The following is a 144,179-nucleotide window of genomic DNA, read 5'->3' on the forward strand; positions in this document are numbered from 1 at the left end:
GCTTTACTAAAAAAAAAAAATTAAAAAATAAAAAAAAAAGGAAAAAGAGAGGAAAAAAAAGGTCGACAAAGTGAAAAAAAAAAAATTTTTTTTATAAATTTTTTAAGTGCAAAAAAAAAAGATGATTTCAAGGAAAAAATTTGTATAAATTTTTTTTTCATCACAAATTCTATTATCCTTTTTCTCAGTGTTTATTCGTTTTAGTTTTTTTTTTTTTACTTAAATTTTTTTTCTCTGTGTACTCAATTTTTTTTTTCCTGATTTGCTCTCAATTTTATTCTAATTTCTGTTTTTTCTCCTTTATGTGTTCTTGTGATATTTAAAATGATTTTTTTTCATTTTACTTGATTTAGCTTAAAAAATTAAAAATATGAATAGAAAAAAAATATATATATATATATTTTTTCGCTAAATTAAATTTTATATTTTAATAAAAAAAAAATCAAAAAAAAAAACCACAAAAAAATAAATGTAGAAATTATTTTTAATGCCTATTTATTAAAAAATAAAAAAAAAAATGAAAAGAAATTAAAAATAAATAAAAAAAAAAATTATTAAGGACGTGTGCAAAAAATTAATTCAAGCGAATATAGGAAACAAATAAAACACATGGGAGTTATGGGAGATTTACAAGCTACAATTGAATTTTCTGTTGAACTTTATAAATTTTATAATGTTGATTTATTTCAAAGAGGGTAAGTATTATAATATTTTTACTCTTTTATTTATTTTTTACCTCTCTCTCCCTCTTTCTCTCTTTTGCATGTATGAAATGACAACAAAATTTATTATTAAAAATTCACTATTTCTTTTTTTAAATATTTTTCTCATTTAATTTGTTCTCATTATGGTTGCTGAACGACAATAATAATCTCTCTTCTCTCTCTTTCTGTTATTCTTTATTTTTTCCACCATCTCCAATTTAATCTCAATTATGATCATATTTTCTTTTTGTTTTCTTTTTTTCTCATACTAAATTAATGTTGTTAAAGTTTTTAGTTAAGTGAGTGAATGCAAAATTTTAATCTAATAAATTTTTTTATATTTTGTGTCATGCAAATAAATGCGTCACAACACAATACAATATTGTAATGTAAATTGTACAAGTATTATAGCAATAATAAAAATTGCAATAATAGGAATTGCAATTTTGTGTTAACATAGACTTCTTCAAGTAAATATTAGATGGTTTTTATTGTAATTGATATTGTATGACAAAATAATAAAATTATAAATTGAGTGACTTTCTTGTAATACAATTATTTTTTGTTTCCTGGAAATTATAATTTAGTTTTATACTTGCATGAATTATATTTTGAATAGAAATTTATTATACTGAAAATATGATATAACTTTAATTGTGATTTATGAATGCAAAATGCAGAAATTATTTACTGTCTTTACAATATTTTGATGTTGTGGAGTTTTATTTGAAAGAAAAACAAACAAGACTATAGTAAGCTATAGTTGAATTACCAGTAAATGGAAGAGATGAGTAGGAAAGAATTTCTTCTGAAGTGAGAATATTATTATGGATAATTTTGATAACGAATCTCGAAAATAGAATGGAAGCTAAAAAAAAATGAATTTAAAAAAAGGGGAAGCCAGAAACAATTAAATGCATTTTCCGAGAAATTATAGAGACTCGATACAAAATAGTATAAAATTATTAAGTAGTTTATTCGCTATTATGTCATAGAATTTAGTCTACCAATATTGCTCTTTTTTATCATAAACATAAAATTTCGATTACATATTTTAAAATTCATGTCTAGTACTAAATTTGTGAAGCACAGTGGGTTTTTTTCAATTTTGTGTTATGACACTCTATCGTCCTATTACAAACGTATTATTATCACCTGCTTATAGCTTGGGAAATCATATTAAATATCCCACATTATGAACTTATTTAATATTGAACTTTAATAATGTGCAAATTATTTAACAAGAAGGTGAATTTTATTTTACATTTGTAAGCATATTTAAATACTTTCAATTCTATATTCCATTAAAAATGTACTTATTTCTCAATACTTTTCATATTTAACATTAACAGTATTATCGCCCCCGCCCTCCACGAAAAAACAGTAATTCAAACTATTCTCCAAAAATGGAGCAATTTTTTTCTTCTCTCAAATGAAAATTAATTTTTTAAAAACTTGTAACATAAATTTTATAAAGAAAGCATTCTATCATAAATCAAAAACTAAAATTTTATATTAAAGCTTACCGAGCAAATAATAAAAAAACTTCAAATATACTTACCCCTCCCCCCCTCCTTCTAACAGATTAAAGTTTCTCTCTCAAAATAAATTAAACTTATATTTTAACTTCTTCTTATCATTAAACAACTTTCTCTCACTTCACAAAAAGAAAAACCTAAAACTAAAACATGAAACTAAAAATATTTCCTCTTCAAAAGTTTCCAAAAACAAAAAAAAAATAAAAATAAATTAAAATGAATGCCGGATAAAAAAAAATGTTTTTTTTTTTTTCTTGTGTAGTTTTCAAAATGACTTTTGAATTTCTCATTTTTTTTTTATTTATGATGAAAGACGGAGAGAAATAAAAATAAGGTTAAATTTTCAATTGATATACTTGAATATTTTTTTTCTAAACTAATCGCAAAAAAAAAACTAAAATAAAAATAATAAAAAACACAAATACAAATAAAAACTTTTACTTTCTAAAGTGAAAATGTGCAAAAAACCAAAGAAAAAAATTCTCTCTTTTCAAAACCCTTACATTTTTTTTTTCTCCACATATATGCAATTTATTAAAATTCAACTGAGACACAAAACAAAAAAAAAAAGCATAAATTCAAGAAGAGTACAGAGAAACACACAAGAAACTTTTCACTATACAAGAAAAATAAAAACAAAAATAAAGAAAAAAAAGAAACCAAAAGAATTGAAACAAAACTTTTAATTTGTTATGAACAAATTTTTGTATGACGACAAAAGTTTTATTCCGTACTTGGGATTGTAAACGACATAAAAAACAATTAACGGCTTATATTGTAAACAAAAATTTCCTCTTATTCTCTCCCCTTTTCTTGTTTTCATAAATTTCTCATTTGTTTTTTTTTTTTATTTTATTGTTACTTTTGTTCCATAACAATTTTTTTGTTTTTTTAGGCTTTATTGTAGTAGTCATTCTTCTTCACAAATTTATTTTCATATTATACAATATACATACAAACATTCATATATAGAAACCTCAATATATTTTATTGCAGAGTTTCACATTTGAAGTACATGTGTGTATACGTACGTACACGTTTTTATGTAAATAAATTTATAATCAAAATTTTATACAATATGTACCATTCTGTGTTAATGTTCCAACATACAGTATGATTCGTGTAATAAAAATTTCTTGCCGAATTTCTCAAAACTTTTTATAGAACGAACTACAATATGAGTTGTAGATATTGATATTTATGTGCCCTGCAATTATACATGCCGTCTTTAGAAATCAATCAGCCAAATGATCCACCGTTTAGAAATTTATAGGAACTTGGAAAAACCAGAAAATAAATTTCCAAATATAAAAAAGTCATTATCAATTGATTTCCAAATATAAGACAAAAACCTCTTTGTGGTGAGATTTTAATCATAATATACGAAATACAACCGAAATTCCCTTTTACGAGTAATAATCTCAGACACAAACCCATTTACGATTAGACGAAAATATATTTAAAAGGCGAGAGATTGTACAAAAAATTTTAATCAGAGAATAATTTAAAATTATAAAAGATAGAGACAACAAAATATGATTGTCATAAATATAATAGCATAGACTCAAATTTGAGGAACGTTTTGAGAAAAATTCGATATCATCGATTTGCTCAATTAATATACAAATTCATAATTTCTATGCGGCACAGAACAATCATCATGATGTAAGTAAGTTATTCATCGATATATTTCATACCATATATACACTCTTTAAGTAGTATAATATTTGTATAACACATAAGAAAAATTTTAGTTCATTTTAACTAGATAACACTGTAAATAAAACGTGTAGGTACACATGATTCAATTAAATCTGCATATATGAACAATAATAAAAATTTTTAATACTTATATAGAATATATATATATTTTTTTTAATATATTCACATATTTCACATGGCCATACTTGAGATATTTTATTATTTATACATATACTCATACCCATATATGCATATAAATAAATAATATATTTGTATATAAAAAAATTCTTCTGCATAAAGCATCTAAATTTACGCTCTATAAACGCATACACGACAATTTCTTCTAACCTTTTTTTTTTTTTATCATAAACTAAGCATCACATTCATGAACATCTAGGCATACATAATATATATAATATTCTCGTATATAACTTTTTGTATAACATTTATTATATCCTATAATAATATTTTAAGCATAGAATTTTTATTCACATATTCCCGAGTATTTTATACACCTTATCCATTTAAAGTAGGTCAAAATGTTGTTGAAAATAAAAGTAACAAAATTATAATAATAATACCAAAACAAAAAAATTATAAGAAAAAATAATAAACCCGAATAAAGAATAACAACAACAAGGAAAAAAGGAGAAAAAGATGACAGAGAAAGTATAAAAAAAAAAAATTATATGGGCATGACGCCTGTTTTTCAATTTTTTTTTTTTTTGCTAAGGATTGCAAAAAATAAATATATTTTTTTTTTTAGATACTAAATTATCGGGTCAAGGAATATTCACAAATAAATTTATAATATTATGTATATTGTAGTAGTATAGTAGACGGTATACGCAAATATACACACATAAGTAACATGTTTGCGTAAAAAAATTTTATATGGGAATAAAAGTTATAAAGCCTAAAATATAATTTTTAACAGGCAAAAATGAATAAATAATAAAAATATTCAATAAAACAAAATATTTGCAAGAAAATATTTGCACAATATATATATTTTTTTTTTAATATTTTAGCATAAAAATAAAGAAAAATGTAATATTTTTAACATAATGCACCTACAAATATGCAAATTTTTTATATTCCACAATTATTAAACATATTCTTTCGTATAAATTGAATTATAGCTAGCTAGAAGCTTATTCTAAATTTAATCAGTTAGTAAGTCCAATAAGAAATTTCCAAGTAAATTAACTATACTCTTATATTTTCAAAAAACATGTTATTATATTGAATATAACAACTTTGAAAATTACTCCTAATGGGACATTATTCCTAATTACTCCTAATGGTCCACAAGTTGATAGGCGAAGGGTCGTTTCTTGATACCATAACAATTAGCCAGCTAGCTATATGAATTTGCTTATATTATAAGAAATACAAATAAATTAATGGAGACCCCAAACGGTATGCAATATTAACTGATATTGGTAAAAATAGTGAAAAATAAAAAATTCGAAATTTTTGCATGTTTTACAATAAAATAATATCAAGCCGTTCTTCAAGAGTTGCAACACAATAATCGGAACGAGATTGCTAAACTTCATGTCGTAATATGAGAGCGAGTCCTTTAAAATTTTCATTTTGTATGAGGTCTTCGTAGTGGACGCTGATGTAATGATGTAATTTTTCACATACAATTGTAATAAGCTATATTTTCCATTAAAATTAAAAAATATAAATTTTCGCATGTTTTATTTTAAAACAACAACCAGGTACGACAGCCCCCATACATGTATAATTCAAAATTCAAAATTATTATTTAATCGCGGTAATATTTAAAATCCTTATATGGATGAAAAATATTTTTAGTCACAGTTTCAAAAAACCTCGCTTCCACTATTGTATTGTTGAAATTGTAATTAAATTGTAATAAAAAAAAAACCTAAAATTTAATTTAAATTTTTTGTTTTATTCAATGAAATGAATAACACCTGTTCCATTCCATATACTCGTATATGCTTCTATAAAATACAATTTTAAAACCTCATTAAATAAATACGATATTGTGCATTATATTTGAATTCTAATATTAAATTCGAATATATATATATATATATATATATATATGCATATTCAATTCATAATATTTGATATTACATTTTTTATGCAACATGGTGCATAAATTCACCTCACCATTATACATATAAAAATTGTTTAAATATAACAAAAGAATATTGCATTAATAATAGAATATCGCTTTACATGTCAGTTATTTTCCCTCCCACCACGAATATATATATATATATATATATATATATATATAATTTATTATGATATATAATAATAATTCTTTACATATCATGGAATTTCTATGAAATTCTAAAAATGAATTCAATACAGCTATGTTTTTCATCACACTCTATGAAAAAGAATAAATCATTACAAATATCCAAGAATTTATAGCACTCAAATAATATATATATATATATATATATATAAATATATATACATATATTGATATATATAGAATATATATAAGTATCAACTAACTACATATATATTCATATATATAAGAACTAAATCCATATTTTTAAATCAAATTATTATTATATGATAAAGATTAATAACATCATAAAACAAAAAAAAAAAACACTATATCACATTCAATGTAACACATATATATTATATAAATAAATTTTAAGAGGTCTTTCTTTCTTGTTCTTATATAACATTTTTATCATCAAAACATATATGCATGAACAAATTTCTTTTACATACAATATAACAACAAAAATTAGAAAAAGTAATAAAAATTGTAAGAATAAGATAAAAAAAAACAAATAACCCAAAAACCAAGAGAACATCCTTTTTAACAAAAAAAAAAGAGAGAATATTCTATAAGTAACATTCATATATACAATGTTGAGCGAATAAAAGTATTTTACACTGTAAAAAATTGTAGAGAATCACACTGTTTTGCATGATTGTGGTGATAGTAAATTTATAAGCAAAATTTTCGATTATTTCAGATCATATACTATGTAGATTTATATACTATTTTATATATTTACGATTCTCCTATGGGCTCTTTCTCCTGATTCTCCTGATACGTACCATAAAATGTTGATAAAAAATATATAATCAATTATTTTATCCGTAAATTATAAGTGGCAGTCAGGTCTTATTTATTATATCACAGAAAAATCACACTATTTCCCCACTATTTTCAGTGTTGTAAATTTAATCCGATTAAAATTGTTTAAGTTTCAGTAAGAGTAAGTTTGAGTTTTAATAATCACCAGAAACCTGTGTGATTATTAATATTCAATATTAAATATTTTTAACAACTAAGGCAGGATCCAATTTAAAACTGTTTGTTAAGTAATACACTAAAAACTAATTACATTAGATTAATGGCCACCTCGTTATTTATACTTGGGGCGTCTGCCTTTCCTTCACAAATAAAATATCCAAAGTTGTTCTGATATTATGTTTTCAAATTATTTATTTTAACTTGTTATAATATTTAAGTTATACACAATAATTTTATTTTACTATTTGAGTTTAATATTTAAAAAATTTATCCATTTACAATTTTTGCTCTACCAGCAATCGTCTGTCAATTAAATTGAAGGTAAAAGATATTAATTTTTTTATTGACTTACCATTTCGACATAAGCGATATATGAATACGTCAATAACTCTGACTATAATAATCGTTGAATAACCAAATTTTCTAAAAATATACGATATGGAATACGATATGGAGAAGCTAATAATATACAAAACTTATTTCTATTTTATTTTCGATTTACGTGGTTTGTATTTGTGGCCATAGAATTATTTCACTTGACATTTAATATTTATAACTGATTCTTTCAGTGATATTATACTCATCGCATGATCAAACATTTTTGAATCCGGTTAGGCATCATATTATGGTTCTCACTCTTTTTTTTGTAGTACAAGATTTGCTCAAAATGGAAAACTTTCTTTCACTAGAAAATATTTTGATTAGAAATTCACTACATTTAATATTTTAATGGTAACACTTTGCCAGAATTTATTTTATAGTAATTTTTTTTTTAATAGTGTATAAAATTTACATTAAAATATGTGTTAGAAATCGAATTATTGAAATATATACACAAATATATGTACATACATAATGTATAAAATATGAAACTGACATATATCCTTGTAATCTGTATTAAATATGATCCTTTTATCATGTTTTATATTTTTCTTTTTCTTTTTGATTTCTTCTCTTCTTTTCTCTTTTTTTTTTCATCTTCAATTACATGCCCATATACACATTATATTCTTATGATCCTCAACCTTTCCGAATCAATAATTTATTCTTTTTCTATATATATATATATATATATATATATATATATATACGAAGAGCATAATACATACTTCATGTAAAATACATTTTCATATACATATGTATATATAACGTTGGTATATAATATATAGACTAATATATATATATACACGAACGTATTAAAATATGATTATACAATAATAGCCCTAAAATGTTTTAGAAATTAAATGAAAATATTGTTATGATATTAAAAGTAATAAAAGGAAAGAGTGAGATAGTACGAGAGAGAAAGAGAGACAGAGAAAGAGGTTAAAAGAAAACTAGGTTGAGATAAAAGTTTTTTTCACAAATAATACATGAATAAAACCATACAACTATCTATACATATATATGGGATATTTTTGATATTTTATACGATTCATTTGTTTTTCTCTTTTCGGAATTCTTTCACCTTAATATTATGTACATAACATTTCTGTTATACACGTTTCAACTCTATATATATATATATAATGTACTCACAATATTTTAATATTCTCTATAATAAAAATAAAATTAAATTTCTCTGATGAGCAATTGAGAATTTTGATTTTTTTTTTTATTCTTCCTTTGTTTTTTGTAAATTTTTTCTTTTTCTCATTCTCCTTTTATGAAATGTAACTAACGTGAATCCTATATGTTGTTAAGGAGAATATGGGAATAATTTAATATTGAAGATTTTTGTTTATTTTTTTTTTATTCTTATTTAAACTATTATAACAGTAATATTAAAATAGTAAATAATATATGCGAGAAAGAAATGAAGTAGAGAAATTGACTGAATTGAAACAAATATTATTTGGAGAATATTAAAATATGCAGTTAAAATATAAAAGTTGAGTTCAATGCATATGGTTATCCTATATAAAAATGAAGTGATTTGAATAAATTTTTTTACATATTTGAATTTTATGGAATTTGTTTTTAATGAAATTTTTATTCAAATTCGAATTTTTAAATTTTAAGATAAATATTTATTTTTCCCTATGCTGCTGCATTCCCTATGCACCATCAAAATTCAATTTTTATTATTTTCGGTTTGGTGTAAGATACACTTCACTTAGCTCTCATCGCCTCAATTAAAATTCTTAAACAAAAATCTACGATTTCCTACAATGATCAACTTTATATAATACACAAATAAAATTAAAGATCTTTATAAAGTTTATATATTTTCAAGAAATAATTACCAACATACATGCTCCCGTATTGGTGCTCCTAAGAGAACCAATCGCCTCAAGACCAATTCTTTTCAAAAACAGAGAATATACTCAACCGTTTTAACCGTCTTCATTATGACAAAAAAACCAGTCGCCAATTTGTCGTCATTTATGCAAATTATCGTGAATTCTCGGCGTCAAAACTTTAATATTCATTGTCGATGAATGATGACCAAAGAATTAAGACCTTTTTCTGCCTCATTTTCTGCATTTGATCCCAACACTTTGTCACTGCTTCATTTGCTCTGACCCATTTGCCTTGTAAAACCTCGTCGTATCTCGACAAACTATCGAAAGATGGGGATTTTTCCAGATCACTGTAAAAAAATTGAGACTAACCACAATAAATATAAACAACTGAAAAATATAAGCCATCCGCAGACAAAAACCTATTTCTTAGCCATTACATATGAATAAATTACTTATCTCTCCTATTCAGTAATGCAAAAACCCTTAACATTGTAGAACAGTATTAAAATTTCAAACTATATTTCTAAAAAATATTCTTCTCAGAATTAACTATCTTCCATTTTCAAACACATTTGCTTTTCAAAAAAAAATTTTCTTTCTACAAAGGTAACTTAAGTATAAGATAATGTCAAACAAAGAAAATGTTTGATAACCTCATTTCAACTTAAAATAAAAAATATTTTTAAAATTTTAAAGGTTTAAATTTTAAAAATACAAAAATAAATAAAAAATCAAAAAAAAAAAACTAAAATTTAATGTCATAAAAAAGTTAATTAAACTTAATTACCATATTGTCCCTCCCACCCGCCCGCCCCGTAATGCTTACAACAAAGTATATGTTTAATATGGATCTAAATGTGACAAGGGCAAATACCAATTTATATAAAAATAAATATAAGTGTAAATAAGTCAATGCCCCAGGTAAAAAATAAAAGAAAAAATTCAAAAAAAAACAAACAAAACAAACAAAACTACAAAAAAAAACATTTTCAAAATAATTTTTGTAAAAATTTGCCAAAAAAAATAACTTTAGATAATTATATACACAGCATGTATGTGCATATACAAGGTGCTTCCTATGCAAATTGACAAATATCAGTGAATAGATCTTCGTTAGCAAGGGAAACATTTGTTCCACAAAAAGCCTGTATCGCAACTGGTTTTGGAACTTTAGGGGCTCATAAAAGCAAAATATTTTTTTGGCCGACTGGGACTATAAATTTTTGTTATGTTAGGAATAACGGTACTTTTATATATTCGCCCAGCTTTCTGGTACAATAAGAGACGACAATCATTTACAAAATGAATTTTCGCAAAGTTTTAGTTTTTTTAAATAACGGTATTTTTTTCGGTGACGTAAAAAAATACCGTTATTGAAAATTACCCAAAAAAAAGTGATTTTTACTTGCACCTTTTAATTTTAGTCAGTAGTTTTTTTTTAATTTTGACATAGCAGTTACAGTTTTATAAATGGGAATGAATTCTCATTTATTTCGTATACCGACAAAAATTTTAGGGAACCATGATTTTTTTTGTAATTAAGGATCTCCCAGTAGTTCACAAACTAGTCTCTTTTGAAAAGTCCATAAAGTAGTAATCACCCTGTATATACATGCAAATATATAAATAATATAAATTTACACATTCAGATGTACTAATTTGTCTTAAATTTGCTAAATCGAAAAACAAGAAGAAGAAAATTAAATTAATTAAAAAAAATGTTTACACATAAATTGTTCATAAGCACATCAAATTTTGTAAAGAACTTGATTTTATTAATTAAGACGTGATAAAACACTGATTTGTGACTTTAAACTGAGTGTAATATTTTATTAAGCAAATACAAGAGAGAGAGTGTTTCTTGCGGTTCTAAACGTTCCTTAAATCCTATTTCTCTACTATTTTATGCAGTAGCTACTTCGTATATTAAGAATGTATATTAAGAAGTAACCAAACTCGTTATCAGCAATCAAACAAGCTTCATACATGTATGAGCAAAATATTAAAACTTTAAATTCAGCCGCTTATTGCTCTGTTTCTACATTTGCGTATTACCATTTAATTGTGCATCTATTAAACAAATTACGATATTTAACAAGACTTTATATAGATGAAGATTTACAAATTCCCTAAATTTTTAATAACCTTAGAACATGTTCTACATAAAATTTTTGTTCCATTTCATCTACATACAAATTTTGTATATAATTTTTTCTGTTCTAAAAAATAAATCACCCTGCATTAAACTATTGAAAAACTAAAAAAATACATATAGCTGTACATTAAAATAAATTTAAATTTGAACCACAAAATTTATTAAATTTTTTAAAAGCTTTTCAAATTTCTTAAATTACTTTGTGGTGAAAATTGTGAACATACACATCCATACATAATTTAGTATATAAGTATATGTTTAGACTAATTATTATGTGAAAATTTAATAAATTGTATAAAAAGATAAGTAAAATGTTAAACTAATGAATGGCTATAGTTAAAAAAATTTATATGTATGTGTGGGTAGCTAGTTTTTTAAAGAAATTAGAAATTTACGTATAATTTTCCGAATTCACCTTTGTTATTTTTAGGATTTTTACAATTATAAAAAATAAATTTGAAAAATGCTTTTTAAACAAAAGAGTCAAGTTTTGAACAAGTTCTTAATCCCTAAAAGTATGCAATTTTTTTGAAAATTTAATTGATAGTTCTAAATTTTTATATTGTTATGACAAAAGCTTTTGTAATTCTTTTTTTTTTATTGAGAACCGTAAATATTAAGGACATGATTCGCTATTAACAACATTAGTACTAAAAATCAATTGAATGAATTCAAGTAATTTAATTATTATAGTCAGACTGCCTACTTTGACAAAAGCTTTGTAGACTATTTGAGGAAAATCTATATTTTCCATATTATTAGGCAGACATTTAAGTATTTATTGATTTTTAGTTACTTTCGACTATTAGACTAAGAGCCTTTCAATTTTTATTTTATAAAATGAGAACATTACCGTAAAATTACTCAAAGTCTTAAAGAAAAGTTTTGAAAATTGAAAAAAATAATTTAATAGATTATTGCAAAAAATCTGGATTGACCGAATTACCTTAAGTACTTTGTAATATAAAAAGTCAAGACATAAACCACTTTCAAGCAAAAAAATTAACCATGAAAGGAAAATTTTACATTGATCTCTAATAACTTGTGCCTCCTTCCAAGAAGAAACAAATCATGGTCATCAGGATATCTTTAAGATATTGCCGCCTTATTTGTATGTATATGTCATTATTAGAATTGCATTGTTTACAAGTTTATTATTAGAAGATTCATTATATCCAATGAATCTTGTAAACCAATACCCTTTACTAAGAAGTACCCTAAGTTCTTTAATAGATATTTTTAGACCTATTTCTCACTTTGAAAAAAAAAATTATTTTCCCTCATAATTTCATAATTTTTACCGATTTAGCAACTTGTCGACATCTTAACTCTTTTTAATTTTAGTAAAAATTTATAATTAAGGCTTACACTCTTTACAACACATTTAATAAATTTTACGAGAAAAATTTAAATAATACCGAAAATTTTTAGTTCTTTAGTTAAAGAAAAAAAATTCTTTTGTCCTCTGAAGAATTTCTTTAAAAAAATTCCCTGAATTGAGTTTTTAATACAAAATTAATAAAACTTCTAGTTAGAAAATTCTTTGAAATTTTCCCCATACAAAGCATTCTAACAATACGTGACTTTATAATTAATTTTTGAATACTCATGTCATGGTATATAATTTCTGATATGTAGCTACACATAAATGTGAGTGAATGACAACACAATATTAAAATATAGACTATAAAAATTCTATTTAATTTTAATAAATTTTTTTTTTTCAAGAATTATACGATATAGAAGTCAAATAAATTTAGAGCAAATCGGTAGTTTACAAAAGAGCACATTTCGTTTCAAGAAGTAAAACACATTTTTTTAAAAAAATCTGTTTTTTAATTAAAATATTCCCTTTTAAATACGAAAATTATTGCTCTTATCCTAAAAGTATGCAATATTGTCGTATATTATTATATACGACAATATTGCATACTTTTAGGATAAGAGCAATAATGAAAAAGACCATTAATTTTATACACAAATTCAAAAGCTAATTTAGTGACCTAAGATAACTCTGTAAGTATATTTGTTGATGAGAAGACTGGGAGGCGTTACTCTTGTGGAATAATATCCTGTTCGCAAACTTATCGATACAATTTATTATAAAAAAACTGCAATTTTTAAGAAATTAAGTTTCCATAAGAGTTGCCACAATTTTTAGAAAATATTTTGGGCTTTTTATCTTAAACGAACAGACAGAAGAACGCTGAATTACTAATACAACGTCTAGTTGTTTAAGTAATAAGTATTGTGCCTATTACCCTAATATTAACTCATCTAGAAAACTATTCGACGAGTTAAAGACAGAAAAATTAAACGAACGCGAAAACTTACACCGAAAATCACATTTTTTCCCCCGATTTTATTGGAAATACGCCAAAACCAAAAAAAAAAATAACAAGCAAAAAAAAATTTTCATGAAACAATCTGCTCACATCGAAATTCCCTTAGAGTTCATTGTGGTTAATTATTAAAAAAAAAAAACTTCTAAAACAAATTTAAATAAATTTTTTTAATACAAAAAAGTGGTTGAACACAGGCTTTTCTACTTTGAAAATAATTTTATATACTGAAAAACAACAACAAAAAAAAAGTATAACAAAATGTAGAAAAGTAAAGAATAGAGAGAAAATTAAAGAAAAAAAACAAGTTGTTGATTACAACATTAAAGAAAAGGTAAAAGCAGACATTTTGTACCAATAGAGAAGGCAAGAAAACAAAAGAAAAGAAAAGAAACTGATTTTTGTTCCTTTTCTGCTCTTTTATTATGATACTATAAAAAGTCATAAAGGCAAAAGTAATTTAAGATTTTTTTTTTGTCTCTCTCTCTTTTATTACAGGGTCCAATATAAAATTTCAATTCATAAAATTTTAAACGCGGCATAATTATCCTCGCTTTTTGTTTCATTTCATTTTTTTTTTTTTTTGGTTATTCTCTTTTAATTTTGTGGTATATACTTAATATTTCTTCTTAAAATAAGGATATGCTTACGAGGATCTAATATGGAAATATGATGATAGTATAGTTAAGTATGACCATTATTTGTGGTACACATTAATAATAATATGACAAGATATTCAATTATAATGGCATGCCTGTTGATTTTTTTTTTTTTTGGATATTTTATTAAATTGACCATAATCAGATTTATTTGTTAATTAATTTGAAAATTAATGGCATAATTGATAATAATTATTTTTAATCGCTCCTATAAATTTTATTACAAAAGTTTAAAATTTAAGAGTTCTTAAAATGTTGCAATTTTACTTGCTTTACCAGATTGCTTTCTATATACTAGGATTTATTTTTACTTAAATAACTTTTGAAATGAAGCTTCAAATATTTGCAATATTTCCAAACTTACAATTAAATTCTGCTATTATGTAATTTCGATTTAAATATAATTAAATGTTAATTTTATAAATTATTTAATTAATTAGTTTTGATACATGATTTTACCAAAATTAATATTGTGTACCTAATCCGTAGCGATATAATATATTAAGTATATAAATCAAATTTAAATATTTTATAGCAAAGATTTAAACCTTGACATTTTATCATACGAAATACAATTCGAATTTGATACATATTAAAAATTTCCTTGTAGAGGAATTCATTTCTGGACTGAAATTTTTTTTTGGCAAAAAAAAAAAACAATGGGTTCATTCTGATCAAATTACTAAGTGAAAAAATTCGATGTTACTATTGTAAACACAAATGAATTTATACAAATGATTCGTGTCTATAATAAAGTTTTTGAAATTTTTACGGTAAATATCACTGTCCCTTTGAGATTCGATAATCAAAATAAGCCCCAATTTTTTAAAACTCTTAAATATAAAATTTTATTATTAATTTTTAAAAGAAATTTTTCTTAAATGCACAATATTTCCTATTAATTGGCGTGATTTATGTATTGTTTATTCGGCTAAAACAAATTTCAAATCTCGTATGTTAATATAACCACCTATTAGAGCAAATCTTAAATCTTCAAATTTCAATTTTTAAATTCATTTGGGATTCGAACTCGTATAACTTTTAAAAAAAATAAAACTTAAAACAGAGTAATTTCAGAATCGGTTGGTTCGAAAAATTTCAATCTCATATCGTAACTTTTTAATTTTAAATATCTTCTCTGCAATAAAGGGAGCCTTAATGAATATTTTCATATTATATTATATAGTTATTGTGATTTTTATTAAATTATTAAAATAATTTAATGAAAAACTACTTTAATAGAAAATTTTTAATAATATGGTTGTGTGTATATTTTTATACTTTATATATAGATTAAAAATATTTCTATTATATAAAATTTTATAGCTCCCTATTCACTATTTATTTATATATGAATATTAAGAGTATAGAATTTTATTATTAAGTTTTATTAAAAAAATAAAGTTTTAATTTTAATAAAAAAAAAATAGAGAAAAGACGACTTTTCCTTTTCAATTTTTTTTTTATAAAAGGAAATTAAATTATTATAATATTTTCCCTTTTATTTTTCTTGTATACTTAAAAGTGCTTTTTATATACAATAATTATTATTGTTATTAACTATTTATAATATTTTACAAAGTTTATTATTAAAATCTTAAAGGAAAAAAAATTATTAAAATAAACATTAAGTTTTCTTTTTAAAAAAATTATAAAGTCGTATAAATTAACAATTAATTTTAAAAATAAAAGGGTTTTAAGATGAAAATAGCTTGCAAATTCATTGATTAATTTACAACTAGCTAAAAGGTAGATAGGGTGTACGAGAATTAGATGGTATTTCAGAAATCGAAATGACAATTGGAAATTGGAATGGAACCAGACGAACAAAAATTAGTAATGAAAATTTTCCGATATTTTTTTTATTAATATTGTACTTCAAAGTCTAAAATGAAAATCTAATTGAAAAAAAAACGAGAAACAAGAATGAAAAATTGAAATGAGAAATCTGAGAAATTGATTCTCTCATTTATTCTCTCAAGAGTTTAAAAAATTATCTTAAAAGGTGAGAAATAGTGAAAGATACAAAGAATGGGAATTTTAAATAATTAAAACAGAAATTTTAGATTGAAAAATAATTGTTTTGGACTGTTAATGAGAATAGACTGGCATTAAATATAAATATTAAAGTCTACGAACGATTTGGAAAATGTTTCTCATTTGAAAAGTTTTTTTTTCACCGGAACTTTTATTTCTTCGCTATTTTCAAGTTTTAATATTTAAAATTTAATCGAATTAAAATATTAAGATTAATAGGTTCAGGTATAGTGTTCCGTTTTAACAGAAAAGAAATTTTTCAGTGTTTGAATCCTGATTGCCACATCATCACATTTTTGTCAAAACAATGCTTCTGCAAATTTCTTATTTTGAGAAAAATTGATTTTCATTATTTTGGCCCAGCGTTATTTTAAAAATTGTGATTAATATAGTTTTGCTATATTAAAATTTTTCTTTAAGAATACGAACATAATTTGGTCTATTTAACTTCAAAACTTACAACAAAGCATATTTATTGATTGCGCATATACATAACAACATTATATCCGAAAACAGCTTAAATTAATGGCCCTACCTTCCACGAGAGGAAATGTTGGCTTTCTTTAATAATTCTACATTATTTTTTACAGAAATGGATTTCAAAATACAGCATTTTCTTAATAAACTGCATTTTTTAAAGGGATTGGAGTCTTTCTCGACATCAGCCCCAAGTTCTAGAAATATACATTATGTATACGATCAGTAAAATTATTTACGAAAAAATTACAATTTAAAGAGAGTTTATATTTAAACATAATTTTCGCCATCATGCGGATATTTTTTAAAACTATAAAATCATAATATCAAACCACTTAAAATTCTAATCCAATATATTAAAACCTTAGATTTATAAAATCGATTCAAGAATTCTTATCCAATATTCGAGAAAATTCTATTTTTTTAAGGGTACACACAAAAAAAAAACTTGAAGAGATAAAGTACACAATTAATAACAAAAAAAAAAAGAGATAAAAAAAAACAAAAAAAAAGGTAAAAATTTTTAACATGTAAAAAATTTAAATCAAATTTTTTTTTTCTCTTTTTCTCTTTTTTGCTCTCATCTCATCTATTTTAATCTCTTCTTACGTACAATGTTCGTTGTACGTTGTTGAAAAAGTTTCTTATATTATTCGATGGAATTTTAATGAAATTCTAAAAAGTCATTTATAATATTTTTTTTTTAAATACTAATTAAAAGTTGGTAGAAACGTTCGAAAAATTGAGGTCATATTAATAATTAAGTATACACTTTTTTGTACATTATAAAAGTTTTGTATTTGCTAAACACATTTTTAATGGTATAATTTTGTTTTTCTGTTTTTATGAAAACTCTTATACATATAATTATTATTAAATATTATAATAATATATAAAATGAGAAATAAAATGTATTTAAAGACCATATCGACGAATAAAATTTGCAATGCAATTCAACCATATAAAATCAAAACACAAAAATTAAGACAAAAATGAACGCAATCTCTTAACGATGTCATCAGAAATGGGTCATTGAAAGTATGTCTTTTTTTTCTCCATTTAATTTAGTATATATATATATATTAATGTAAAAATCGAAAGGGGAAAATATTTTTATGTTAAATTTAATATAGAAAGATAAATTTAATATAGAAAAAAAATTAACCCCAAAAAATATATAGGTTTTCCCATTTATTTAACATTTTAATTTTTAATTTTCAAAATATTGAAATTTGCATTCAGTACACTGCGAGAGGGTCAACAAAAATATGCATTTCTCGATATATGCTAAAACATATTTAAGGAAAATTTAAATAAATTTGATATATATATGTAATATAACAGTTAAAATTATTATTGATTTACATTAAAATATTTGTAATTTGTTCACAATTACAAAGTTAAGTAAAATCATATTTAATTTTAATTAAAATTTTTGTCAGTAATAAGGTGGTCAAGTCCCATATGTGTTTTTCATATATCACACATTTTCTCTGAAAACATTTATTTTCTCTCAGTATGTACAAATATATATTTCCTATAATATGTTTTTTTTTTTAATTCAAGTATCTGTTTCGTAAGAATTTTTTAAATCAGAAAATTTTGAATTAAAATGAACAGAGTTGAAGGATTTTTCGAATAATACCCACCTATTCAAAATTTTAAATTTAATTTGAAATTTTATATTCTGAATTATATAATTTTGCAAAAAATTTTATTTAAATTTTAATTTAACCTTCAATATTTAAATTAAATTTTTAATTATATTTTGAATTATCTAGCATAAAATTTTCAAATATTTCAAGTATAGTATATTTCAATAGAAAATGAGGTTTTTGTATCCTTTTTCTTCCTATTGTAACAATAGAAAGAAAAAAGCTATTTCTATATATAATTAAGAAAACGGCATAGAATTTAACAAACCTGAGTTAAAAAAATAATTCAATTAAAAATTTAAATTTATTAAAAATTTTTAATAAATTTTTAAAATAAAGACAAAATTTGGTTTTGTTCAATGCATGATCAATTACATTTCTGAATGAGCTTTACAAATTCCAAATAAACTTATGCTTTCTTTTTAGTTTAAGAGAAAAATCACACAACAATATGTGAATGCCGATGAAACTCGCCTAAGAAAATCTGTTAACTGTTGTCTTGGGAATTCAAATGAAAATTTTAATTTAAATTTATTAAATCAAATTATTAAAATCAATTATGAATTAATCATCATTGTTAAATAATTCAATGTTAAATAATTCAATAATAACAAAATTTAAATGCAGAATGACTAGACACACAGATCTGTTTTTCATAAATTATTTTAAAAAACATACGACGCCAATATATATATTACATACAATTGTAATAATTTTTTTAAAATCCTCAAAAATAAATTTTCAATCTCTTTTTTTATTCCTTTGTTCATACATAATGTATGTACATAATTTTAAGAAATAAAATTTAATATTTTAAAAATACAATAACCATCCACGAGTATAACAAGTATACATACAAAAGTTATCAACATTAAAAAAATTCAGTTAAAAAAGAATGCAATCAAATAAAAAATTTTTAGTGTTTATAAGAATTTTGTAAGGCTTACAGTTTTTTTGTTATTGCATACATATAGGCGCATCATATTTTGAATATTAATATGTTTAATAGCTACAGCTATTTATCAAATTTTTTACTAATCATTTTGTGAGTCTAATATGAACACATTAATTGCTTTCAAGCTACTTCTATGAGCTGCCAAACCTGAGCAGAATTACACCATGTCCAACAAATGAGTAGATTAGTTGTGCGCAATTTAGATATTTGTTGCTGGTAAACAGAAATAGCATTTTTGAATTTATAACTGGCGAATTCGTATGTTCTGAAAATTATTTTGAAATTTAATTATGACATTCGAATTGTCAATTATTTGATTGTCATATTTGAAATGGTGATTTTTTATTTAGCATTAAGCTCTTTCAAATAAAACAACGATTTTTTTTTTTAAGAATCGCTCGACACCTGTTTCGATTTTATTTTAACTCATTTTCAAGTGCTCGTTATGATTTAATCATGAGTTATATGTCAAATTATGTGATTTGAATGTGAAAGTACTTAGGACATAAGGATTATGTTTTACTTATATACTGAAAAAGATTGCTCCATTTCTACCATTTCTAACATGAGTAACACAGTTATGTTACATGAGTAACTTAGTTTGATAACTACGCATATAACATCATGAGTACTTCGCGCATGTAAATGAAACGCAGCTGTTACTGTTCGCATACAATCGAAAACTATCAAATCCATTTCTGTTAATTTTGAATTAGAATATCTGTATTTAAAAATTGCCCTATTTGGCTATCTGAATATAGTAAACAACATTTTTGAATTGGAACTCACTCATTTCACATTTATAAAGGCAGTCGGAAACTCAAAATTCCAAGATTTGTTTCAGGAAGATTACTGCGCTTATTTTAAATTTTACATTTCCAAGAAAAAAATACGAATAATTCATTCTTTAATATTTAAAAATTAATAAAATTTCAAAAAAAAAATTACAGCTAATATGAAAAATTATAAATTCACCATAGCAACTTCCGTATCAAAAATGATATTAAAAAATTAAACTGGAGTAATTTTCAAAATTTTGCAATTGAATAGATTTTTTAATATCACAAATTCTATATCAATAGAATTTATCAACAATATAGCTCCTACGAGTATATAAATGCATAATACTCTTTTTACTTTGGGATTTTTTTTGTTACAAATAATTTAATATAAAAAATGAAATTTCAAAAAACTTGTAATAAATTTTCAATTTTTATTGGAAAATAAACCAATAAAAATTTTTTCCTGTTTTCCTCTTCTCATCGGATAATTTTTCTATTTTTACTTTTTTTTTATTCATCGTATTTTTTTTGTGTGGGAAATTTTTTTTTGTTTTTATTATATGTTATAAATTTTCGTAATATTTTATATCAGTGGCGCGTAAACAAAGAATTTAAAGAGATGATTTGAAAAATTTGCAAACAAAAATTTCCCCATACTCACAATAAAAAATGTACTGGTTCTCATATAACATAGGCTACGGATAACATTTGAATTCCGTTTACATGAGAGAATACTGAAAAATATTTGACACTTGTTCGCAAATAAAATAATTTCTTGTTATAGGAGAATAAAACTATAATCAACTATTAATTTTAAAAAACCAACCAACACAACACTAAAGCCACATAATTTAAGGGGAAAACTTGCCTAATGTATCTAGTTCTTAACAATGTTGTAAATATTTTAAGTCAAATATTCAATGTTATTGAGTATTTCTAGAACTAAAATATTATTTAAATCAGTGGAAATATTGCAAAAAATCCCTACTTGCTCTTCAATTCATTAAATTATTAAATCAATTCTATCGTGATTATTTTACTATAAACCGTTATACATGATATTATCGTATAATAATACAAGTTCAACAAAATCCACTAAAACTTATTAATATTACACCAATTTGTAGCAATTTGTTGTAAAATAAATGGTTCGCATTCGTAAATGGTTTGCATTCAATAAAATAAAATAACATTTAGTGAGAATATTTACAAATACATTCACATTTATAATAACATTCATAATAAACATATATATATATAGTGATATTAAAATATTTTCTTAAAAAAACATACCATTCCTATATAAATTTTGTATATAACGTTGATAAATTTATATTTTGATATCATTGCTTTCATGTTTCAAATTCTTAATATTGATACCATTTATCATCTGATGTTATTGCATAAAGGATATCTCAAATTATGGGTGTACATACAGCGTGGTTTCATTCTAAATGTATTATTGTAAATCGCTTCACATACTCTTATAAGTATATAGACTAAGTTTTTATATGGAGTGAATGATTTAACAACTAAGAGGCTTCTTCGAGATACTAATGGGTTCAAATCCAACTTCAACTGCTTTTTTGTTATTTTTGTTTTTTTCAATTTACAGTATGACTGCTTTTCTGTGTGAGATTTCTGTCTATGTTCAACAATTTTAAAAGCTTAAAACAAATTTTTTATTATAAATCTCTATATGTCTTAAATATTCAAAAGAAAAAAAAATTAAATTTTTAATTCGAAAACATGCTAATTTTTCGAGGAACCTAACATTGTAATTTCGTTCACATTAATACAAATAGAACCGCTGTAAAATATAAGCTTTATTTTCTATATAAAATATCTATACCATTCTAATTTATTAAAACCTGTTGAACAGTGAATGTAAGCCTAATACAAAAAATGTTACCAACCTATAATTTTCTATAAATAAGGATTTATATGAAGCAGTTCACTTAGAACGGAACCACCCTATGTTTTATAATATACTTGAGCATATATATGTACTTACATGTTTAAATGAAATTTTTCTTTATCTTATCCTTATCATCTTAGATGATTTCTTCGTATCATTTAATCTTCAAATTTTATGATCCATAGTCATTTTATACATTTATATAAATTATGTAATATACATTACCTAAAACACGAAAGTATATAAGTTACATTTATACATACAAATTTATAAAAGGGGTCTGACTGAATGCAATAACAATAAAATACATTGATAGTATAGAATCCTTCATATTTGTATAATGGGTGATTTTTTTTTTAATATTTTTGGTTTTCAGATTTAAAGAAAAATTTGTAAATTTTCATATAATTTTTAATTGAATGAAGAAATTAATCGATTTTATTCACTTGCCAAACAAATTTTCATATAAATATTGGAAAGAGACTTCATTTTAAGTGATTCATTCGAAAAATCTAATTTTAATTCAATTTTCCACACATTTCGGCCTGAATATTATATGCAATATCTTAAGGGTTAAAAGAAACAAGAAATTTCATTTACATCTTCAGTAACATAGAGACGTTAAATTATATGATCGATGTGATCAATTGACAGTTGGGGATTTACAATTAATTGACATTAAGTTCGTGGCATACACTGGACGCATTCCTTTTTAATATTTATTAAATATTGATGATTTCGAAGTGTTGTTTAATTCTCTCCACTGTGAACAGCTGACACAAACTGAATTAAGATAATTTGACATTGACATTGAGAAAATACGAACTGTCAAAAATAATATCACAAAAAATCCAAATAGCAAACCAAAATCACCCTTTACAAATTGAAATATATGTGTGGGTGGATAAATGTTCCTTGTTATAATACTCATTCAATATTGTATAAAACAAAGTGATGATGTCAAGGTATAAATATTTTTTTTTTTTTTAAATGATTTATCAAGCTTAATGTTGCATATCACTTGATTTGAGTGTTTATATCCATCTTCAATGTCCAACTCAATTACTTTCCGTTCAATTTTTCTTTTGTTATTATTTGCTTTATTCGTTGTCTTATACTTCTTTGTTTTTTTCTCCTTTATGAATTTTGGTATTTAAAATTATATAATAAATTTCAATAGATTTTATTTGATTCCATTATGTAAAAAATAAAGTGTAAAATATTTATTCCAAAAAATAATTATTAGAAGATCAAATTTCTTAAAAAAATTTACAGGAATATTTAAATATAAATGAGAGAATTTTAGAAGAATTAATTTGGATCAAAAATTATTAAAGATGAATTTAAATTAAATTGCATAATACTTTAAAGATTTTGTATAACAGTAAATTTTTTATTTATAAATTTCAATAGAGAATATGCATATTTATTAAAACAATAAATTGTTATATTTCTTAAAGAAATTGTATATGTTACCCCTTTTCAAGAAAAATTTTCCTATTTAGATAATCACAAGAAAGATTAAAAAGTCAATTTTGACACAATGACGATATGCTCTAGAGAGAGACATTTTGTATATAAGCAGGTATATTAACACAAGAGAGAATTAATTTGAAATTTTATTTTATTTAACTAAGACATGTTATGGGATAAATTTCACTTATGAAACGCAGAAATAATTTCACTTTGAGAAAAGATAATTTGACTTTATAACGTCAGAAGCAATAATTTTAAAGTTTTTTAAAGTGTTAGATGGCGTTGTTTGAAATTTTTCTTTGTGTATAAAGTATTTTCTTTAAGTGTTAAAAAAATGTTATTATTTTAAAACCATCTGTTAATGATTCATGTGGAACAAATAATTTTTTATTTTGATAGTAAGTCATCATTTGTGCATTATTTTATTATTTTTAAAAATTCCTTATGTAATTTTGTAAGGATTAAGCTGTTTGAAGGCTTGTATATGTACATAAATATTATGTGAGATTGAAATTAGTTGATTTGTAAAGAAAATTAAAAAAGAAAATTAGAATTTCAGTATATGGTCAACTAAAAGTCTATATACACTTTAAAATTTCAAATATTGAACACCATTTCATGTGGAATGTTCTATACTTTTAGTGAAAAACTGGAATTCGTTAGAGATAACATTGCCTAAAATTTCAACTGCTACAATTGAAGTCCATTCAGTGATAACACAAATCTAAAACCGTATAGGCAGTACGAATTTAAAATATATTATAGTTCCTGCCTAGACCTCACGAAAGACATTAACACACATGCCACTCACGGCTGCAATTTCATATATAAGAGACTACACGAATAATATAACATTATTGAAAAATAAAAATTAAAATTTCAGTTAACTCTAATTAATAACTATACAAAACTTAAATTTATAACCGTTTATTTAGTAAACTATTATATAAGATCCTAAAAAGCCTTGAAGATCTTAAAAAATTTCTTTAAATTTGAAATTGCATATACATTGATTCTCCTGTTTTCCAATTTACTTCCACATATTACTGCGTTAGATATGGTAAGATAAAACCAAATTATACGAGCACACACAAAAGTAACTTAAATTTTTATAATTTATAAATCCTTAAAATACCAGTAATGAGTGCGATTATTATTATTGATATAAATAACAAATGTATATTTTTATAACAAAAATATTGATTTATATTTATGACATACAAAAATCATAATCACTTACATATATGTTAAAACTAATATACACTTCATAATATATATACTCGAAGTCAAAAATTGTTCGAACGAACATAAAATATTTTTTTTATATTAGTTAAGGATTAACTCCATAATATCAAACTAAAAACACTAAATTTTGATATGAAGTAAATATTTTTTGGTGTATAAAAAATACAAGGATATATGCACGACATATAGATATATATATTAAAAAGGAAGAGTAAAATGTTATTAAAACAAAATTTATTAATAGAAAGTCATATGAAAAATCTAAATTATATTTCAATACCTTTATAAAGATATATACAACTGTATAACATTTTCACGTCATACTTAATAACATAGTATAACAAGCACATTAAAAATTCATTTTTAGAAACAAAATAATAACTTTAAAAATTCTGTATACTTATACATATATTTATTGAATATTTTTATAAATATAAAAATATAATATATTAGAATTCAATTACAGGCACGCTATCACTATAAAAATATCTTTAATACGTAAAAAATTCTATTATAGATAAAAAATCGAGTATAACAATAACACTATGATGGTTTATATATACCTAAAATACATTGATATAACTTTATAAAATTCAAAATCATATATTATAATTTAATTTGTCATATTTGTGTCATATTAAGTGTGACGACAAAAAAAAAAAAGGATTATATAATAAATTATAAAGGGGAGGAGGGAGAGTTCCGTTTATGCATATCTACCTACAAGTATTTAGATTCTGCTTCTGTTAACGGGTTATTTTTGTTTCCAACAAAACAAATTCTAGGGGGAAATTTCAAATAAATAACATTAGTCGTATAATATTAACCTGAAAAATTAAACCAAAATAAATTCAATATTGATTTCTTTAATTCAGAAATAATAAATAAAATTTCAATTAAGTTAAAATAATAAAAAAATTGAATTTGCAATTACTCTTAGAACGTATCATATACGTCTGAACAAAAACGTGTTATGGGAGAGTACGCCTGTATATTTAAAATTTGCCTTACAAATACATGTTTTTACAATTTATTTGTTCTAGTAATATAGTAATATCTTCGTTAGCATCCAACTGTTAACGGTGATTGTGGAATTTGTTGAAATGCATCTGATACTCGTATCACAACATTTAACAATATTTTCTATGCTTCTTTACGAATTTCTTTGATATTGAATATTCTAGTAAATTTTTTTCGGATTTCTTTGACAACCAAATTTAAATCTGGTAAATTGTCCACAAAAAGAGTAAGAGAATTGTTTCACATATTTGTAACTGTAGTCTTCACTATGTTCGTTAGCACTTTTAAAGTAATTTTTTTAAATTTTTTTTGCCTCAATTGTCTTGTTTCTAGTATAACATAATTTTTCATCTTCATATAATTTTCTAGTATTAATATAGAAATTTATGCACTTTACACTAAAATATTGGATATTATTGAATAAAAATTCCAGACCCATTAGCTTTATGTCCATAAAAATCAATAAAATAGATAAAAATCTTCTTGATATATTCATACTGCATCTGTAAATAAAACTAAACTGAAATCAATAGAAAGTCTTTTTTTCCTATATTAAATATAAAATTCTTAGGTCTGTACACCTTAAAAATTAAATAAGATTAAACCCTAATAATGATCTAATTTTTTTTAATGCATTTCGAATGGTCTGAGGTCAGTTCTGAATGGGTTAGCTCTAAATTCAACAAAAAAAAAAGATTTCAATTAATTATAATCAAATCCTTTTTATAATCCAAGTTCTAAACCAAAATTTTCAATTATTGTTCTAAAAACTGCATAAATTATAATAAAAATTTTACAAAATTAATTTTAAATTTTAAGTGACTTTCCATTATATATATAGTTGCGATTTCATCGCGAAATTATGTAAAAAAAATAATTATTTATTCAAAATATAATGAACAAATTTCATTTAACTTATAAAACACACAAAATACACACAAAGAGCAAAAAAAACTAAATAATACTACATATAACTACAAAAAAAAATATCATAAAGGAAATGAGAGAAAAGGTTAGAGGCTATAATAATAAACAGGATAAACTACACAAAAAAAAAACCAGAACGCAAAATAAAACAACCATAAAGGTTAAAGTTCAAGAAATTCACTTTAATTTTAAATATCCATCGGAGTTCCTGCACTGCCATTTACAGTACATATTATTCCACACAGAGTATCCATTCACAATATTCTTTTGTTACTTTTTCTCTTTCTCTTTGTTATATTTATTTATTTTGGTTTGTGTTTTTCCCCTCTTTCATCACTTTGAAAACTTTGTTTATAACTTATACTTTACACATCCCTTTGAATTTTTACACATCCCTTTGTATTGAAATCTTTAAATTATAAAAAAAAATATAAATTGAAATCCTTATACTATCCTACAGGATGGCAATTATGTTGATTTTTTTTTTTGTGATGGAAAACTACAAAAAATAAAGGGGTGATGAAAATGTTGTGGTAGAGGTGGGAAGAGTGAGTAAGAATGGAAGAGAAAAAATTCAGATTTTTATAGAAATTTTTTTTTTTTGCTAGTGAAATGCAATTTTTTTTTTGTCCTTTTTTACGTTTTCGTTTTGATAAAAAGTGGATAGGAAGGATCTGATAATGTATTTTGACATTTTAAAAGAAAAAGAGAAAGCAAAAGAAAAAAAATAACAACAGTGGAAAATAAGTTTTTTTTTTGTAGTCGTCATCTTCTTGTAACTTCTTCCTCTTTCGAAAAAAAAAATGCGATTTTTCAAGGGAAAATGAAATTGTCTCTTCTTCTTATTTTCATTTTTATCTTTTGCATGTTTAAATTAATTCCACTACCGTTTTTATACAAAGAAAAAGGAAAAGGATTACAACAGAAAGAGAGAATTTTTACTTGAAAATTTTATTCGATTTTTTTGTTTTTATTTTATTTTTACATATATAAAATTAAAATATAATAATAATGGATGAAAATATTTTATAGGTGCATTCTATTATAAAATTATGGAAAGAAAAAAATCTTTATGGTATTAAAGTTCTTTTCGTTTAAAGGATCTGTTTTTTTTTGTTAAATAATATAAGGGTGCGTTGTAATAAAGGATTTAATAAAATTAGAAAAGGGAAGAAAAAAAAGTACAATGACGTAAAAATAAAATATTTTATTTCCCCTATTGAAAATTTTGTTTGTCGGATATTCACCATTTTTTACAAACTAGGAATATCCGATGAAATATTTTTGGGAAACAAATTATAATATTTAAAAATTCTGATAAATTATGATACCTTGATTGCATAAATGCGAATATAAATGACAAATATAATGAAGAATTCAAAATTAGTTATTAAAATCTCCAAGAATTTGATTTGAACTACAACAAAATGACCAGTGGATTCGAAATATTTATTGTATAAGTGCCAAATTTTTTTAGAATTTCGGTTTACATATAAAAAATTATGTAGGCCGGAATTTTTAACTACGTTTTCATCTTAAGCAGCAATCTATTCTGTTAAATAAATTAATGTTTTCTTCCGGCAATTTATGGGTATTGAAGGATTGCCTCACTCACTTTAACTCAAATCTTATATTGTAAATTTCCCAAAAATTTTTCAGGAAGAGATTTCAAAATTAAAAATATTAAACAAAAAAATGCATTCTATTTATACTTTATTTGAATTTAAAATTTACTATATTGCCATCTAAAGAATTTTTTTTAAATCAAAACTATAAATAGTTGCATTACGAACGAAATCAATGATAAATTTGAACAGAAATAAGCTCTTCTCGTATAAACGACTGCAATTATAAAATTAAAAAGTTTTCAATAATAATACTAGGGTTGTTGTGTATTACAAATCAATAGCTTACATAAAATACCGAATTATTTACCTTTAAAACAATTTCTATACAAAAACATTGTAATTGATACTTTTGATAACCGGCTATATTCGGATCGGATATAGCCGTATATAGTCGGGTAATCCGAAGAATTAAAAACCAGAGTCTGCGATACTCTCTATTACATTAAATGGCGTTAGATCAATCTCTGTAAAACTAATCAACTTCTATCATTATTTTTTTAGAAGACTCCTGTACGTATTCTTTTATATGTTATTTGAAAATTTTCAAGATATTGCACCAATGTTAAAAATATTATAGCAAACTCTTAATTGAATCGAAACTATTGAATAAATCGGAATTTATGAATTATGAAGTTTTAGAACAGCAGTCTAAATTAGGAACGTTTTATTTCAGACTGTATCTAAAGCATTAGTATGAACATATTCCAAATTCTTATATGATTCTGATTCTAAGATTGATTATAGTTAAACAGAATAATCTTTATTAAAAATAGATACACACATTTCCTGTAACAAGTTCACCTAAATTTTGTAGTAGTGCCAAAAACCTCATTTTATTATCCGCATAAATATGAGGAAAAAAAATAATTTTTTTTCTCTTTTTCGCAACAAGTTTTAATCATCAAAATTTAAGAAAATTTGCCTGAAAGAACGTTCATTTTTTCAATTTTTTTCTTTTTCACACTCACATAATACCGTAATTATTTTGAAAAATAACCACACTTGTACTGTACATTGTGCTTCCGCATAATGTGTTTCCGATTTTTGTTTTTCCTCTTTTATTCCATCTTTTGTTCTTCTCTGCAATTCTAAAAAACAAAAAAAAATAGAAGGCCACTATATAACACCTTTAAAATAAACAACCACACTATATATACTCACAATTATTATATATGAGAAAAAACTACCTTCCACATAAACTACATGTAGGTAAAAAGAATTCTCAAAATAAAGGATAATGAGTTTCCTTCTCACCTTTAAAAATAATCACATATATACATACACATATATAAATGAATACAGAGATGTAAATATAATTTTGAATAGAGGATATAAGAGAACAAAATCTACATAATATAAATTATGGGGAACATTCTTCACCTGAAACCAAAATAACGACATTTTCAACTCATTCTTACCAATTATACTTTTGGAAAAAAAAAAAAACCAACCAGCCATTATACGTAGAAACCATGCAGTTTTTTTTTTTTTGTCAGAAGAGGAATTGATATTACAAAAGAAAATAGAAAAGAGAATGGTACTTTACTGCAGATGATATAATAGGGACCCAAGATTAATTGTTGGTTCTATGGTGTTTATAGAAGTACTATATGAAAAGGAGAAAAAAGCTAAAAAGGAAACATATGAATTCTGTTTTTTTCGTTCTTCTTCTTTTTTTAACCTGATTCCCTTAATAATTGCCGTCTTTACTGTAAAGGTTACACAAGTACACATATACAAAAGTTAATATATTTTAATTGATTCCTTTTTGTTGAGAAACCAAAAAAAAAAAGAAATAGAACAATTGAAGGTGAAGTTTTTACTTTGTATCACAAACACATAAAATTCACTTATACATGTAGAGATAAAGAGAAACCACAAAAAACTGAATGAATAAAAGTAAAAGTTTCTTTATAATAAACTAAGTATTTGAGATACAAAGAAAAGAAGTTCTTTACAAATTTTATATACTTCTAACTTAAAGTAAAATAAATTGATTAATTGTTAAAATTGAAAAAAAAAAACAAAACACAATAACCATAATCTTGATTGACAATATTAATACAATATGGCAACATTATAAACACTCATTTCTATTATAATGAAAGGATTTAAAAATGAAAACCTCTTATTGGTTAACAAATATTGTTGCCAATTGTAAACAATGGAAAATGTGTACATTTTCGAAATTGAAATGTAGCTGTTAGTTTTATCCTGTTCTATCCGTTCCTCGGATAGAACATTAATTCTTTTAAGTGGCTTCATGAACGGCAAGTCTGAAACATCTTTAATTTTAATAAATTGTTGATTGACATCATTTTGCTCTACTTAATTCTACGCAATACAACAAAATTTTTGTAAACTTACTTTTTTTTCTTCTGAGTTAACGCTACAGCAAATGTCAGTACAAGAAATGTCAGTTTTTCACTCATATAATCGACATGAAATGTGCTACTTTGTCAAACTAACGCTTTAATTAACTTGTATTTCTTAGTCGGATTTCATATTAGAAAGCAAATTTGTACTATTTTGACATTTAAACATTGTCTTACTATAAAAATATCATTCAAATATTAACAACTTAGATATTAATTGAAACAATGAATTTTTTTTATTGATTTAACCATAACACTCACTTAATCACCACACCATTGAAATTTGGAAAAATGAAAATTATTTGCATTTCTTTCATAAATAATAACATGTGCTGACGAATTCAATGTTTTAAACCATGGTTAATTTAAATAAGGGGACTTATTGAAAAAGGGGAGGAGAGTGATTGCCTCCTTTCAACAAAGTATTCACAATTACAGATATAACGTTTGTACATGGCACACTTTAATTCATATTTACCTTAACCAACATTATTTTCATCTTAAGTCAACATTTTTCAAATATATTGGCTTTTCTGTTTAATTTATTCCTGAACTATTTAATACTATTTGGTTAACTTTAAGTTCAAAGAGTATAATATGTATTGTAAACAAAGTTCCTGCACAATCCCTATAATCATCATGGGGGAGAGAGATAAATGAAAACACTTTTGGCCTCGCAGTCCTCAGCGTATGCTGGTCCACGTCAATTTTGGACGTCTGTCGTTGGACTGCTTCAAACCCCAGTCTAAAATACTAAAGAAAGAGCAACTGGCATGAGATATGACCGCAGATCTCAGATTTCACTCCGTCGCTTCCAGAGTGCGCAAATTGCAGTCCAATTTTGAGCTACAAAATTGTGTATGTGTAGGTAATAATTCTTTTATTAGTATATTGGGAAACAAATGGCCATACTCTTTACAAAAAATCTTAGATATTCCAAAATAAAAACATTTATCATATAAGAAATGTTCTATAGAATTCCATTCAATCAATTTGATAAATCGGGATTTCAATTTCAAATTTTGAACAAACATCAGAATTGCGTATTGGAAGTAAATTTCTGTTTTCATTTCATATCGTGAGGTTAATGCTACAATTAAATAACTCGAAAATTTTATATAATATCATAAAATCGAATGCTCTTTCATCTGCGACCAATATCTAAGCTTAAAAGGGTTCTTAAATATCTGAAAATAATAATGCCAAAGTTAGATATCTTCATAACAAATTATTTGTTATTGCTAAATTTTGTAAATTCAATATCTCTAAACCAATAATTGCAAGTTATCTAGTTGTAACATTAACCTCACGATATATAGATCATTAACAAAACACAACCATTTAATAAGCTCATACTCTTCAATGCCGTTCATAATTTTATCATATATACACTCTCCGTCCCGTAAAACTTAATATTAAACATTGAAATTACACGTATTTGCAATTGATCGCAACTCCTTAAAAATTATTTTTGTGTCTTAAATAATAACCTTTAAAATAAAAATCCAATGGTGTATTTAATAAAAAAAAATTACATTTCCTGGTAATGTGAAACTTATTTTATCCTCCTTTTATTATTTTTAAAACAAAGACCTTATATAAATTTTTTATAACCATAAAATATAATATTTCTATATTTAAATCTATGTAATAATAAATATATTTTCATATTGCTATGTAACATAAAAATTTCAATATAACATAGATTTTAAATGCAATTTCAAAGCATGTGCTAGATTTTAATCCTTCAGCTTTTCTCTAGGTATATGTACCTACAATAGAAACCATATAAAAATATTTTCAAATTTTTCAAATTACAATAGCAAAATATTAATAATTTAATATTTTGCCAATAACTATTTTTAAAAATACGGAAATAAACATAACCTTAATTTATATATATAATGAACGTGTGTCTATAATAACCAGAAAATCCAATAGACTATGAAAATTATTTCTTTTTCACACTTAATACATACATACGTTTAAAATAAGCATAATTTTTTTATACATGAATTTTCTCTCACACACAATAATACTTGTATAAAAATACTAATTTATGTTTTCTTTACATTGTAGTTCAATGGCTTGAACAATTTTTTTTTTTGACAAACACCATAATAATAAAAATGTTGTTGTCGTCCGTCGTAAATATTTATAAAAAATGAGGAAAAATAGAGTCGACCGTGTCAACTCTGTGATACCCGTACGAATTTGTTAGCCTATGTTCGAATAAATATGCCATAACTGATTATGAATCAGACTATCACTTTAAGTTGCCATATTACCAGATTAATATATGCAAAATTTTAGTACAACCAGAAGGAGTCAAGTGTCCATTGAGCCAACTTAGCTCAATTAGTTTTTTAGTTATCGCTGTGACGGACGGACGCACGGACAGACAAAGCTAAATCAACTCACAATTCAACGCTGATCATAAACATACACTTGAGTCTATATTTCAGAGTATTATTTCTTAGCGTTACAAACGGTAAAACAAATTTAGTATACTCTTCGAACATATGTTCGAAGTTCGTACGGGTATAATAATAATAAAAAAAATTTCGCTTCATTTAGTTTTTAGATACATATAGATTTTCTTTTTTATTTTACTTTATAATTTAATTTTAAAATAAACAACAAATTAATATGAAAAGAATTTTTGAATTTTTTTTTTTTACCTCTAATTTCTAGCGACCTCTAATTTACTATAAAAAAGAACAAATCTTGGCGAAATTATTCTAATGAAAAAAAAGAAAATATTTAACAAAATCATTGAACTTTATAATAAAAATATTTTCTTTTTTTAATTTTCATATAAAATTTGTTATTTAACGTAACAGATGCTTGTTTGTTATTATTTTTGACATTTCTCTTTTCATTTTATGTCAGATGTCACAGTTAAATCTACGGGTTTTATCGCGGAGAGACGAACATAACACTTCGGAACTATTAATATTTAACAATTAATTAAGAATTAGTTCGGTGACTAAATAATTTCAGGCTTTAGACCTGTCATTCGGCCATCAAAATCATATGATTTCTCTCTTTCTAATTACGTTCTTTGAGTGTAATTAAAATTGCGTGTTTAAATCAACCATTCACTGTCGATTACAGCTTTGAAAAATTATATTCAATTTAGTTTTAATCATATGACACAAATATGAGAAAAGTTGACTCAAAATTTGACACTTCGAATTGATTTTCAAAAGTAGTTCCATGACAATGTTGTCGTTGTCAAGGGGTTACAATCTTCCAAATTTTTTTCTATGCTTTTCTTTAAATTAATAAAAAGAATAAAACGTTCAAAAAATCACCCATTATATAAATATATTGTGCAAAGAATAAAAATAACAAAAACGAAAACAAAATATAAAAATATTTCCTGTATCGCATACGTAAAATACGTGACATGAACATTGCACCTAACCCTCACATTAAATAAAAAAAAAAATTCCTTAAGTATTTTAAAAAATTCATTTGCCTTTATACCAACATTTTATCATGAACTTTGTTAATGCCAACTGAAACAAAAAGAAAAAAACAGAAAAAACGAAACTTGGATCATTTTCTTTTACTCATAGCATTCACAATACAACCAAATTAATAATAATGTAAACATATACAATTACACACACACAAATATATTTCAAAAATAATTTGTATCAAATATAGTAAATTTTCTATTACATTTTTAGAATTATTAAGAAGAAATCGTGTTGGAATTAATGGAATTTGCACGATCCAGGTTCAAATTCTAGAGAATGAGAACTTTTCTTTTATACTCTAAATGCTATTTTATCCTTTTTTAAATAAATTCTCTAAAAACATCATTTAATCTGACATTTGGATGGAGATTATTATGAGCACAAAGTACAAAAATGAATGAAACTCAAGCATTTGTGTGGCTATGTTTTGGCAGAGATTTTTAAGTTGCATTGTTCATTTGCTTGCCAATGCAAATTTTTGATACGAACTCGAAAACTGTTATACTAAAACAAAATTAAAATTAAATAATTATTTTGTAGTTTGCAATAATTTTGAGTTATAATAAAATTTAGAAAAATTCAACATCATGCAAAAAAAGAAAAGTCCATTTGCCAAATTTTCGGGAAGAAAAGAGTTAATTAAATTTTTAATTGGGAAATATGTATATGAATTTAAATATTCTTTAACTATTTTCTTTATGTTAATTAATGTGATTGCGTACAAAAATGTGATGTGGTCAGAACATAACCAAGCTCAAAGTGTATTAGCAAAAGTAATTTAAGAATGCAAAAAGGTTTTTGTTAACATACTTGTCAAAATTAAATTTTGGTTGTAAAAACTTATATTTTGGTGGAAGTTCGGTCTAAATTTGAAAAATCTAATCGATGATATTTGACTTCTTTGAAAAGTAAGGTGGCATTTCGCATTGTTGGTCAGAGCTTATGAATAAAATTTCCACATAATGTGTTCAATATTTTTCTTAAAAGTGATCAGAAATACAAAATCGGCATATTGTAAACATGCAACTATTGAGACCCAAAACAGGTATCCCAAAAGTTGATTAATTTGAGAGATGCCGACTAAAGTGAAACTTAAATATAAATTTTCATCAAAGTCATTTTAGTCTAAATTATGATACGTGAGTATACAAACAAACATATGAGAAACTGACTCTCTCTAAATTAAGTTTTTTGACGTTTCTCTGTTCTCTGTTACATTCCTATTGAAAACTGAACAGGTGAAATTTGGTGTCATCATATTAAGTACTTCCCTTATTGCATGCAATACGGTCGGTAAAAATTAAAAAGGAAAGAATAATTAAATATCAAAAATATCAGAAATTCAAAGTTGTCATAAAATGGAGAAAAAAAACAAAACAAGAATAATTAAAATTTCTTTTTGCATTTTTAAGCTATTTTTAAATCGGAGGAAAAAAATTTTTGAATTTTTATTACAAAACATGCAAAAGATTTGCAAAAAAAATGACAGATGAAAGGAAGCGTTAAAATAATTATTTTATTTTTAGTTTTAAAAATTCCATCCAATTTTAATTCAAAAGAGATTTATAAACAAAGAATTTTGAATACAAAAATTATTCATAAAATTATATGAAAATGCTTGAATAAATAAATTTCTTAGGAATATCAAAATGAGATTCCTTCAAAATTAAATTGAAGGTGTAATCGTCCTTGTCTCAAATTTAAATCAAAAATTTTATTTGATGCTACTATAATCTAATGCAATGCAATTTTATTAAATATTTGTGTGTGTTAGCGACCTAAATTTTGGAACTTATCGGGTTATTTTAGTCTCAACCTTTTCAAATAAAAATTTGCCCCGCCAATCAAACTAAAACCTCTAACTAAAAACTCATTATTTTAATATTTTTTCCATAATTTTTATTTATTCTAGCTTATATCAAGTACGATGCTCTCTTCGGGTTTCACCAAGATTGCCTGTACAAATTGAAACCAGTATACCTGAACAACATCAACAACCCCCATCAACAACTTCATCAAGTGCATCAGCAACAAATAATACAACAGCAAATTCAACACCAACAACAACTGTTGTAACATCAAATATAATACCAATTGAAAATCAATCACAAACTTCTCAATTACAACAGCAACAACAACAGCAGCAGCAACAGCAACAAAAACTACAGCAACAACAACAGCAAATACAACAATCGCAACAAACAACAGGTACAACAACATCTCCAACTACAACAACAACAATATTAAATGGAAATTGCTTAGAACAATCTCAGACACAACAACAAACTACACCATTACAACAACAACAACAACAACAGCAGCAACAACATCAACATATATTGACACCACAAAATAATATTTTACCTGGTTCAGCATGTATTATTAATGGAAGTGGTGCATCACGAATCTTTCAAATTCTCTATAGAAATGAAGAAGTCACTTTAAAAGACGTGATCTCATTTAGAGCTCATTTATTAGGTAAGCTTATTTTATTTGTGTTTTTATAAGTACATATAATGTATATATATATATATATATATATATATATATATTTAAATTATACCGTTTAAATTTATTTTACTATATTGTTATACAAAATTTTAAAGAGTCCATAATATATATAGGGGTTTTTTAAAAGAATATTAAATTAGCCAGAAATTGTAAACCTTTTCAATGTGAACTAAACATTTTTTTATAATTTTCAATTTATAAACATCATGGAAATCCAATTAATCAAGTGAAAATTCAATGAACAGTTGCAGTATCCGCAAAACGAATACAAATCTTATTTGAAAATTGTCGAGAAAAAACCGGCTGTCACGCATAGTCTATAATTGGGCCTATAAATCTATTCTTTCTCCTACTTTAGCGTTTCGCTCATTAAAACTTTGACACGCCTTTTAAAATAAAACTTTAATTAGATGAAATTTTCATGGGCAATTTAAGGTCTAACGAAAAGCTTAATTATTATTCTTTAAAAAATTTGTATAAAATTCCTTTTCTAGATGAAAATCTTAATTCTAATTTCCATTATAGGAAAAAAGAAGTAAATTTATAAGAAATTTTTTAAAGGATATCTGTCCTTGTAAAGACGCAGCCAGAATGCGGTTTCCAAAAAACAATTTGCTGTAAAATCCAAAAATATCCGTGCGTTAAACGTAATGCATTAAAATTCGTGATTCTAAACTAGCTTTGCTAAAAATTAAAAATTTTAAAAAAAATATTTTTGATGCCACAAGATTTCAGTTCTGAGATACCAAAACGATAATAGAAATTTTCGATAACCACATGCTTGAATGCCATATGCATTCTAGAATAACCCTAATATAAAATTACAATTAACTTTTTTAAGGATTTTCAATCTCTGGCAAATGTGTTTGGCAAAATATTTTTTATTTTAAATAATAATGGCAGAGCAATCGCATAAATGTGAGCTTTATATTTATATATATAACAGTTATATTTATTATAAACTGGTATATATACGAGTATATATACTCTTGAATACTTGGTATATAGTAACAAATAACTTATACATTATTTTATATACCCTTTTAACGGTTATATTGCTTATTGTTTTGTTTTTTTTTTTTTTGTTAAAGACAAGAAGAGATGAAAAATTAGTTTTTATTGTTTTTTATATACTGCGTGCACACCTGGGATGTAAAACAATGAAAATTTTATTATGGTTTTGTTCTTTTTTATTTTTATTATTATATTCTTTTATTATTGTTGACGTCTATTATTATTTAAGTTGCAGAAGTTTAAACCCCTTTTTGTTTTTACAAAAATTTTTTAAGTGTGAGTGTTGATAGAATAGAAGAGAAAAGAATTTACAAATGACATAAACATACTCTCATTATATTGTTATAAAATAAAAATGTTTACTTATTACAGAATTGAGTATAGAGTATAGGTATCTAGACGTATACACATTCATCTTATATAATTGTTATACGTACTTATTATTTTACATTCACTTTCCATTATAGAAAAGAAAATTTTCATTCTCTGACATGAAAGAATTTTTTTTTTTTTATATTTTAATATGAAACTTTTAATTTTTAAAACTTAGAACAATTACAATAAAAATTTCGATGTATCCTTATTCTAAATTTTACTTGAATTTTAGAAAAAAAAAATTTTTAAGAAAAAAATTTAAGAATTTCAAATTTTCTTTTTGTTTTTTTTTTTAAAGAAAAATTAAATAAAAGTTTTAAAATGAATTTATGTTGTATAACAATTTTGAGTTAGAAAATATGTAGGGCAACTTCTTTTATAGAATTAAATATATATATATATAGAGTTTTAAGAAGAAAAAATTATTTTGTAATTTATTGTTTGCATTTCATTATTTCTCAACTTTACTTAAGGGGTTTCCTTATATATATACGAGTAAATGTATAACAGGCAATATATATATTTTAATAAGAGTTAATAATTTTTGAAAGTACATGTTTTACATAATTAAAATAAAATTATATATATAAAAAAATGAGAATCATGAATAATTTTAAAAATGTAGAGAAGAAAAATTTTTTTAAAATTTAAAATAAAAATTAGAATACAATGAAAACTGCTTACAGGCATAGTATCTAACTTTTTAATTCCATGGCTCAAAATTTATAAGACCGATTATATATAACAGTTATATAACAATTATAACTGTATATAACAATTATATATAACATTCTATAACAGTTGTTATTCGTATTTATAGTTACGTGATAGCATACGAATATACATTTAAAATTTACATGCAAAGCAAACACACAATACAATGAACAATTGTAGGCTACTCATACGCTTTATTTGTAATCAAAATATATTGTTAAAAATTCTGAAATTTTAAGATTAAAGCTACCTAAATCCAATTTTGTAACACTCTAATTTTATTACAAATTTAAATTCTCTAGAATTGAGTGCATTTGCTATAAAAATTTGATTATAGTGTACTTCAATTCTACTTCAAGTTATAATTCCGATTTTATAGATAAAACTATTAAGAATTTTCAAAATGAAATCTTTCGTAGCAATTTTGAAAATGAAATTTAAACTTTAATTTGTTAAATCTAGTTTTACAGTACTTCCCAAAATTATCTTACCATTTAACCTTTTAATAATAAAAATAATTTCGGTTCTGGTCGTTTCCTGTGGTGGCAACAATATTAAATGCCTCGTTGTGTGTTTTTTTTTTAAATAATTGTAAACTACGAAATTTATTGATTCGAAAGGCATTTTTTTTTTCGAAATTAAATGTCAAAATTAATGTAATCATAAAAATATTTATTTTCTATTACAAAAAGAACATCAATACAAAAACATTCTTAAAAAACGTTTAAGAAAATCAAAAAAATTTTAAAATGGCTTTTTCAAATAGAAAAAAAAAATTTTCATTTTTCTAAATTATAAAATAAAATTTATCCTTTTTATATTTGACAAATAAAATTATTTTCACTTTAAAAGAAGATTTAAACCCATAAAGCAATTGAATGCAATTATAAAAGAAGAAAATTTTTTTTTTACTATAACGCGAAATTTTTCTTTGAATTAGAAAAGAATGATTTTTTTTTTTATTAAATTGAATTGAATTTGTAGAAGAAAAAAAATCTGTCAACATTTTATTGTGTTAGTTTGTATTCAATATGAAAATCTTTTTAATAAAACTAGTGAAAAAAATTAGATTTTATTTATATTAAGAATTTCTTTTTGCAGAAGCGATAAAATTCATACGGATGAAGGAAGCTTAAAATATTCACAAAGTGACATTTTAATTTGATTTTCTATGAATGCTACGTTTGTCATAGTTTTACACATATTAACATTGAAGATATTTTTCAAATCTTTTTAAAATTGTTTTATAATAAATTTTTTTAAAATTGATTCATAATAAGGGTCACTTAGAATCAGAATTTCTTAAAAGATAATTCAGAATAAGGGTGATGTTCAATTTTGATAGTGTTACACTAAAATAAATGGGAAATATTCTAATTTGCAGATCAGATTTAATTATTTAAAATGTTAGTATTAAGGTAAAAAATATCTTTAAAAATTTGAAAAATTTCTCTGTCATAAACTTGCAATAGTGTCGGAATGCTGCGACTACTAACATGAGTTTATTAATTAAATTAATATAAAAAAAATTCTAAAATTGTACACAGAAAATATTTTCACTATTAATTCAATAAATTCAATATGAGTTCTAGAAGTCATTTTTCTTATAACAAAGAAATATATTTTTTAATATTTATGCAAAATACTTGTATAATAAACCCAATTAAAATTAACTATTTGTACAATTATTGCATTTTTTTTATTATTAATTGTTTTATTTTTAATTTTTTTCCTCCACTGTATATCAATTCAAAAATATTAAATTTTAATATACTTTAAATTTTCTTTAACAATAATTTTCTACTTCAAAAATTTTAAAGAAACTTTTCTTTTAAAAAAATTTAGAAAAGAATTTTCCAAAAAAAAAAAAAAATATGAGCATCATAAATTCCCATATGAGAAAAAATAAAATTTCTTATAACACCTACAAAATTCTTAAGAAAAATATTTTGTGACACTTTTTTTTTATAAAAATTTTGCAAAAAAATATTTTGTTGTTTAAGAAATAGCTTGCCACCTAAGCTTTTACCCTTTATTTTTTACCCTTAAATTAATTTTTTTACAAGAAATTGAATTTTATATGAAGTTCAATAGAATGAAAAAAATTGCATATATTTTGGCGTGTGTCTATTAATTTTCACAATAGCTATACAAATTCAATTTATTTGTAAATTATGTTTTAACTGAAACTAGTAATTGAAGTTTAAACTAAAATTAATTTAAAATTATTTATTAAAGAGCCAACCTGCGGCAGGTATGCATAAAAATTAGTTAAATTAAATGTGGTTTGAAATATGGCAGCTTAAAATATTGATTGAAATATACATGAAAATTTGATTTGAGAAAAAAGTTTGAGTTTAACTACAAAATCGAAATAATCAACATTTCTCATCATTTTCAAATAAAATCGCTTCAACTTCACTTAATAATATCTGACTCAAATTCAATATTATAAAATACCTTAATTACGAATAAAATCACCATTTTCTATATGAAAATTTCATATTAATAAAAGTGATATAATTAAATTTTTGGAATTATAAGGTAGTTATACTCGAACCAAGACTTCAATTGAACCAAAATTACATAGAGTTTACGATAATAACTTTTACAAACAATTTATAAAAATTTGGTAAGCCTAGCTCAATTCAGTTTTGAGCTATCACTGAAAGGAGCGGATGTACGGAAAGAAGAACTGAAATTAATATATCGACTCAGAATTGGATGCTTATTACATACATACAGAGTAAATAATTTACAATATCTTTCGACAATATTAGTTAGTACAAGCATAATAATCCACAAATTTAATTACTACTCTATTACAAGTAAACGTTACAAATTAAAAATCTTACAAAAAAAAAAATAGGTCTTATTAAATCAGTTTATATTTAAACTAGTATGCTTTTAATTGCTTCTCCACCACCATATGCATTATCAAATCCAATTTATTCTCTTAAAATCTTTTACCTTAAATTAATTTCTTGTATATATACAAAAATTTTTTTCTACACAGCATTACACATATGCATATGATCTGTAACATAATTTTCATTCGTTAAAAAAAAAAAAGAATTGGAAAAAAAAAAACTATTAAAACGATCCCGAAAGCATATAACATTTTTCCAATTCACTTAAACAGAAATCATTATAATTCAATGAAATTTCATGTATCTACTGACATAAAACTATAAACACAGTCGAACTCATATATAAGAAACTAGCATGAAAGGGAAACCTCTTTATTAGCAAAACAAAATATGCTGTTCCCCTTATTTCTTTTTACATGCTTGTAAACAAATTCGCTACAAAAATAAATCAAAATTATAAATTTATCGCATTTGCTTTTCCTTTAAGGATCTTAAACTCATTATTTAAAACTCAAGTCTGACATTACAGTTGTCATAATGCTTAAACAAAATTATTTAATCCAAAATTTCTTTCATTAGTCTTTTGACTAATGAAAGTGACTAAAGCATATGTGTAAAAAGCTCGTTATGAATAGAATTTTAATTCATAACTGAACGCTTTTTTAAGTAGAAACCGGATATAGGCAACGAAAATAATTGCAATGTTCGATGTTCTGTTAAGCAAGTCCAACTGTAGGTGTATAACTGATAGCATAAATAAATTCTAGTTTTTTTCAAAAATATTTATACGAATACATCTCTTATACAGAAAGTCTTATATAATGTATACATAAGCGACACTGTTGTGCCACATACATATTACAAATTAATAAATTTATTGGTATAACAAATTTGTGTGTTATAACACATAGCTATATATGTGTCTTTTCGAATTTTGTTGAATAATATGATACAAAATAAAAATATAAAATAATGAAATTTTCTAGGGAGATTGGCTTCTGGAGTAAGAATTTATTCTAATATACAAAAAAAAAATATGTGCATATAACATTGAGAGATAAAATACATATTTGTATATACATATATAATTTATTAATTATAATGTGAAGACCATGTATATAATATGCAGAACAAAATTGCTATACTAACTATGAATGTGAAATTTATTGAAATGGAAAATTTCAATTCAATTTGTGTTTTTGTCGAATAATTTTCTTTTTTTTTTGTAATATTCAAATTATTTCTATATATTACTTTCAACTATATGGAAATATGCAATTTATATGTAACCTTATTATTTTCGATATACATCTATAATATATGTATGTAGAGCAAAGTTATTGAATATTCAAACTATATTGAATTTAAAAAAAAAATAAATAAATAAATTTAGAATTGATCGAATTTAATATATGATGAAAGAAGAATTGATTTTAGATCCATATTTATTTCCACAAAAATTTAATTCAATTATTATATAAATATTTGAAGAGATAAATTGTTTATTTGTAATTTAATATTTTAATCTTATACTCCTTTACATTTCCAACGTATGAAAAAGTAAAAACATAACCCCGTCCTGCAATGCATGAAACAAAAAATTTTTTCTTTTTAATTCGCAAGTTATCCAGAAATTTTCTATAATAATCCGAAATTTTCCAAATTCGTTCCAAGCAATATCTTTTTTGTTAAAGCTTTAGTGAATGTTATCATACAATATTGGAAATTAGTCTTTTCAAAATCATTGTTGGAGCCACAACCGTTCGATTACAGATATCAAACAGAAGTTCTGCGAAAAAAAAATTTAAATCAATGGAATTCAGCTCTAAATTTGATTTTTATCTAATAAAATCGTAAGCATTTTTAAAAAATTAACTTATCAGTTCGCTACTTTTGTATACTTTCCGAAAAAAAAACAATATCAAAATATCGAAAGAGGTTCGCAGAGTGATTTAGGTGTAAAGATATAGAGAAAATATTTTAACAAATTAGGAAATCAAAACTTATTATGAAAGGACATTTTTCAGTTCTCTTTAAGAAGCTCTTTGGATTTCTTTATGAAAATATATTAATTTAAGCAAGATTGACTTCCCTTACTGTTTTTGTAGCCTTATGTAAATATTTCATATTCTGTATTTAATCTAATTCTTTCACTATACATGTACATTATAATCTAATAATTTATAAAAAATTGAAATCCAATTTTTAAGAAATTTATCAGTCCTTTATAACATTTTGTAATACTAGTGTACCTATGTATGTATATCTTTATTTTTAACACATATTTCAATTTTAATTTTACAAAATACAAAATATATTTATTTAAAATTACATACAAATTTATAACTTCATGTCACGAATATTATCTACTTATACTTATGTACATTTAATACTATATATACTAAATTTATATTAACACGTATATATAGAATTCTTTTTACAAAATCAATAAAATTTATTTTCTAAAAATAAAACCAATTCAAAACAAAAAGGAAAGAAATTGAAACATTTTAAAAAATATTACATGAAGCCTCAAAACGTGCTTGTTTACCTTATATAATATCTTGTTTATAACTCTTTACAATTTAAGGATCTTTTTTTTATTTTTAAAAATTTTATAATTCACTCCAACGAATGACATAAATTATTTACAATTCACAATTTATTCAACAAAAAAACAAAAGCAGAAAATCAAAAGAGTTTTACTATATTGAATAATTAAACAGAGGGATAACAAAAACCGTTATATGAGTAGGATCCTTCCTGTATATAAAAGGAAGGAAAAAAGGGAAAAAATATTAAAAGGATTAAGAAATTCCAATTGATTTCATTTTACATTTAGATTTTCATTTTATATTTTGTTTTTGTTTTTTCTTACTCCTCCAATTGCATACACAATATATATATATATGAGACTCTCTCGTATCATCTAAAGTGAGAGCATATAAACAGAGCGAATTTTTTTTTTCGTTACCTTTTTCTTTATTTCATTTTACATAGAAATAAAATGTTAAAGTTCATCAAAAGTATAAATATTTTATATTTTGTATATAATCTTATATATACAATACATAATATATATAGTATATAAAATAAAATTGAGAAAGAGTAAGGAATCGTGAGAATGAAATGACAAAATGATAAATAATAGGACGAAAAATTTTAAAATATATATACATATATATAAATGTATGTACGCCTAACATAAATAATCGTGTCAATTTAAATTCTTTAAAAAAAAAAATAAAGGGTTAAAAATGATAACAAATCTCTTCAATATTTTGGATCCCATTTGAAAGAATAAAAATAACAAAAACAAAACAGAAAAAAAAAAGGCAAAAAGAAAATAAACAAAAGCAAAAAATTTAAATGAGACTATGAGAGAAGATTTTAAAATTTAAGTGAGAGTTTTGAATAAATTTTTAAAGTAGAAAGAATAAAGAAAAAATTTTTATATTAAAAAAATTTTGGTTTAGCTGAGTTTTTCATGAATATTTTCGTATAGTTTTAAGAAAATTGCCGGCACGAAAAGTTAAAAAAAAAATCTAATGTAATCAGCACATAATCGACCGCATTGTAAAAGTGTTAAAAGTGACCGCATTGAAAATTTCCTTAAAATGTTTATTTCAAATTCTATGAAAAATGGAAATTAAAAATTTTATTTAACATACTTAGAAAAATATAAATTTGGTTCTGGTCCATAACACGATTTTTCTGCAAAGGGAAACTTTTTGCAAATTTAAACTCGTTAACAATCAGAATACAAATTTCAAATTACAAGAAATTTCCATCTATTAGTTCCTGAAATATGATCAAATATATAAATTCGGCCCATCTAGTGAAACATCTACTTCCTCGTGCTCGAATATTCCTGAAATATGATTATGATGTATTCAAATCTGAGTTTGATATATACAAATCCGAAATTACAAGAATTACCAAATAATGTACGGTATATAGTTTTAAGCCATCTATTAGTCTATTCAAAAACTGTGTGTTTGTTTAGCTTCTACATTTTTCGAAACCTGTAATTATGCAAAAATTTTATTAAAATTTCTTAAAATCCCTGTTATTTCGGAAACTGTTGAAATGTGACACCCACTACGAAATAAAACTCATTTTTATTCTTCTAATTAATATCATAGATTGTTGTTTATATTTTTGAATCACCCTGTATATACAAATGCATTTAAATAACATTAAACATAGACACACACCACGTCAATGTTTAATTCTCGCGTTATTTTTTTAAATAAAGCTATATCTTAAATAATGCATATATAGTATGAGGTGAGTAATGTATATAGTATGAGCGAATTTAACTTATTCTTTTCCTAGCGTTCTAATATTGGCTCATATTTTTACATTATATAAAGCATAATAATTGCAAAAGAAAAAGTCAATTCGAAAGGAAATTATTCAACACTCATAATATGACATATACTGAATGATATACTGAAACAAATGAATTTAAAGAGCCTTTTTAAACCTTCACGTTTTACTTGAATCTATTGTGCATGTAGGTGCGATGAGTATAAGCTATTTCTCTAAAATAAGCTTTAGGACCTTATTATAAAGAATTTGTGTATATAAAGTTCAATTCTTGCTTGATAATTTTATTATATATACAAAATTTTATATTTTCTTGAAATATATTACATAATAATGAGATAAAATAAAATTTAGAATACATTAAATTCAAAATAATAAATTGATAAACAGGACTCTCATTTTTTATTTATACGTGGATATCCTAATAATGGAAATTTTAGCCTTAAATTGTGAATATTTAATATCTATATAACAAATATGCAGTTTGTAATGCAATATATACATACTCGTATAAATGATATAATTAATCAAATAATAATCAAGTAGATACGTTACGTAATATAGTTTACAATTCGCCTTGGATTTTATGAAAGCAGTTTTTTGAATTTATTCTGTATGCAAAAATTTATACTTCTAAAATCATAAAAACTCTTCAAAATAAAGTCAATTTATTTGAGATTTCGATTATTTTTCAATTAACTGAATTTAAAAGTTCAAATACTTCTTTATTTTTTAAATGAATATAGAAAAATACTCTTAGTCACATTGTACAGACGGATGAATGACTTAATTAAGAGAAAGAGTCCGAAGGCAAAATTTGATTTAGAACATATAGTGAAACTTTAATTCAACATAACCTATACATAACCTACATTTTCTACAAAATTATAAAGTTATTTTAAAAATTATAATTTAAATTAAAATTTTCACTTTTTGATTAATTGTGAATTGTTAACCTGCCAAAATGTATGCAATCCTGAATATATTTCCTTAATTCAATTATAAAACTTTAAATGAGTATTTCGAAAACTCTCTTTTTACATACTAGTACGAATTTATTTCCAAATTAATATGAAATCTTAATTAATATGCTCATGTACTTATATGCAAGAATATATGCACTTTACCCAACATGAAAACTATGTACAATAGGTATGTCAAGTAGGTATAGAAACGAAAAAACAAAATATACCAAATAAAAAGTTTCAAATGAGATTTTTAAAGCAAAATATACAAGAAAAAGTTTAAATTGAAAAAATAGAGAAGAGTTGGATTATTATACCCTGCACTTCGTGAAGGGTATATTAACTTTGGTATGGAGTTTGTAACTACTTGAAGGAGTCATCTGCGGTATGGACATATATATATATTCTTGCTCAGCGTAAAATTCTGCGTCGATTTAGACATGTCCGTCCGTCCGTCCGTCCGTCCGTCCGTCCGATCGCACGATAACTCAAAAACGAATAATGCAATCGACACCAAACTTTCACAAGTTTTTTCTTTTGTGCCAAGGACGAACCCTATTGTTATTGGACTAAGTCGGACAACGGGTTCGGGTAGCTGCCATACAACTCCAAGAGTTTATTTTAAATATTTCAAAAACTAATAAAGCTATAAATATAAAATTTTGTATACATGTGTCCAATTATATTCTACACATGCTCTAAAAATTATAATGGGATTCTATGGAAATTATAATGGGAATTATAATGGCTGCACCGGTTCGGGTGGCTGCCATACAACTCCAACAGCAAATTTTTTATAATCGGCAAAATAATAAAGTCAGATTCATAAAACTTGGCAGTCATGTGTCCAATTATAGGTCAAATATATTTCCGAAGTTTTGGAGGAATTGCTTGACAGGTTCGGGTACCTGCCATACAACTCCATAAGCTAATTTTAAATATTTGGAAAAATAATAAAGTCAGATTCATGAAACTTGGCAGTTGTGTGTCCGATTATAGATCAGATATATTTGTGAAGTTTTAGTGGAATTGCTAGACAGGTTCGGGTACTTGCCATACAACCCCAAAAGCTTATTTTAAATATTTGGAAAAATAATAAAGTCAAATTCATGAGACTTGGCAGTTGTGTGTCCAATTATGGGTCAGACATATTTCTAAAGTTTTGCTGCGATTGCTTGACAGGTTCGAGTAGCTCCCATACAAGTCTAAAAGCTTATGCTTAATATTTGGAAAAATAATAAAGTCAGATTCATGAAACTTGGCAGTCATGTGTCCAATTATGGGTCAGACATATTTCTGAAGTTGTGGTGGAATTGCTTAACAGGTTCGAGTAGATCCCATACAAGTCTAAAAGCTTATTCTTAATATTTGGAAAAATAATAAAGTCAGATTCATGAAACTTGGCAGTTGTGTGTCCGATTATAGATCAGATATATTTGTGAAGTTTTGATGTAATTGCTTGCAGGTTCAGGTACTTACCATACAACTCCAAAATCTAATTTTAAATATTTTGAAAAATTATAAGGTCAGATTGATGAAACTTGGCAGTCGGATGTCCAATTATAGGTCAGATATGTCCGTGAAGTTTCTATAGAATGGTCTCACAGGTTGGAGTAATTGCTACACAATAACGAAAGGTGCAGGGTATAATTCAATCGGTTTATACCGACTGAAACGTTTTTACTTGTTTTTTTTTTGTTTATGTTACATAACTGTTTACATTTCTATATACACAAACACAAGTACTTTTATTACAAGAACTCAAAGAGAAAAACTTTCAACTACAAATTATAAAAGTGTACAAACACGTCATTTCAAAGTCAACAATTTCTCCGAAAAAAAAAAAATTTCCATTTGTTTTTTTTTTGTTTTGTTTTTTTTTTTAGTTGTAGTTGCTCTCTTTATGTGTTTTGGTTTTAAATTGCATTTTTAAAATTATTTTAGCATACTTTTCTGCAATAAAAAGTTAAATGAAAGTTGTGGTTGTACGGTATTTGAGAACCAGACAAATAAAAAATATGAAAAAAAAAAAAATTTTTATTCAATCGATTTGCTCATTTTTTTTTTATTTGATTAATAGTACAAGTACTTTTTTCTCAGTTTCATGCATAAAATTCTCTGCATTTTAAGTGGTGGTTGATTAAGCGAAATGAACGTAATTTTGGCCTAAAAACCTAATTAAAGGGAATATAGAAAACTTCAGAACATTTTTATTAGATTAACATAATACTAATAGTATATAAGCGTTCCTTTTACAATTAATAACCACTTAGCCTTTCTACATCCAAGCACAATCAAATATCCGTAGATTATGTAAAGATTACAATAATATAGTTACGTAAAGTTTTGTCCAACAGTTGGCTTTACATTGCTGTATATATAAAATAAATTTCAAATTCCATTATTGACGTTATTATATAAGATTGTTAACCCGTAAATATAAAATTATTTCGTTCCATTTAGTTAGAAGAGCCTAGTTGAACGTAACTAACTAGACACACCTAACACTGTTACAATACTGTTTTTGATACTATTTTTACAAAAACCTTAAAATATTTTTTGGCATTTCAATAAGAATTTTTAAAAAAAAATAAGGTATTATTTGTTTCACATATAGCTATGTATAAGGCCCTCTTAAATGTGTGTTGGTATTTTTTTATTAAAGCACACATATTTCTTTTCAATTTTAATAAAATTTGTGAGTAATTTTAATTATTCTATGACTTTTCATCTTCTAATATAAAGTAAAAGTTCATCTAATAATATAAAGTAGTAAAAATTTCATTTTAATTTCAATTAATTTATTTTTACTTTAATCTACTGCATTGCGATTTTTGCAATCCCCTAAGCGTATGCTATTATTTGTATATTCGAAATTTTGTGTTATGTACGAGACTTAACAATTACATCTTAAAATTTTAAAAAATTCAAAGCGCTGTTATTGAAAGGAACTAGACAAAAATCATGTACATATAGTTAAGCTAGGTAATCAATTCATATATCAAATCATATTTTTTTATAACTAAAACGGCAACACTAATTTAACCACCGCATACAATATTATTGCATTTCTTGTCATTTTACTTTAGTACTTTAATATTCGTATATGTAATACACTTTTTTTATAAATTTGCAGAAAAAAATACATATATAAAATTTTTTGAATGACATGAAAAATACACAAAAAAAAATTATAACAAAATAAAATTATCCTCCTTACATGGCAAATAATAATTTTACTTTTTTTTTCCTGTTATCCTTTCCCTATATCATTTCCTAACTTAACAATTCCAATTTAGTATCGTTTTGGGTGCAGTATAATTGCAAAAAATGACACTGACTAACTTAATCTAAAAGCGAAACAAAAAAAAAAGAGAGCAAAAATTGAAATAATTGAAGTTTTTGCCAGACACAAAAACAAATTCCAAATATCTGATACTAATTTTCAGCATGAAAAAAGATGAAAAATAAGAATTTGCCAAAAAAAAAAAAATTAAATTTTGTCGGTATTTTTTTTTTTTTTGGTATAAAATAGAAAACAGAATAAACAATGAAATTTTGTTTTGAGGATCTCATTATACACTGGTTTAAATTTATTCAATTCTCAAGAAACAAAAAATTAAATAAAAAAATTGAATATAGAAAAAAATAACAATGAAAATAAACTAAAGAAAATCGAGACGAGCTGAGAGGCGATAAAAAATAATATGGCAGCTTTATATAAGAAACGTATACAGGGTGATTTTTCAAATAGTGTGAATTCATATGGTCTCAACAATACTCACATGCTCTCACTTCAATAAGTGAAAATTTGTGAAATTCTTATTTAGAAATTCATAATAAAGCATCATTGAGCTTTTTACAAAATACAAAGATATCAAGAAAGTTTTAAGGAATTGCTGCGCTTCTTCAGAGTTTCCTTGCTACATATTTTCAGTTACATGACAAATAAAATATTAAATGAAAAATTTTTTAGGGAATAATTGAATTATTTCGCTTAAATTTTATGCCTTATAATATTTCCGAATCGACATCACTACAAAAAGTTCCTAGATTTTCTTCGCTGTTAATTCAGCTGCAATTAAAATGAGAATTCGTGAGTTAAGATCGGAAAAAATCATTTGCATTCTATAAAATTTTAATACATATAAGCCATTGAATTATAAATAAAAAGAATCTACCATAATGATTCCAAAAAAATTAAATAATTTTAATAATCTAAGGATGTTTTTGAAAATCTAATCAATTTTTTGTTAAAATTTAAAATTTCTTTAATTTTTTCCTATTATTTTGGAACAATAAAAAATTTAATTAAAAAAATTGTACAAACAAAGAAAAAATTTTTGAAATCAAATCTGGGGCGAAGCTATCAAATAAAATTAAAATCTTCAGAAGAATGCTATTGAAAAAGACCGAATAATTACATATATTCTCTGATAAATTGGTGAGTTAAGAAGTAGTTTAAAGGTTTAAATATCCTGGCTTGCTCTTGAATATGCTGGCAATCCGAATTCGAAAATTATGGTAAGCGAGTTTCTTTTTAATTGGTCAGCTTTGGCACTAAACTCTAAAGAAATGTTTAATTTATTTTATAGGCTCTCTAAAATTATGGTGTAGAATGTTGTATTCCATACAAAATCATCCTATATGTATATACTCGTATGTATGTATGACACACTTCAAGAAATAGTATATAATATAATATACATACATACATACGAAAAAAGGACATAACTATATGTGTACATTTTCGTGCGCCAGTAGACGTTATAAAAAATTTAACATTATTAAAAAAGTTTTTTCCCTCTTTCGGAAAAACTAAATATTTTCCATAAGGAATTCATTTAAGAATTTTTTTTTTCTTTATTTTTGGTTTTTGCATCTTACAAACTATTTTTTTTTTTTGTTCTTCTTCTCTAAGAAAAAAAAAATCAATTCAATTTTCTTCAATTTCTGTTTTTAGAAACTTATAAGTTATTCATGGCGACTAAAAGAAGTTTGCGCTCGGCAGATATGATGGCTTGTTTTTCCACTCGTTTTTGGGCGTTTTCTTTTTGTTTGTTCTGACAAAATCAACAAATTTCATCATTATTAAGACCGTATTCAATCAGAGCATGATAAGAAATCAGAAAAAATTCAAAAAAAGGAAAAAAAAGTATAAAATTTTTTTTTTTCCAAAAATTTTTTTTAATAGAATTTTAATATCTTTTAAAGTTTTAAAATAGAAATTTAAGAAAAAAAATATTAGCTAGCTAGTTTAGTTTAATTATGCAAAAGAAAATTGAATTTAATCGCCTAAAACTAGGCAAATTTTGAACAGTTTTTGTATATAATATTGATTTTAATCTTAAATGATAATAAGTAGTATAAAAATTATAAATTAGGAATAAAGTATAATGATAAGATCTCGAAAATAGGTCGAGAAATAATTCTAGTTCATCATACTAGAGCAAAAATCAATTTCGTGATATAAAATATTAAATTAGGTACTTTTTATAAATAGAGTTTAGGAGATTGAATAATTTAACGAATTATAATAGAAATAATTTAGTATGGTCCTACTATTTTATTAGAATTTATCTTAGAGCTAAACTCGATTGACGTTGTTCAATTATAGAGATTTTTGTCTATTACTCTAATCCATTAATTTAAAGTGATTTTTAATTATTTAATATCAATCTTGATATCTGTTATATCATTATTATTCTGCACCTATATTTTAAATTTTAATAAAATAAAGAATTACTTTAATTTTATTCTGAAATTTTAAAAAGATTAGCATTTTTCTGATGTAATTTTTTAGAAAAATATAATAAGTGTAATGAATTTTAAATAAAACCTAAAGTAAATATTTTTTAAAGCTGGTTGCAGTTTTCAGAATCAATGTTAAAATTATGAGGTTTTTTTTACTGAAATCACGAATTTATTAAATAATTATCACGTCATTATCACGTCTTTATGAATTTTTAAAATCGAATTCGAAAAGAAATTATATAGTACCTTATTTAGCCCAGGTTTTCCTATACTTAAAATATTAATTCCTCCATATGCAAATATCTCCAATGTTTCTTTTCAAATAACTTATAATTATCACCTAATTCCAATATATTATTACTTTAAAATCAAAATTTTCTACACATTAACTAAATTACTTAATCAATTTAATGAACAACTAGTAATGAACTCCATAATATTTTTGAAATGATACTTTTGAAATTTTAAAGTATTTACAAATCACGCAGAGTTTATTAACATTTGAATTCCTTTGTATCCTAATTAAATTATTAGCATTTAGAATTTTCTAAATTGAAATCAACTACATTAGTTACACATAGTTCTTCTTTAAATAAACCGTATATCTATATATATATATATATATATACGTTAAATTACGAACCAAAACACGTGTTTTTTTTTGTATAACAAATGGTACATTATACAAGTACTCGTATGTACATAAAAAAAAAACCCATGTATGATGATTGCAGCAAAAAATTCTTGCCAATAACAATAGAAAAACACAATGCTGGTAAATTGATATACAAAGAGATGATTGTATACCACATAAAATATTAAGAAATTTGTAAAATTTAGAATTGAATTTATTAGAAATTATAAAAAAAAATAGAATGGAATAGAAAAAATTTGTGATTTCTTTTTTTCGATTTTCCGAAAATTTAATTTATTTTTTTTATTGAATAGATTAAAATTTTTAGAGATTTATACAATAATACTTAAATTAATTATTAATTGTACGAATTTTTTACCTTCCTGACCTCATTTATTAATTTAGAAATTTTGGAATTTTTAATATAAAATTTTAGCATATAGAATTTTAATTAGCTGATTTTATATGTCATAGCCAAATATTTAATCCTTAGTCAATATCCCAAAATAATTTCAAATATTCTTAAAATATTTTTAAAATATTTCATTTATATATAATTAAAAATATGAGAACTATTTTTAATAATAGTTCAAATTTTAATGATATTTTTAAAAATTTATATATAAAACTTTTCAATTTTGCGACTATAATTTGAAAAAATAACTAAATAAATATTTGAAATCTCTCTTGTATAATATGAATACACACACACATAAATATATATTTTAATACACCTATATGTACATAATATATTTCTATTCTCCTCATTTTATTTGCTTTAAAAATAAGTATAAATGTAGCTTCTTTCCTCAACATATATATTCATATTCATATATACATATTCATACATTATGTTATGGTCTAACAAGAATAACTATTATTTAAAACAACTTCTTTAAAACAAACATAAAACTAACTTTCTATTTCCAATTTTAATATCACATACATAAATGTATATCACAAAGTTTTTTAAATTTAAAATTTGTTTGTATAACAGTGTTGGTGATTAATATTAATATTTTGTAGTACATTTTTCCAAAATAAACTGTTGAAAATATATAGGCAATGTAAAAATTGTATTTAGTTTTGTTAAATCTATTTCATCCAAATTTTTCTAATCGAAAGCAGATTTTGGATTTTTTAAAAAGAGTCCCAAACTTAAAACTTTGAGTTTCTGACTCTCCGTCCCAAAATCGAAACCCATCCGATTTTATCTTTTTTATAAAAAGGAACCTGAAACAGATTTGATATTAATTATGAAAAATTTTTATTCTGGCTTCTAAGTGGTTCTAAAAAAATTACTTCGGTTTACCCGAAAAGAAATTTCGTATTTCAAATAAATCACCTTAACAATTTTATTGCCACATGTAACCTTATCCAAATCTCCTACAAAAATCAACTAAATCAAAAGTGATAAAATTCTCTATAAGCCTTTTGCTTATCATTTCTCAATTTCAATAATGCCAATACAAAATCACTGATATTTACACTCTATATATATATATATATATATATATAATACAGACATTGCTTATATAAATATACAAATTATATACATACAAACAATCATGTTATATTGTAAACATTTTCAAGTATGTACTCATACAATCCTACTTAAAAACGATTTTGTAAAGTTTTTATTCGAAATTTATTTCCAATATTGTAACTTAACTTATAAAACTGAAATAAAAAAAAAAAAACCTAAAGTAGATGTTATTTTGCTTTTCTATTTTGTATTTATTCTTCTGATCAAAAAACAAATAAAAACTTAAATTTATTAGTTTTTCTATTTTAAAAACAAATTTTCCAAATTTTTTTTTATCATTATTTTTATTCTCAATTTTTTTTTTCAAAATGAAAATTTTCAACCAAATGTTAATTAGACGTAAGCATCCGTATGAAATGAAATCACACATTAATATGATTTTTATACTCGTATTACAGATATAAGAAGTTAAAGAAAAATTTGACAATTTATTATTAATTGCGTTTTATTCAGGGGCATATTTATTTATTTATGTTTTATTTATTTTATTTGATTTCTCTCAAAATGAGCTAATATAGCTCATATGCACGGTATAATATTTCAACTTGAGTTATAAAATAGGTCGAGAAATGATTCTAGTTCATCATACTAGAGCAAAAATCAATTTCGTGCCATAAAATATTAAATTAGGTACTTTTTATAAATAGAGTTTAGGAGATTGAATAATTTAACGAATTATAATAGAAATAATTTAGTATGGTCCTACTATTTTATTAGAATTTATCTTAGAGCTAAACTCGATTGACGTTGTTCAATTATAGAGATTTTTGTCTATTACTCTAATCCATTAATTTAAAGTGATTTTTAATTATTTAATATCAATCTTGATATCTGTTATATCATTATTATTCTGCACCTATATTTTAAATTTTAATAAAATAAAGAATTACTTTAATTTTATTCTGAAATTTTAAAAAGATTAGCATTTTTCTGATGTAATTTTTTAGAAAAATATAATAAGTGTAATGAATTTTAAATAAAACCTAAAGTAAATATTTTTTAAAGCTGGTTGCAGTTTTCAGAATCAATGTTAAAATTTTTTTTTTATAAAAAGGAACCTGAAACAGATTTGATATTAATTATGAAAAATTTTTATTCTGGCTTCTAAGTGGTTCTAAAAAAATTACTTCGGTTTACCCGAAAAGAAATTTCGTATTTCAAATAAATCACCTTAACAATTTTATTGCCACATGTAACCTTATCCAAATCTCCTACAAAAATCAACTAAATCAAAAGTGATAAAATTCTCTATAAGCCTTTTGCTTATCATTTCTCAATTTCAATAATGCCAATACAAAATCACTGATATTTACACTCTATATATATATATATATATATATATAATACAGACATTGCTTATATAAATATACAAATTATATACATACAAACAATCATGTTATATTGTAAACATTTTCAAGTATGTACTCATACAATCCTACTTAAAAACGATTTTGTAAAGTTTTTATTCGAAATTTATTTCCAATATTGTAACTTAACTTATAAAACTGAAATAAAAAAAAAAAAACCTAAAGTAGATGTTATTTTGCTTTTCTATTTTGTATTTATTCTTCTGATCAAAAAACAAATAAAAACTTAAATTTATTAGTTTTTCTATTTTAAAAACAAATTTTCCAAATTTTTTTTTATCATTATTTTTATTCTCAATTTTTTTTTTCAAAATGAAAATTTTCAACCAAATGTTAATTAGACGTAAGCATCCGTATGAAATGAAATCACACATTAATATGATTTTTATACTCGTATTACAGATATAAGAAGTTAAAGAAAAATTTGACAATTTATTATTAATTGCGTTTTATTCAGGGGCATATTTATTTATTTATGTTTTATTTATTTTATTTGATTTCTCTCAAAATGAGCTAATATAGCTCATATGCACGGTATAATATTTCAACTTGAGTTAATTAATAATAACAATATAAATATTTCTCAGTATCAAAGAGAGTGACATAAAAGAAAGGTTTTTGAATTCATACTTTCTCAATTGCTTTTTTAAATGCGTGCGAGAGTAAATTTTTTTTTTTTTTGCGTTAGTTCATTTAAATATATTCAATTCATAGTATAACACATTATAATGTATAACAGTTCTAAATAAGTAAATATTGCCAAATTCAGGTTTGAGAGTTGTCATATTTCTTTATATATAAAATAATTATTTACTGCAATTTAAAATAATTATATAACTGCGTAACAGTTTATGGTGTTATAACAGTTCTAAACAGTCTATACAGAGGAGTAGTTCATAAATGTAGTTATGTACATTTATTGCGTCATAAAAGTGAAATCATAAAATATTCAAGTTTATAAGTTTATTATTATTTCTATTATATATAACCAAGTTGCTATATACAAAACACTATTCCACTTATAAGTATTGCTTACTTGCAAATTAAAATGAATACATCAATTAAGATTTATACATTATCGTATTTTTCTTATGCATTACCGTAATGACACATAATACGTCATATCCCAAAATAAAATTCCAAAAAAAATTTCGCTTTAAAATCCTGTTAAAGATTAAAGAATAAAATTATACACGCAATAAATATAAATATATATATACAAAGGAACTAAAAAATCCTGTTTTAAAATAATTCATTTTTTATATTATCAAAAAATATAAAGATATTTAAATAAAATTAAGCAATAAAATCATAAAATATTATAAAATTTAGTCAATAATGGCAATCATTCTCAATATAATAATAAAATTAAAATTATTTAATTTCCGTTTTTAAAAGATTCAGGAAATCTATATATATATATATGTATAATATTTCATAAAATCTCAAATTATATATACGTAATATTCGAAATATTCAAACTATATAACAATACTATTCAAAATAGAACGGAACCAATTTTAAAAGCAATCAAAATACGATATATACACAAAAATTCTTAATATGTATACATGCATATTGTACATCTTCGAGTATATATGTATGTGAAAACATAAAATTCTTTAACAAATTTATTTTAAATTTGAAAACTTATCGAAAACCGACAATAATTTAAATCATTTAACCTAGTTCTTTTTGTAAAATTAATATTAAATATTTCAATCAAGAAAACATTATCACAAAAAGGAAAATGGAAAAAGCAAATTTTTAAAGAGTTTTTATATTTAAATGAATATTGCTATATTATACTATATGTATGCATATTGTATGTATATATATGTATGTATATTTATAGAAAACGCATTTAGTTTTTTTCTAATTTTTCAACATCCTTAACCACATATTACCACATATTAGTATTTTTCTACTTTATGTATACTTATATACTTTGTATACAAGCTGTTTCAAGTGATTTATGGAAATAGTATTATGAATTTAGTATCCCGTTATGAATTTAATACCGTAAAATCAATTATATAAAAATAATTAAGTTGTACATATGTTCAATGTAAATGTTTTAACAACAAAATTAAAAATTCAGACGCATTTTTTGAAAAAAAAATTTTCGGAAGTACTTACATGTTTATTTGTAAAATAAGTTAAATTTGTGTTAAATTAGCATTTAAATATTTGCCCTATGTATTACATTGAAAATTTTTGACACAATATTATTTTCGAATTTTGACAGAAATAGATATATTTTTCTAAAATTTATTGTATTGTTAAAAATTTAACGGTAATTACCTAAATGTATGTCGTATAACATCAATTAATCAAAAATTAAAATTATATTACTTAGTAAGTCAGGTTGACATTTGACCAGTATTTTCTTATTATACAAATTTTTTAATGCAGTATAGTAAAAATAATAAATTTTTAATTTAGTAAAATTCACAGGTCCACAAATTTTCGCTCCACAAATTCTACATTATTAATTTCCAATAAATTACATATACCGATATCTCACAGTTTCTCCAGCTAACTCTATATTTATCCTTGTTTTTTTTTTAAAATTTTATTTATTGATATTTCTTTTCTCTTTCTTTTACTATTATAACATTGCAATATAGATGTACATATATGTATAATTATAAATATATGAAATGTATATTAGCCAAATATTCGTTCTCATATGTTATCGCATCATATATGTATTTTATATATATATATAGATATGTATATACTTATAATATTGAATCAGAAATAAATTTGCATATAAGCAGTATAACAACCCGTAACTATATAACCTTGTCCTAAAAAAAAGGAAAAGAAAAAATATAAATATGTATGGATGTATGTATGTAAAAAAAAAAGAAAAATCAAATGGAATAAAATATTACATTTATTTTTTTTTTTTTCATTTCTTATTTTTCTTTTTGTCTTTATCCTTTTTGTGATAAACAATAGATTTCTAAAAATAGATTTAAAGGTTTTTAGCTTATAATATGACAAATACAAAAAGCTTGAAATAAAAAATATACAATGATTATTTTGAGAAATTTTTTTTCAATCCAATAAACAATTTATATATGAATTTAAAGAAATAATAAATATTTTGCTCAACAACTTTTTACTGCAAAATAAGAACCAAGGATATAGGGAAATTTCGTTTATTCTAACTGATTATTTAATAACCCTAATTATACCCAGTTAATAATTATATTGAGATATTGCGGTATTGAGGGTCCCAGAAGTAAAAAAATCACACAAATTTTTTTAAATTAAAATTTTCATATAATTTTTCTTAAAATTTCCTTAAAATTCTCATGAAATTTTGGTTATTATGAATTGTAATTTTCGTTTATTCTTATGAATATATCTTTATTTTAATTGTAGTTTTCAAAAATATGGGTCAGCTTATAGCTTGCCTCTTTTTAGAATTAAAAAAATCAAAATCTTCTACTTGACTTTAGAGTCTAGTAACATCAGTTTTACAGTTCATTGAATTAACTTAATTAAGGTGATTATCAGCCCGCCGTAATTTTTTCTTCATACTAAATATTAAAGGTTATTGATATTTATTGATTATATATTTGATATTTATGCAACCAGGGTTTGAATCCGAGGACCTTCGGTTAAAGGACCATTGCCATAACCATTACCACATTAGTCAGCTCAAAAAATGTTTTTCTCCAAAAACTACAAACAATTTATATAGTACTTCATTATATAGACATTAACAAAATCGCAATACAAAATTTATACGGAACACATTTTGTTTATTGGGTGAAATTCACAATATTTTCTATACTAAATATTATTGCATATGATATTGTCATCATAATAATGAATGAACGTTTCATTTTTTTTTTTTAAATGAATAGTTGAGACCTCACTCAATAAATTTTATATATATAATATATGTATGTATGTGAGATATTTTTATTTCATTTGACTTATATTTTTATATTTAATTCACTTGTTTTTTTTTCTGCTGTTTTATTCAATATATTATTGAATATTAAAATATAAAAATAATTAATTTTCATTGTTGTTATAAAATAGGAAAACTATTATGTTGTGTTATTTTACAATAAACGCGATAATGTGTTATCAACACTAATAAACGATCTAAACCATTGCGTTGTGCTAAGATCTCAGAGAAAAAGAATGACACTTCCTTTTTATTTATTCTAATTCTTTAAGAAATTGCTCAAGCGCATTAAGATTTTTCTCTTTATAATACCTCACATACTAAAATTTTGATTTGTGTAGAAACCCTCCGGGAACCTTAAAACGTTCCCTGTCCGCTAAGCCACATATGGTTCAGAAAACGTGCGCTAGATAAGCACTGATACGTTCCTGAGTCATATGTGCGTCAGGGGGTATATGAAATTTCTAAAGCAAATTATTCTGCACTGGACGTGCTGGTACGATAATAAAGTAAAGAAAACCGCCGGGCCATACGAAAAAATATTTTTATTTTATGCAGAAATCACAAATTATTATATATGGACCATATGTGTTTGAGGTAGAAATACCCTACATTAGTTTTTTTTTTTAATTATTATTATTAGTAAAGCTATCCTATGACTACAAAAAAACAAATTATTCAAAAAACTGTCGGTCAATTTTGCATTTTTGTATTGGGACAGGGAACGTGTTAGCGCTTCCCTTATGAGCGCGTATTACTTCCTCATAAATTTCTTCTTAAATTTTTTAAAATCACTTGAATATTAGGGCACAGAATAATATTTAACAAATTGTTTTTTTTTCACTAACACCTTTTTAAGAGTTTCGGGTCTCATCAGACTGATTTTTAAAAATCTCCCGGAACAAAAGTTTTACATCTCTCTGATACATTTCTAAAAATGTTCTGTATATGATCACATTTGTGAACTTTTAATTATTTTATGATTACATAAAATATTTAACCACATAATTCTTAACGACAAAATAGTTCTTTCAAAATAATGGTCATTATTCAGATAATTTTACATAAATATTAAATATAATTTCACAAATAAAATTTTATTAAATGATCAAGTTTATTATTATGACATAAAATATTTAAAATTTCATTTCATTTTAGATGAACCAAATCCAATTAATTTAAAAATACTAAAAATCTCATTCTATTAAAGTATATAAAAACAATTATATTTTCTGCATTTCTTTAATATTTCTCTTTAAATTCCTTACCAAAAATTTTACCATCACCATTTTATAATATATATGTGTATGTATTTAATGTTCTCGTTTATTGGAGTACTTTTATATGTTTCTGACCTTAAAACGTATTGATATTTTAAGATATTGTAAATGCTCGTTATTGCAATACATACATATTGTATAAATATGAATGAATATTCAATGAAAAATTCAGATTTTCTTTTCATCTTTTGGTATGCAATAAAAGGATATGCTATGTGAAAATTATTGAGATTTGAACTTAAACATAATAAAGTAAAAACAAAACCACATAATGATATTTCATATTGATTTGAAAAATCCTGAAGAGAATTGCTAAGTTCACTTTTATGAATCATAAAAATTGAGGCTTTAGTCGTAGAAACTTTGCTAATAACTATTTGCTGTTACTATTCCGAAAGGTTCTATTTTAATTTTTATTAAAAAGTTGCATTTAACAGAAAAAAGTCTTAAAAGCAGAAATTCCTTTTAAAAGTCTTTGTTTATTTGTTTGTATTAGAAGATAAGCAATTATCCACGATCAGTGACAAAAAACCATATTAACTTTTTCTATTAAAATCTTTAAAAAAAATATTGTTTAATAAATAGTTTCTCGATTTTGGGCAATATTGCACTATACACACGTCTAATGAGTTAGTCAAAAAATTGCGACAATTATTTGATGTAAAAATATGTGGCTTTATGAATTAATTTCCAAATAAAATAGCTTTAAATGAATTCTGCAAATTTAATTCAAATTACAAAATGTCATAAATTTCTAAATTAATAAATTTATTTTAATTTTTTTATTTATTTACAGTTGATAGTAGACATCTTAAGGAATCAATTGAACGTGCTGAATTTAGTTTAATTCTTGAATTATGGTTTGGTGAACAAGTATCTAATAATGGTTCTAGTTTATCATTAGCATCAACACGAACATTACAATTGAATTTTTATCCAGGAAGAGGTTTACATTATCATTTACCAGTTTTATTTGATTATTTTCATTTGGCAGCAATTAGTCTTGGAATTCATGCTAGTCTTGTAGCACTTCATCAACCATATATTAAGTAAGTAATAAAATTATTAATTAACTAAAAATAATATAGCAATTATATTTATATTACAGCTATAAATAAAAATTACAAGAAATTCTGCCTAGCTTCTGCAAAATATGATATATACTTAAACAAAACATTATTTCGGAGTATTCAGTGTAGTAATTATGAAAATTCATAATAATTATTACATATTATATACAAATATATACACAATTTCAATCACCATAATAATGTCAATTTAAATACAAATTAAACCAAAAAATAGAGCTCTGTGATTATACTGTACTTCATACGAAATTTTTTTTTAAATTAAATTTGATATTAATTTTTGACCTCTTCTAGAAGTTCTTGTGTATATTAGAATATTATCAAACCCAAATTATTCTCTGCTTCTTGAAATTTCTATCCTTGGCTATAGTACTTGGGAGTAATTTTAAATACTCCCCTAAAATTTCCTTTGATTTTTTGATGGATTCAAAAAAAAAAATAATCTTAAATATTAAAAAAAGACCTTGTAAATGAATTTATAAATTAAGTATTTTTTTTTGAAAAAATTTTAATATCAAGGACAATTTCCTCTTTTCCAGAAAATAAATATTAACGAATTAATGTATAAATGAAAATCTGAATTTTTTTGTGAAAATATAAAAATTTTATTTCTAAGTTTTCCAGACAGTTTCCATATTATATACATATAAACATTGGCCTATAATAATATTATTTAAATATAAAAATTTTTTAAAGAAATTGAAATAACAAAAAAATTTTCATTTTCATATATTGTCTTAGACTGAAAAATCTTAACTCAACTTTAAAAAATTTTCAGCTTTTTTCATTTATGCCAATTAGCGCAAAATTGTTCGTTCCGTGTCAGTGTCGTTTTTAATGTCATATTTACATTGAATAATAATAAAAATAAAAGAAAGAGCCATACAGAACCAAATTTTAAAAAAAAATTCATTTTGACAGAATTCCCAATTTTTTTCAAATTATTCAAATCATTTTGGTTTTTGGTCACGAATTCTCTATAATTTTAGAATTTAAAACGACGTATCTAATTTTTATGACTTTTGACATCTACAAAACTTATATTATTATACGATGTATATGGATAGTATTCTGTATTGTCAAAAATAAAGTTGTAAAACCCTATTTAAACAGTATTTAATTCCAAAACAAAATACAAGAACACTGCATTATCAATACAAAACAAAATTTTCTTTTTACATTTCGGAATACAAATTTTGATTTTTTGACATTGACAATTCTTTTTAAATTAACATTATATGTAACATTATATGTATTATTTTAATATCAGTCTCCTTAAAATTTCTAGCATATTGCCAATTTTCTCAATTATCGTCAAAATTTTATAAAAAGCATTAAGAATGTTTTGAATATACGATTTGCTTTTCTTTGTGTTTTGAAAACACATTTTATACAATTCAAAATGCGTAATATTCTTCAATTTTTCCTAAAATACAATGTGATGATTTGTCAAAGTTTGCAGAGTACTGCCGTATTAATTACAAAACGGAATACTTCCATACTTTCACCCACAAATAAATTGCAATGATCTTTAAAATTTAAATTAAAACTATTTAAATTAAATATAGAATAAATTTATTACAATAATCCTTATAATTTTATATTAAAAAAAATTCATTTAAAAACTTAACACTTTGCTTGCCTCCCTATAAAAGCTTTGATCTCCAATATTAAGATATATTCACTTTAAAATGACTCTTTTTAAAATAAATTTGATTGATTGTGATTAATGATATTAAGCATATGCATGAAATAATTATAAATCCTCAATATCTTTCTTTGCATATGCTTTATATTGCACTAAAAATAACATTTGCTGAGTGTTTTGAGCTTTTTTACAACATTTTAATTTTTTTTTTTTTGATTCCCAACTCATTCAACTTTATGTGTTTTATTATCCATTTTTATTTTTGAATTAATAATCACACAAGATTATTTAATAATTGCATAAATTAATAATAAATATATTACTATACAAAAAAACAAACTAATTAATTATTTTTTCTTTCTATCTTTCTCTATTTTCTGATCTTTTTTTTTTGTTTAATTTCTTCTTGCATGGCATCGTTAAACCTCTTTTGCAATCATGGTGGAAATATTTAATTAAAACTTGATTTCTCTATATAAAAATTTACATTAACGCTATTAATTCTGTATATGTATGTTAAACCGAAAACAAATTGTTAACAATGTGCCTTTTATGTAATTTAAATTAAAAATCAAATTTTTTTCATTAACGAAAAATAAATATTAAGGAAAACCGTTTTAAATTTTATAAAAAGTTGGTAAGCCTGTAGTGATATTTTTAATGAAAAACTAATAACACCAAATACTATTAATTTTGTAGCAATAGTTTGTGAGTTATTCAGCACATTTCATATTTATTTTTAAACTTTGACTTCGAAATTGTAATAATAGGTTATTATTAAACATTTCAGCAATTGAAACCCACCAGCTGAATTGTGTTTTAAAACCACATTACAACAATTTTGAAGTAAGAGTTTTTTTCAAACTTTAAAGTAGCAAAATAGTAATAAATTTCTTTTGACAAGTTTTATATGCATAATTAATGTCATATCAGTTTTATATTTATAGAAAAAAAATAAACACATTGCACATAAAATTAAATAGTATAAAATCAATTAATGGTAAATTTAATAAAAATAATTAATTTAAAATCATAATTTCTATAAAAATAATGTAAATTGTTATTATTATTTCTGTATGCGTAGAAATTTTTACTTTAATAATTGATTGATTGGATAAAACAGTCGCGCGTTAAGAAAAACATTCATATAGTCGATATCATGTCGCTTTACTTTATTTTATTGCACGAAAACTAAATCGTTGTTTTCGGTTCAGTTTTCAATTGCCTTCGAATTTAATTTACCACTAATGAACCGAATTTGTCTAAGTATATTCCTGATACTCGGCTCAGATATGTCGCCCAATCTTGCAATCTTTGTTCAGCACGACAAGGTTTGTGTCTTAGGAGAAATAATATTAAATATTACACGACTTACTCTGTCAATTGAGACTTACATATATTGTTATATGTAAATCTCAAATGTCTTGCAGTTAATCTCTTGCATTTTACATTCTTTTTATTTTCAATTTTTAAAACTCATAATATTATTCATAAAAAAGTAATTGTAAAATAAGTAAAATAAATTGGCACTCAAAAAAATTTACATTTAAGCAATCTAAGTAGACTTTTTATATTCAACAAATTTAATTTATTTTAATTGCAAAACTCAATCTACGTAAACACATTTGAAATTTTTTTATAAATCATAACTAGCATACAAAATTCAAAAAGCAATTTTTAATTCATACTTACATAATTACTTTATTTTTCATAATAATAATTTACTTTAGTATTTTGTGAATAGATTCAAAATGAAATGAATTTAAATCTAAAACTAACACTTTGAATATTTTGATTCAATTAAATTGAAATTTTAAAACATTTTAAACTTACTACTCGTATAAAGTCTTACCGTAAAATTTTTTTCTTATACATACATATTTAAACTCCATTAATAAATTTTTAATTTATTTTAGTGCCCCACGAACATCGAAACCATGGCTTAGTGGTGGAAAATTAAGTTGTCGTGGTAGTACATCCCCAGGTCCTTTAGAAGCTGTATTCTTTGGTCCAAATATCGCTGGAACAACGAAATGTAGCGGTGGTCCAAATAGCCGTTTGCTACAAGCTCGCAATATTCATCGAGAAATTTGTGCCTTGCTTTTGGGTGTTGTTGAATCTTTAAAATTAACACTGAATGAATTCAGTACAGTTTTACCTCCACAATGGAATAATATAATTGGATCTCCTGTTTACAAAACTAATGACACATCAGAAAGGTTAAAGAAATTGTCAGATCAAGCAAAGGTAAATAACCAAAAAAATTATTTTTTTCTTAAATTAAAACTATTAAATCTTTGGTCAAATGCATTAATAAGTTTATTTTATGAAAATTATTTTAATTTATAGCTCCACGATAGTGAAGATGATTTTGCGATTCGTGCTAATTCTGATATTGCTCAATTATGTGCTGAAAGTATAATGTATTGGCGGCGTATCGTAGCAGTATCAACACAACCATGCATACATTCTCTATTAGCAAAAAAACATCATATATTACGAGTACGTCGTTTTGCCGAGGGTTTTTTCGTTATGGAAAATCCTCGCCATTCTGCTGCCGGTTGTTACGATAACAATTATCAAAATTATGTTGCTGTTTGTGAAATGGCAAGACGTAGTAAATATATGCCATCAATACCACCCCTACCAGTTCATTGTACACCATTAGATGGCGATGCAAATTCACTACCATTAATTTTTGAAGACAGATATCAAGATCCACCCAAATATTCACGTCGCCGTACTGGTAGTGACCCACATTTAAATAATGGCCATGATACAATAACGTCTTTATCAAAATCTAATAACAATAATAATACCAATACAACACCTGTAAGTAGCGCAAAGACTTTATCAGAAAAAATAAATCAATCGGTGCCAACAATCAATTCTACTAGAATAAATTCTGCTTCTGTACCTACTTCTGGAATTACAGTGAGTTATATTGGCATGAATGGTAACGGAACAACGCCAACTACAGAACAGCAACAGCAACGACTAAAAGAATGTTCCTGTGGAATTAATTTCGAATATCAAAAACCTAATAATTATTTAGGTGTCATGACTCCACGATTTGCATTGGGTGGTGATATATTACAAGCAAGTTTAACTATAACACCAGCCGCAGCATCCATATCAACAATGAATTGTGTTGGTATGAGGCAAAAAACATTGTCTAGATATTCAGTATCTGTTGTAGAAAATGGTAATAATAATTTGTGTCATGGTGAATGCAGAAATTTATCAGAATGTTGTACAGCAGAAAATCAAAACGAATTTTATACAATTGGTGGTAATAGTAATTCTTTTCCTACACGACACAGCAAATCTCTGGACCAACTAGATGGTGGAGTTGCTGAAAGTACAGTTAAAAGTACTGTTGAGTCGGATGATCGAATCAACAAACGAGTAAACTACAACACATCAAACGGTCTAACTGGAGTTCATAGCACAACTTCCCTTACAAGATATCAACAACAGGCAACACAACGTTCACAAATCCCATTAAACACAGTGCAAAGTCATGGTAATTTAAGCCATATTAGCAAATATCCAGCAACTGCCACTCCACAAAATACTTTGAATCGTGAATATAAGGCAAAATTACAAGCAGAAGACTTATTGAAAAACATAAACGAATTTAGGGAGAAATATAAAAATCCAGGAGATCCAACAAAACGTATTCAACAATTTTTGAATCGTGAACCATTATTTTCGAATGGATACAATATGGAATCTTGTGGAATGTATCGACGGGATGATATGGGCGGAACTTTGAACCGTATTATAGATGAAAATCGTAAATTAGGAAAATATGATTATTTACATGAAATAAAAATGCTTAACCAGCCTCGGCATGGGAATAATACGAATAATAAAACTCATTGTGCGTACTATAATTCTTTACCAAAAACAACAGGATCCGGAGTACCACCACGTAATTCTTATCCTCCTATAAGGAGTAAAAAAATAATGAACAACAATAATCATAATATTAATAACAACAATATTTTAAATGGAATTGAAAACACAAATAAATTTCCACAAAATTTTGATTCGCATCAAGAAAACCCCATACCAAGAAGCAATTCATCTTTTACGTTGCAAAACAGTCATCGGCCTAACCCGTGCTCGAATTCTCAAACTATTCCAAGATCAGTTGAAATCGCTCGTGTTAGAATGTCTGATTTAAAAGAAATGCTTAGAAATGGAACGCTTGGTAAAGATTCCAGCAGTTCCGAAAGTGATATTCCATCAAAAGTACGCAAAGGAAAAGAACAACGAATTTTATCTTCAGCGAGTGTTCCCTTTAAATTAGAATCTCTTGATCAATCAACACAAAATTTTAATTTGAACAGTAACCAAAGTGATCCTAATTCAGGTTTCAGTGAAAGTTTACCAAATTTAGCACCACCTCCACAATTTGATACATCGCCAATACATCGACCAAAAACAAGTAGTAACAGCAATTCGACGTCATCGATGAGTGAACAAAGTGGATGGGTTTCGAGCCGCAAAAGCTCTGGTCCTTCAAGCCCTGAAACTTTACAAGACGAACAGTATGCAAGTCAAAATAGAATTTTGAATGGGGAGCAATTAAGACGAAAACTACAAAAATTATTTGATGAACAAGAAGCAAAAAAGAATCGATTACCACCTAAATCTAGTAATAAACATCAAACCAAAAATGAATCGTCTCATAAAAAAACTTCAACAGTAACAATAAAACCATCAGTTACAGCGAAATCAAATGAGCGCAATGATATTTCGAAAGAATTCAAGATGAAATCTAAACCAGAATGGATTAATATTCCTCCGATATCCGACAGGAAACTCTACAATTTGGGCGCAATAGAAAGTGCGCCAGCAAATTCATCTGACAAGGCTTTTCATGCATCAATTAATGTAACTTCTAAAATTGCGGACAATTTAAAACAATCTGAGAAATCTAAATCAGAATTTGACATTACCAGTATTAATGATAATGAAAATCCTTTTGCAAATGTAAGAGTACCACCACCAAAACAATTTCAAGATACTCTTTTACCACCCGATGAATTCCGTGACCCTCCTTCAGGTAACTCACCTTCCCCAGATAAAGAGGACCCTTTATTAGAAAAGTTAATTGAATCCGAAAAACTTAAATCTAAATCCAATTCATTGAAAGATAAATATAGAAGTCAAAATTTAGAAAAATCCTTTGACTATAATATAAAAAGAAATTCGGAGCCCAATTTTAAGAAGCAGGAACATGCAGTTAACTTTAAAAAGGATGACCATATTTCTCACAGAAAAGAAGATATTAATCTAAATAAAAAAGACGAAAATTTTTCCAAAAAAACAGAAGATCACAAAATTTTACACCACGGAAAGGAAAATCAGGTGTACAAAATCGATGATCATAAACATAATAAAAAGGATGAATTATTGATGCATAAGCAGCACAAAAGAGAAGATAATTTATACAAAAAAGAACAGGAGCAAAATTGCAACAATACAAAAAAAGAAGATTTTCAATTTTATATTAAAGATATACCCAATTTTCCAGAGTATAGAAATGATGATCATATTCCAACGAAAAAAGAAGAACAACAATACCATCATCATCATCAGCAACAACATCAACAGCAACAACATCAAAAGCAACAACAAACTCAAATAAGAAAAGAAATAACCCCGACAACACCTGCTCGTAAACCAGTTGGTGCTATAGATAATCCTGTTTATCACATTTATGAAGCCCTAAAACCAAATCAAACTCAAATTGCTCCAAATAACACTAATAGTTCAAATTCTCATCCAAGACCATTTTTAAAATCTCAAAGTAGCACAGAATTAACTGTTAGCCTAGACAATGAATTAATTGGCGGTGGAATTAGTTGCCAAAGCGGTTACAACAGTCAAAGTAGTTTAAATGGGCAAAGTTTAAGTGGTGGGCAGAGTAGTAGTCATTATAACAGCGGTGGTGGAAATAATGGGGGCCAAAACTCGAATGGTTTCAGTGATCGGGCAGAATTAGACGAAGAAGATGATAGCGGACGTGGCACTGAAGATTATCGTATAATTGAACGCAGTGATAGTCAAAAGGCAAACGGAAAAAATTCAAAACGTAAAAATCAACAGCAACCGGAATCTGCATTTTCTTTAATGGAATTTGAAAAATATCGTGAAGAATTCCGAAAACAAATTAAATACAATGGTGCTATTTATTCTGATTTTCCAAAATTAGCATCTGATATGCCATATTTTCATATTAGTGATGAGTACAGAGCATTTTCACCAGCAGGCATGCATTTAATTATATGTGTTCATGGACTAGATGGAAATTCTGCTGATTTAAGATTAGTTCGAACTTATCTTGAATTGGGTTTGCCAGGAGCTAATTTAGAATTTATAATGTCAGAAAGAAATCAAGGTGATACATTTTCAGACTTCGATACAATGACTGACAGGTAAATTTTATGATATTTTACTAAATATTCGTTTAATATTAATTTGAAAATTTCTTATTAACAGACTAGTGGCAGAAATTTTATATCACATCGAAACTTGTGGCCTAAATCCTACAAAAATATCATTTGTTGCACATTCTTTAGGTACAATAATTGTAAGATCAGCATTAGCTAGACCACAAATGAGGCCACTTTTACCAAGACTTCATACATTTTTGTCATTATCAGGTCCACATCTTGGTACATTATATAATTCAAGCGGCCTAGTAAATATGGGTAAGTATTTTTTTTTTTAATTTTATAAAACTGCATATTAAAAATGCTTTTTTTATAAGGTATGTGGTTTATGCAAAAATGGAAAAAATCTGGCAGTTTATTACAATTATGTTTAAGGGATTCACCTGATTTAAGGCAAAGTTTCTTGTATCGTTTAAGTCAACGAAGTACACTACATCATTTTAAAAATGTGTTATTATGTGGTTCAAGTCAAGATCGTTATGTACCACCACACTCAGCTAGATTAGAATTATGTAAGGCCGCTATACGGGATAACTCGAATTTAGGAAGTGTATACAGGTATTGTTTTCTTTATAAAATTTTATTCATTTCCATAATAAAATTGTAATAATTAAATAGGGAAATGGTTCATAATATAATGGCTCCAATGTTAGCTAGACCTGAATTAACTTTAGCCAGATTTGATGTTCATCATGCACTACCGCATACAGCAAATTCATTGATTGGTCGTGCAGCTCATATAGCGGTTTTGGACTCAGAATTATTCATTGAGAAATTTTTATTAGTTGCCGGCTTAAAATATTTCAGCTAGCTGAAATTAACCACATCTATCTTTACTTTTTAAAAAGTACATAAATATTAAAAAAAAAATTTATGTAAAAAAATTTTCCTATTATAGTCAAAATGTAAAAAAATAAAAGTAAAAAAATACTTAAAAATTTTATAAAAAATTTTAGAGGAACAATTAATTTTTTGATCATTGTGTCAAATTCAAAAATAGATTATTTATTAGGAAAAAAAAAATATTTAAATTTTTAAATATTTTATTTTTTAATTTCAGTTGGTTGAATTCTAAATAGTTTTAAAAGAATGTGTTTTGCTCACTGCCTTATAATTGCTACACTAAAATCATAATCATTTTTATTATAACAAAATTATTTAGAAGTTCAATGCGGATAACATGAATTATACGTTATTACTAATTATATTTTTTCACTGCCAAATAAAAATTATTCAAATTTCTATAATTATTATTTAAATCTTTTACAAGGTATTTTAAATTACGATACAAATGTGAAATAAAAGTTATTTTGTAGTCCTCAAAAATGTGTCATGGTTCCAGTTTTATAATAATTTTCTTATTGAAATTATTTAATTACGTACGAGTAGCAGAGACCGCCAAGAAATATTCAAATTTGTATGTGCTTCAAAAAATATCAAGGAAAAAACTACTTAGAGTTTTAGAAAATACAATAAAAAAAATTAGTAGAAAAAACCATTAACAGAATAAACTGTAAGCAATATCAATGAAGAAATTGCGATGAAATTTCCGTTTCCAATCCGTTTAATGAACATTAAGGTAATCAACATTATGACTTGTATGCACACTAAGAGGAACTAAAAGCAGATCATATAATCATTTTACATTTGTAACGTAATTCATTGTTGAAAAATAACAGACCAATTTATATTTGTAATAATATTTCATTTAAGATTTAATTCAATACACTTTTTATACATAAATATTCGTGAATAATACTTAAAAATATCTAATGGCGACCACTAATTAATTTAATACAAAATATATACTATTAAAAATTTAAACTATAAAATACCAAAATAATATTGTTGGACTTAAAATTAAAAATGCTTTTAATTGATGTTTTAAAAATTCCAATTAATATTTTAATTACTATTATAATTTTTTCAAAGGTCATTTTCAAATTTTATTATACATACGCATATAGATTAAACACATAGATTTCATTTTGGTACTTTTCTCAGATTATGTTATTAGATGTTCCTTATGAGATTCATTTTTCTTTTGTGTAAGATATTTTGGCTATGTAACCCAATAAAAGTAAACAATATTTATCTATTACATTACTACGTATATGAGCGTATACGAATTTCAAAATCATCTATTATTATAAATGGAAAATCACAATAAAAATTTAAAAAACAAATCTCATATTATAACGAAAAAAAAATATTAAATTGAATAGTTTAAATTCATAATGTATTCAATAATCTTCAATAGTCTTGAAGCATTCATCACTTAAATGAATGGTGATTGAATATTCAAAAATATTGAAGTTTTCAATATAGAAATTGATTTAATTTAAAAAATTACAAAATTTTTTCAAGAACATTTACATTTTATCAGTTGTATCGTTTATCTCGTTATGTTTATCTCACTTTTTATTCACTTTCAAATCAGAATTCTTATTTTTTTTATAAAAGATGTTTTTCAATAAGATTACTACATTTTTTCACTTTTTATTTTTTGCATTTTTTCTCAAATTATCGACTGAACCTATTTACCTTCAAAATAAAAGTGAAAAAAATTTTGTATACAATTTTCGAAAAAACAGAAAAATTCTTCTCACTCGAAATAATGACATTATAGAAATAAAATATGATAATCATTCACTTTCCTCATTCAGCGAGATACACGGCCACACCTCATGTTTACCTAATGCATTTGTAAAATTATTCTTTATAAAAGTACTATTCAAATTAGACACATTACATCACAAATCATAATTCATAAATTGAGTTGATCCGCATTTAATCTTCTAGAAAATCCTCACAATAAAATTTATTATTTTTATATTAATAAAAATTTTGTTAATGAATTTAACAAAATTATTTAAAATATCATTAAAATGAATTTAAATTAATTTTTAACTATACAATTACTACTCATAATTTCCTTTCTCTTTTATTTTCAACATTTTTTTTTTAATTATTATTATTTCAATAATTATTTACAATTTTAAAATATATTGAGACTGAAACTGTATTATATATTTATTATAAAAATTTAATATAAAAAAAGGGAAAAAAAATATTAAAATTTAATAATTAAAAAAAGTTTTTAATCTGTTAAGAATTTGAAAAAAAAAAATTCATTAATTCTTATTTTCAAAATTAAAAAAATGATAAGAAACTTCGACAAAATCAGTTTCAAAAACCAAAAAAAAAAAAAAACGAAGTTTCAAAAAAGACACAGTATAAGTTATACAAAATAAAAACGTTTTTATTTTTATTAAATAAAAAAATAAATAAATAAATATTTAAAATTTATCAATATTTATATTATAATGTAAAACTATAAAAAAAAAATAAATTATTATTCAAAATTATTACTTGAAATCAAAACTTCAAATTCAAAATCAAAATAAAATTAAAAATCAATAAAAAAAATGAAAAAAAAAAATAAATAAAATTTAAATCAATAGGGGGTCTTCCAAAATGCACATCTAACAGCAATTCGATTTACTCAGCATTTATTGAAATTGTATTGTTGAATAAATTAAATTGACGTTAGTTCTACATTTTGGTAAATGCCAAAATTAAAAAAAAAATATTCAAAAATTTTTTTTTAATTAAATGTAAGTATAAATGAAATTTTTAGAATACATTTTACAAACCAAAAAAAAAAAACAACAGAATTTAAAATTTTAAAATAAAATAATGAAATATTTAAATTTAAAATTTGTGTAGTTGTATTAAAACAATTCAAAAATAAAAAAAAAAAACTAAAAAATATTCTACTAATTACAATAATGATTAACTGTCATAATAAAATTATTATTTTTTTTTTTTTTAAATGCACTATTTTTAATTTTTATTTTGTAACAAAAAAAAATAATATTTTGAACTTCTTTGAATTTACTTTAAATTTTCAACTAACTAAATACCTAAAATATGATTTGTCAACAATTCTACAAAACAAAACTATTAAATTGTTTTAGTCCATATTAAAATAATAAACTGAAAACTTCAACTGTATGCAACAACTGAAAAAAAAATTAAATAAGAAAATTAAAAAAAGATATGTTATGTGGACATAATATGTATACATACATACTTACTTTTGGAATTTTTCCATAATTCAGACATACTGAAAGTACTGAAAGTTTAAAATTAAATTTTAAAAAAATTTTTCACACACATTTACAAGTCTGCAGAAACTAAATATTTTACTTTTACAGATTTGTAACATACTCGAGTAATTCTTTAATATCCAAAATTTTTCTATTAAGCTCTTCTTTTAATTTTTATAAAATTTTTGCACAACTTGTAACTACTGTTTTGTTCAAAATTTCTTATTTTAAAAAAACATTAGAAATTTGAGCATAACTGTCATTTTCGAACATGTTATTTTTGCAAATTTTGCAATTTGAATTTTTCGAACGCGCTTTATATTAAAACCTAAATTAGAACTAAAATTATTTAATATCTTTGAAAAGCTTATGCAATTCAATGTTATTGAATCTTATAATATTTAATAGCAAACACCATAATTAGATAACATTATTTAATATAATGCGGGAAAATTATTTAATATTTTAAAAATTTATTATTAATACTTTTACAAACTATTAAAAAATTATTGACGAAGATTTGGAACAAAATCAATATTAAGAAAAATATATAGAAAATCCGGATTTATTTATTATTATTTATAATACCTGTTATTTATTATAATATTTCAAAAAATTTATATTTAAATTAAATAAATGTGTTTTTCTAAATTAAATTTTCTTATAAGCCACAATATGAAAGAACCAAAACAATTTAATTTTTCAATAATGTATACATATATATGATGCAATGGAATAATTTTTTTTTTTCAATTAAAAAATAATTATGTATCTCTATTTCATAATCTTCAGAATAGAAAATGTGTATGTAATCTAATTGATCTAAGAAAAAAATTAAATTTAAAAGATTATTTCAAATTTGAAATTTCATACCTTGTACTTTTATTCCAAGATTCATATTATGTATTATGGTTACTCGGAATGAAATTCGATAGATAATTTTTTTTTTTTAATTGTTTTGACTTAAGTAAGTCATTTTTTAAACTAAAATTCAAATTGAATCTTATGTTCTTAATTATAACTCTTTATATATGTATGTATGTTTATAATTACAACCAAATAAGACCTACATAAAAATAACAAAAAAAAAATTTAAATAATAATTGATTAAAATTATTTATCAATTCAACTAAATGTTTGATCTAAGTAATCGACTGATAACAAGAATAGCAAAAAAAAATTCTATTTATTTATTTATTTTTCAAAACAACTTTTTTACATATATTTGATTATTTAAAAATGCGTATAGTAAAACATATACACATTTTATATTGATTAAATCACCCCTATCACGTCTATCACCTCTAAACAACTTCAAAAAATAAATACCTGCTATAATATTATAGCTACTGATGTTTTTTTTACAACTGTAGTGAAAATTCTACCTTTTAACAATTTTCAAGACATTTTCATTTTTTAATTACCAATTAAAACACGATATTGGACAAATATTTTATTAACTCAATTTTATTTAGCTTATGTTACTTTTTTTTTTAAAAAAATAACGCAGAAATTTCTAATTTCCTGACTGTATGATCCCCAAAATGGGGGTTTCACGCTTACTATTATATTAACAATGCTAATACAGTTTATTATGTACTAGACTACATGTTAGATTCCATTTTGATAAATACAATTTTCATACATAAATATGAAAATAAATACAATTTTTTTTGATAAATACAATTTTTGTTTTTCTAAATAAAAATCGAATACAATATTGAAAAACTTTTTCTAAAAAGTTATTTAAAAAATTTTATTATCAAGCTATTATATTTTAATTATATTATCAAATTGTTTAAGCTTATCATATCGCACATTACTTGAAACTCTTTTAATTTAAAACAAAAAAAAATTAACAAAAACATTTCAAACCAATATTAATGATTTGTTTAACTAACATAAAACAAAATAATTATTAAAATGTAATCCATGCCAAATTTCAATACACATACTATAATTAAAATTAGAATTTAAATAGATAACTGATTGACCACTGAATCAGAATTAATCGAAGCAAAAAAAAAATATATTGTCAATTTTAACCAAAGTAGAAATCACATCATTAGATTTAATCATAAAACAGTTTAAATTTAAAAAATATACATAATTATAATTTTTATAGGGAAAATTAAAACAAAAAAAAAATCAACGTAAAATTTAAATAAAAATATTATATTAAAAAAAAAAAACAATGTTGAAAATATAATTTTTTAGCAAAATCTAATGAAAGATTGTAAATATAAAATGTTGGAATTTATATGAAAGTTTTTACTTGCAAAAGTAAAAAGTACGAATTGTTAAAAGAAAAATGTTTAAAAAAAAAATAGTAATAAAAACTATAATAAAAATTAAATAAAATTCATGAAAACAATCCGTTCTTTTTCAATTCTTTTTCAAACAACTGAATTTTAACTCAATGAATTGTTCCTATAAAAAAAACTAAATTGTCGACGAATGAATGCAATACTATAGAATGTATATTCTTAAAATTCCCCATATCTTAAAACTAGATAAACTTTTAAGAAAAAACTATGAATTTTGTATACATACTATGTATAAATTTTTAAAATTATACAAAATTATATGTAACACTATTTGCAACAAAATATATAATATGTCCCTATCTTATATATGCAAATCGTTTATATACCAGCATATATGTATATGCAAATCGTTTAACATTTCAAAGAATCATATCCTCTATTATTTACATACATAAGTATACTTTCTTATAAGTAGACAGAAATATAACTCTTTAATAATTACGACCTAATGTATATATTTGTATATATATGTACATATGAATCAACTCATATTACATTTGGGAAATTTATAATATATGTATGTAAAAGTTGTATGGTATGGATGTGCTATAAACACAAAAATTCTAAAAAATAAATATTGTATACACAAACTTTATTTCCTTTACCTTCTAAAACATTTTAATATCAAACTTACTATTTTCATAAACATACATAATAATATATTAATCCGAAACAGTTAAAATTTCAACTCCATCTTGAGTTATTAGAACAGTATGCTCAAATTGTGCACTTCTAGATAAATCAGTGCTCATCGCAGTCCATCCATCCTCTTGAAGTTCAACTTCTGCACTACCCAATGATAAAATTGGTTCTATAGTAAACGTTACTCCAGGTAACATAACACCTTCTATATCATTGTCTGCAACAAATTACATAGGTATTTACTTGTAAAAATAATTGCATATTAAGTACTTGAAATATGTACTTTGTGAAAAGAATTGATTTACCATAATGTAAAATTTCAGGAGGACCATGAAAATAAGAACCAATTCCATGTCCAATAAATGCTGGAATTGATTTTAGATTTCTGGAATCTGCAAATCTTTGGATATATTTTCCTATTTTATTATATGATACGCCGGGTGCACAAATATTTATTGCCCCATAGAGACATTCTTTTGTTGACTTTACTAAAAATTTTCCTCTTTCATCAACATCTCCTACTAAAAAAGTTTTTGAACAATCACCATGGAAACCATTATAGAATACCGTAATATCTATATTAATAATATCGCCATTACACAACTTTCGATCATCAGGAATCTAAATAGAAATTTATTAAAAGATAAATGTGTATGTTTAAATACCCTAATCCAAAATTACCCCATGACAGGCAACATTATTTACTGACGTACAAATTGATTTTGGAAAACCTGCATATCTTAAAGGAGATGGATAAGCTCCATTGGATATTACTTTTTCATGAACGTAAGCGTCAATTTCATCAGTCGTTATTCCAACCTAAAAACTATACATATTTTACCCTTACATATTAAGTAAATGAAATTTTTTTTATTATTTTAAATATATCAAAATCTTTAAAATTACCTTTAAAATTTCAGTACAGGATTTTAATATTCGAGCAGCTAACTTACAACTTTCTAAAATACAATGTTATATAAAAAGTTTTTTAATGTATTAGCACATATATTTATATATGTACTTATATGCTATGAAGATATAAAAACAAATTTATTACCTCTCATAGAGTAAATTTCTTTGCGACTTTTAATTTCTGGCGTTCCCAATGTACACCCAGGTTCCATAAATTCATAATAATAATCCGGTTTGTGAATATGGTTAGGAATTGATCTTTCAGGGGAAACATTTCCTAACTCAACAATTTCGCAAATACCTAAATCTCTATAAACATATTTTAAAATCAAAAGTAACTTTTTTTTTACTTAGACCAAAATTACTTTTTTGCCCATAATCTAGAATTTCCAAGGAACAACTTTAGTACATTCGATTTTAAAATCATTTTAAAATCATTCCAAAAAGTAATTCGGAAAACTATAAAAATAAATTATTCATAACGTATAATACTTTAATTACAAAAACAGCTGATTGTTATAACATAAATAAACTCTAGCCATAATGCCGTATATATATTAAAATAAGATATGTTCATAAATATAGCATACATTTTTTATTTTTTATATTTTCGTTATACTCTGGTTAAAATTGACTAAAAATAATGTCAAAAAAATCTAAGTGTTTATACCTCAGCGTCTTAAGCGAATACTGAGAAAATTAATTTAGAAGAAAAATTTGCTAAATTGCGACAAAATAACTTTTAAGTGGTTTTCTTTTTGTGAACTTAGTGCCGATTAAATATTTGCAAATTGTATATTTACAAGATTTTTTTTCGATAAGGAAAATTTCGATTCTGTTTTTAAGCTGTATTCCGTTTTCAATGAACATATTAATATGTGTGAATTTTTGTGAAATCTGAAAACTACCATTTTTATTATAATGAGCAATGAGCGGTAACGGCGAGCGATTTCAATTGTTAAAGCAGAACACAAGCAGTACGGTAAAATTAACTGTTCAATGGCTTTTGTATATAAAATGACACGTAAACAGGTTATGTCAAAAAAAAAACTCCAGCGGTTTTTGCGGTAATTTATTTTACCGCAGTCAATTATTACATATTATATTTTACCGCAGTCGGTTTTACATATTTGTAAAACTTATAAAAATCTTTATCTATGATTTTTCAAAAGGAGCACCTTTGTTATCTTAATTTTGCTCATTATGTACATAATATAAAAATACATATGTATGTAGTATGCATATTAATTGATAATATGTATATTTGCATTCAAACAAGCTATATAACGGCTTCGACTAGTTTTATTCTTTTAAAATAATTAACATTATAATTATAAAATTATTTTGAAAATGTACAACATTTGAATTTCTACAATTAAATTTACGCTATAACCACAAAAATTAATTATCGTTACATAATTATAATATAGTATAACTCCTAGTTACTATTATCGTTTTTATTAACATTTGATTGGTAGTTGATTGAGCTGAAGTCCCCCGTATTACATGATATTGACGGAATATCAAAATTTGAAAAACCTCTATAATCTGAAGTGGTTGGTTTTATAGGTGACGGTAATAAAACTTGACTTGGAGAATCACTTTCAATTAAATTTTGTGAATTTTCTTCTAAAGAAGAGTGCAATGATAAATTCATTGCACAATTTTCATTAATATTTGTCTGAATAGAATGACCGTTGGAGCATTCTTCTTTAGTCGCATCGTCCTTAAGTAGTGGATCGAACTCTTCAAGATCAAGCTTCAATGAAGTTCCATCTCCGGAATCTGGATGAATAACTTTATTTACTTCTTGGACGTCTTCATTTAGACTATTTTCCCCACTATAATCGGACAAGTCAAAATCGTAATTTATATTTGAAATTCCGCCTGTAAAATCAGTCACATTAAGCAAATCATCTGGTGTGTTATCAAAAGGGGTATAATTAAATATAGGTGAAGAAAATAATAAATCTCCTGAATCGCTATTTGGCATATTTCCTAAAGTTGGGCATAAAGTATTAGATGTGTCTAAATTTTCTTTTACACTACATAAATCAGAATGCTTCTTCTCGACTATTTTTGGAGAAACAGGTGTTATGGGCGTTGGAAGATTATCTTTTTGTCCAGATAAAATAGTGGGATTATTTTCATATATTTTTGTAGCTGATAACAAATTTGATTGGAAATGCCCATTCTCGTTTTGAATTTTTTTCGGAGGCAAAATTGGTACTGCAATGCCCATTGCAGATTTTCTAATTTTTTCTCTAACAAGTTCCGGTGTTTTAATAGGCAAAATAGTCAAAGGAGCTTTACTAATTGTGGCATCAATTTTTTGCGTTATTTCTTCCTAAATTTAAAAATTATTTTAATTTATTACTTATATTTCTTATTTTATTTTTACCTCAAACTGTTTTAAACTAATGCTTAGTGATGCTATTTCATCTAATATACTGTTATTTTTCTTTTTAAGAGCTTCCATCTTTTTCATGTTTTCAGATATTAAATGCAAACTTTCGCACGCCATCAAAGCACTTTCCCAAGGTGTACTAATTGATCGTTCGCCAGACATTAAAGATTCAAATTCGTCAGCTGGGAGGGACAGATGTTTGTTGTTTAAAATTTCAATAAAATTTGTAGCAGAACACTATAAGAATTAAAACAAAACTCATTAAATAACTTTTAATAAGGTACTAAGATTTGCTACAAACCAGATTTGTGAAGTAATAAGCTCCTTCGCCACTCATTATTCTTGATGTAATACTAAATCGTGAAATGTAATTTATATTACTATGTAATCTAACCGGATTTGCCTTAAGAATGACAAATATTAATGCCGGTACAAATTCGTCAGCCCCTGCTGGTCCTCCAACAGAGTGTTTTAACAAAGCAAATACATTTCGACAACATCTGATGATGCATTGCAACTTTTCTTGTGGAGAGTAATAGGAATCCATTGCCACTAACTCTGAAATTAAAAATTTTGTTTTATACTAAATAGTTAAACAAAAAAAAAATTTACCTGTTATTGCATTATAAACTAAATCTCTACATTCTGAATTTACTTCATCAATACTACAAGCCAAATGCTTTGCAGTTATCCAGCTTAATTGCCGAATTCTTTTTTGAATTTTTGTATCAGATTCCTCGTCATTTGTAAAATACGGGGAAAATAAATTTCTAAAATTGCATCAAATATCAGAATAATTATAATTCCCAATAAAATATCTCTTACTTGTGGTTTTTAGTCATTACAACCCTTTCGAAAAAATCCAAACATTCATCTTTTACAGTTTGCGAGACATTCATGAATTTTGAATCATTATTTAAGATATCAGAAAATTTAGAATAAGCATTTTGAACTAACTCTGATATTTCGTCAATATTTTTATGAGAGCTTGATATATGTGCATGTATTCCTGAATCTAATGCCCTAATTTCACTTTTAAGCTTATGTTTCGCATCATCCGAAATTTTTAAAGATTTCAGAATGATTTTAAACTCCTGTTCAATAGGATCTGGCAACCGCATTTTGCTATGCTCTGATACATGTTGAGATGATTGTTTAGGAGACGCAGCTAAAAGAAGAATAAAATTTGTGAGAAAAATTACCTTCCGATGTCTACTGCAATTGTTTTTTCGAAATTCAAAAATACCGGCCAATACCAACCTTATTTTTAGAATTTACATTACCTTTTGAACTGTTTGAGGATATATTGAAAACAGACAATAAAGGTTTCTTTTTCAAAGAACCTGCGTAGCCATCTTTATTCCCCGATCTACTTGGAGATTCACGATGTGCCCGATGGGAAGGCGAATCATGACCTTTTACGATTTGAGACTCTCTAGGATCATGTTCTTTACGATAATGAGGTTGGCGATTTGGATACTGTTGCTGTAACGATTGGTTTGACTTAGGGAACGAAGGATCTATTTTCGATGTTCCGACAATTGTTTTTTCTAAAATTTAAGAATGAGCTGTTGAAAAATTATATTTTTCTATTTACGTTTCTTTTGCTTTTCATTTCTTTCTCGAAAACATTGTGAGCAAAGTCCGTCAAACTGTGTCCAATTTCCATAAAATCCACACCCTCTTCTACATTTCAGGTCTGAAAACAAAATTATTATACATACATACAACTGTTTTTTTAATTAAAATTTAGAAATTAAACTAGGTCTTTTACCTTGATGATCAACACGAAGAGTTGTAAGTTTACTCGTGTGCATTTTAATTCGTTCTCATTTTCATTTTCTGATTTCTACAAAAAGTGTTTTCAATCTAAATAAAGAAACAAAAAAAAATACAAATTTTTTTATATGGATGTCTAACAATACATGACTCAATTTCTTAATATTCAAATATTTAACATTTAATAATGACATATACCGTACAGTGATAGCACTTTAAAAATAACAAAACTTTAAAATTTGACAGTCTGAAAATTTCTTATAATGAAGCAATTGCAATCGGTTGCCAATTTGCTTGTTTTGACAGACAGAAGATTCAAAATTAGAAAACAAAACAAATTTGAAGTGCTGATTGGAAGTTGCATCTTTATTTCAATATTATTCTGGTATTCACTTAATAATTTTTTTATATAAGAACATAAACTATTCTGGTATATGTTTCAGTTTCAGTGCTACTTTTAATTACACATATTCCTATGTAATATCAGATATCAATAAATAAAAATTAACCCAACAAATTAAAAAAAAATCTGAATACACTATCGTCAAATGTAACCGATTTAAAATTTCGAATAAATTTGACTTATCATTCTTTTCTTTTTTTTTTAACATGGCTGACGGAAATACTATTTATAAATACTTTTTATAAATATGTAAATAAATTTACTAAAAAATAGTTTTGTTATGTTAAGGTTTTAAATAATAAGTAAGCTAAAATTGAATATGTATTTTGTGTCGTCAAAAAATCTAGCAAAATATTTTAAGGAAAAACATTAAAAAAAAAGAAAAAAAATTTAAATTTAAAAAAACAAGAAACACAGAAAACTTGACAACACTGTTGTTTGACAAATTTTAAGAATTGGTAAAACCTTCAATTTCTCCAGTGACATTTCTTTTGGGTAGGTGTTGGTTGGTGTACGTGTAGGATTTCATATAAAATATAAGTTCACTTTTCATTATATTATTTAAAATTAATTACTTTTTCGAAACTTATCCTTTAATTTTTTGTTTAAAATCAAAAAAAATTATACAAAATGTCTGTTAATCTAAGAACAGTAAGTTAACGAAGATTATGGAAAATCGTAATAGATTAATTAGTTATATCTAATTATTTACAATAAACTTAAATTGCAGGTTTATGCATTTGCCAGAGAAATGTACCCAAAAAAAGTTAATGAAAATATTAATTATGGAACTGCTGGATTTCGAGGCGAGTAAGTGATTCCTTCTTTATTAAATAAGTACACACGTACAAATCTGTATGTCGGAATATACCGCATTATGTATCTAATTTGTAAAAGTTATCTAGATATAAGTAAATATGTACATATATAGTAGATATGTATATACATATAAAAGATAAGTGGAGAAAAGAAATGCTAAAATTATATTACTTGATGACTAAGACATATTTTTATTCTTATTTATGTGCGTTAATGTACAGAAATACGGCAACATTAGAACAATTAAATTTGATTAACCCTTTAGATTATAAAGAATATTTTAAGAAAGTCATTGAACCAAGTGGCAATCGAGTTTGAGATTTTTCAGTTAAAAATATTTGAGCACATGCAAACCAAAAATTTTACATTAATTAATACATTAATAAGTATATTTAATTTAAAATTGTATATAATTATTATGCACATATACATATGTATATATAAAAACTTTAATTGTTTTAGGGCAAAAAAATTGGAATATGTTATGTATAGAATGGGATTATTGGCAACATTAAGATCTCGTATAAAGAATGGTCAAGTTATAGGAGTGATGATTACAGCATCTCACAATCCTGAGCCTGATAATGGAGTGAAGCTTGTTGATCCAATGGGAGAAATGTTAGAGCCTAAATGGGAAAAAATAGCTACTGAGTTGGTAAATGTAAGCGATAACGAACTAGAGAGTAAAGTAGCCAGTATAATTAAAGAATTAAATATTGACATTGGTACACATTGTAATGTTTATGTGGGAATGGATAATCGTTATCACAGCCCAATCTTGCTTAAAGCTGTTGCTGACGGTGTTATAGCCTTAAAAGGCAATGTTAAAGAATTTGGAATAATCACCACGCCAATGATGCATTATTTTGTTGTATGTGCAAATACAAAAGGGTCGTATGGAATCCCAACAGAAGAGGGGTATTACAAGAAAATCATTGGCGCTTTTGAAAGTATAAGAGGTAACCAACTAGAAAATGGTAATTATAAAAATCGGTTGATGTTTGACGGTGCAAATGGGGTTGGTGCAAGAAAAATGATTCAATTTTTGAAAAGAATGAATGGATCTTTGAACTGTGAAATTTTTAATAAGGGTGAAGGGAAAATTAATGAAAATTGTGGAGCAGATTTTGTGAAAGTTCAACAAAAGGTTCCAAACGGTATGCCAGAGGGAATAGAAGCCAATGTTCGTTGCGTAAGTGTAGATGGGGATGCTGATAGAGTTGTTTATTTCTTTACTGATTCAAACGGTAAATTTCAATTATTAGATGGAGACCGAATAGCTACATTAGTTGCTAACTATTTGATGAGTCTAGTTAAAAAATGCGGTTTAAAACTTAAAATGGGATTGGTACAAACTGCTTACGCAAACGGTGCTTCTACAGATTATATTGTGAATGAACTAAAAGTACCAGTAAGCTGTGTTTCAACTGGTGTAAAACATTTGCATCATAAAGCATTAGAATATGATATTGGTATTTATTTTGAAGCCAATGGTCACGGTACTGTTGTATTCAGTGATGAAGCTAAGGAAATGATTAAAAGTATATCGGAACTTTCACAGAATCCAGAACAAAAAAATGCTGCAAACAATTTTATTGATGTAATAAATTTAATAAACGAAACCGTGGGCGACGCTATATCTGATATGCTTTTAGTTGAAACGATTTTGCATTCAAAAGGATGGGATGTTAGGGAATGGTTTGATACGTACACCGACCTACCTAACAAATTGCTCAAAATAAAAGTACAAGATCGAAATGTCATTGTTACTGCTGATGCGGAAAGAATATGTGTTAAACCAGAAGGATTACAAGATGAAATAGACAAAATTACATCTAATTATAAAAGAGGTAGATCATTTGTTCGGCCATCTGGAACTGAAGATGTAGTAAGAGTGTATGCAGAAGCTGCTACTAAAAGTGTAAGTTATATTTTCCATTACATATAACAAAAACTTAATAATTTTTTTGTTTTAGGATGTTGATCAGCTAGCTTATGAAGTTAGTCAAGTTGTTTACAAGATGGCAGGTGGCACCGGTGCAGAACCAACCCCTCCGGAAACTATTTACAATTCACATATTTAATTTATTTGGATATTTATATCAACGTATAATAAAAGAAATTGCCTATTGAGAATTATTTATATTTAAATTCTTTGTCTTAAGGTTATTTAATATAATAGAAGATAGTATATATACATACTTATAAAGTTTGTTAAAAAAATTATATACGGATTGTTTAATTCATTTTTTTTTAAGATATTTAAATATATAATTTTAGAAATAATGTTTTTGCTCTTTAGCCATAGTAAAAATGATTATGTAAACAAATCTATTCCACTGCCAAAAACGGTGAATTTTGTAATTATTTATTTTTTTAATCACATAATGGATTTGATTATGTAGGTAGCAAGTTGATAGTCTAATAAAAGCAAATATTTATTGAGCAAGTTTATAAAATTATTTTTCATTATTTTTAATTTTAAAGTCTAGTTCTACAAATTATTTTTGTATATTTTTGTATGATTTTATTAATTTTATAGAAAAAAAAATAAATATTTATTTTTTATTTGTTTTACTCTATATTTGAAAAATATTTCATTTGTTTTATTGATTTGAAGATATCAGTAGATTGTTCGAATTTGATTATAATCATTGTATCTACAAATTGAAATAAAAAATGTTTTTGGTAATTAAAAAATTTATTTCTTAAAAAAAGTATAAAATATAAACCATTTTATAATTTTATTACTTATCATATACATTATGGACGGAATTGTACCTATTATTTCGATTGGAATTAATTCAATTGTACAATTCTTTTTATTTGGACGGATTTTTTATCTTATTTTTTGTCGGTTTTGTTTTTATTTTTTTCATTGTACATTATACACAATTTGTAAGTTTGTTTAAAATTAAAGAATTTTTTATAACAAGGATAGATAACTTAAAAGTACTAAACTAGTTAAGGTATAAAAAATATTTGTGCTCATAGCTTTTGGAGCAGATGCAAAACAATCAGTTATCCGCCGAGCCCTCAAAAAATCGTTTCCTAAATATGTATCGAAACTTCGTTTATCTTTATCTATAACTTGAAGTTGGCGTGTTGCGTCTTGGAAAATTAAATCGTAATACGGCGCTGGTGATGAGAACATACTAAAACTAAATTCATCGACGTACTTTCTACCATATAACTGTTGAGCATATTGAAACAGATTAATAAATGCATTCAATTCAGTCTCGTTGTATCCGAATCCTCCGCGGGCTACAATAGCATTTGCTTTCACTTTTCCTAAATTACATGTCTTGTATTCAGACATTTCAGCACGTGTACCTGTAAAAAATTACAATTATTATTTTGTGAATTCTAAATTTGTAATTTTACCATCTGGGCATAAAAGTTCAAATTCATCTTCTAATGTATTTCGTGCCCACCATTCTTTACGCTTTCCGCCAGTATTTTCAGAAACAGTTGTATGTTTTACGAAGGCAACTTGGCCGCCACCTTCAACTAAACATCGAAAAGCACCAGTATGACCATAATAATCCTCTGAAGCGTCTCTTCTGCAGTAACTAAAGCTTGATCCATGGCAAAGACCGCACATTGAATCGTACGGAATGTCTTTGTTATATTGGTTACTTATTGCTCCAGGTATACACGATTTTGTAAAATATTCAGCTGCAGCCCGGACGCTATTACATCCATATGGACGAATCCAACCGTTAGAAATTAAATAAGCCATTGGGTATGTCCATCCTGCAGCTGTATTCAATCCTGTATGACATGTATATTTCCCTTTTAAATAAGTCAATTCGGTGTCTAGATCTTCTTCTTTTCCAACTGCTACGACATAATATTCGGGCTCTCCTAAATTGTAGACTTCGGACATAAAGGGTATCAGTTGATAAAACCACCCTCCGGTATATACATCTCCAGCATCAAATACTGCAACATCGGCTGCGCCTTGTTGTATAGATTGCATGCAATATATATGAGAATGGCCTCTAAAGCAGGTCAATTCAGGTTTCAAAAGTTGAGCTTTCAAAGCAATCTGGAAATTTGAATTTTAAAATTATTGTAACTGTAATAAGAAAATAAGATTTTGAGAATAGTATTTACCTTCATCTTGTGACACTTTTCGTATTCTGCATCTGACGTTACACATAGCTTCATTACTCCTATAGGACAATTACGAATTTCATATATATAATCAATTGCAGCTCCTAAATAATTACGGAATGACTGCTCTTCTTCTTTTATAAGCTCCAAGCCAACAGAAGAATCCTAAGAATAAGTTTTATAATTTAGTATTTCAACTTTGATTTATTTTTATTTTGAGAAAAATTTACTTGGAACATCAAATTTTGCTTCCCATGTATTTTTGAATCAAACATTTTAAAATTTTCAATTAGTGAAGTGTTTTCGTTCCGTATAGAATTAGTTTCTGTAGGAAAGGAGTCATCAATTCTTCCAAATCTTGAACCTTCATTGTTATATCTGTCATTGTTTCTACTATTTCGATCAGATTGTCCATAGTCCAATCTATTTTTTCGGTTAAAATTGTCGTCGTATCGAGTTGAGGGATTATTATTATAAGTTCCTTGATTCCTTGAGTCATAATTACTTGAATACGAAGAATTATTAAATGTTATACCAGTCTGGCCACCATAAAGCTGAGATACTTTTAATAAAAATTTTTGAAACTGTTTTCTTTCATCAAATGGTCGAGCAGAAGATACAGCGATTGCATCTGTAGGAACTTCACCCCAATTACACTGTAAATATTCACTGATGGGTTGCCTTCTGCCATCCTTACATAACAACTGGAAATTATCCACCGACTGCCCTCCTAAATTCAAAAAAAATTTATTGATTGAAAATTGAAATAATGGAAATATTATAAAAGTTTATTATGTAAAATTATATTACACATATTTATATGCTATAACTTACGAAACTCGGTTCCCGTCAACATTTCGTTTACAGTTGTATGTCGTAGGAATGCTATATCACCAACTTCCAATAAACATCTGAAAGCCCCATCGAATCCATAATAAGGATCAGCAGGGGTACATCTCCCACTTTGAACTTTTCCGGAGCATAAAGAGCATAATCTGTAGAGAAGACAAAAATTCATTTTTATATGAGTTTTAATAAGAATTATGTTTCTCGGAAAAAAATAGGAAAAATAATAATTTTTGAAAACCAGTTTTACGATGATAAATCAAAATTTAATATACTTGTCTGAATTGTCTCCCAATGGATTATATTTGTCAGTTAAAGAATTAACAGCACACGAATCATTGAAAAAATGAGCGGTTGTTTTTACTTGATTGTTGCAATCTTTTATTTCCATTCCACCGTGTTTTTGGAGCTAAAAGAAATAAAAACAAAACACTAACGGCAATAAAATGTGAAATATTTATAATTTTTTACTGTATAAAGGGGCACCGTCCAACCAGCCAAGCTCCCTACCCAAGGAAAACATGCCTTTTTATTTCTTAAGTCTCTTAAACTGTGTACATCAGGTAAAGTATCCCTTTTTACAACCGCAACAGCATAGTAATGCTTAAATCCTCCTTTAGAAACTTCTTGCATTATAGGTATTAAGGAATTATATCGTCCAGCAGTAAACATATCACCAGCATCAAGTGTGGTTATATGTGCCGTTTCCCTATCAATATGATGTATACATTCATCTGTATTAAAAGCCATAAAACATGTCAAATTAAGAAAACTATCATCAAATCGCTGCCGATCATACTCTAAAATCTTCGTTAAATTCTGACATTTATACTGCTCAGCTTCAGATTTTGTGCACCATATTATATGGTCAATTTTGTGCTCATTGAAAAAATATTGTCCTGAAATATTAAAAAAAATTTTCAAATCTTAATTTATATTACAAACACAATATTTAATAGTACATATTACATTTATTATTATCAGAGAAAATTAATCAAATTATTTAAATGCTTTGCGAAAACAAAATTTATTTCTCAATAATTTTTGTGTTAAAATGAGTAATAAAGTAATTTTAAAACAAACAGGGTGGGTCTTCAATGAAAACTAGTTTATATGCTTACCGTATATTATAGGAATAGTAACAATAAGTATATTAAAAGATAATAGATTCATTTTAAATTATATCACGTTTTATATAAAAACCAAAATACATTGGTAAAATTTTATAATTTTATGAAAACAACTTAAAATATAATACAATTCTTTAATTATAAAACACAATCTATAAACATGTAAGCAAGCAAAATCTAAATTGCTGTCTGTCACTCTATTCAAATGAAAAGACAATGAATCAGTGCTTTCGTTTTGTACAAAAAAATGGGAGTATATGGCGCACTGCTGAAAAGATAAAAATTTGAGATTTTTTGTGAGTTGAATTTTAATAGATTTCAATACAAAAAAAAATAATCATATTAATAATTATTATAATTATTACAATTATAACTCCTTTTCTTACCTTTAATTAAAAAATAGCTGAACGGTTTTACGGTGAATAAGATACGAAATAAAAAGTTGACAGCTTAATTGACGGAAATTTTGTTTATATATCGTAAACTGTAAAAAACTATCTTTTAATTTTAAAAATAAGAATAGAAAAAAAAAATTACAGAAATTGAAATTACATATGTATTATAAAAGAAAATCACGTAATGAATTAATATAAAAATGTATGAATATTTTTGACAACTAAAATTCAATTCATAGTATGTTAAATCTTGCCGGAAAAATATAATGAAGAATAAAAAATAAACAGATTTAATAGTATATTCTTTAAAGAAATCCATTTTTCAAATTGTTTTTTCTTTAAAAAATTATTGAATTAATTACGACAGAAATGATTACTTAACATATTATGCTGTCACAATTTAGCTTGAACGCTTTTTCATTAAAACTTATATTATATTTTACAAATTACATACCTTGAACAGAGCAAATATATTTTTTGATGAATCTGTCAAAAAAAGTCCTATATCCTATAATGTTACATCGCTGACATTAATTTTAATTGTCAATGTCAATTTGTAAAAAATATAAATGTAAACAATAAACAGAAAATATTTTATAGGAACTTGTATTACAAGAATTTATTGCTTCATACATTTTATTTTAACAAAATAGTTGTTGAAAATGAGTATAAAAGATTCTCCTAGTAAAAAAATTGGATTTTTGCTAACTGAAGTTGGTCAGTAGTTTCCTGGACTAGATGAATGTATCAATTTACTTATAATATGATTAATTTTAGCCATGGGTTTATTAGATCATAAGTATTTTGATTTAGATGGAAGGCCAGTTAATGATTTACAATGTTTAGTTAAATATAATCGAAATGAAGAAGATTATTCTAAAGACGATAAAGATCTCCTTAGTTTGCTGAAAATAACTAAAAGTAGCTTAGCTGAAAATGTGTCTTGTAACATAGCAGATACGATAGATCTTGATGATGCCGAAGATAGTGTTGATAATAACAGTGATAAACTAAAAAGTAAAGATGGGTTACCAAATGAAGTTGAAAAAATTCAAACACCTGAAGAAAGCACCGCCAGCAACACAAATGTTAAAAATACTTTAAGTGAAAAAAGTAAAAATGTACCTTTAGAAAATTCCGAACTGGTTACCAACAAATATGAAGAGAAATTGACTGATACAGATTCTGAAATAGGAGAATCTGTAGCACCACCAAATCTTAATGTTTCATTAATAAAGTCTGACTTAAGACCCGATAGGGTAAAATACTTAATAGACCTGACACAATCAGAATTTTTGAAAACAGAAAAAGCAGCTAAAATAAGAAGACGAAAATTTTTAAGAAGGCAACGTTTGGGAAAAACTGACAAAACTTTATTAGATTTCTACAAAGAAGAAAAAAAATTATTTGAAATGGAAAGCGAAGCTCTTATTAGTTTCATAAAAGGTATGTACTTATACAATCAAATTATAACATGAAAAATTCACATAAAATTTCATGAAAGTGTGTATTATAATATGCTAATAACTTTTAACACATTAAACAGTGGTTAAGAAAACAGAATTTCCTCCAGACAATTCGAAATTAATAAAACTGGTTACCAAAATTTCTGGTGATATTATGGAAGCTAAAAAAGTAATAAGAAAAATATAATTACATATGTACATACGTTATATACACTTATAAAAATAATTTTTTATTCTTTCAGGCTATTGAATGGAAAACAATGTTGTAAATTTCAAGTCTTCCAAATAATTATTTAATTCATTAAAGCAGTTAACACTTTGTGTATGAAAATATTTTGTATTAAACCAGATTCATTTTTTTAATGAAGAGCCAACCACTTAACGGTTAAATAAAGTAAAACAATGAGATATCATAATACAAAATATGTATTTTAAATACATATATGTAATGTAAATCTCAGATGTAAAAAACTAAAAATAAAGGAAGAAATACATACATATATACATAAAAGGTTTGTTTTTAAATTTGAAAGTAACTGAATTTGTAATATTAGCTATACTTTTTCCGAAACATCAACACGTCAGTTAAAAGTAGTTCATATCAAGTGAAAATAATTTTAGACACATGGGCAACCGCAAGGGAATAAAATGTTCATAAAATAACATTGTTTATGCTGCAGTTATGGTTCTTATTATTATTAATATAATTATTTAATTTATTATTATTAAAAAAATTATCTAAACAGCATTATTAATTTTAACAAATTACACATTAATACTCTGTTCTCAATAAGTTATGTTAAGAAACATAAATTAAAATGGTATAAATGATATTATTTTAAGGAAAGGAAATTTGTTATAACTGAGGAATTTTGCTATTTAGAAAAAATTTACACAATAATTATTATTGGTTTAGTCAATTGTTACATCAACAAGAATTATGTCTGCAGTAAATATTTTAAAGGATAAAAGAAAATATATGAAGTTGCAACTCATTTAAATTTTAATATGCCTATAGACTCGGTTATTTTTTGACAACGTCAAAATATTACCCAAAAAAATTTAATAACTTGCTAGAAATAAACATAATCGAAAACTTATAATTTTTTCCTTAAATGACTAAACTAAAATTTAAACTGACTCGTGAAGAAATCTGTGATATGTATAATAGTGAAAAGTTAATATCAACCCATCCCTGACATTTCTGATAAAAGTTTTAAAAAGGAAATTTATCACGTGTATCAGCTGTCTAAATAATTTACATATGGGATGGTAATGCAGTTTCGTTTATTTTAATTTTTGCATATCTTAACACTATTTGTTTGTTTGTTTGTGAATTTTGTATATAATTTAGATAGCAGATTACGTATTATATTAAAGTTAAGTAGATTTTCTACTCTGCTAAGCTGTTTTTATTCTAGTTTGTTATGAAATATTATTAAGTGAAAATAAATACTAATTAGCAATTACAATAAAATTCACAAATCATTAATAAACTGTTATACACGTTTACCATTTTATTGTAAAAAAAATTATTGTTAATACGAAAATATAAGTGAAAATATAAATATACGAATACCTACATACATGTAGTGATATTAATTATGTTGAGTTTTATACTTGCAATTAATGCAAATCATAGAATTTATCAGGAGCTTTATGATAGTCCAGCGATCACACCAACATCTTTTTCAATATTTGTTATGTTTTTTTATATAAATGTTTTATATTTAATGATTTCTGTTTTCATAACATTTCATCGTATCAATGCTGATAACTAAATTAAAATTGGCGGGATTCTAAATAATTTTTATAAACAAAAAAAGAACAAAGAAAAAAATTTCAATACAAATATAAACAATAGAAAAGAATTTCATTAATTTATAATAAAAAATAAATAAGAAATAAATAACTTGTTTAATAAAAAAATCAAAAAATGCTAGAAAAAAATTTTTACCACTTTAAACCAAATAATTATAATGATGATTTCATTCTTAGTCAAAATACAATTATACCTAAAGATATAACAAAGTACTTAAAAACGTTTCAATTGGGTGCTATTAAATTTTTGTACAAAAATTTTGAAACACATAAAGCATGTATTTTAAATGATGAAAGTGGTTTAGGTAAAACTGCATCTGTAGCAGTTTTCTTAAATGTTATATTAGCAAATAATGAAAAACGAAAATGTTTAATTATTTGTAAAAATGAAGAACGTATAAACAATTGGAAATTTCATTTAGATATCTTAACTGATCTGGCATTTAAGGTAGCATTTAACGAAAATGGTAAGTAAAGTAAACAAGTAAAATAATTATAATATGTATGTTTGTATGTTGGGCAAATTCTAAAAAATTAATATGTGTTGGTAATTTATGACAAAATTATTCTTATTTTAAAAATAATGATCAAATTAATGAGATAATTATTATGTACTTAAATATGTACATAACATTGTATCTCTTCTAAATTAGGTAATGTGATTTTGAGAACAGGTTTAAGTGTACGATTTACGTAAATTTATTGTGATTTCATATATTACAAGACTACTACGAACAAACACTAAAACATAAATTCTAGGCATGGTGAAGATTTGCTTTAAATTTTTTCAAATATTTTAATACGATGCACTGACTAGCTATACCGTGTTTTTTCATACTGTATAGTTTAGGTTAATAGATAGAATATTAAATTTTTAAAAATACTATTAATGTCTTCCTAATTTTAAAAAATGTGTTGTTATTTGCAACAAATCACAGTTTAATCACTTTGACTTCTACCGTCTAGTATGTAAAAATTGTTTTTTTTTTTGTTGTAATTAGGAACTATAATATAATGATTCGCATTTAACTCTAATCCAAATATAATTAAAACTAATCCAAGTATTTTCTTTTTCAGAAATTGATGAGCATACAGTTTATTTAACAAAATGGGAATCTTTGAGATCTTCAGCTTCTTTAGCAAATTACAAATTCGATTGTATCATTGTAGATAATCGAGAAAATTTGATGGCAAATAAAATTTGTCTTGCTTATCTATTAAGAAATTATGAAAATAAAATTTCTCTAATAATCGCAAATCAAGATGTCACGGTAAAGAATTTTATTATTTAATTATTAAATATTTATGTATATAAAAAATTTGAATGAAATTGTAATTTCTTTTTTCATTTTAGATTGACCTTAAAGAATTCCATTCAATATTAAGATTGTGTGGAAGATTAGAAACAAAATATCGAGATTTTAAAATTTTTGAAGATAAATTTGAACTACCCCTGGTACAGGGATGTTCAAGTGATAATCAAAAAATTTTGGAATCTTATTTTTTAAGAAGAGAAAAAATACTTAATTATTGCAAGTATGTGCTATTGCTATTTAATATTTAAAAACATATGCATAATAATCCAAAAATTTGTGAAAAAGAAAAACGTCCATATAATATATACCTACATTCTTAATTTTATATTTTTAGAGAATTTTGTCTAAGACGTTTTCGTCATCAATATGAAAACCAATTGCCTCTTGTTTCTCCAAATGTATATCGATTAAATTTAAAGAAATGGGAAGATGCACCAACGATTGCAAAAATTAAACCAGTTCAGTTGAATGTGTTTGCAGTTAATCAAACAGCATCTTATTTGGATCGAGATACTGAAGAAATGCATAACTCTTTCATTAATAAAATCAATCAAGATGGTGATCCTTCAAGTTCATTTTTTACTAGAAAAGAAGAAGATGAATTCAATATAGAGGTTTGTAGAATAACAACAACAATAACAGATAATGCAGTAGAACAAAGTACGGAAGTAATGTCACCTCTGGTATTTATTCCTGATGATTCTAGTGAGATTTATTTTGACGATAATGACGATAAAATTGATGACTTGGTTTCTTCAACTACAAAAGATGAAAGTGAAATTAGAATAATCCATCCTGCTCCAATACATATTAACGATGTTTCGAAACAATCACGTCCTGAAGGTAGACTTAAAGTGAAAAAAAACGACAGCAAAGAAAAAGCAGAATGCAACGAAACCGACGACGAACCACAATTAGTTCAAGTTACTCGTTTAACACCTAGAACTAGAAAAGATAAAAACTCAAGATCGGGATATAAAAAATTAAAAATAACTAGAGTTTCTACTCGAGCTCAAGATAGAGTAACTAGATCACAAGCTCATAAAAATAAATATTTGACTCTAAGCATTGAGGATACACTTGAGAAAAGTAAGCGTGATTTGGAGGAAATAAAAAAACTAAAAACTTTAAAAAAAAAGAAAAATCTTTGTAAGCCTACAGAAAACAAAAACCAATCAAGTACTAATAAGGGTAAAATAAAAAGTCCTTCCAAAAATTTAAAAGAAAGTAGTATGAGTGCAAATAAGGACGAAAATATAGTTTCGACAAGTTGTAACACTATAAATTCAAGCATAGAAGATGACTCATTGTTATTAGATCCAAATTTTGATACAACACTCAGCAGTTCTGATTCGTCTGCAAATATTCCTAAAAAGAAAACAAAGAAAACCATGCGTGATCATAATGAATCGCAATTATCAGGTATAAAACGTAGAGTAATGCAAAAATATCAAATTTTTTAAAATTCTTCTTTAACAAATATTACTATTTTAATTTTAAGGATTAAGCTTTTTAGAGGTTCAACAAAGTGAAGCTGTACATATAGTTGAAAGTACTCCAGAATTAATAGTCTTATCAAGTTCGTCTGATTCTTCGATTCGTACTAATAAAAATAAAATTAATAATCCATTTAAGAAAATAAATTTAGAAAAAGTATCAACAAAATTAAATAAAACTATTGCATCTCCTGACATATTTGGTAGTGCAGTAGATGAATCTTTGACTATAATATGCTCACAGAAAAGTAACCATATTCAAAACAAAAAAGTAAGAAAAAGTAAAAGTCCAACAGATTGCAGAAATAATGAAATTGTTGAAAAACATACTAGAACACGCACAAATTCAAATAACATTGCACAAAATAACAAAATAACTAAATATTTAAAATCGGATTATGCTCAAGATTCAGAAAAAGAAATAGTATCATCATCTTCACAATCAATACATTCTAGTCCGGCACTTACATATCCTAAAACTCCGAAAAAAAAGAAAGTTATAATGAAAAAAAATAAAATTGATTCTCGCGAAGGGAGCGCATCAAAACCTTCTCCACATTCAAGAACTACGTCCTCAGGTACTACACCAACAAAAACTCCAACTGCCTTAACGAAATGGTTATTCAAATCAAATAATAATCGAGAAATAACTTCTCAAAAGAATACAAGTGTCGATTTAAGTAAGGGCGAAGAAATTGTCACATCTTCAAGAGTAACACGATCTCTGGCTGTAAAAAACAGGAGACGTAGATTGGATTTATCCTTTGAAAAACAATAATAAAAAATTGGAATTTTCAACCAAAAAGAATCATAAGCTTAAAGAATATTTTCTAATTTAAGTAAAGTTAAACATTTAAAAACCATATTTTTTTCTTAAACAATTAAACAAATACTGTTTATTTCAATTGCAATATTTTGTTACATTAGACTTTTTACGAGATTTTTAATATTGTTCGATTATTTTGTAAAACGTAATAAAAATATAGACAATATAAACAAATTTTTAAATATAAATACATAATTTTCAAATGAATGCTGGAGCATATAACTTTGAAACAAAAAATATTATAAAAAGTTTAATTTAAAATTAATTTTTTTAAGCTACATTTTTAGCTACAATATAATTATGTATTTTTGATTATTTTGTTGATCTCAGGGAAACAATTTTTACATACATATATAGACAGTATGCAAAGCATAAATCAAAAATAATTGTTAATATCTTTAATGAAAAAAAATTATAAGTAATTATTTTTTTGTTACTATTCATTGATCGTAAGCTTTTTTTAAAATTTTAAAAAAATTGTTACAATATGGATTTAAAAGTATATTTTGTTGTTAATCATATTGTTACTTAAGCAAAGAATATTTTTTGTTAATTGAATTAAGAGAAATATTTTTTAAAATATATAATAAAGTGACTTAAAAATTAAAGGGCATACAAAACAATGAAAAGAAGTAGGCATTCGCTTATGAAACACATGATTAAAAAATCTTTTTTACAACTTAAAATTATGATTTATCTTTTATAGCCAGGTCATAGATTCTAATTCTTATACATACATATATAAGAATTAGAATCTATATCGCTCGTTTGCTGCAACACTGACGAAATTTGGGCATTTGATTAATATTCTTCTGGTTTTAGCATTATTTTTTAATTATTAATAATAAGCGACAATTTTTAAGTTACAACTGAGGGTTCTGTACAAAAAAAGTTATTTATGTGATTATTTCTGTAAAAATAACTCAGAAATCCTACTTTTTGAATTATGTAGCTGTTGCCGAAAATGAGCGATATATGTATGTAGGTATGTAAAATGGTTGATTATCTACAAAGTACTAAACATCCAAAAAACAACGGTTTTCTTGAAGGTACATAATATTTTCTAATAAAACATAAACGTACACATTGCGTTCTTTTACATTGAAAGCAGATTTCAAATATTTTTTTAACAAAATAAAGACAAAAATCGTAAAATTAATTATACATAATTAAAGCGTAACACCATTAAAGAAAACGAAACAGAAGATTTAGACATAATTACTGTAACGTTGCAATAGAAGTAAATTTCAAAGAAAAAATCAGGAACCATACGCAAACATTTTTCAATATACATACATACATACATATGTAAACTGAACAAAAAAGATTCTATTTTTAGTATTTCCACTGCTTGGCTTTTTTTTTTGTGCTTTAAACAGGAAAAAGACTTGTGATAAAAAAAAAGTTCTCCGGAATGTATAATATAAGCTTGCCACCTACCAATTATTAATTAGAAACTCATATGTATAAATAAAATATATATGTATTTATTAAGGGATAAAGCTCAAGTTGAACAATTAAACACTATGCATTTTGATATATTAATCAATTTTTCAAAGTTATCGATGAGGCGCTGCTTGAATTCAATATGCATATTTCAAAAATTACTTAAATCAAAAATATGTGCACAAAATGTGCACAAATTATGTGTCTCTTACGTTAGAGCGGTAACCCTAAAAAACTGTAAGATCAAAATAATAAACAATTGAAATATTAAATATCAAATAAAATATTTCATGAAATAAACATAAAATGAAGACTGATATAAGAATATATGAATGTATCTGCTTCATTAAAATTAGTAATAATTCTCTTGTTGAAAAAGGAAAACTCAATTACCAAACACTAGTAAAAAAAAATGAATCGATATCAAAAACGTCGTTTAGTTTTTATTGTCGCTGGTATATTATTAATTTATTTTATATTTCTAAGAGGATACAATGAATATAAAATAGAAGGTGTAATCAAAAATGCAAAAGCAGAAGATGTATGGGAATATGCTGCTGACTTTAGTAAAATGAAACTTCTAAATCCTACAATGTAATTATATTTTATCGATTTTATTTATCAATCTTTTAATAATATAAAAAAAAAAACGATTTTGCCTTTAGCTTAGATTTTAGAATAACGGCTGATGCTGGTACTTATGATCACTGGACTTATTCTGTTGTATATAAGTAAGTTTTAATATAGTATTGCACAATATACTCATATACTCTAAAAAATATTATTGATATTGTAGAAACAAATTTTTTTTTTATTTTTTTTTATTAGGGAAAAACTTTCACATTGGCCCTATTGGATAAATGTGGGTTATGCAGATTATGTTGTACGAAAATTTCCTAAATCTGTTGGAGAAACAATGGTTATTGATTCAAAGCATAAAACATGTTTTCTAGCTGGATTTTATTGCCGTAATGATTGAATCAAATGCAAAATTTTTTATACATGTCTATATTTTTTTACTTTTTCAGTTTATAGTATAGGAGAACAAAAGTTTGAAAATATAAATCAAAAAGATACATATTATATGGAAAGTGTACAATATCAATGTCCACCACTAATGGGAAAATATTGTAAAGAAGAAGTTGAATTTCAGAGAAAAGCTATAATGCATAATTTAACAACACAATTTTCGCAAACATAACAAAATCATCAATAATTTAAATTATTGCAAGTAAATTATCAATAATTTAATTACAAGATCTTTGTATTGTATGCATGTATTTATATTGAGAAAATATAAATTTCTTTATTAAAATAATTCATAAAATGTATTCAGAATGGTTTTAAAAATTATTTACATAGCCTCAGTAAGCATACATATTTTTAATGAAACAAGATTTAATGAAAATTAACCTTGCTTCAAATTAAAAGAAATCGCTTATTGAAAAAATAAGTATGTATGTAGTTATATTACACTATATTAAATAGATTTAAAAAATATTAATACGGTGTATGTTAATTAAATGTATGAAAAATCAAAATAATGCTCAAAACTATTCAAATTTAACAAGAGACGGATCGAATGGTTGTCCTTTAAAAGGGGAACCTTCAACATCCCAAGCTTGCTTTAATAAGTCGCGATTCTCAATATCTCGGGATGTTGGTAAACCTAACATTTCCTGTTGATGATCCCATTTAAGTCTTTGAATTGTAGCCTGATCCTCTTGCGGTAATTCATGTAATTCTCTAGAACAATCCATTTTACTCAAATCGATTGAATCTTCTTGTAACAATAATTTATGCCACCAACATGATTTTATTTTATCTAAGTTAATTTGCAATTTCTTTTCTGACATACTCCATACGGCATCGTTATTTTTACATTTGCCATAAAATTTTCCTTCTAAAATTATTTTATTTGATTGTTTATTGAATATAACTATTTCATCACTTTTTATAGTTATTTTTAAATCTTTCGATGATGTAATATCGGATGGTAAAATAACATGAATTTCTATGTCGTTTATAGTTTGAGACCAACAGTAATTGTTAAATTTGGCCCCATTATGGAATTCATTCAATTGAAAGCTATTAGTTTGTTCTGTTTGTTGTTGTTTGGATTCATCTACTTGATCTTCATCGATATTCATTTGGTTAATATTGACATTTTCATCAACTGAACTTACTATTTCCTCGGTAACTACCTCAACTTCATTAGTAGCTGAAGGTACTTTATCTATATGATGTTCCGTATTAGGTTCAAATTGTTTAATCACCTTAAATTTAAAAAAGTTTAAAAAGTTTTTTATTTAACAATCATTTATAACACTTTATAATATTTATCTATTTAGTGCATAAATAAAATTTTGCACTAAAAAAGTAAAAATTTCAGTAATATGTAATATAGTAAGGAAATCCTTCAGATATACAGATTATTCCAAATGAATTGAATATTCATTGTTAAAAAATTTTATTGTATTGGAATAATTTTTGTCCCTGTTTCTTTTTGTTGGAAAATGGCCACCCTTATATACTAAGTGCTAGGAATTCAACTTACTTTTAACACAAGTTGCTCTTTGAAACCTCTTGGAAAACCTATATTATCTTCTTTAACTTTCATTTCATGATAAAAATCCGTGCTTAAAAATTAAATGTTTTTATATAATTTTCTTTTTATTTCAGTTTGTTTGTTACCAGCGGGCCAGAAATCCAAATACAGATTGTAAAAAGCCAACGACTGTTTGTCTTTCTTGCAAAATTTCCATTAATATTGTGTCATGTCTCTGCGTGTTCATATTGAAAATTATTGAAATAACTTTCTTAATTTAATATTTATTACAAAAATTTGTTTAAAACAATTTTTTTTTAAAATTTGATTGATTCCTAATTGTTTATAGCATCTTAATATTTAAAAACAAAAATGTTATGATTTTGACAGTTGTCAAATTTTTCATTTGAGTCGTCAATTTTCAAACAAATATTGCATTATTGGCACAACAACACAATTATGGTGATAACGCAATATTTTTTCCATTTCTAATGATGCATGAGAAAACTTACTCAACTACAAAAATATATTTTTATTCGCATTTTATAGCCAATAATAGTTCTGTCCAAGATAGATAATTCATTATAATATATTATAATACATTATAATGAAACTTATTTAAGATAGAAATGTGACAGCATAAAATTGAGAGATATAAATATTTATCGTGGCAGGTAGATATTATTGATTATGTTTTACACAATAGGTAAAAAATTAAAAATTATAAAATAAGCTTACTGAAAAATAAAATTAAATACATTATTCTTTTGCGGTGAGACAGAACCTTATTTTGCAATATATTTATTTTAATTAAACATAACCTCATGTAAAAATTGGTATCCGGTTTTTAGAGCTGAGGAAGTCATGCAATTCTTAGTTTTGCAATTATTGCTTGATTGTAAAATCAGTGTGCGCACATCTAAGCAACTAAACTGTTTCGTCAATTCAAATCGATTACGTTTGCTAACAATTCCAATCAGTTTGTAAAAAATTACAAAATTTTTGATTGTTTATTTTGATTGATACAGGTGAAAGTGTGTGCGCTTGAATATGTTTGTGGAATACAAACAGTTTCAAAACTAAACATTGCATGTCTGGCTAGCTTAAAGTACTTAAAATACTGAATTTTATCTTTAAGTAACGAAAAAATAAATTAAAAAAAACATGGAAATTTTAATATTATAGGAAATTTTATGATTTTTTGGTAATTTATGTCTAAGTCACTTGGTTATAGTAACTTAACGATAAATTACCTCACATTTATAGTTGAAGAAATATATTGAGAGGAAAGATTATATGTGCAGAAAGGGTTAATTCTACCAATTTTGCTTTTATATTCATTTTTGTTAAAAATGTATTATCCCAGACAGTTTGCATGCAAAAACTTTATAAAGTTTTTAAAAACTTTCTTATTACAGACAGACCCCTATAATTCTAATCCTAATTGCACAAATCACAAATTTGTTAATAGAATTGTAAATTCAATGTATAAAGCCTGAATAAAAAATATTTTTATAACGCTGTTAAATATGCGCAAAGGTGCTTAATGTGATATTGAGGTATAGGTGTACTTAATAGATTTTCATTTTAAAAGTTCATTTAGTACAAACACAGCTTTACAAAATTTATTTGTTTTCCTTTAAAATTTTAAAGTAAAAAATAGTTACATTTTCTTTCAGTTCATTTCATTCATAGTTTATCCTTAAAATAGTTTTTGATTATGAGCAAATATTTATTGGACAATATATTATTTATCTTCATATTGTGCCAAAATAATGTTACATTTTATAAAAATTAATATCAATGTGGAAATTATATAATTGAAAATTGAACAACTTAAAAATTTTGATAACAATGAAGGATTTAGAAAGAAATCCAGGTACTTCAGGATATATTAAAAAAAATAAGAGATCGGTAGGGCCAATATGTCGTGGAAATTGTGAAAAAATTAAAGGAACAAAATGTTCAACTTTCACTGAACCTCAACGTTTAAGAATATTTGAAGATTTTTGGTCAAAAAATTATAAAATGAAAGATCGTCATGAATACTTGAACAAGTTGATTGATAATTTGCCATCGGAAAATGGAATGCCCATATATAGTTATCATTTGATGCTAGATAATAAACGTATACACGTTTGTCGAGAAATGTTTCTAAGCACTTTAGGGATTAGTATTAAAATGTTGAAATTTCCTAAAGAAAATAGCAAAAATGTGAAGATGAACTGCCAATCAAATGTATCCAATTCTAGTTCAGAATCAGATATTGACATTCAGTCAATTTTAAATGACGAAACTTCTTCAGAATTTAAAAGTCCAAACCCAATAGTAAATGTAAGTGGCAAAAGAGTAGCTTGTACAAGAGAAATTGGTATACAATGTAATTTACTTAAAGAGTTATGGACTGATTTTACTTACCAGTCAAAAAAAAAATTTTCTTTTTTTGAAAATTTTTTAAATACAGTATCTTTATCTAACAGTAGAAATCAACAATCAGACAGAAACATTTTTAGTTCGAATAAATTGAAATCTGGATTTTCAATTCCTCTGTCATCGTCGGAAGCTTATTCAGATTCTTATGCTGACAATAAGAGTTCAAGTGCACTTGAAAGTATTCCAGACACATTAGGTTATCAAGATGATATAGACACATTAATTGAAACTGTTCTAGAAACAGAATCTAATTCTGATGCTGAGGAATATTATCAACCAAGAGTTAGTAAAACAAAATTTTCTAACAATTATGTAAAACTTTCAAATGGTTTTAAATGTCAGTTTTGTAAGAAAATATTTCGATTAAAATCGGCTATCCTGAATCATTTAAATTCGTATTTATGCCACAAAAAGTTAAATAATGATCCATTTTCATTAACGAAAAAAAAGTTTCTTAATTCTAATTATAGAAACTCATGGAAAACCAAAAAACGAATTCAAAACTTAAGAGAAAAATTCGAAAGTAAAATAAATATAGAGACGCAGCAGAAAGAGGTGAAAAAGAAACTCAATACTAAAACATGTCCAATATGCTCAAAAAGGTTCATGACAGAGCAATCAGCTATAGATCATTTTAATACACATACGAAAGAAACTCCTTATGAATGTTCTTGTGGAGCAAAGTTTACACATCACAAGAAATTCATTTTGCATTTATCAAAATTTCTATGCTCCCGAAATGGCGCTGTTACAGCTGTATACAATAAATCAGAGAAAGGAGATATCAAAAAACAAGAGCTTGCTCCATCAGAAACATTCTATTGCAAAATATGCGACATTGATTTTTCGGAAAGTAAATGTGAAAAGCACTTTTCATCTGAAAATCATTTGCAAAATGAAAATGTATGGATTAGAAAATATGATATTAGGAAATATACCTGTTTAGAATGTAAAATGAATTTTGAATTGTTACTAGAATTGGTTAGGCATCGAGTAAAAAAACATCACAAACGAATCTCGTTTTTATTTTTTGAACGTTTAGAAAATTTTAACTTAAAGTATTGTTATATCTGCGACAAATCTTTTGTTAAAAGGATTAATTATTATGATCATATGAATATGCACAAAAAAATTTATGCTTATGCATGTTCTTGTGGAAAAAAATTTCAATCTTATAATTCATTAGTATATCATTCACAAAAAAGAGGTTGTCCTGTAGAGGGCCGTATTCTTCCAAATTATTGTCCAACACTGCATTCGACGAGACCTACAAATAGCGTCAGATCAATAAATAATACGACTGAAGAGGAAACTGAAAATAAAAGCAATTATTTAGAACCTAAACGAATAATCGATAAAACGGCAAAAATACCTAAAGCAGGAGAGACTTCAAAAGATAATATTTATCAGAAAATAGAAAATAATGTATCCCACACTAGCATTATTAAAAACAATAATTTAAATAATCATCCACCAATTATATATTATCCACAAATATTTAACAGTGAGTGCGTTTTAGATCAAAATCAAATTATAAATGTACCGGGACATCAAAATAATCACATAATTCCTCCACAAATTATGCCTGGAACAGTATTTGTATATGAAGCGATTTCTCAGCCAAATGTCTATCAAATACCACAAATTGTAAATTTAAGTGATATTGGGCAACCAATGCAAATCCCAATTAATTCAACAAACAATACAGTTGAGCCTACAAATTTACCAACGAGTTCTATTGATTTTGATCCAGAGTTCAACAATATGATAAAATTTAAAAACTTTTCAACAAATGAGAAAAATTTAATTATAAATCCTGAACAAATACCAGATCCTAAAGAGAAAAATATCAATTCCGAAAATAGAATATCAAATTTTGAAGAAATACAAGAAGCTCCTATCATTATTTCTGAAATTGAATCTAGCGATAATAATGAAAAACAAGATAATAATGAAAAAACTATTAACGACATTCATGAAGAACAAATATCAGGTGATGAAATTGACCCAAATGAAAGTAATGTAGAAGATGAAATGAGTATTTCTACTAATGCTTTATCTCCAAATAGAAAAAATAAAACATTTTATTGTGAACTTTGTAGACTAAATTATGCTTCTTCTTGTGCTTTAGAACATTTTTATGATATTAATCATCGAAAACTTGAAGATGAATGGCGTAAAACTTTCAATATTTATAGAATTACATGCCCTTTATGTCCACGTACAACATTTGATAAATTTTTTGGATTAATTTGTCATCAATATAAGGTACATCGTATTAAAGTGGATAAATTATTTTTTAAAAAATATAAGGAATCATATGAAAAATTTAATAAAGTTTAAATATAACTTTTCACAGAAAAAAAATAAGAAAACTTTAAGTTAATCACTAATATAATTTTTTGTTTATAATATAATTCATTTAATTTTAATAATTTCATCTTTAACTACTTATATGCATATAAAATCAAAAAATTTCATTATTTTTTCTCTATTTCTTTAATACTTTCTTTAAGATGTTTTTATTTATCAATTCTTCCTAAAATATTGTAAAAATTGTTTATATTAAAAAAAATATTCAATTTTTTTCCATTATTATATTAATTTTAAAACTAATTTTATAACTAAATAATAACTTTTACACTGCAGAATACTTAAAAATCTTCTATTTTTCTAAAACACTTTTATAACACCCTCGCAACTTTTTAATTGACTCAATCTAATAAAATCAACAATTAAATTTAAGAAAAACGAAAAGTGATTAGAAACGAAAGAAGTATTTTGGTTCAGTATTAAATAATTGGATTATATTTGGTTAAGAATTATAAAATTCATTGAAATTTAAATAAAAGTTGAAAATAAGAGGAAGAAAATATAATTTTTATTTCCATTACAATTTTTAATATTTTATATTGTACTTAATATATAGCAGTATTTTTTTTTTTATTAATTTTCACATTATAAAGTATTTTATTTTTACATATTTTTTTTATGTAATTAATTTTTTTTTTTTCATATTTATTTAAGAACAAATTGTTTACTAACATGTAATTATATACAATAGTAATTAAGATAAAATTCGTTTTATAAATATATGTATATTATTTTTAAATTTGTTTTCTTTTATAAAATAAAAATTTTATTTTATTTTGAATATTATGAAATTTTCATTTAAATTATAAATAATATGTATTATGATTACTTAATAATTAAAATATGATATTTTTTGAAAATAATTTTATTTACCAGCTTCATTCATATTTTTTGGTATACTTAATAATGAATTTATTAATTCAGAATTTCTTTTTGGCATTTGTGGTGTTAAATAATTCATATTACCACCATTTGATGTTAAATATTTACATGGATTATTTGATGCAGATGGATCAATAGCAGCTAACCATGCTATCAATTCTCTAGCATACTATAAATGTGAATAAAAAAAAAATATAATGTAGTCATTAAAAATTTATTAATATTAATTTTTAAAATAATTAAAAAATTTTTTAAGCAAGTGACCCAAGTCCATTTCAGTCAAAAATAGAATATTGCTTTGTTTGTGTTTAAAGTAACAAAAAATTCGGTTAAATGATTATTTTCTTTATAGAATATGTATTTATTTTCTTATCCGATAACATAAGTCTCATTTCCAACAAAGTAATTTACATTAATATTGCTTTGGAAATAAAAGAGTTTTGTAATCGCAAAAGAACTTAGGTCACTTCCAAAATAAATCACACAAATATTAAATGTGTTACGAAACATATTTTTTGCTTAATAAAACAAAATCACAATTAATATATTAAAAAAAATTCGAAATATTATTTAGAATTTTTCAATAATTTTAAATTATACATTTTATTAATTTTTTAAAATAAAAACTTAAAATATTAATAAAAGTACTTAATGAATAAGAAAATATAATTATTAAATATTAATAAAATAATTGATTAAATTTAATAAAAAAAAAATAGTTTATTATAATATAATATTACCTCTTTATCCAAATATCGTTCTTCATCTGGGCGAGGAAGGGCAACTACTAGAACGCAAATAATTGATAATATGAATAGTGTTGAAAATTTATTCATTTTTGTATTATTTTTTTTTTAAATTTATTTATTAATTTTTTCACTTAAAATTTTATTTTTATTTTTTAAAATAGATGTTTTCTTTAGTGAAATTCAATGATAAATGTTAACAATAAGGATCAAGTGATGCCTTTATATAGTAAAATATATTTTTATGTTTCAAATAAAAAATAAGTATACGTAGATAATGATGATATGGGCGTATAGTTTAAATATTATGTAATTACATTTATTTTTTCTGTTATTGACATAATTCGCTGAAATTATTGGATTTAATGTACTGCAAACGAATTTATCCATGTACATACATAATCTACACACATAAATTTTCGCTTTTTCACTAGGTCGTATTTGATATACATATGTACGTATTTTATTTATTAGAATTTCATTTCAAATATCCAAATAAGGTATAATAAATTTTACATACAATTTTATTTATTTATTCTTTTTTATTTGTTTCGAATAAATAAAATAAAATCCATTTTCAAATACATAGATCTCTTTTAGAGTCATTTACCAGGTTACCTTAAGATAAAATGAGAAAAATTTCTTCCTTTCCTTCTTCTTTTTCGACTACAATTGTTATGCACAAACGTATGGTAAAATATATATGTACATATATATCATAATGCAAAATATATGTATATGGTATTGATAATTTGTCTTTCACCTATAAAAATTTACGGTTACTGTGATCTGGTATTGACAGAGATTTAAAAATAAAATAAAAAAAGTACTACATTTATAATGTTCTTATATAGGGTATAGAGGTACCATGAGTAAAGATTCATCAAGCATAATACATATCATAAATGTATGTATAGAAATTTAAGTAGACATAATCTTGTATACGTTTCAATTATATAACTAAATAGTATGTCAAAAACATTAAACATGACTCATTAATAGTTCATATTAAATTGAAACATTTATATATTTTTGTTAAATTTATAAAATTTTTTATTTTATAGATTATATAAATCAAAAAGAAATCTTTAAAATACATACATACATATGTGTATATTAAACAAAAATATTTAAAAACTGGGATATTAAATTGTTGGAAATCGTAAATAAGAAACTAATTATAATCCTCATTAAACTACATAATTTCTTTAAACTCTTATTGGTTCAGTATTTATCGGAAATTCTTTATGTAAAGATCTTAGATTGAACTGAATTCCCTACGTTAATCCCCTACGTTAGTCGCTCCTAAATGTAGAATAATCATTACGTGTGTAAAGTCTTATATTAGCTTTAAGTAACTCGTGTACAGAATATTACTCGTCTTATTCTACGATTTCTTAAACTTTATGTCACAAAGACTTTCACACACTACTTTTTTCGTGCTTTGAACATTCCACCTGAATGTTTATCACACACTGGGGGTTGTTTAATTAAAATTTATTTATAAAATCTTTATATTAAAAATTTAACACGCAAATAATTGATAATATCCAATCAAAATAGAACAAACTTCTTAGAATTTATTGCGGAGCAAGCAGTATGTTGGCTTTTTGAGAAATAAGGAATGTTAGATCAATCTGTTTCAATTCGAACTTTCCATTTGATGATTTCATTTTTTATATAAATAATTTATGTATTTGATTTTAATTAAAATAGGATTATGTACATATTACATAATTTAATATCATTTTACTATTTCAAAATTTTATTTTGTTATTCTTTAATAAATCAAACACGAATTAATTAGCAAAAGTATATAATTATTTAAATTTTAACAAAAAATATGTATGATATTCAAAATGAGAGAGGATTATTAATTTACAAATTTTACTTGAATTAACATAAAAATTTCTAACTTATTTATTTTATATTTTTACCTTGATTAAGAAAAATATATATGTATATTTATTTATTGTAAAAATTGGTTCTAAAGCTCTATTTAGCAATTTATGTGTTGTAAATATGTTTTTTTGAACTTAAATAAATTTTTTTTTATTTAGTTTATTAAGAAATACATTTATGCAAATGTACCAAATCTAAATTAAACTAAAACAATATCTTAAAAATTAAAAAAAAAATTAAAATCAGAAATTAAACTTATTCTAAAAAAAATTAAATGAAACCGTTGTTTATTACTTATAATATATTGAACAAAGCCTAACATATTCTTACAATCTGCTTAAAATATAACGACTTCACAATAATGTAAATAAATATGTATATAATTAAATATTTAGCGATAACTTAAAAATAGGTTTTATAATGCTAAATTTTAAATTTTAATATATTTTTTTTTTTTGTTTTATTAAACTCAACTCTTTGATTTTTGGTTTACAATTTTGTTCTGATCAACTTAAAAATAGTTTTAAACACAAAATATAGTTTAAAAAATGTATAAAACAACTAACCGGAACATTTTATAAAGCAAAATTATATTTAAAAAAATAATTGTTTCATAAAATATAATAAAATAAAATTTCGATCTAAAAATTGAAATTTTTTTAATATTAATATAAAAATTAAATGTTTTTAAATATATATTATGTACGCACTTTATTATTGTACAATAACTTTAAAACACTTTATCTACTTTAATTAGTTTGAATTAATTTTTATAAAAATTAAGTGATCTTGGTGTAAAAGTGATCTTTTTTAAACATAAACGGGCTTGATTTGTCATATATATTTGATCTTTCGTTAAACCACAAACAGTCTTTTCCCATTTTGGATCTAAAATTTGTTGTTTTGCATAATTATCATCTACTATATTTAAAGTATTGTTAACACCTAAAGATCCAACTGCATGTGAATTATCATTTGAAGCATCTTCAGATGAATCTAATATTCCAGATTCACAAAGAGCACTGTCAACAACTCCAGAATCTGAGTTTAAAAATTTACTTGGTGTTTCTGTTTCATATGGTAGATTGAGAGCTGGTACATTATTGTCCCATGTATTCATTGGTAAAGATTTTCTTGCTTTCTTATTTGATGGATACAAATTTTCTTTATAGTGTTGTTCGTTATTTTCAATATTTTTACGTATGTTTTTGTTGACTGTATCATTCTGTTGATTATTCATTGAATTACTATTTTCATAGCTCGATGTTTCCTGTTCTTCGTTAATAATTTCTGCTAAATCTTCTGCCAGTCTATTGGGACTTGGTGGAATATATCTTTCACCACCACGTTTCTTACCAAGTGCAGCTAACGCATCCTTAAATGGTGTTGGAGTTTTCGGTCCAATATTCAATGAAGCTTTATGAGGAGTTTCTAATGACGATGAATTTTTAATATCTTCTTCATCCTTTGTTTCATTTTTTATGTTACCCCCGTTTAAGCGTTCTTTCGTCCTTACTGGAGTACTTGCTGAAAAATTCGTATCAAAGGATAAATTTAAACACGGAGAATTTAGTAATTGACTTGGAGAAAAAGGTAACGGTTTAACGGGAGTTACAGCTGGTGATGATTCCTCTTTTTTGATGTTGGTCATTTTGACATCATTTTCATTTTTAACATCGATCATCTCTATCGGGTTGTTAGATTGATTATAGGATTGCGTATGCGATTGTTCTAAATTTAAGCTTTTCTTCTTTAAAATATTGGGGGGACGGTAATGTAGCAATTTCGGACCACTCTCCGAATTATTATTGTTAGATTTTGCAGAATATGAATTAGTTTGTATATTTATGTAATGTTGAGAATAAGTATTACTACTGCCACCGCTATTTATTAAATTTTTCAAATTTAAACGACTATCCCTGTAATCATTCCCTACACGTTTCTCTTGATTTATTATTAAGTTGCTTTCAATTCGGGGTTGCTTGCGAACTTCAAATTCATATTTCCTTCGCATAGTAGAGTTCCAATGATTCTTGATAGCGTTATCCGTCCTTCCAGGCAACAATTTAGCTATTTTAGCCCACTGATTTCCTAAAATATACAATTTTCACAAAGTTTTAAATACATCTTTGATCGTTTAATATTACCCCATTGTTGGTGAGCTTGATAAATAATTTTGTCTTCTTCTTCTGTCCAAGCAGTTTTCTTAATATTTGGGTTTAAGTGATTATGCCATCGTTCCCGGCATTGTTTTCCTATTCTACCATTTAGATACCTCGCTATTAATGTCCATTTCTTTGGCCCATACCGTTTAACAAGCTCAATAACCTTGTCGTCCTCTTCTTTCGTCCATGGACCTTTGATCAACTCTGGATTAACCACTTTCGACCACCTTTGTTGACACTGAATATCGGATCTGTCGTTCATCAATTTACATATGATTTCCCAATTTTCACCATATTGGGTAACCAAGTTTTTCAAAGTAGCATCTTCTGCTTTTGACCAACGCTTAGAATTTCCAAATTTTTTGGAATTTATACTACTATCATCACCATCACCAGCGTTACCATCAGATTGCTCTAAAATTATTTAAAAATAATCTTGTTGAAAAGCATCGTTAAAAATTTCAAAATAATTTAAATCAACCTGAATAATCATCATCTGCACAGGAATCGCTGTCATTATTCATGGCCGTTGTTAAAAATTAAAATGTCAAGTCGTTTTTTTTTAAACCCAGTTCTTTCTTTAAATGTTAAAAATCTACGTCAACTATTCACGCACATGAACAATCAAAACATAAATTGATGAAAAACTTATTTAAATTCTAATTTTCGCAATTTTGATGTGATATTTTTAAATTTTCAGGCTTTGACTTATGACAAAAAAAAATCTGTTTAACTGACGGCTGCCCCCTTTTCTTCTTTCTTTTAATTTTCTAAAATGATGATGCCGTTGCGCTCTTTCAAATTACTATACTTCAAAATTTTGTTTACTATGGAATATACTATCTTTTTTCTAACAGTTACCAATTTTTAAGCCGTTTTATATAAATTAAGAAACTATATTTACATCTCAAGCAATATTAGAACATATTATCCTTTCGAATTTATATAAAATTTAGCTTGATTTATGTTGTTTTTTATGTTTTTAGAACTAATACTTTACACCTGCCTTTTTCTTTACCATCCAGTCAACTTAAATTTAAAAAAGTGATGCCGTGTTTTGGTTTAAAATAATTTGTAAATGTCACTACTATAAATGTCAGTACATAGTATTGTTAATTCGAATCAAAACTTAAAAAAATAAGTAAAAATATACTGTCAAAATTTTATCTTGTTACGGACAACAAATATTTTTGAAACAATTCATTGAGTTATAATTTTTTTCATACGCCGTTTAAAATTTTTCCTTTCTTATTACTTATAGTTATTGTAAAATTAACAGCACTTATTTTTTTCATAGAACATAGCTTTTTCAACAATGTACGTTCATTAGAATTCGAATTTTATTTCACAATAAACTACTTGTTCATAATTAGCATCGTTGCCTTTTTTGCCGAAGTTGTAATTTTATCTGCACGTGTGCAAAAATATAGAAAGTACGATAAAAGAAATTTTCCAAAAAAAAACTTATTAAAAATATTAGTTAAAAATATAAAACTAAATTACTAAAGTAAATTTCGAGAATCGTTCAAAAGAAGTCTTCATGTCTTCACAACGAAAGGGGAGACGAAAACAGAATCAAATGTCGTATTGAAAATTTGTCAGTTAAGAGAAGAATAAAATGTATGTTTGCGAAGAAATTGCATTATTTGCACTCAAATATTTGTCCAAATAAATCAATAAAAGAAAAGTATGTTTATGTGTCAGGCTATTAGATTTTTGTAAATTTTCTTTTTACGTGAATTTGTAATATGAAACTCAAAAGAGAAAATATTCAAAACTACATATGTTTAAATGAACATGTTCTTGGCGTAACTTAATTTTGAAACAAGCTTTTGATTTAGGTTTTGAGTTTCTGAGTACATTAGGTATCTTGCTTGTCGTAAACTATTATTTAAAAAAAATATTTCAAGTAAATATTTATACTTTTACGTTGAAAGCAATGTTTTTAATATTTGTAATCTACGAACTGCCAACAAAAATTTAAAAAAAGCATGCAAAAATCAGCAGATCGTGGCAAATCTTTTTAAAAATTTATTTTCTGCCATGTTATTTTTAAAAATCTGACAGGAAATCTGATGATAATTGGGTCATCAGATTGAGATTTAACCGCAGATTAAATCTAATCTGTAACAAGCTACTTAGACATAAATTTTTTTTTACCTTTTAAAAACATGTGTGAACACATACTTCATTTCGTATAGTTTGCTATACTAAGTTTAAAAACAGAACCAAAGCGGTGAAAGGTTTCCCTTGTTATAATGGAAAAGAGAGCGGAACGGCAAAATGACTAAATATTCTGTATTTTGGATATCATTTTACTCACACAAAATCAATAAGATATAACAGGCAGTAGCCTCAAAAATGGATAATAAAATAATTGTGAAGTTGCATTCTTATTGTGTGCTGTTCCATTTAGTAACCTAGAAACTATTTTTTTGTAGTTCGAAGTGCTGTATCATTGTGTTTAGGACATCAATATAATCAAATGCACTTTGTTATAGCAAAATTATCAAAGCCTGGGGTCTTATAATGTAATTATCATTTTTCTGAATACGAAAAATCGAATTACATAGTAAGGGCCCTGGACCTTTTTTGTCTTTAATTTATATTTTAATATTGCGAATATATTGCTAACGAATTTCTACCAGTAGTCTGGTGCGCGAAATAAAGTTGCATCTTCACAGCAGAGTTCTTACCATGCAATTCGATTTTCGTTAAGCGATTTTCGTATTTGCCGAAATGGAAAGAAAGAACCATGCAAATTAGTGTTATCTCACGATTTTTCCGAACACGAAAATCGAATTACACCAAGATTATTTAATAATCCTGAGTATTTTAAACTAGAAATTGTTTCCGTAAGGTAGTACAATAAATTTAATTTACCTCATAATATCACATGTGAAACCATTCATGTTTTAATGTTAAAAAGAAGTCTTTAAATTCTAGATAATATCAATCGTTTCTTATTTTTCTGTCAGCTGATGCTAGTGTCTTAAGAAATTTTAAAATTATTCTTTAATAAGAATGATAAAGCTTCCCAGTGCGAGTAGTAACGAAAAATTAGATTATTAAAGAGTTCTCCAAAAGTTTATTTTTTAAAACATTCTGAAAAGAATTCTGAAATTTATTTAAAAAGTTTCAAGTAAGTAATTTATTTGAAGTTAGAATTTTAAGATTATTAGAAAAACTAATATTAAAAAAAATAAAAAAATATTAATTATGTTTAAATGTTTTTAAATAATTAGATGAGCAAACTATAGTTGACAATTAATTAAGAATGATTCTTCCGTCACTTTTTTGTTTTCCACTCCATATTGTTTTTCACTCCATATTGGAATAATTTTCTCTTAACCGAAATTTACCATTACCATCACTGATTATTCACAATAACTTTGTCATTATCTGTTTTGTGAATTATAGCATTCTTATGAAAGAAAAAATTTTTTGTTGTACACTAAATATTTGCACGTGGTTCTTTAAATAGTTCGTCATTTTATTTTTGAGTACTTTATTTGCCGTCACTGGGTTAGCTGTTCATAATATAGTAAATACTTATTTTTCAAGATGCAGGATGTTGATGAAAAACTAATGTTACAATTATGTTGTGATTATTTGAAAAGTAAAGACAAAAAAGTTGCAAAATACTTAACGAAAAAATTTAACTTGGTAAATACCTCAATTTTTAATATTTACATATATTCAACTACAATAAAATAAAGATAAGCATAATATACTTAAAACGGTTATTGTAGGAAGCTTTAAAAGACAATGCCCCAAAACTTGAACAAATTATTACAGGGCATTTTAAACAAATGAATTCAAACAAACATCAAAATGGAATAAAAATTCAAAAAACTAATTCAAGTATAAAGAAAAGTAGCGTGAATATTGTTAAGAGACAGGGAATTGGGGCTTTTGTAAGACTGCCAAAGAAAGCCGAAGTACCTTCTGGTTGGCGTTGTTTTAATTGCAAAGAGTTGGGTCATCTTGCCGTAGATTGCAAGGGTTTAAAATGTTTTAACTGCAATCAAGATGGTCACAAAATCAATGAATGTAAAGAGAAGCTAAGTGAGAACCGCTTTTCAGGTTTTACATGTCATGTTTGTAAAGAAAAAGGTCACATAACACGGAATTGCCCAAAGGTAGATTTTAAGTGCCATAATTGCGGTGAAAGTGGTCATAGTTTTAAAGAATGCAAGAAAGAAATTAAATGTCAACTATGTCAAGAAAGTGGTCATACGAAGCGAGAATGCCTAAAAAATACAGCTTGCTATAAATGTAATGATAAAGGCCATATAGCGAGATATTGTAAAAATCAAAATAAAAATGAAGATTGCTTTAAATGCGGTCAAAAAGATCACCAGAAAAAGGAATGTCCAGGTATGGCGACATCTCAAAATAGTGAACCCGAAGAAGCCTCTGAAATTTCTGAGCAAAGTGATTAAAATATACATATGCGAAATTTAAATAAAATATGTTTTTTATTTCCTTACATGCTTATAAATTAACTTTACATTGTCTTGTTCTTTAAAAACAATGTGATGCTGAAATTAAAAAATTAATTTATGCTTTTAGACAACGGCTGAGAGAAATGCAGGCCTGGACCCAAAAAGAAAGTGGCAGTTCACAGCTGATAAATTTAGACGTATTGTTATGGGATCTATAGAGGGACTTTTAACATCATAAATTTCCCACAAGATTAGCTTGTTTCAAATTTTTAATTAGGAAAATTAAAAATTCAACTTTTCTTTCCTAGTGGTTACATTTTTAAAGTTGTGTTATTAAAACTTTAAAAAAAACCTTCCAAATTCCGTTCATTTTTTTAAGATTTCAATAAATGCTACACTACAGGAAAACAAATACATAGTGCAATTTTTCTAAGTATTTAGTTGATTTTTCGGTATTTTTCCATTTTGTATATGTATTTGGGAAAATATACATTTGATATTAACGAGTTTGCTAATTTTGTACGATATATCTCCCAAAATGCATACTTCTGGTATAATCACATTGTGTGTACTACATTAATTAAACTTACATACATATATGCTTCATAATTCATAAAAATTGCTGCATATGCGAATTCTTTTTATATTAAAAGTCCATATAATTTGTTTTAGGTATGTATGTGATTATAGTTTTATTAGGAATTATTTTCACATTATCAGAAAGGGTAATTCGCTAATTTATCTAAACGACCGCATTAGAAGCTATAGAACTTATAGAAGTTTCTTTATAATTTTTTTATTATGTTTGTTTTTATTTAGGGGACAACTTGAAACTACGCATATTTTATAACGATTATAAAATTTTAAAAGCATTTTCATAATTATAAAACTTAAAATCAAATAATTACAAACTTAAATTAAAATCTTATAAAATTTTTATTAACTTTAAATCTTGTATTCTAGACTAAAAAATATAGCACCAAATTTTTTTTATTTACTGTATTATCATTTTTTACTCTCAATTCTCTCAAATATGTTATCTGATATGGCGGTACAAAAAAATGCGGAATAAAGTTGGGTCAAACCAATGGTTTGTATTGTAGCACTTTTCCCTTCAACAAGTGAAAATACTGCTTTTAAATACAGTCTGTATATACCCACCACACTATTATAACTATTTTTATTCATAAACGAAACTATTTCTAGGATTGCATATATTTAGGATCATGCATATATGCAGTCTTTGAAATAAAGCGAAAATTAATATAAAATGGAGTTAACATATTGCTCGATTTTAAGGTTTAATTGTGTGAGTTAAGAAAAATAATTATATTTTTTAATGTCATGGAATTTACCGTTAACTTTTTGTGTTTATAGAAATTTGAAAAAGCTTGCGGTTTCGGAAATATAAGGTGTCAAAAATTCAAATTTTACAAACTTCAAGAGACGATAATTTGAGAGGGGGTGGAGATGGAAAAAATTTTCTTCTAACGAAATGAACTATTTGTTAATATCTAAAAGCCCCTTAAATTTCAAGATTAAAAGCTTCTACAGGCTGGGGTTTAGAAGAAAAACGAAAGCAAAAATTTGAAAAAAAGGACTTTAGATAACGGTAAATTTGAACGGCCATTTTGTTTTTTTAAAGTTTAACTATAGTACACCGCGCTAGGGGAAGCAAGCCACTGCCTTTCTGCGTTTGAAAAATTTCAAAAATGCTTATGGTTTCATTGCAACAAATAGTTAAAAAAGGCCATTTTTAGGGTTTTGGGGGGGAATAACTTCTAGAGGGGGGGAGATAGTTAAAAATTTTGTTCTACGAAAATAAGTTTCTAGTAAAGATCTATGTACATATAAAATTTCAGCTTTCTATCTTCAAGGGTGTAGAAGTTTTGTAAACAGACACACGGACAGACGAACGGACGGACAGAGTGAAACTAATAAGCACTTTTTTTCAAAAATTTTTTGGAAAAGTGCTAAAAAGCTCGAAAATATATTTAATCAAAATTGTAGTTAAAATTTTGAGTTGAATTTTTGGTATGTTGTTCAGAAAACTCCAAATTTCATGTTAGTATAAAAAAATTTAGGTTTTAGTCAACCTTTCGTGTAAAAAACTCGAAATGAAAATAGGCAAAAATCATAATTTTTTTAAAAAAACAACAAAAAAAAAATACATATGTCAAGTTTTAGATATTAATTTATACAAACGTCAATCTATTTCTATAGAAATAAATACATAGTTGTGGCATGGTACATGTTGTAATTCCTAAAAATTCATATTTCTAAAAAAAATTAAGCTGTTTAAATTATGATAAGGCAATTATAATAAACATGGTTAGTAACTTTTCAATTATAATAAACATGGTAAAACTAAAGCCACTAAAATTTGTTAACTTTCAACCTAAAGTCAGTTTAGTTATAAACATAATAAGGAATTAAGGATGCAAGTGATGTCGCACAAAATAGAGGTGCCAGTCACAAATCAGGCTACGATTTAATCTATGGTAAAATATGTTGAGCATTTTCACATCAGATTTTATACTTTTATGCTATTTAAACTTTTGGGAGCAATGTTTTTAATATTAGTAATCTATAAATTAGCAACAAATATAAAAAAAAAAGATGAGCGCGGCACATTTTTAAAAATTTGTTTTTTGCCATGTTATTTTTAAAAATCTGACAGCAAAGCTGATGATAATCGAATATCTTTCTATTATTATTCATTTTTTTGACGTAAAATTTCCATTAGAATCGTATATGTAGAACAAGTGCCTAAGAGCAATAGTTCAAATTTTAAATCTGCTTCTTGCCAAAGCATACAAATTGAAAGCAGATTTGTGATGTTAATATTGTTTCACTGTATAAAAATTTCAAACTGTCAAATTTTAAAGTATGTACTACTTTTGCATCTGGATCATGTTTCACTTGACGTCATTAAAAAAATATATGCAGTTGTCTAAATTTTTGACTTTTAACCAAAACTTGCGTCTACAATTAAATAGACAACCATATGAAAATTTTAAATTATTGATGAAACTGGCATAGCTTAATGTCAAAAGCTCATCATAACATAGGATTGCTCATAATTTTAAAGAAGTAATTAAGAAATTATATGTAAAATATATGAATTAAGCGAAATGAACAAAATTATTTGTATCACGTTAAACCACGTTCTTTTTCCGTAAACTAAATAAAAATTTTAAAATCAAATATATTTTTCTAAGGATTTTTAATTTTTTATTTTATTTTATTAATAATTCTAAGGATTCTATTTTTTACAATAATAGAAATTATTTTGTACGTCATTTGGCATTTCACTAGAGCTTTATCGCTTAACTATTACTTAACGAAAAAAAAACGGTAAACTGTGTCAATTATGAATAATTCCTATATGAAATTTTTTAAATATTTAAAAAAAAAAATAAGTCCTTTTACGAGGCCGTATTAAATTCAGTTATCCTATTAAAAATACTTTTTGTTTCTTGAGTTTTTTTTTAACAAAAATTGTGTTTTGCTATATTTTATGCATTGTGTGGAAACACATGTTTCTCAGTTTGAATTCATAATAATTTAAACTGGCAGCATTGGCATAACTTTTTGCGTGTTTTATTTTCTTGCCATCATTCTTTCTTTTCATATATCGGCGCGTTGCACGTGTTTCTATAAAAAAGTGTGTATGGTAGTCGATTATTTTAAAAAATAAAATTAAATAAAAATGGCACAGATAAATGACGATTTAATAACATCACTTTGTATAGACTTTTTAAAAAATAAAAATAAAAGCTTAGCTGATGTTTTACAACAAAAATTCAAAGTGGTAAGATATTTTTGTAACCGATTTTCTAACATTTGGTAACTTGGAGAAAAAATCAATGTAAAAAATTTGCTTTGATTAATTACGTTTGAATTCACTTGCTTATAATTTAGAAATAAAAAATGTAAAAACTTATACACATATTTTTAAAAATTCTTATGTAAAATTTAGTTTTAACACTTATGCCTCAACATATTTATCTACATATTTCAAATTTTCATGGCAAAAAAAAACGTGGAAATTTTTCATGTTACATATATTTAATTTAGTTGATTTAAGTAGTAGACATCATTAAGTGCCGCATAATGTAAAATTTTAACTTCTATATAACAATTAGGCACATAGTTAACGGATATGGTGCATTCTTGTCCTTTTGTTTATATGCATATCTATATATATATATTTTTTTCTAGCAAAACTTGGCAACTGACTCTCCAAATTTAAAAGAGATAGTCACAAAATATTGTGAGACCACAAAGAAAATCCCAAAATTAAAACAGGGTTCCAAAAATAAAGCAGCGCAGGAAAGCTCATCAAGCGAAGATAGTGACGAAGAAAATGAACAGACTTCAAAGTCTTTATTAAATGGATCTGACAAAAATGGCTTGAAAAAAAAATCTGACAGCTCTGACGAGAGTGATGATAGTGACGACGATAATAAAAATCAGACAAAAAATTTAAAGAAACCTTTAATAAATGGTAAACAATCTCAAGTAAACAAAAAGAAATCAAGTGAGGACAGTGACTCTTCTGACGAAGAAACACAACCATCTAAATTATCAACGGCTAAAGCTCAGCCACCAAATAAAAACATTTTAGTGCAAAAAGGAAAGAAAAAATCTTCAAGTGAGGATAGTGATTCATCGGACGATAAAGTATCCAAACCTTCGGCAAAACCGCAACCAGCAACTAAAAATGCATCAGTAAAAAAAAAAGAGGAATCTTCAAGTGACGAAAGTGATTCGTCTGAAGAAGAAACTACTAAAATTAAAGTTGCACAGCCAAAAGGTCAGCAAACTAATAAAACTGTTGAGGCCAAAAAGAAAGAAGAATCTTCAAGTGAGGATAGTGACTCTTCTGATGACGAACCTGCAAAATCCAAAATTGCAGCTAAAACTGCTACTAAAGCGAATATCTTATCCAAAAAGAAAGAAGAAAGTTCCAGTGAGGAAAGCGATTCATCAGAGGAAGAAACTGCTAAGACAAAGGCAAATTCAGCAAAACCTTCACCTACTAAGCCAGTTGCATCTAAAAAAAAGGAGGAATCCTCTAGTGAAGATAGTTCGGAAGAAGACCAACCTAAAAGTAAAAATAATAAATAAGTTTTTAAAAAATGTTTATTAAAAATTTTATTACTTCAGGTAAACAACAAATAGTTGCTAAGACTTTAGCACCCAAAAAACAAGAGTCAGAAGATAGTGATAGTTCAGATTCTGATGAATCAGATAAAAAACCTAAAACAGCAGCAGTCAAACCACTTGTTAAAAAGACGGCGTTGCCTTCAAAAGAAAAAAGTTCAAGTTCAGAAGATGATTCGGACGAAGCACCACCAGCAAAAAAGGCTACTTTGCCAATTAAAACTTTAAAAAAAAAAGCTGAGTCTTCAAGTGAAGATGACAGCTCAGAGGAGGATAATAAACCTAAATCTGTTCCAATAGCAAAAAAAGGGAAAAGTAGTAGCGATTCGGAGTCAGAAGAAGACGAAAAAAATACCCCCAATCTAAAAGCAGGAGTTAAAAGGAAAGCTTCTGACAATAATGATAAACAAAATAAAAAAGCTAATTATTCTAATTTTGTAAAAGCTGGGGAAAACCGTTTTGAGGTGAGTAAATAAACTACAAATTTCTTCATTGTTAAATTAGGAACTATTAGATTGAAATTCTGTTTTGATCAATAATTTAAACGTTTCCAATGAAAGAAATTTTTAGTGCTGCAATTTTTCATTAGACTATTCATAAATTTTTATAGATATTTTAATACAGCAGGTTAGTTTAAATATAAAAATATCAATTAATTGATTTATAATTAAAGAACTCGAATTCAGCTATCACATGCCGAAAGTGTAATGGTGTTGGTCATTTTGCTAAAAGTTGTACCAATTACAAATCAAATAGATCACAAAATAACAGTTTTGATGGCGGAATGAATAAATCTATGTGCTTTAATTGTCATCAACCGGGACATGCTAAAAGAGATTGTCCAAATGATATGATAGTTAAATGTTTTAATTGCCAAAAATTTGGTCATAAGGCTACAGAATGTTCAGAAGTGTTGAGAGATGACTGTTTCTCAAGTTTTAAATGTCGAAGTTGCAATAAAACTGGCCATATAGCACGAAATTGCCCAGAAAATCCAGCTGCTTGTTATAACTGTAATGAAACAGGTCATTTGGGTAGAAATTGCCCTAATTCGAGCCAATTTAAAAGAGCATGCTATAAATGCGGCCAAACAGATCATATAAAATCACAGTGCCCTCAAAATGATTAGAAATCAAAAATATTTTATTAAAAAATAAAATTTTACTAGAAATTTAAGATTTTGTTAAAAGCAAAAGCTCAAAAATAAAAAGGAAAACAATTGAAATTGTAACCAAAATGTTTTATTTGAAGAAAATATTATGATTTAAGTATTGGAATCTGGATTTTTTTTATGTGGCAGTTGTGCTATATATATGTAATCAACTTTTTATTTTCATTGGAAACAAGTTTTAATAATAACCCCTATTTTTATTTCGAATTCGCGATATTTTTTTTCATACTATGAATGGATGCTAAACTTCCAATTTATTTTGCTTTTCTTTAGAATAATAAATTAAACGGTAATGCATATCATAAAAATAATTCAAATCAAACCACTCCCAAAACTCCTTTTAGAAGAGTTCGTGAAGAGGAAGTTGAAGTAGATCCAAGAGTGAAAGATAACTCATTTGAAGCAAAGGTTTGTGTTTGCCTTTTTTTTTTTTTATATTTTTTGTTAATCTTATAGAAAAGAGAAGCAAAATAAATTGTCAAGCATTCACAGGATTCTCTGAATAAAATAGTTTGTAATTACAAAATGAATAGGAAAATATTTTTAATTGTTGAAATAATTTATTTTAATTTTCTATATTTTTATATGCAATTAATTTTTATATTAAACTGTGCTAATGCTTGTTTTTTTATTACTTCTCTTTTCATGGATTTATTTAAATCAATAAAATTTTCGTAACATTATCAAAAATAAAAGAATGATGGAAATGAAAATAAAAGTGGAGGATTTAATAAATTTAGAAATAATGATGGAGGTTTTAGAAATTCCTTTGGTGGAAATGATAACAAAAAAAATAATTGGAAAAATAATGATCGTAAATCTTTCGATGGTAATGAGAACAGAGGTGGTTTTAATAAAGGTTTTGGAGGGAGAGGAGGAAACCGTGGTCGTGCAGGAGATGGTGATCGTGGTCGAGGTGGTGGACGAGGTCGTGGAGGAGAAGGTGGTGGACGAGGTCGTGGAGGAGAAGGTGGTGGACGAGGTCGTGGAGGAGAAGGTGGTAACCGGGGTCGTGGAGGTCGTGGAGGATTTGGTGACAGAGGACGCGGTGGACGAGGCGGATTCGATGGCAATCGTAAAAGTTTTAACAAATCTTTTGATTCAAACACACAACAAAATAAAAAAATCGTGTTCGATGATTAAGAGGAATTTATGTTTTTATTTATAATATTGCAATTTTACCGTATGAAGTACATAATATCTTATACAAAACAAAAAAATTTGAAATGTTGCGAATTAATTTTATTATTATTAATATAAAAATATCACATATTTTAAAATATGTAGAAGCCCTTGCATATATTAAAAGCCCTGGTGAGTTCTTCCTTTAAACAATATAATATATTGTATATATGTATTTTTAATTTCAATAAACATGTTTTTTTTGTACAAATAATGATATTATATATCAATTATGTATATTATGTGTGTATATCCTTAACTTTAAAATATTAATTATTATAAAAATATCAATAAAAGTTTTCGTTTTTTTTATTTTTTCGTTTTGCAGAAAAATGCTTTTGGTTCATGGGGTGAAAAAGCCAATAAAGATCTTAAACATACTAGGGGAAAGTCATTTAAACATGAAAAAACTAAGAAGAAACGTGGTAGTTATAGAGGTGGCTTTATTGATACGTCAGTAAATTCAATACGTTTTGATAATGATGACTAATATAAATTACTTAAAATAAATGCAAAAATTAATTTCTTCTCCAAATTATAAATTTATATTACATTTTTTTTATATGTATTTTAAATAAATTTTGTAATTTTTCTTCTAAAGTGTGACTTCATCTAAAACTTGTATTTGAAAAACAAAAATATTTACAGATTCTTTATTTTACTTATTATATAAATGTACTACAACTGGAAAATTTATAAAATACAGATAATTCAAGTAATTATTAAAAACAAACTAAAATTTATAGTTGAAAATTAAATTTTAATTAAAACTATGAACAACAACAACGTTTTTTTTGGTTCATAATAATATGCAAAATATACATATACAAAATGAAATTAAAATTAAATTTTTAAGTTATGTTTAATCAATAATTAAAGAAGAATTTAAAAATAAGAATTTTAGTTTATACATACTTTTAAAATAATTTTAAAAATATATATTAAATATATATGTACAATTTATAATAAAATTCTTTTTGATTTTAATTTTATGAAAAGTACATTAATTGAAAAATTATTAAGTATACCACATTTTTATTAATAAGGGATGTTGTCTGTGACGGATTCGTCTTTTTCTCTGTAATATGCAATTACTATTTATAATATGGGAATTGGGTGCATAATTGAACATATAACAAAATTTAGTTGTGATTTTAACGAATTCCAAATTTTTATGTTCCTAAATTAAATGACATTGTGTCGATTCCTGAAATTTAGCATTGCAGAGGTTTATGTATTTATAAAGTCAATTTGCAACTAGGAAAATGCAAAAAAAACCAACATGGGCATAAAAGACAATTTTGTCATACCATTTTCTAGACAATTACTATATAGTATGTACATATTTACACAAATATATTTAGTAAAGTATTGCAGACTGCCATTTTGTATCTTCCAAAAAAAAAAAAAATTTCAAGTGAGGAAAATATCTAATAAATAAATAATTAAGAAAAAGACTTTATTTCAGTTAACATACATACATATGGGTATATTAAATATTTTACTTGCAGATTTGTAACATACTCAAGCAATTCTCAAATATCCAGTATTGCGCTATTATGCTTCTCTAATTCGGAATTAATATTTTTTCAGAATTTAGCTATTAAAAAATTTGAAAATATCTTTTAGATTTTTAAATGTTAATTTCCGTAGATTTTGCATTTTAGATTTATAGAGCGTGCTTTTATATTAAGACCCAAGATAGAACTGATTAACTGAATTATCGAAAATTCCATTCGCTATTATATTCTTGCCCCTTTTTTTTTATATAAATATATTTATGTATTTTCTTAGTGATTATTACATTCGGGGTAGAAAATACAAATATTTAAATAAAGTGTATTTTGTAAATTTGCAAGGGAATAAAAATTCCACAGCAACTTTTTATTGTTTTACTTAAATTACATAGGTACGTGTTCTTAAAATGTAAAATAAAAGACAAATTTTTTTCAATCAAAAAAGTTTATTTTAAAATTTGAAGAGTTTTTATTGTAATAAAAGGTACAATAAGGGCCATTTATATTATTTAATAAAAAGGTGAAATATGTGTCAGACAAAAAAAAATGCTAATAATTTTCTTCCTTTTTCTGTTTTTTTTTTTTTTTTAATTTCATATACCGTCTGAATACGGGTATTAGAATCAGTTCGGTTTTATTTGTAAAATGCTATTTTTTGTTTGTCCGTCTTTTCTGATAGAACATCCAGCGGTTAAAATAAACTGCTCAAAAATATTTATTTTTAAGTAAGGTATTTCTGGTTATTTTTTATTTTTAAATCTCTGTTCATTGATTGAATTTTTTGTTATTTTGTTCTAAAAACGTTCATTATATAAGTTCATAAGGTCCTGTCCGTACCATTAAAGTCCTTTAATTTTACTTAATTTCTTTCATTATTTAGTTGGTATCAGTTTTTTTTTTCGGTTGTTGAAGTCAAAGTTCCCGTCATAGATAATACAATAGTAATACATATAATCTTTTCTGTTTAAAAGTTTCTGTGAAAATAATAACCCAAATTAAAATTTAATTGTCTATTTAAATTATTTTATGAATAAAAATTTTTAGCGATAAAGCGTTTTAATTCGTTTTTAATACTTACACCATTTGAGATTTACTAAATTATTTTACTTACTTGTCACTTTTAATCCGCTTTCCTTCTCTTGGTTCTTCAGCAGTCATCACCTACAAAAAAAAAAATTAAATTAGATAAGGGAACTAACTGTGTTCTCCAATTTCTTGAATTTACTTTAATGCGAACACCATAAATTTCTGCCCCATTTAAAGTTTGTATAGCCATTTCAGCACTTTCTTCAGAAGCGTATTTGACATACCCACAATTTTTATTAGGCAACAGATAAACATCAATTAGGTTGCCAAATGTACAGAATACATTTTTTAAAATCATAATGGGAACATTCTTTTTACCAAAAATTAAAGGATTTTTTTTTTTAATTACAAATTTATCTGGAAGTAATTACTGTAAGAAAAATTTACCGAAGAAAGTACAATGAAACAACGTGCGACACATTTTGCATCCGCTCCAAGGGTAGGTTTAGCTGATGGCAAAGGAACACTGCAAAATGAATCTTTGGACAATTGATCTATAAAAATAAATTCATTATTTAAACTATTTTTTTAGAACATAGTGTTTTTTTATCGTACGGTTCACAAATTGCATGTCTTCGCAAGGATCAATGGAAGATAGCCTTACAATTAATCTTTCTCCTGGAGGATATTCCAAACCATGTAGTTTTTCTCTAAAAAGAGTTTTATAATAATTATTACTTATTAGACTTGCGACAATTAAGAGAATTTTTATTTTAAAAATACTTTGCATATATTGCAGCATCTTGATTGGTGTAAACTACAGTTGCGTTTTGGTTTCTTGGACCTCCAGTAAATTGCAGTACTATTAAAATACAAACTGTTATTTCGAAGTAATTTTTAAAATACATTAAAAACTTACACTCTCTTGTAATATGACAGTAGTCTAGTCCTGGAACAACATCAAACAAACGCCAAAGTTGATCTTGAGTAACTGCACTACTACAGATTACCTCTAAAGTGGTAGGTGAAGAATTATCATGTTTCATTCTAACAAAGCTTGAAATATCACTTATTAAACCCCCACTACTATTGTTATTTAAACCAAAATGTCCAAATCCCGAATTTATTCCGCCGCTCCCACCACCACCGCTATTACGACCTCCTCTTGAAGAATCACGGGAGTAACCTCCGTCATAATAATCATCCATTCCTCTTCCAGGTCTTTTAAGCGGTCGTGCTCTGCGATCTTCATATGAATCATTTGATCTGGGTGTAGCAAAAACTGCCTTATACTTTTGGGGACAATTTTCATAAGCTTTTGCAGCTCCAATAAAACTAAAAAATTTAAATAAATTTTTTTAAATAATATTAAATATACATAATGCATTTAATATACTTTTTATATTTTACGTATGCAAAACCCTTCGATTCTCTTGTTACTTTATCTTTAACAACGGTAACGAATTCTATATCACCATATTCTTCAAACTCACTTTGTATCTCTTCTTTTGTCATTGATTTGTTTACTACAATAAACAAACGCAAGTATCTCTCTTCTTCATTTTCTGATCTTCCTGAACCTGACTCTCGACTGAAATCAATTTTTTTATTAAAATCTCTTTAAATTTTTAATTGAGTTTAGTTACTTTGACGCTACTAATACTTTTATTGGACGTTCTTCATTATCAATTGTTTTTCCATTTAACTCATCTTGGGCAGCTGAACGCAAAAAATTGTAATTTATATAAGTTTTCGTTTAAAATGTACTTTATTCTAATATTTTATTGAGTGAAAACAATATATTGACTGCCTTCTATTCAAATAGCTTTCAATTAGATATGTTTTTTAAAATCTTATTGTAGATGAAAAACATTTTTGCAAAATAGTTTTAAAAAATTTATATGTAGTGTACTGAAATTTCCTTTTATTAAATAAATACTTTTGAACAAATGGGATGGAGTTAAATATTTGATATAAAAAAGCAAATATTGAATCAATAAAATATATAATTAAATGCGACCTTCAATTGACTGTACTATAAAAAAGCTACGCGTTCTATTTCTTTTTTCCACAAATGGAAGAAGTACTTAAAATATTTCATTTTGCTTGTAAGAGGTTCGTACCTATTTAAAATTGAACACTTTATTGTAACTTTTATCTAAGATAAAAATTTATGATGGAGCTTTTAAAATCATATATGTATGTAATACATACATGCATAGGTACCTAATTAGTTATAAATTATTGTACTCACCAGCGGCTTCGCTTGTCTTTGAAAATTTGACATAAGCAACTCCCTTATTTTCTCCTGATTGTTTATTTTTCACAATCCAGATGTCTTCAATTGTGCCATATTCAGAAAAATTGTTCCGAATTGATTCTTCAGTAGTGCTATAAATTTTTTATTTAATATAATGTGAGTAAAATTTATTTTTCTGTTTCACTGCTTATAAATTTTACTTACGTTTTACTACAGAGTACAAAAAGACGCGACATTGGAGGATCATCATCATTTTTCGGCATTATATCCCTCATTGAAATTTGATGACGATCGTATATTTTATTTTTCAAAATAAGAAACCCAAAACTATTCTCTTAAACTATATTAATTCGAATAAAAAAAGGCTGTTTTTTTTGTAATTTTAAAACTAGATTTCTTTAAAAATTGCCCTGTCCCACAAGGTAAAAAATATGTAGTCACCTAATTTAATTATTTTCTATTTCCAATGTTTCTTTTTATTTCTTTCTCAAAATATTCCGCTTGCCATGTTTCAAATGTTTCAACCAATAAAGTACAAACAATGCTGTTAGCATAATTTTAATTTTTATATATGAATTAAACATTGTTGATAAACATTTTTCACGGTTGACATACGTTTCATTGGCCTTAACCAAACAACTTTTAGACAAAGGGAATGAATCGTATGTCAAAATGATAAGAAAGAACACACGTTTAAGAGATAAAAATTAACTTTGTTTTTGAAGGGTATAAAATATTTTTGATATTATACTAATCTGAAAGCTGCCGTAATAAGTTGTCTGGGTAAAACTGAAAACCTTCATTTACCTGAGTTGAATTTTCAAATGCAATACCATTAGTATTGTATAAAATATAAAAGTGAAATTCGTATTGCAATGTAAAAATGACAGTGATAAAAACACAGGTTATGATGGTTATTAATACAATTTATACAATTTATTGAAACCAGACTTATTTAACAGACTAAGTAATTTAAATATTTTTATCTTCAATTTAAAATATTCAATAAATTTTGTGTATGTCAAATTTATTTTACTTTATTGATTCGAAAATGGATTCACTAGCGCTAAAATCAAATACTATAATATTATATACATTGAAAAATTGTATATTTAGATTGATATATTTTTAAAATATCTATAGAAAGATGTTGAAATTCAACAATGTATTACAAATTTTCTACAATATATATAACTTTTAAATATAACCATTATGGTATAAATCCATTTTCAACTATTTGGGTAAAATAAAAAATAAAAATATATTTTTAACATTTATATATTATTTAAATATATTTCATTTATGCAGCAAAATAAATATTATTATTATTTCTAAATTTATAAATGAAATTAGATAAAAGATGATTAATATTCAATAATCCAGAAAAGTGGTAAAAAAACAAATATAAATTAAATGTTAAGAAGATTAAAATAGATATTTTCAAAGTAAAGGCTGTATTGGAAATTTCAGTTTTCATGTTTAAAATGAAAAGTAAAATTTTACAACTTAAAAGCAACTTAGAAAATTGTATAAGAGTTTATCAACAAAAATTTACAATTAAATTCACAATTAACTTTAACCCTTAGAAATTTTTCATTAATTATTTAACATATAATTCACTTGTTTAAATGATTTTCTTTTCCCTAATTCAAATTTGTAATAGTTTTTTTCAACAAAATTAGGAATTATATTTGATATTTTCAGTATGAACCTATTTTCTTATACAAATTACGGCATATTTCTCTGTACATAAAATTGGTATAATGTAGTCATTTATTAAAATTGAATACTGAAGTTATATTAAATTCATTTCAATTCCCAAGTTTCATTTTATATAGAAAATGACGTATGTATAACTGAGATAAATAGAGTTTTAATATTAATTTATATATCAATCTCATTCATTTTGGGAGACTTTTAACTTCAAAAATTATTTTGTTTTTTTTTTTACTTGTTTTTTTTAATGTAGAGATTTTGGCAGCTCAGAATTTTCTGTGGATTTGGAAATTGGAAGGGCGAAGAAAATAATTTTTCTTTTAAAAGAAAAGCAATATAAAAAAAATTTACAAAAAAAAAAATTGTTAAAAAATATTTTTAAAAACAAATTAAAATAAAATAATTGTTAATAAGTTTCATTGTGTAATAAATAAATAATTTATTATAAATTGTATTGGAATTGATTGACTAATTTTTAAAACAATAAAAAGTAAGAAAAACGGTGAGTGAAAATTTTCTTTTTTTTTTTTTTTATAAAGAAAAGAAAAAAAAATCGAATGTATACTTGAAAATTTATTAGATGGAAAGCTCTCCAAATTTTTGTAGTCCGAGTTCCCCATAAAAAAAAAAAAGCTGGCATAAATTTTTTTTTTTTTGTCTCAACTTTTATTATAATATAAAAAATGTATAATAGAATTCAAATTACATAAAAATTAAAAAAAAAATTTTTTTCTTATAAAATAATAAAATATTTTCTAAACTTTTCACCATATTATTTCCTATATACCAATAAAAAACTTAAAATGTTTGTTCATATGGTTTTTAAACTTTACGAAAATAAGAAACAAAAAAAAAAAAAAATTTCTTTAATATTTTAAAAGTGGGTTAGTATGTCATTGATTGGCATCGTCGTCGTCGTTGTCGTCGTTGTCGTCGTAGCCGTTGTAGTCGTCGATGCAATCATTCAGGTGTCTTGTCTTTACAAATTTTAATAAATAAAAAATTTTTTTCTAAAGTAAAATTCTTAAATGAAATTTTGATGATTTGTAATAAGAAAATTTTAAATAGAGAAAAAATTTTATTATCGATAATATTTTAAACACAATTTAAGTACATACATAATGTAGTTAGAAGGTACCTTACTCCAGTCAAATTTTATATATAAAATATTTAGGTACCTACTTACCCTATGTAAAATATCTACATTATGTACATATTATTTACATACACATATAAATTTACAATTTTATTTATAATAAATCTATAAAATTTTATTAATTTTAATTTCAATATTAAATAAACAAAAATAAGTATTAAAAATTAATTTAAAAGTAGCTATATTTTTTTTTTTTTTTAAGAGTTATTGATTTTATGAATAAAATAGTTGGTATACCTAGGTATATATGTATGTATGTAAAAAATTTTTTGGTAGTTTATGTGCATATATATGTATGTACATATAATACATGTTCTGTTAAAATATTTTTCAATGTCCTTAAAAAATTTACAATTCGTTATTGTTTTTTTTTTTTTTTTTAAGAAAATATAATATGCAGGTTGGTAGGTAATAGGTACATATCCAATATAATAAGTATATAAAATTGTTCTATTAATTATACTTCCCTAATTGACATAAATTGTATATAACAATAAAAAAAAAAAATAAAAATAGAAAAAATTGTATAATATTTTCATACTAAAAATGAAAGTATATAGCCATATATATGTATAATGTATATATATAAATTTGTATAGTTACTTGTACACACATATTACATTGTGTAAAGTGTTTCTATTAAAAATATTATTTTATGTCTACATTTTGTATTTATTTTTTTTTATTTACATTGAGTAAAGAACAAGGAAAAATCTCAACTTTTTTTTAATAAAATATACCTATTTTACTGTCATATATTTGCATTTACATACATATGTAGGTAATGAATAATAAATAATTTACATACATATAAATGTTGGTAGGGCTAGGTGGCGCTAGGGTGATTAAATTACCACCATAACTTCTTTCAGTTAACTAACTATAACTAAAATTACTGACTAGGTATGAAAAAGTAAAAAGGATATTTTGTTCATATAGGTATAGGGTAGTTAGGTACCTATCTACCCACCTAAATATAAGTGAAAAATCGTTAAAGTTTTTCTTATTTTTTTATGTACATATGTACATACATACATATTTAAATTTTTTTTCCCTTATTTCTTTGTTTTTGCTCTTAAATATCATATTCAATATATGTATATATATTTTATTACATACACCTACATGTTAATAATGTAAATATGTTAAATATATAAATATGTAGGCACCTATCTATACATTACATTTATATACATAGATATCTAGCATATTTTACTTATTTATGTATACCTATTTATATACATACTTTAATTTTTTTTTTTTCTTCTTTAAGAAACCTAATTTCAACGTAAAATAACTATGATTGATTATTATATTGACAGAAGAATAGAGAAGAATAGGAGAAAAAAAAAAGAGAAGAAAATCAAGCATGGGTTTTTGATAGTATCTTTTTTTTTTTATTGTTTTGATTATTCATTAAATATAGGTAACTATCTATACCTAACTCTCTAGCCTATGTAATAGTTAGGTATATTGCATCCAAAAATGTATGTGTTGAAATATTTTTTAAAATAAAAAATTGTTATTTTTTTTTATTTTTGTATATTTGGTCAAATTATTAGCAATAACAAATAAGAATATTTGTGATATTTGAAAAAAAAAAAAATTATGCAATAAGTAGCTACTTACCTACCTATTTATCTATTCGTTCTTTTTCAACAATTCATAATAATTATTAGAGTAGATTATTAACAAAGCAGGTGGCCTTTTGTTTTTTTTTTGTGTTATCCTGTTTTTTTTTTCTTAATTTTATTTTTTTTTTATTTTTCATTTTGTTTTGCAATGGTGCTCATTTCAAGGGAAAAAATATGGTTAATTTTTTATTTATTTATTTTTGTTAACAAAAGAAAGTTTTGATTTTCTCTTGGAAATTTTGCGAACTTGAAATCTACTTATGTAATAAAAATTTTTTTTTTCTTGATGATTTGGTTCTTTTCTTTATTTTGTTTTATTAGTACTAGGAAATATTATTAATTGTTTACGTAATAATAAAGTTATTAAAGAAAAATTAATCAAAAATAATCATAATTTTCATTAAGTGATTTCTAAAAGATTTTCAAAAATTTTCATCTTGAAATGCATATTTATATTTTAATTAGTAAAATATGGCCTTTCTTGTTGTCACTATAATGTTAAGTGTCTTGAATTAACATTTTATATTCATTCTTATCGCCAATCACTCCGCAATCATTCCGGAAGTGATTCAATTTTTCAATTTGTAGACAAAAATAAACTTATTTAAAATTTAGTCTCTGTTTAATTCTCATCCATTTTAATTGGCCCTAACAAATAGGTGATGTGTCTGTTCCCCTATTACCTATTACGCACTGTTTTGCAACATTTGTAACCAATATTATTGTAACCTTTAAAATATATTATATAATTATTTTTTTTTATAAATTATAAAATTACATTAATTTTCAATTGAATTAATTTTTAATCATTATTTGAAATGTATGCTTCAAATAATTTGTTATCTCTTAATTTAATAGCTTTTACAAGAAAAAAAATTTTTTTTTAATAATGTAGTGAAAAAAAAAATTACAACTAAAAGAAAAAAACTGAAGTTTTACTTTTTTTTGTCTTGTTGTACTTTTGATTTTTTTGTTTTGAAAATTAATTATGTGCATATTTTGCATTCTTTACTAATTATTTGAATATAATTATACAAATTTTCATTTATTTATATTAGATTTTTAAAAAACATGTGATATATAAATTAAATATAATTTTTGATTTTAAATTCTAAATTTAATATACATATGTTACAAATTACAATATGAGAAACGTATACATAATGTGCATAATAATACTCTTGTATTACAAAGAATACTAAGTTTTTCTATACATATATATGTACATATACTTATTCTTCAAATTATTGAATGTAAAATAAAATTATAATGTGGAATGAAACCAAAAAAATTAGTTTAATATTTGGAAAATATTAACAAGCATAATTAATTAGTAAAAAATAAATTTTATTTGTGGTGCTATTAAAAAAATTTGATAATTTTATAAGTAGGCACTAGATGATTTAAAAATGTGTTTTTGAAAATGCATCAGTGTTTTGATAGTATCGTTTTTTAAACTACAAACTAAGTTTTACGATATTTACCAATTATAAAATACGTAGTTTTAATTTTACTGCTCCAAAAAAATAAAATGTGGGAAGATTTAGAAAAATTATTAAAGTAACTTTTATAGTTTCGTTTTTAAGTTCTTATTTATTTAATATATACATATGTATATGTATATACGTTTTAAATGCTATAGATCATAGAAAATGAAAAATTTAATTGAATAGAAACATATGATTATGGCAGAACTTCAACGAGAGCACAAAATTTTCTTTACTACAAGTAGCAACATTGAAGTTATTCTAGTAGTTTTTTTGTGCTGCAAAAGTTAAATTATGTTCTAAGTTAGAAATGCAAACTGCATTTGCAAAAATACCCAATAATTATTTTAAAAATGTATTTAGTGTTGTTTTAGTTTATTAATCAGAAAAAAGTTTAATAAATAATAGAATATCTATATTTGTAAAAATATTTTCATAACACTTGTTTTTTTTACTTAAAAACTTAAATATTCGACACCTACGCCAATATTTTTTTTTGTTATAAGTTTTTGTATGCCCATAAATGTTTCTTCTGTGACCTTTCTTACTAAAATTCAATTGTTACACAAGTTTTTGTAATGAATTCAAATGTATTTTAAAATTTTTTGATTGTAAATATATTAAATATATTGTAATAGATTTTTAAGTTAATATTATAAAAGATTTTTTTTAATGGTAAGAGTTTGGAATTGCATTCAATATGTTGCATTTTTCGAATGAATTCTGATGACTACACCATAGCATTTCTTCTTATCGGACTCAATAAATAATTTCATAATTTGTAATCATAAATAATTTTAGTTATGAAATGACTTTTTTCATGAATTTAATTTGTAATATTTCTAGAAATATTTGTGCCTAAGATTTCTCTAAATTTAAATGTAGTAAATTAGCTACCATACAAAATGATAAAAGTTATGCTTAATCATTTAAGAACTTATAGTTCTTAACCAAATGTACATTTGAGGAAATAATATGGTAATACGGTCAATAAGGAAAATAAAAAACAAAAGAAATTTTTATTTTAAAAAAAAAATTCTTTTATTTTCATTCGTAGTAGCTCAATAAAATTAATGTCAAACTCATTATATACATATTTCCTATTCGATTAAAATTCAATTGAAATGATTTTTTTATTAATAAAAAAATTCAATTTTGTTCCAATCATTTTAATTGTTTTTTTTTCAGTTTTCCTTGTTGCATTTAATTAATTTTTAACTAAAATTTTTGTTTCTTCAATATTAAGATGTAATATAATAACAATTGTATATTATTTAAATTAATGATGAAAAACAAAAATTCTTTTTATATTTTCAGAAAAAGACTGTAAAGACAGGAAAATTGTGTTGAACACAAAAGAAGACTACCCTAAAACAAAAAAGGAAGAGTAAAAAAAAATTTGGCAAACAAACAAAAATAGAAAACAAGAAACCTTGTATATTTCAATTTTGCGCGGAGTTATAAAAAAAACATTCAAAACGGCTTTCCCAATGAATAAAATGGCTATACCAAATGCGTTGCCAGCTGCAACGCCGCAAATTGAGCCACCACTATCTGCACCCAAGTATGGGACATTGATTCCGAATAGAATATTTGTGGGTGGAATAAGGTAATTAATAAAATACATTACTAAAAAAAATTAATTAATTATTATTACAATATACTTTTAATTTTTTATACTAATTATAATATTCGTATTTGTATTTTTAAGTGGAGATACTACAGAATCTGAATTATGTCGAGTATTTTCTGCATATGGAAATGTTAAGTCGACAAAAATAATTGTCGATAGGGCTGGTGTTAGTAAAGGTTACGGATTTGTAACATTTGAAACTGAACAAGAAGCTCAACGATTACAAAGCGATGTAAGTTATCAATTTCTTTTTTTCCTTTTGCTCATTTTTTGATTCCATATTGTGTGTATACACAATATAAATTCAAAATATCTATATATATCTTAAGTAAATAATTATTGTTACCTCTAAAATCTCTATTAAAAAAAAAAAAACAAAAAGAAACTTAAAGTCTTATAAAAATGATTAATTAATAAATTTTTGTCTTATATAGGGAACTTGATAATAATAAGAAATGTAAGAGAAAATTTTACAGGAGTCTTTGTTTTTTACGTTTACTTTTTGTTATTTAAGCCAATTCTGTAATCGTTTTGTTCATATAGAGTTATGTTATTATTTTTTAAGATATTTTGTTTTAATTCTGCTCTATAGTCCTTGTAAATATTTATATAAAATAAATAAAAAAAAATTTTGCTAATGTAATTTTGAATATTTTTTTAATTTAATATTTATTTATAAAATTTTTGTGTACAAATTTAATTGAAAATTTCTTATTGTGACCTAAATTTTAAAATTAATTGCAAAATTATAATTATTTTTTTTTTTTTTGCAAAATTATTTAATTTCGGTTTTTAATAAATTTGCAATATTATTTTCATTTATATAATTTCAGTAAAATTTAATTTATGAAATTTGGATTCAAATTGAGAATTTTGTTTGTTTTAGAAAAATTAAAAAATTAGCTTAAATTTTTTATTCGGAATTCGAAACTATGTATGTAGACTTAAGACACAAAAAAAAGATGAAAATTTTAAAAATTTCTAATTTTAATTTTTAATTTTTTTTTAAATGAGAGATTACAATAGCAAAATTTTAATGTATGTATATCCTCATTAAATATATATATTTATATATCACACTGTATATTTCAAAATTATTACTTCAAGTGTTTATTATATAATTGCTTGAGCTTGTAATTTTTTAAATATTGTAAATTTTACGTATATAGTTTTTTGTGCATTCTAAGTAATTTATAAACACAAAACACAAAATGAGGTTATACGCACAATTATATATTACATATATTATATAAATATATATATATCATATAATATATATTTATATATATATATATAGTTTTTACAATTTTCAAAAAACAAATATGATTAATTAAAAAAATAAAAACGCCTATTAAAATGCTTTATTGTTTTAAAACAGTCTAAAATATTTGTTATACTTGCATACAAAAAAAATATATATATTTTTAAATTTGTTTTAATAGATTTAATATTTTATACTTTTTTTATTACTTATTTTCATTTTAATATTCAAAGTTTTTATAATTTTTAAAGACATTTTCAGATTACAGAATAGTTTATATACATTTAATATTACAACAAACTTAAAATTTATTTTTAACAGCACTTTAATTTATTTTTTTTTAAATTATGAAAAAATTTCTTTTTTAACTATGTTCTTAATACATTTTAATTAGAATATACTAGAAAATAAGGATTTTCGATAATTCAGACATGTACTGAAAGTTCTTAATTGAATCTTTTAGTCTTTCCACACATACTTACAAATCTGTAGAAACTGAATTTGCCGAATTACATTTTTCCGATTTGTAACATACGCGAGTAATTCTTCAATATCCAACATTTTTCTATTATGCCTTTTTCTAATTTATAAAATTTTTGTAATAATTATAAAAACAATTAAAAATTTCTTTCGAACTTTAAGCTCAACTGTCATTATCGAGTATGCTATTTTTGCCGATTTATGTGCTTTATATTAAGATCTAAGTTAGAACTAAATTATCGAAAATCCCATTTTATTTATTTTTCAACAAATTTAATGCAACTTTTTTTTATCTACATAAAATACTACATTATTTTTTTTCTACATATAATATGTTTGAAAATTGTAATAGCTATGAAAGTACTTTTTAAAGCAGAGTTAAGATTTTTGTTGTTTTATTCTTTTTATTTTATTTAATTGATTAATTTTTCTTCCTTTTTTTTTCTTTAATGAATTATTTCCTTTGCACAAAATTTTGCAGAGTGAAATTTTAGAACGTTCTAAATGCGTCATATTTAATTAGCCATTCAAAATACATATTTGTTTATTTTGTTATTCTTTCCAAAAAAAAGTCCTTAAATATTATATATATATATATTATATACATAAATTTGGCAAAAAATAGACACACAAATTTTACGACATGCTATTTACCAAGTTAATTATTATTAACATTATTTTTTTTATTGTTCAACAATAATATTGTTGTGGAATCATTTGTAATAGTGATAGTATATATTATTTATATATATATTTACAGGGAGAGTGCGTAGTTCTTCGTGATAGAAAACTGAACATAGCTCCGGCTATCAAGAAGCAAGTGAGTACATACATTTTGTATTAACTGTATACTTAATAAATGTTATAAATAATTATAAATTTTAAAAATTTTCTAAAAATATTTATGTATTTTAGTCGATAACAACTGGTGCAGTTTATTATGCTCCTACACCACCAGCACCAATCAGTAATATGCCCATTGATCAGTTTGCCGCTGTGTACCCACCCGGTTAGTATGTTTTGCTGTATGATAATTTTATTAGTGCAGAAATCGTTCATTGAACTTAATAATATATATAAAATAAATAATATGTAGATATATGATAATTTATTTATCTAAATTTTTTTTTAATGTTTCAAAATTTATAAAATATAGCAGCTGGAGTGCCAACGTTGTATCCACCATCGATGCCGTATCAGCCATTTTATCAATATTATAGTGTGCCAATGGTAAAACAAATTGTAATATACATATAATTTATTTAAAAATTTTTTAATATATTTTAATTTTTATATTTTTAGAATGTACCCACCATTTGGCCGCAAAACTATCAAGGTAATTAAGAGAATATGTACAATGCTAATTTTGTTATTTAGAAATGTGCTTTCTTTTATTTGATTTTTGAAGTATGTTTATAAGAAAATTTTCAAATTGAATGTTAAATTTTAGTTAAGAAAAATATTATAATTATTAATTATTTTTATTTTGTTAAACTTTCTTTATTTGTTTTTTGTTCTTTTTTTTCTATGAAAACTTTTTTAATGTATTTAATTTATATAATTTTCTCTATTATGCATCATATTATTATGATTTAATTTTTGTACCACTTTGTATCAAGTATATATTTATTTACTATTTCAGGTATTTATCCATGTTAATTTTATGGAGACTAAATAGTTAAATATTATATTTTACAATGAAAAAAAAAACACAATTTTTTGACATTAAATACAAGATTATTAATTAAAAAAAAAAATAATAACAATACCTATTTGTTGTGCATAATTCTTTGAGGCTACACCAAAGATATTGGAAATATTTTTTTTTTGTTATTTGATAATTTAAAAAAAAAAACAAAAATAATAATTAAACACACAAAATAAATAAAGTATTTATATTTGACTAAAAATAACAAAAAGAAAACAAAAACTGCATAGAATTAATTATAAAAATTGGTACACAAAAAAATTAAAGAACAAAATAATAAGTATTTCAAACCTTATATTGAAAAGAAAGAAGAAAAAAACAAAACAAAATCTTTTAGATATTATACTAAAAAAAAACAAGTAAAAAAACATATTCTCATACAAAATATATATATAAAAATTATTAAAAAAAAATAACACTTAATTTAAAACAAAAAAAAAAACACAAACACACATAAAATTGTAATAAATACATAAATATTTATATATAATATTTTATCCTGATAAAAAAAAAAACAAATGCAAATCAAAACAATAGTAAAATTAATTATATAAAAAATACATAACCTACATTGAAACTTAAATTTTAATCGACAGTAAGCAATATTGAAAAAAAACAAGAAACATATTATTAAAACTAAATATAATTTAAAGAAAGAATATTAGCTAATTTTGAAACAAAAAAAAAATTAAGTAAATTTAGTAAAAGAAAAAGAAAATCAATATTTTAGTTCAAAATAATGATTATTAAATTAAACGAAGTAACATATTATTACTATAGTAAATATACATAATAAATATAAATATATATACACATATGTACTAAATTTATAATTAAGTAACAAAACAAAAAAAGGAAATCACAATAATATTATATATTTTTTTTGTTATCAAAATGCTGAATTGGTAATTTCTAAAAAAATATTATTATATACTTAAAATACGAATATAAAACTTTTTCCTACTTTATAAAGTTTTAAGATTATAAAAAAAAAACACTGTACTACTGAAATGTCATTTTTTTTGTTTTGTTCAATTTTATAATGTTAACCTTTTTTCTATATGTATAGAACGATATACATACATATGTAATAAATTTTAATATATAAGTGACTGGAACAGAATCCAAATTTTTCAAGATGTACCTAATTAAAAAAAATTTTAAATGCAGAATTCCAAATGCAGATAATGAATTTAGTCAAAACAAAAGTCAATATTTAAAAGTTAATGTGAGAAAGATTTTGAGATTAAATTTTACTTTTCTTAAAAATTATTTTACACTTAAAAAACAACGATGTTTATTTTCAAACTTTATGTATTTTAAAACAATCTTTATTGTTAATAAAAAATTTTCTCAATTTGTTTTTAATTATCCAAATTCAAAATATATCAATTCGCATTTAATGAATGATTAAAGATTTGTAATACCCTAATCCCCCTCCTTCTCAAGAGTACAGTTGAATTTAAATGAAAAATCGTATTTTAAGATTTAAAATAAAAATTAAATATAATAAGTGCTATATATTATTGTAGTACAATATTGAAAAAAAGGAGAATAAGAAAAAAAAAAATATTGTTGAATTTGAAAAAAAAAAAAAGAACAAAAATTGTATTTATTTATATGATATTTTTTAAATTATTGAAGAAAAACAAAAAAAAAAAATGATAAAAAAAACTTCTTTTTTGTTATCAAAATTAATTTTTTTCTTATAAAACAATGGTTATTTACGATGATAGACGATTGCATTTCTTTTGAGATGCACATTTTTATGTATATTTCATATAATATATATTACATTATTATATAAATTATAATATACAACTAATTATTAGAAATTGGATCATAAAAACAAACAAATAAATAAATTACAACTATTGCATTATAAATAATAAACGTAAAACCAATATTTTATGTATTTGTATACGTACAATATTATATAAAAGAATTAAAGTATAAAAATTCATTAAGAATAAATGTAAAATTTCGTAAAAAAAAATCATTCAATATACATTTTATATGTATATAAATATATTTGTTAAATATATATTATGCTAAACAAACAAAAAAAAATAAAAAATTTTTTAGCTATTAAGTTTAAAATATTACAAATAAAAACACTGTATATTATTTATATAATTAACATATAATAAAAAAAAAAAAAAAAAAAACAAAATTACATTATAGGAAAATTATTCAATAATAATAAATAAATAAAATAAACATAAATAATAGTTTGTAGAATACAAGAAAAAAAAATATTGTTGAAAAAAAATAAAATTAAAAAAAAAATAATTTTGAAAAGCAATACTACTAGCAAAATGCGGACATAAAAAAAAAGAACTGTATTAAAATATTTACAAAAACAAAAAATGTAAAAATAAATTGTATTTTTGTTATAAAAAAAAAAATGTCAAATCTAATGAAACACTAGTTACAACAAGGTTTATCTTCAATTAAATGGAATAAATCAGTACTATTGTATGGTTATACTTTTTGGTTTTTATGCAATGAAATTATTAATATTAGCATAAATTTTTATTTTTTCAACCTTTATATCAGTTTTTAATTTCATAAATTAAATTCGATTAATTTCATAAGTCAATAACTTAGAGAATTTAATGAAATCATTTACATTATTTTATAAAAATCGGCTTTATAATTTCAAAAATGCGTCGAAATGTAGAAGATTAGTTAGATTTTAATAACCAGTAATATTATATTAATATTATTATTGATAAAAAATTGAATTACATTAATTTATTTTTAATTTTTTATCAGTAATAGTTTTTCGATTGAATATAATTGGTTAACTCTCATCTTGGTTAATTCGTTAGTTTATCAGTATTTACTTACTTTATTACATAGTTTGTCGATTCATTTTAATTTTTAAAATCATTTTAATTTCATTCTGAAAAAAAATATTTAAAGTTTTTAAATTACAACAGCGTGTATTAGAGTATGCAATCAATTAAAGTGGCACCTTTAAATTAAATTATTGATTTTAGAATTATTGAATATCAAAAAAAGGTTGTCTCTTATTGGAGTCAATTTATATTGTTACTCACGAAATTTTTTATTTTAATTTGGAAGTGTGTAAATTCCAAATTTTACCAAGTATTCAATGACACTTTTATTCAATTTTTTATTTTTAAATTGAGATGAAATGGAATTGTATCCACTGTGGCGATCTATGAGTCAATATTGTAAGAATTTCTGTTCTGTTTTCTTTACAAATCGTTAATTTTTGAATTATTTAGTATAGAAAAAATAGAAAATTTTCAATATTATATAAAATTAAGTTTGGATTAGTTTCAAAAAACCAAAAAGTACAATTAATTTTTTAATATGTACACTAAATATCGTTGATCATTGTGATCTTATAGTTAAAGAAATCTCAAATTTAATAATTACACAGAGCATATAAATATTTTAATTATAAAAAAAAAACAAAAATCAACAATGTTATCTTAGAACCTTTTAAAAACGTGTTCCTTGTGTTCATTGGGTAACATTTTTTTTTTGGAAATTTTCAAAATATAAGAAAAAGATAGTAAACATCTTCCTTTATATAATAAAACAATATAATAATAGTAATGTTCATTGAAAATAAAAAAAAAAAGTCTGCATTGTATTTTATACTTTAAAATTACAAAAAGAAAAAATTACTAAAACAAAAACCAACAATTATATTGTCTATTTTTCTTTTTTTTTCTGAGTCTACAGATTATTTTCTGTATGCAATTAAAAATATTATAAATATAATTATAAAATAAAGCAAAAAAAAAAAAATATACAAGTCGTGATATTTTTAAAAATTTTATTAAAACTAGAAGAAAAACCTAGAAAATATTATTTTGAAAATATAAATATATATACATATATGTATATACATATATGTATATGTATATACCAAGGTAAA

The 144,179-nt window shown here is 24.4% G+C and overlaps 15 protein-coding genes across 20 annotated transcripts; 8 read left to right on the forward strand and 7 right to left on the reverse strand.

The window, feature by feature from the left end:
- The first annotated feature begins 296 nt into the window (after positions 1 to 296).
- On the forward strand, positions 297 to 73,765 carry LOC129608916 (uncharacterized). 2 transcript variants are annotated; one of them, XM_055520712.1, is made up of 9 exons: positions 297 to 695; positions 36,512 to 37,077; positions 62,692 to 62,944; positions 65,239 to 65,268; positions 66,548 to 66,878; positions 66,981 to 71,083; positions 71,148 to 71,359; positions 71,419 to 71,659; positions 71,720 to 73,765. In XM_055520712.1, exons 1-9 carry the CDS (start codon positions 610 to 612, stop codon positions 71,910 to 71,912), a joined length of 6,015 nt encoding a protein of 2,004 aa, XP_055376687.1. In that variant the 5' UTR covers positions 297 to 609; the 3' UTR covers positions 71,913 to 73,765. The 2 variants fall into 2 exon arrangements, with proteins under 2 accessions (XP_055376687.1, XP_055376688.1); XM_055520713.1 differs by lacking the exon at positions 65,239 to 65,268.
- Positions 73,766 to 78,109: 4,344 nt separating this feature from the next.
- On the reverse strand, positions 78,110 to 79,621 carry LOC129609192 (uncharacterized). The gene is made up of 6 exons (XM_055521112.1): positions 79,460 to 79,621; positions 79,240 to 79,403; positions 79,089 to 79,141; positions 78,864 to 79,001; positions 78,488 to 78,803; positions 78,110 to 78,399 (listed from the first exon to the last, which is right to left on the reverse strand). The coding sequence occupies exons 1-6, from the start codon at positions 79,519 to 79,521 to the stop codon at positions 78,203 to 78,205; spliced, it is 930 nt and encodes a 309-aa protein (XP_055377087.1). The 5' UTR covers positions 79,522 to 79,621; the 3' UTR covers positions 78,110 to 78,202.
- A 757-nt stretch (positions 79,622 to 80,378) lies between these two features.
- Positions 80,379 to 83,444, reverse strand: LOC129609081 (rab5 GDP/GTP exchange factor). The gene is made up of 8 exons (XM_055520944.1): positions 83,276 to 83,444; positions 83,099 to 83,200; positions 82,785 to 83,051; positions 82,327 to 82,669; positions 82,114 to 82,271; positions 81,803 to 82,059; positions 81,496 to 81,738; positions 80,379 to 81,441 (listed from the first exon to the last, which is right to left on the reverse strand). Exons 1-8 carry the CDS (start codon positions 83,316 to 83,318, stop codon positions 80,533 to 80,535), a joined length of 2,322 nt encoding a protein of 773 aa, XP_055376919.1. The 5' UTR covers positions 83,319 to 83,444; the 3' UTR covers positions 80,379 to 80,532.
- A 730-nt stretch (positions 83,445 to 84,174) lies between these two features.
- On the forward strand, positions 84,175 to 87,092 carry LOC129609049 (phosphoacetylglucosamine mutase). The gene is made up of 4 exons (XM_055520904.1): positions 84,175 to 84,334; positions 84,414 to 84,493; positions 84,965 to 86,423; positions 86,479 to 87,092. The coding sequence occupies exons 1-4, from the start codon at positions 84,314 to 84,316 to the stop codon at positions 86,584 to 86,586; spliced, it is 1,668 nt and encodes a 555-aa protein (XP_055376879.1). The 5' UTR covers positions 84,175 to 84,313; the 3' UTR covers positions 86,587 to 87,092.
- Positions 87,093 to 87,190: 98 nt separating this feature from the next.
- Positions 87,191 to 90,769, reverse strand: LOC129609048 (melanotransferrin). Its single transcript, XM_055520903.1, has 8 exons — positions 90,589 to 90,769; positions 89,939 to 90,366; positions 89,743 to 89,876; positions 89,456 to 89,616; positions 88,852 to 89,351; positions 88,622 to 88,786; positions 87,887 to 88,553; positions 87,191 to 87,835 (listed from the first exon to the last, which is right to left on the reverse strand). The coding sequence occupies exons 1-8, from the start codon at positions 90,638 to 90,640 to the stop codon at positions 87,429 to 87,431; spliced, it is 2,514 nt and encodes an 837-aa protein (XP_055376878.1). The 5' UTR covers positions 90,641 to 90,769; the 3' UTR covers positions 87,191 to 87,428.
- An 800-nt stretch (positions 90,770 to 91,569) lies between these two features.
- On the forward strand, positions 91,570 to 92,842 carry LOC129609214 (uncharacterized). The gene is made up of 4 exons (XM_055521141.1): positions 91,570 to 91,709; positions 91,770 to 92,438; positions 92,539 to 92,627; positions 92,701 to 92,842. Exons 1-4 carry the CDS (start codon positions 91,655 to 91,657, stop codon positions 92,725 to 92,727), a joined length of 840 nt encoding a protein of 279 aa, XP_055377116.1. The 5' UTR covers positions 91,570 to 91,654; the 3' UTR covers positions 92,728 to 92,842.
- A 1,022-nt stretch (positions 92,843 to 93,864) lies between these two features.
- LOC129609054 (protein suppressor of underreplication) lies at positions 93,865 to 98,128 on the forward strand. The gene is made up of 5 exons (XM_055520910.1): positions 93,865 to 94,746; positions 95,357 to 95,550; positions 95,634 to 95,815; positions 95,930 to 97,017; positions 97,097 to 98,128. Exons 1-5 carry the CDS (start codon positions 94,395 to 94,397, stop codon positions 97,867 to 97,869), a joined length of 2,589 nt encoding a protein of 862 aa, XP_055376885.1. The 5' UTR covers positions 93,865 to 94,394; the 3' UTR covers positions 97,870 to 98,128.
- Positions 98,129 to 99,558: 1,430 nt separating this feature from the next.
- Positions 99,559 to 100,701, forward strand: LOC129609118 (uncharacterized). Its single transcript, XM_055520998.1, has 4 exons — positions 99,559 to 99,957; positions 100,029 to 100,094; positions 100,192 to 100,331; positions 100,392 to 100,701. Exons 1-4 carry the CDS (start codon positions 99,776 to 99,778, stop codon positions 100,562 to 100,564), a joined length of 561 nt encoding a protein of 186 aa, XP_055376973.1. The 5' UTR covers positions 99,559 to 99,775; the 3' UTR covers positions 100,565 to 100,701.
- A 110-nt stretch (positions 100,702 to 100,811) lies between these two features.
- Positions 100,812 to 102,262, reverse strand: LOC129609119 (nudC domain-containing protein 3-like). Its single transcript, XM_055520999.1, has 3 exons — positions 102,058 to 102,262; positions 101,921 to 102,002; positions 100,812 to 101,639 (listed from the first exon to the last, which is right to left on the reverse strand). The coding sequence occupies exons 1-3, from the start codon at positions 102,156 to 102,158 to the stop codon at positions 100,917 to 100,919; spliced, it is 906 nt and encodes a 301-aa protein (XP_055376974.1). The 5' UTR covers positions 102,159 to 102,262; the 3' UTR covers positions 100,812 to 100,916.
- Positions 102,263 to 107,415: 5,153 nt separating this feature from the next.
- Positions 107,416 to 109,541, reverse strand: LOC129609206 (protein PDF). Its single transcript, XM_055521131.1, has 2 exons — positions 108,340 to 109,541; positions 107,416 to 107,768 (listed from the first exon to the last, which is right to left on the reverse strand). The coding sequence occupies exons 1-2, from the start codon at positions 108,433 to 108,435 to the stop codon at positions 107,583 to 107,585; spliced, it is 282 nt and encodes a 93-aa protein (XP_055377106.1). The 5' UTR covers positions 108,436 to 109,541; the 3' UTR covers positions 107,416 to 107,582.
- A 1,187-nt stretch (positions 109,542 to 110,728) lies between these two features.
- Positions 110,729 to 113,413, reverse strand: LOC129609101 (myb protein). Its single transcript, XM_055520972.1, has 3 exons — positions 112,894 to 113,413; positions 112,395 to 112,826; positions 110,729 to 112,338 (listed from the first exon to the last, which is right to left on the reverse strand). Exons 1-3 carry the CDS (start codon positions 112,934 to 112,936, stop codon positions 111,011 to 111,013), a joined length of 1,803 nt encoding a protein of 600 aa, XP_055376947.1. The 5' UTR covers positions 112,937 to 113,413; the 3' UTR covers positions 110,729 to 111,010.
- A 2,466-nt stretch (positions 113,414 to 115,879) lies between these two features.
- On the forward strand, positions 115,880 to 116,883 carry LOC129609213 (uncharacterized). The gene is made up of 2 exons (XM_055521139.1): positions 115,880 to 116,078; positions 116,165 to 116,883. Exons 1-2 carry the CDS (start codon positions 115,977 to 115,979, stop codon positions 116,855 to 116,857), a joined length of 795 nt encoding a protein of 264 aa, XP_055377114.1. The 5' UTR covers positions 115,880 to 115,976; the 3' UTR covers positions 116,858 to 116,883.
- Positions 116,884 to 120,488: 3,605 nt separating this feature from the next.
- On the forward strand, positions 120,489 to 125,369 carry LOC129609064 (uncharacterized). Of its 3 annotated transcripts, XM_055520924.1 has the most exons (5): positions 120,489 to 120,674; positions 121,085 to 121,976; positions 122,033 to 122,493; positions 123,474 to 123,608; positions 124,711 to 125,369. In XM_055520924.1, the coding sequence occupies exons 1-5, from the start codon at positions 120,573 to 120,575 to the stop codon at positions 124,870 to 124,872; spliced, it is 1,752 nt and encodes a 583-aa protein (XP_055376899.1). In that variant the 5' UTR covers positions 120,489 to 120,572; the 3' UTR covers positions 124,873 to 125,369. The 3 variants fall into 3 exon arrangements, with proteins under 3 accessions (XP_055376899.1, XP_055376898.1, XP_055376897.1); XM_055520923.1 differs by lacking the exons at positions 123,474 to 123,608; positions 124,711 to 125,369 and adding an exon at positions 123,897 to 124,514; XM_055520922.1 differs by lacking the exons at positions 123,474 to 123,608; positions 124,711 to 125,369 and adding an exon at positions 122,703 to 123,251.
- Positions 125,370 to 126,331: 962 nt separating this feature from the next.
- LOC129609065 (RNA-binding protein 45-like) lies at positions 126,332 to 129,612 on the reverse strand. The gene is made up of 11 exons (XM_055520925.1): positions 129,390 to 129,612; positions 129,180 to 129,316; positions 128,572 to 128,644; positions 128,322 to 128,516; positions 127,845 to 128,260; positions 127,709 to 127,787; positions 127,541 to 127,635; positions 127,373 to 127,479; positions 127,125 to 127,295; positions 127,011 to 127,060; positions 126,332 to 126,873 (listed from the first exon to the last, which is right to left on the reverse strand). The coding sequence occupies exons 1-11, from the start codon at positions 129,458 to 129,460 to the stop codon at positions 126,864 to 126,866; spliced, it is 1,404 nt and encodes a 467-aa protein (XP_055376900.1). The 5' UTR covers positions 129,461 to 129,612; the 3' UTR covers positions 126,332 to 126,863.
- Positions 129,613 to 131,165: 1,553 nt separating this feature from the next.
- Positions 131,166 to 142,378, forward strand: LOC129608993 (protein boule). 3 transcript variants are annotated; one of them, XM_055520811.1, is made up of 8 exons: positions 131,166 to 131,403; positions 136,496 to 136,787; positions 136,890 to 137,043; positions 139,313 to 139,372; positions 139,468 to 139,561; positions 139,709 to 139,794; positions 139,855 to 139,888; positions 140,195 to 142,378. In XM_055520811.1, exons 2-8 carry the CDS (start codon positions 136,669 to 136,671, stop codon positions 140,209 to 140,211), a joined length of 564 nt encoding a protein of 187 aa, XP_055376786.1. In that variant the 5' UTR covers positions 131,166 to 131,403; positions 136,496 to 136,668; the 3' UTR covers positions 140,212 to 142,378. The 3 variants fall into 3 exon arrangements, with proteins under 3 accessions (XP_055376786.1, XP_055376788.1, XP_055376789.1); XM_055520813.1 differs by having other exon boundaries at positions 131,166 to 131,391; XM_055520814.1 differs by having other exon boundaries at positions 139,709 to 139,782; positions 140,195 to 142,353.
- Positions 142,379 to 144,179: the final 1,801 nt, after the last annotated feature.

This window comes from Condylostylus longicornis, unplaced genomic scaffold (assembly GCF_029603195.1).
Source record: "Condylostylus longicornis isolate FDR11 unplaced genomic scaffold, ASM2960319v2 ptg000038l, whole genome shotgun sequence".
NCBI classification, from domain to species: Eukaryota; Metazoa; Arthropoda; class Insecta; order Diptera; family Dolichopodidae; genus Condylostylus; species Condylostylus longicornis.

What these genes read in the sequence shown, in the direction of transcription:
- LOC129608916 (XM_055520712.1), top strand. Translation starts at nt 610, where the DNA reads ATGGGAGTTATGGGAGATTTACAAGCTACAATTGAATTTTCTGTTGAA. An exon ending in GTTGATTTATTTCAAAGAGG is followed by an intron (nt 696 to 36,511) that starts GTAAGTATTATA and finishes TATTTATTCTAG; the next exon opens with CTTATATCAAGTACGATGCT. An exon ending in ATTTAGAGCTCATTTATTAG is followed by an intron (nt 37,078 to 62,691) that starts GTAAGCTTATTT and finishes ATTTATTTACAG; the next exon opens with TTGATAGTAGACATCTTAAG.
- LOC129609192 (XM_055521112.1), bottom strand. Translation starts at nt 79,521, where the DNA reads ATGATTTTAAAATCGAATGTACTAAAGTTGTTCCTTGGAAATTCTAGA. An exon ending in TCTAGATTATGGGCAAAAAA is followed by an intron (nt 79,404 to 79,459) that starts GTAATTTTGGTC and finishes ATATGTTTATAG; the next exon opens with AGATTTAGGTATTTGCGAAA. An exon ending in ATAATGTTGCCTGTCATGGG is followed by an intron (nt 78,804 to 78,863) that starts GTAATTTTGGAT and finishes ATTTCTATTTAG; the next exon opens with ATTCCTGATGATCGAAAGTT.
- LOC129609081 (XM_055520944.1), bottom strand. Translation starts at nt 83,318, where the DNA reads ATGCACACGAGTAAACTTACAACTCTTCGTGTTGATCATCAAG. An exon ending in GTAATGACTAAAAACCACAA is followed by an intron (nt 82,272 to 82,326) that starts GTAAGAGATATT and finishes ATGCAATTTTAG; the next exon opens with AAATTTATTTTCCCCGTATT. An exon ending in AGTTTATAATGCAATAACAG is followed by an intron (nt 82,060 to 82,113) that starts GTAAATTTTTTT and finishes TTTTAATTTCAG; the next exon opens with AGTTAGTGGCAATGGATTCC.
- LOC129609049 (XM_055520904.1), top strand. Translation starts at nt 84,314, where the DNA reads ATGTCTGTTAATCTAAGAACA. An exon ending in TGTCTGTTAATCTAAGAACA is followed by an intron (nt 84,335 to 84,413) that starts GTAAGTTAACGA and finishes CTTAAATTGCAG; the next exon opens with GTTTATGCATTTGCCAGAGA. An exon ending in ACTGCTGGATTTCGAGGCGA is followed by an intron (nt 84,494 to 84,964) that starts GTAAGTGATTCC and finishes TAATTGTTTTAG; the next exon opens with GGCAAAAAAATTGGAATATG.
- LOC129609048 (XM_055520903.1), bottom strand. Translation starts at nt 90,640, where the DNA reads ATGAATCTATTATCTTTTAATATACTTATTGTTACTATTCCTATAATA. An exon ending in AGCAAAATTTGATGTTCCAA is followed by an intron (nt 88,787 to 88,851) that starts GTAAATTTTTCT and finishes ACTTATTCTTAG; the next exon opens with GATTCTTCTGTTGGCTTGGA. An exon ending in AAAAGTGTCACAAGATGAAG is followed by an intron (nt 88,554 to 88,621) that starts GTAAATACTATT and finishes TCAAATTTCCAG; the next exon opens with ATTGCTTTGAAAGCTCAACT.
- LOC129609214 (XM_055521141.1), top strand. Translation starts at nt 91,655, where the DNA reads ATGAGTATAAAAGATTCTCCTAGTAAAAAAATTGGATTTTTGCTAACT. An exon ending in ATTTTTGCTAACTGAAGTTG is followed by an intron (nt 91,710 to 91,769) that starts GTCAGTAGTTTC and finishes GATTAATTTTAG; the next exon opens with CCATGGGTTTATTAGATCAT. An exon ending in ATATTATGGAAGCTAAAAAA is followed by an intron (nt 92,628 to 92,700) that starts GTAATAAGAAAA and finishes TTATTCTTTCAG; the next exon opens with GCTATTGAATGGAAAACAAT.
- LOC129609054 (XM_055520910.1), top strand. Translation starts at nt 94,395, where the DNA reads ATGCTAGAAAAAAATTTTTACCACTTTAAACCAAATAATTATAATGAT. An exon ending in TCGCAAATCAAGATGTCACG is followed by an intron (nt 95,551 to 95,633) that starts GTAAAGAATTTT and finishes TTTTCATTTTAG; the next exon opens with ATTGACCTTAAAGAATTCCA. An exon ending in TAATGAATCGCAATTATCAG is followed by an intron (nt 97,018 to 97,096) that starts GTATAAAACGTA and finishes TTTAATTTTAAG; the next exon opens with GATTAAGCTTTTTAGAGGTT.
- LOC129609118 (XM_055520998.1), top strand. Translation starts at nt 99,776, where the DNA reads ATGAATCGATATCAAAAACGTCGTTTAGTTTTTATTGTCGCTGGTATA. An exon ending in ACTTATTCTGTTGTATATAA is followed by an intron (nt 100,095 to 100,191) that starts GTAAGTTTTAAT and finishes TTTTTTTATTAG; the next exon opens with GGAAAAACTTTCACATTGGC. An exon ending in TCTAGCTGGATTTTATTGCC is followed by an intron (nt 100,332 to 100,391) that starts GTAATGATTGAA and finishes TTACTTTTTCAG; the next exon opens with TTTATAGTATAGGAGAACAA.
- LOC129609119 (XM_055520999.1), bottom strand. Translation starts at nt 102,158, where the DNA reads ATGAACACGCAGAGACATGACACAATATTAATGGAAATTTTGCAAGAA. An exon ending in TTTGGATTTCTGGCCCGCTG is followed by an intron (nt 102,003 to 102,057) that starts GTAACAAACAAA and finishes TTAATTTTTAAG; the next exon opens with CACGGATTTTTATCATGAAA. An exon ending in AAGAGCAACTTGTGTTAAAA is followed by an intron (nt 101,640 to 101,920) that starts GTAAGTTGAATT and finishes TTTAAATTTAAG; the next exon opens with GTGATTAAACAATTTGAACC.
- LOC129609206 (XM_055521131.1), bottom strand. Translation starts at nt 108,435, where the DNA reads ATGAATAAATTTTCAACACTATTCATATTATCAATTATTTGCGTTCTA. An exon ending in AACGATATTTGGATAAAGAG is followed by an intron (nt 107,769 to 108,339) that starts GTAATATTATAT and finishes TCACATTTATAG; the next exon opens with TATGCTAGAGAATTGATAGC.
- LOC129609101 (XM_055520972.1), bottom strand. Translation starts at nt 112,936, where the DNA reads ATGAATAATGACAGCGATTCCTGTGCAGATGATGATTATTCAG. An exon ending in TGCAGATGATGATTATTCAG is followed by an intron (nt 112,827 to 112,893) that starts GTTGATTTAAAT and finishes AAATAATTTTAG; the next exon opens with AGCAATCTGATGGTAACGCT. An exon ending in TCAAGCTCACCAACAATGGG is followed by an intron (nt 112,339 to 112,394) that starts GTAATATTAAAC and finishes TGTATATTTTAG; the next exon opens with GAAATCAGTGGGCTAAAATA.
- LOC129609213 (XM_055521139.1), top strand. Translation starts at nt 115,977, where the DNA reads ATGCAGGATGTTGATGAAAAACTAATGTTACAATTATGTTGTGATTAT. An exon ending in TAACGAAAAAATTTAACTTG is followed by an intron (nt 116,079 to 116,164) that starts GTAAATACCTCA and finishes CGGTTATTGTAG; the next exon opens with GAAGCTTTAAAAGACAATGC.
- LOC129609064 (XM_055520922.1), top strand. Translation starts at nt 120,573, where the DNA reads ATGGCACAGATAAATGACGATTTAATAACATCACTTTGTATAGACTTT. An exon ending in TACAACAAAAATTCAAAGTG is followed by an intron (nt 120,675 to 121,084) that starts GTAAGATATTTT and finishes ATTTTTTTCTAG; the next exon opens with CAAAACTTGGCAACTGACTC. An exon ending in CTGGGGAAAACCGTTTTGAG is followed by an intron (nt 122,494 to 122,702) that starts GTGAGTAAATAA and finishes TTATAATTAAAG; the next exon opens with AACTCGAATTCAGCTATCAC.
- LOC129609065 (XM_055520925.1), bottom strand. Translation starts at nt 129,460, where the DNA reads ATGAGGGATATAATGCCGAAAAATGATGATGATCCTCCAATGTCGCGT. An exon ending in GTTTCATTGTACTTTCTTCG is followed by an intron (nt 127,296 to 127,372) that starts GTAAATTTTTCT and finishes TTTGGTAAAAAG; the next exon opens with AATGTTCCCATTATGATTTT. An exon ending in TTTATGGTGTTCGCATTAAA is followed by an intron (nt 127,061 to 127,124) that starts GTAAATTCAAGA and finishes TTTTTTTTGTAG; the next exon opens with GTGATGACTGCTGAAGAACC.
- LOC129608993 (XM_055520811.1), top strand. Translation starts at nt 136,669, where the DNA reads ATGAATAAAATGGCTATACCAAATGCGTTGCCAGCTGCAACGCCGCAA. An exon ending in CTCCGGCTATCAAGAAGCAA is followed by an intron (nt 139,373 to 139,467) that starts GTGAGTACATAC and finishes TATGTATTTTAG; the next exon opens with TCGATAACAACTGGTGCAGT. An exon ending in TGCCGCTGTGTACCCACCCG is followed by an intron (nt 139,562 to 139,708) that starts GTTAGTATGTTT and finishes TATAAAATATAG; the next exon opens with CAGCTGGAGTGCCAACGTTG.